At 44.1% G+C, this 109,982-nt stretch overlaps 3 protein-coding genes across 3 annotated transcripts in view; 2 read left to right on the top strand and 1 right to left on the bottom strand.

Moving 5' to 3' along the window:
* Positions 1 to 547, top strand: part of Trpm1 (transient receptor potential cation channel subfamily M member 1) — a 72,400-nt gene extending 71,853 nt beyond the window's left edge. Inside the window, exon 19 of the mRNA XM_036168919.1 lies at positions 1 to 547. This exon is cut by the window's left edge and continues 936 nt beyond it. Coding sequence (XP_036024812.1) covers positions 1 to 205 — 205 coding nt within the window. The 3' untranslated portion in view covers positions 206 to 547.
* An 18,011-nt stretch (positions 548 to 18,558) lies between these two features.
* Positions 18,559 to 71,441, top strand: Mtmr10 (myotubularin related protein 10). The gene is made up of 16 exons (XM_036188050.1): positions 18,559 to 18,852; positions 19,357 to 19,417; positions 29,760 to 29,896; positions 31,960 to 32,032; positions 32,635 to 32,777; positions 39,025 to 39,115; positions 44,779 to 44,971; positions 49,462 to 49,549; positions 49,631 to 49,719; positions 50,923 to 51,053; positions 52,104 to 52,173; positions 53,093 to 53,163; positions 57,822 to 57,991; positions 63,241 to 63,411; positions 67,757 to 67,939; positions 68,486 to 71,441. Exons 1-16 carry the CDS (start codon positions 18,793 to 18,795, stop codon positions 69,080 to 69,082), a joined length of 2,328 nt encoding a protein of 775 aa, XP_036043943.1. The 5' UTR covers positions 18,559 to 18,792; the 3' UTR covers positions 69,083 to 71,441.
* Positions 71,442 to 76,591: 5,150 nt separating this feature from the next.
* Fan1 (FANCD2 and FANCI associated nuclease 1) lies at positions 76,592 to 107,176 on the bottom strand. Its single transcript, XM_036202150.1, has 14 exons — positions 107,068 to 107,176; positions 105,449 to 106,886; positions 102,524 to 102,664; positions 99,977 to 100,178; positions 97,510 to 97,743; positions 94,676 to 94,807; positions 93,411 to 93,519; positions 91,561 to 91,680; positions 86,625 to 86,789; positions 85,808 to 85,958; positions 81,181 to 81,284; positions 80,484 to 80,678; positions 79,817 to 79,945; positions 76,592 to 77,659 (listed from the first exon to the last, which is right to left on the bottom strand). Exons 2-14 carry the CDS (start codon positions 106,647 to 106,649, stop codon positions 77,522 to 77,524), a joined length of 3,021 nt encoding a protein of 1,006 aa, XP_036058043.1. The 5' UTR covers positions 106,650 to 106,886; positions 107,068 to 107,176; the 3' UTR covers positions 76,592 to 77,521.
* Between the last annotated feature and the right edge of the window lie 2,806 nt (positions 107,177 to 109,982).

A 109,982-nucleotide genomic window follows, 5' to 3' on the forward strand; every position in this document is an offset into this window, starting at 1 on the left:
TGCCACCGACAGGACTGAAAAGGAAAACTTACTGTCTGTGAAGCCTCACCAGGCTTTAGGATTCCCCTGTCTACGGTCAAGAAGTTTGCATGGCCATCCTAGGGGTGCTGAAGGCACGCCTAGCAAATTAGACAGGGCAGTGCATGCTAGCAGTACGAGCAAGTTAGCCGAGCAAGAGAAACGAAACACGGAAACTGAATGCTAATCTGCTCTGCTTCTCTGATTCAAACCACCGCCACAAAAACAAAGCAACACACTCACAACCAGATCCACGAAGGGTGCCATCTTGGCCACCTAAAACGTTATCGATGTCTGGAAATGCTTTCATTTAAAAAATGTCGAAAAGTATTTAAACTGTAACGGACTTACAGCGATGCCTCGTTACGCACGTTTTAGTCAACTGTGTGGTTTTTAGTTGGAATAGAACAGAATGAAAGTGATACTGTAGTATACCCAAATCCCGAGATTCAGACCCCAGCACCACACGGACTGTGTGTAGTGTGGTACATCTATACAGTTGTAATCCTAGCACTCATGGGAGTGGAGGCAGGAGAATCAGAAAGTCAACGGTCAATCCTTGGCTATGTAGCAAGTTCACCCCGGGCTTCCTAAGACTGTCTAAAACAAACAAATAAATAAAAGATCACTAAAAACACACTAGGCCAATGAAGCTAATTAGTAAGTCACTATCAAGACTGCCTGAGGTGAGCTCTTTGTTCTGAGGTCCACCCGCAGCCTTAAGGTACTGAAGTCACTCCTGAGTCGCTTAATGAGTGACAGATAAGTTAAACAGTAGATGTAAAGAAAGGAAGGGAAGAGGGAAAATCAGCAGAAATGAGCAGTAGCCACACCCTTCATATGGTTTTATGAAGAGTTTTTGCTGGTTTATGTTTTAAAATCATCAAAGGGGGAAAGCACAGAGTTCTATCAAACCTCACATTCTAATAATATAGGATGACTCAATTTTGTGAATACAAGGTTACTGAGTCTGCAATTTCTTGTCTTTGTAGTCCCCAATAGCAAAAAAGCCAAATCACTGTATCTTTCTCTAGGAATGGCTGTACAAAGCTGTAGGTAAAACCTAAAGGTTAATGGCTCAACAACCACAGACCCAGCTCAGGACCAAGAACACAAGGTGTTATGCTTCAACATAATGTTCATACAAACAAGGAGGGTGGGCATCCAAAAAAGGCACTTTCATTCAGAATTAAAGGATTGGATTGCTATCTTGACATGTATGCCTAGGATCGGGTGAAATGTAGTATGCTCTGAGAACAAAGGAAAGGTTGGGGTTTTAAGACCCAAAATGTGATATACTCTGTTAGAAAAGAGGGTTCACTGGCATTTCCAGTGCTTACAGGAGCTGGTAGGTGTGGAGTGTCTGGTGGAGGTAGTTCCTCTGGAAAGCTAGTCTCATTGGGATAACTGTAGTTCCATCAACTGACCCTCTATTTCACTGAAGTGTGACAGGATTAACTCCATTTTATACAATGATTTCTCACAAAGTCAACACCTATCATAACACCAGGACTTTGTGCAGGAGTTGTGTGTGTGGGAGGCATAGGGGTCCCATCTAGGAGGGTCACCACACAAATATACACAATGGAATGGAAGGAGAACTTCTCTGGCTAGAATGGAAGTTAGTTCACAGTACCTCTTATAAGGACTTAAGCAAGTCTCCAGCACATACAGAGAGCCACTCTCCTGCCTGGAATCATTGATAGCTCTCACTGAAGCCAAGGACTTCATAAAAAGAACCATTGGCTAGTGGATCCAAGATCTGGCAGTAAGGTACCATGACAGATGAAAATGGGAGATGATGATTTAAACAGAAGGAGAAAGGGAGATAAGTCAGTTTCTCTCTCAGTTCCAGTGGAGAGAGACATAGAGGGAGACACATGAAGACAGACAGACATAGCCATAGACAGAAGCACAGAGTATAGAGAGGAGGAGCTCACCTCAGAGGTGCCAAAGGAAATGAGCCAATGTGATGAACAAGAATGAGACTGAAGCCTTTTTTCCTAAAATAAGACTGAGATTTTAATAGGTTAAAACCCCCGAACTGGTATGAACTTTTCAAAAAGGTCTGATCCACCACTATTGAGGTGGGTGGGTCTCTGAAATTTAACCCATAGCATTTATGTGGTCAACAAAACTATTGCTTGTTTGCATATTGTTGTATGGAACATACTTAGTCATTCCTGCTGCATGTGCCTATGTGACTCCATGTTTCATGAAATGATCCACAAAAGATAGCTATTGACAACCACGATGATTAAGCCAATCAAAAAATTGAAGTCCTTTATATGAATGGCCAGACCAAGAGCAGGCTTGTGCCTCTGAAAAGCCTCTTGGTGCCCAGGCTCAGGGGAACAGAGTTTTTAAAGGCAAAACCCACAAAGACCATAATTTACATCAAAGCTAGATAAGGGTTGGAGTACCTTGAAACATCCATGCCAGGTAGAGCATAGGAAGTATTTTAAACATAACCTGCCAATTATTTTTTACTTATATCTTTTCTAGTTATTTTAGTTGACTTTAATTGTTTTGATTAATGCATCTGGACCATGGTCAAGGCCATGGGAATCTCACATGTGCTGCGAGGCAGATATGACCATTGGGGAGGTGGGTGGAGTGCTGAGAACTGTCTAAGCAAACACAAAATGGATTCAGAACGAGGTGGCATTACCTTAGTTGTTTTGTTTCACCCACTACATTTTCTCTCATTCCTAAACATTTCCTTTTGATAACAAAAAAATTTAAAAATTATCCCTTTTATTTTTTGAAATCAATATGATTATATCATTTCTCCCTTTCCTCCCTCCAAGGCCTCTTTTTTCCTTACACACACACACACACACACACACACACACACACACACACACCTACATATATAAGTATAACCTGATTAGTCTGTATAATGTTAACAACTTGTATGTGTGTGTTTTCAGGGCTGACCATTTGATACTGAATAATCGATTGGTGTGCTCTTCTCTGAGGAAAGCTTTCTCTTGCTCTCAGTACTCCTTAGTTGCCTGTCATTCTTTGTGTAAGGTTGAGGCCTCTTGGGCTTTTCTCTGTTTACATTAGCATATCTATTGTTTTTGTTCAGTTCATGTGTAGGCATGAGTTGGAGAGACTTCGGGGGTGTAGCTTCTGACATTCCTAGTCGTCAAAACCTCACAAATTACTCCCTGTTCCTCTGGCTATTATAATCTTTCCTCTCCCTTTTCCATAATGATCCCCAAGCCTGAGGTGCAGGAGCTATATTATAGATGAGACTGGGCTCCACAACTATGCATTTTGATTAGTTGTGGTTTTCTGTAGTGGTCTCTCTTTTTTGCAAAGAGAAGTTTCCCTTGATGAGGGGTGAGAACTACATTTATCTGTGGGTATAAGGACAGATATTTGAAGTGTAGTTACAGATAATGCTGGTTTAGTAAAATAGTGGTTATACGTTTTCCTCCAAGGTCCATAGATTGACTGGCCCAGGTAGTTGACTTGGTTTCCAGTACCAGGCATGAGTTCCCTCTTGTTGAGTGGATCTTAAGTCTAGTCAGAGAGCTGATAGTTGCCTCCAAGGTATGTGTGCCACTGCTGCAGCCTTAGGGGTATCACGCCATGTTGGTTGTTGTTGTGGTTCATAGGCATCATACTTTGGTGCTACTTTTGGTTGCTTCCTTCTTTGAAATCCTGCATGGTGTCTTCTGGTACCATGAAAGCTAGTCCTCAGGGAGGAAGCTTTTAGGTCAGTTCCAGCTCTGGGCTGCACATCTCAAGTGTATAGTTTCATCAACTAATAGGGACTTACCTTCCTCCTCTAGGAGGCAATAGCAATAGGCTGTGACATTTTGGGAGTCTCTTGGATAACCCTGACCAACACAACTCAAAAGAGGGCTTCTCGTGCCGGGTGTTGGGGTTTTTATTAGATGGTGTTTGGCTCTTGGAGGAAGGATTGTCAACCCAGATGGGAAAATTTCACCTACTCTATATAAGTATATTTATACTGAATCATGTGTGTTACAGGTCTTTTTAGGTAGTTAATAGCTCAATTCTATGTCCTTACTGTTATATTACTATCCTCCCTCATTCTGTATTTTGATAACAAAAACCTTTAACCTTAGCCAAGTCTGAGAGGGGAGCAGATTTCTCAGAACAGCTTGAGGATCTGTAATTGAACAGAGTTGGTTTGAAGAAAGGAAAGATTGTCCCCGGATTCTCCACCTCCCTGTTCAACACACACACACACACACACACACACACACACACACACACACACACACTTGCTGAGAGTTCTCCTACCTACCTTGCTCAGGTATGGGATACATGTCCTGTCCCTGTAAGTCTCTCTAAGAATGGTGGCAATTATATCTTATTAGGGTGTCGCCCAAAAGCAATGTTTCTTAGGAATATTTGTTCTACGGATAGAAATGAATAGCTTCCAATGGTGAAATCTGAGAACCTGTGGCAGCCCTGATGTTCTTGAGAGCTTTATTAGATAGCTTAAATCATGCCATGTAGCTATTTATGTACTTTACCAACACAGAGAAACTTGGGTACCGAGAGTTTTATCTACAGGCCTGGGCCCACCCAGCTGCTTGGTATGGCATTGTTATTGCTCCCATCTTCATCACAAGATTGTCCAAAAACAGAGAACCAACTATCAGGGACAAATAGTCAGTGTAACCAAATATCTAGCACCCATCTAGTGTATTCAAATAAGATCACTACATAGGTGGAACTATATTGGTAAATAAATACAGATTCCACAGATTCTATTTCTGTTCTATACAAAATATAACACACAATATAATAAGGTCTTTGGACTGATACCACCCCAAATTCTCAGACATCCCATATAAGTTATAATATGACATTTGGTAGATACTAAATATGGTGAGCAGAGCTGCTGCACTGTGAGGCACCCAGCAGTTAGGATGTCCACAGGAGATGTGCTTTTAGAATATGCTCAGTTTATTCACACAAATGTTCCTTACAATACCATGTATTATAGTAGTCTCATGTAAACAGACATCTTATAGATGGTAGGGCAGGAAATGCTGCAGACTTCTGCTGGGGATTCCTTTCTGCTGAGGGCACTGTGGGAGCAAGCTCTACTGGCATCCTTCAGCTGTGGCAGGCAGGGAGGATGACACTATTGGAATATCCAGAAGGTTCCTTGAGAGCTTTGAACAGAGGCTAGTCTTGACAGGTGGGCATGTGTGAACACAGCCATGGTCACCAGGACCAGAAGCACAGAGCAGCCAGTCTCAAAGTCCTTTTGCTGTTGGGAATGAGTGCTGAGGCTTGAGATAACTTGTCTCTGGACTAAAGCAGTGGGATTCTCATGCAGCCTCCAAAGTTCCAGTGTTTTCTATTGTTCCAGTGGGCATTCCCTTTGTGCTATCTGGGCTCACAATGTAGGGCTGTTTTGCTAACATATTGGAGCCATTTTGGAGTTGGTTATCAGAGCCTGTCATAGGTGTGGCTCACACAGGAGTTGCCTTGTGGCTGACTCCTATCTTGCAAGCATTATTCCAAGTCACACAAGATGGCTTTACTTACATTCCTAACATATTAAGCTTGTTTTCAACTCTGTCCTATGGGAATTAGGAACTTGGAGTATCAAAAGGCCACACAAGGACATCTCTTCTTTGACACTATGTGACCATTTCCATTCTGATTATATTTCATATGGCCACACAGTTTTGTTGGTCTTCTGTGGGAGTCTCTGCAAGCACCAGAGTCAGCAGAGTAACTATCCACATGAGACAAGAAGGAGATCTGGTTCAACGTAACTCAGTAGCCAGTGTTGGTTCAAACTTCTAGGGTCTGACACTAGGCACTTTACTTAAAACATTTTAGTACAGTACACATTTGGAGAAAAAATTCCCTGGTAACAATTATCGCAATCCTGTGTGCATAATAAAGCTTAAGGTGTAACTAAATAGAAACTCTTTTGCTAAGTATGTGTGACCTCTGCCATAAAAATGAGTTCTATAGCTTAAGGGCCTAGGGGAGGATCTGACGTGGTCTTGGTCATCATAGAGGTCACCAAGCTATAAAGTATGTGTGACATCTCCCCTAAGGATGGGCTCTACTGACTGTGAAACAATGTTCAAGATAAAGGTTAGGGGAGGAAGAGTATGGGGGATTCAGGTGTGGCCTGGCCTTGCAGATAGCACAGGTCACCAGGCTGTTAACTACATCCGTTCCCAGCCTTCTGGGTGAAAAACAGGAATCTGTCTCTTCTTTTGAAGAGACAACTTTTTAAGATTCTTAGTTTCTCTAGTGCTATCTGTGAGCACAAGGGCCTAGTGCCCTCTATAGTCTTCCAAAATCTAGGTTTCAATTTTTACATTTAAATTGTTAATGTTAGGAAACAGTAATTCCATATTCAATGCATCTTGCTGAATACATTGGAAATAAAGAGAAAGATTTCTTTTAAAACATGTTTTATTTATAAAAGATACAGAAAATCACATTAAAATATGTGATTTAATTAAATATTATATGATGAATATCTTTGCAACCACCACCAAGATTAAAGAATTTGCCAGCTTAGTTGTAGTGATGTGTAACTGTGGTCCTAGATACTTATCACTCAAGCTCACAAGGTTGAGACTGGCCTGGGACAGCATAGTAAGAACCTGATCCAAACAACAATATAATGATCAAGTAAAAACTATGAAGCAGTTTTAAAAACAGAGAACTTACCATTCACTCCAGATGTCTTGATACCTTTCATCTCCCAAAAGAAACAAGACAGTAGTCTGTAGGTGGAGTTTCTCTGTGTCCTGGCAGTCAGCTCTGTTCCACTAGCTGGCTCCCAAATAATCACACTGAGACTTATTATTAATTATAAATGATCGGCTGATAGCTTAGGCTTGTTACTAACTAGCTCTTACAACTTAAATTAACCCATATTTTGTATCTATGCTCTGCCACGTTGCAGTACATTTTTTCCAGCATGGCACATTCATGTCCTGCATCCTCTACATCTGACTGGCAACTTTTGTGACTCTGCCTTTTTTCTTCCCAGCATTCTCTCTGCCCTCCAAATCCTGCCTAACTATTGGCCAGTCAGCTCTTTATTTACAATGAGATCAATACATCTTCACAGTGCATAGGATTATCCCACAGCAGTAGTCTTGTTTACAAAGTTCATTTCTTTCTTTTCTAATTGCTGCCATCGATAATTAATGACTACCAAATTGTGTGGCTTAACTCATTCACCTCATGGTTTTTGAGAGTCAGGAATTCATAGGCACAGCCAGTAATCAACACTCTGAATATTTGCTGATTTCTGTGATGTGAATACTTCTACCAATTTCAAACTGCTAATGTGGGAATTCTGAGTGTAGAATTGGACAAAGAAGCCAACCACTGGCTATTACACATCAGCCTAAGCCAGCAATAGCATATTATGGTCTCTGTTCCACAGCTTTCAGGGAAGACTCAGCATCTGGAGGTGACTCAACAGCCGAGGGCTGGAATAGGGCAGAGACATTTTTAGTCACATGCCTGAAAGCTGAGCCTGACTCTCTGCTGGGATTGCCACCTCAGAACAGAGTGCCTATCCCTGGCGTCTTGGGGAGATCAGGCTCCCTCATAGTGATCTGATTTTTTACATAGTGGCTCCAGATTCCAAATGTGAGTGTACTTTCAAGCAGGGAGGAAATGTCAGCATTTTTGAGGTAGAAGTCATGCGGACTTACTTCCAGTGCATTCTGTTGGCTACAATTAAGTCTGTCACCAAAGCCAGCTCTGATTCAAGGGGTGGGGTCACATACAGGAATTTGCTGAATTTTTCTGCCGACAGGTTTTAAAGTCACTGTTCTTGTCACTGATTATGGTTTTTACCATCTGAAGGTTTCTTGGAACTGTGGTTATCTTTTTGTTTTTACTTGAAGGACTTTGAAATCTGTGTTAATCTCCTGGCTGACCCTCTGGCTGGATCTCCCCCTTACAGTTTCTTTGTTAAGAGCATGGATCATTTGTCATGCCAAGTTCCCTCTGCTCTAAATTTTACCTCCTGGATACTTACAAGCATCTCAGTACATTCTTCTGTTCTTCACAATGGCAAGAGGACTCCCGGGGATGCTTACACTTGGGTTTTGCAGCAATACAAAAAGAAAATCATGGGACAGGAGAAGAAAAGGAAGCCCCTCCGCCTGGAATCCAGCTTGCCTTTCCTTCTCCCTGAAGGCAAGAAATTTCAACAGAACGAATAAAGCCAAAATTACCTGTATAGATGTATATTTTCCTAAAGATTTCTCAAGTAAGGATGCTAAAAACAGCAAATGAACCATGCTCACTTAGGGCCAGAATGCAGGCAACCCCGAGGCTTACCACATTATCACACCTCCCTCCTTAAATCGAAACATGTACCTCATTAGGCCACCTTGTAATTTTACTTATAGTTAATAACATTTTTTCTTTAAGATAAGAAAATTAAGCAAATCGGCTCACATAATTTTTACTTAATTTTTAAATCCCTTAAATTTTAGCTTTGCTTAATCTGTAAGCCTTGTTGTAAATCACAGCCTTTCAGCAGCATAACTTGGAAAGCCACAGAATCATGAATGCAGCCATCACAAAGATACCTAGGTGTGGCTCTTAAAATGCTCACATCCAGTCTTGTGTTGTATACTCACTGTTGGGTAAACATCCCTCCTGCCATCCACTCTCAAATCTAAAGTGTATACTTGCCTTTAGAATAAGCCTCACTAACTCTGCTTCCCCCTAACTCATCTTAAATTGTTGTCTGTGGGATAGTCAAAGTGCAAGCTGTATTTGTGTCCAGGTCCCTAAAGGAGGCAGGGCTTCTCAGGCTGTTGGCAGCGGAGCAGGCTGGACCTCTTTTTCCCAGGGCTGCCAACAGGGTTCAGAGTTTGACACCTCGGGCAAGGTAGTGTTACCCCACTCATCTTGAGACACCCAACTTATCTTTTTGTCACAGCAGGTGTTGATGCTCAATGCCAAGCTTCCTTTATTCATAGGAGATCAAACATTATAACCTGGGCTGGCAAGGTGGCTCAGTGGATAAGGGCGCTTGTCCTCGAACCTGACACCTTAGTTGGAGTCCAGGGATTCACACAGTGGAAGAAGGGAACTGACTCCCACTGGTTTTCCTCCAACCTCCATGCATGTACTTCCCCCAAATTAATTAAGTAGTTAATTAATTAATTTATATAAAAGCATTGGAACATCCAAATTCGATTATTCTTTTGGTTTCTTGTTGGAATGCTTCATGAAGAGGTGATTGCCTTCATCTGCTGGCTGTGTGCACAGCAGGATGGCTCCTCTGGCGAAACAGGACTGGTTGATTGCTCCCTTCTGTGTGGTGCCTGCAGAATACGCCAGTTTCCTGTCTCAAAGAGACTGCTGGTCACATTTTTTAAAGCACACTCATGATCCAATGGGCTTATATCTGCACATGGTAGAGTTCAACCACCCTGTTTATTATCTTCTCCCATTTTCTTCCTTTCACACTTTAAATATGGTACTTGATTTTCTTCTGGCATAGAATGTGGCCACCTAAACTTAGGATAAAATCTAATTTCTTTCACCCCAAACTCACTTGCTTTGTTTGTCTAGCTACAAAGATATTTTCATTCTTTTTCTTTCTTGAGAGTCTGAGAGTTCTAGAGGAATGTGTCCTAATGCTGATAAGTCCAAATTAGTGTTCTCAATGAAATATGTTCTTTCAGTTTGTGGTTTCAAACCCATATTTCAATGTCAATGAAGTTATTCTTTCCAAACAAGAATGGTTTTCATTGTGATGTTTCCATACATACATATCATTTTATCTGCTCTTATTCCTCTGGACTGTTTGATCCCAGCCCCTTCCCCCTTCTCACTGATCCTCATATATTCCCTCCCTCCATTTTCATGTTCTGCATAGTCTAGTGCCCACACATATTCCCTCTTTCTCCCTCTCATAGCTCTCTTTCCTCCCGTCAATAGGTATACATATGAGAGAAAATACTGCGTATATGTCTGACTTATTTGGCTTCACATAATAATTTCCAGTTCTCTACACTTCCTGCAAGTACCATAACTTTATTCTTTATGACTGGATAATACTTCATTGTGTATGTAAATACCATTTTCTTTATCCACTCACCTGTTGGTGGACATCAAGGCTGGTCCCATATCTTGGCTATTGTACCACAATCAATAAACACCAATGTGCTCAGGTCTCTGTGGGGGCTGTCTTAGGGATGGCATAGCTGAATCATATGATAGTTCTGCTTTCTGTGTTTTGAGGAACACTCTACTGGTTTCCATGGTGATTATACCAGTTTACACTCACACTGGAAGTTAAGAAGTGTTCCTCTCTCTGCAATCCTCTTCAGTATTTGTTGTCTTTTGTTTTCTTGGTGATAGACATTCTGATCGGGGTGAAACGGTCTCTCAGCAGTTTCCATTTTCACTTCCCTGAAGCCAAGGATATAGAACATTTTTAAAGCATTTACTAATTATTTGTATTTCTTCCTTTAAAAAGTGTCTATTCATCGAGAGATGGTTCAGCGGTTAAGGGCACTTACTGCTCTTCCCGGGAGCCAGAGTTCAGGTCCTACCACCTACAGGAAACTGCCAACTATCCAGTTCCAGAGGACCCCACACCCTCCTCTTCTGCCTTTATGGGCACCAGGCCCACGTGTGGTATGCAGACATACGTGCAGGCACAACACCTTGACATACGCATTTTAATAAACACTTTAGAGATTTGTTTTAAAAGAAGTGTCTATTCAGTTGGCTAGTCGGTTTGGATGACCTAGGAGAGCTTGGAATATTTGTATTTCTTTCTAGATTCTGGGTCAGATGTACAGTTGGCAAAAACATCCTCTCATTCTGTAAGGCACTGTGCTTATTGTCTCTTTCTCTGTGCAGAAGGCCTTTTCATTTTGAAGTTACATTTATTTCTTTATTCGTGTATGTGGAGGGAAGGAATGTGCATGTACCATTGGTGCAATAGGAACGAGACATTGGGTAATTTGTGGTATTGACCCCATTAGAACAAGTGAATTCAACAAAAACTGAGTGGAGGGACTTATACATTGAAAAGTCTTTTGTCTTCTGTTCAGAACTACACCAAATCATTTTATATATAGTGGTATTTAACATGTAAAGTGCATTGCTATATAGAAAATAGAACACAGTTTTGAAAAAGATAAGAAAAAGTCAAATCTGGTGTGGTGGCACACACCCTTTAATCCCAGCACTGGAGGGGCACAAACAGGCAGACCTCTTTGGGTTCAAGGCAAGTGTTAATCCCACTAGTTGAGAATAAAACCACTACTACAGTTTAAAGTCAAAATTGAAGCAAGCTTTAATTAAATACTGGCCACGTTGATGGACTCTCTGTCCAGGTCCATCTCTGGTTTCCCAGAAAATGGCCCTGAGTCATGGTTTGCAGGGGCTTAAGTATTTCCCATCAGGTCCAATCAGGGGCAAGCATACATCTTAATGTAGTTCCCTGCCTGTGAACCTCCTCCAACATGTGATCAATCACATCTGGTGTAGTTGGGTCAAACAAACTTGTTTGTGGGAGTGAAAACATGTGGCTTATTATCTCCCATGAACAATAGCCTCTAGCATTTCAGGAACTATCTGTCCTTGGGCAAGGGCTTGCAGACAGAGGCATTTTTTGTTTCATGGATATCTTAGGCATAGTAATTAAAACTTAAAATGTAACTGGCTCTCACAGTAGCCTGCTGTATATACAAGTTCCAGGCCAGCCAGGGCTACACAGTGAGACCCTGTCTCAAGACAAACAAAGCAAAAAGGGAAGGGGCAGTCCTTTCCTGAAGTGTTTTATGTTTTCTTCTAGAACTTCCAGTGTTTCAGATCCTAAGGTCTTTTTGACATTTGAATCGGGGTTTGTGCGGGGTGAGAGATAGGAGTCTAGTACCCCTTTCTCTTATGAAGATGTCCTGTTTCCTGGTATCATTTGTTGAAGAGGCTGTCTCCCTGCTTCTTCGATTATCTTAGTTTCTTTTCTTGTTGTTGTGATAGGATAGTGGACTCTCTCCTTCATTGGAGCACATAGAGGCTGCTTCCAGCCCTCTCATCTGGAAGAAGGACTTCTTTTGAACCACAGTTGGTAGTATTTCTTCTGTTTTCTGACCCTGCACCCCCCCCAACACTCCTCCAACTCAAGGATCATATATGCTCTGTATATTGGATCTCTTTTATCTGTAGTAAATACCTGCTACTCTGTCCTTATGCTGGTTGGGGTTTGTCTTTTTGTTTGTTTGTCAACTTGACACAAGTCAGGATCATCTGGAGAGGAAACTCAACTGAGAAAATGCTTTCTTCCACCAGATTGGTCTTTGGGCAAGTCTGTGGGCATTTTCTTGAATAATGGTTTATGTAGGAGGGCCTAGCCACTGTGGGTGGTACTATGCCTGGGCAGGTGGTCCTGGGTTATATAAGAAAGCAGGCTGCACAAGCCAGTGAATAGCATTCCTCCATGGTCTCTGTTTCTGTTCCTGATTCCAGATTTCTGCTTTGACTTTCTCAATGATGGGCCACATGCTACAACCTGAAATAAATTATGTCCTCCCCAAAGTTGCTTTGGTCATGGTGTCTTTATTACAACCAGAGAAAGCAAAGTAAGGCAGAAGTTGGTACCAGAGAATGGGATGTTACTTGACAGACCTGTCCATGTTGTTTTGGGGGAGGATTTTAGAAGTGTTTGGTAAAGCTTAATGGGGATGTTTTGTGGGAGATCAGAATGTTGAGAGCAATGCAGACCATGAAGGCCTGGCATGTGAAGTTTCAGAGGTAAGTTGGAGACTCCATCAGAGACTTTATTAGGACTGTTCCTGTGATCATTTTTAGTGAGAGTCTGGGTTTCTGGTCTGCTGGAGCTAAAGAATTAGCTGTGGTTAACAAGACACCAGCACCGTTGAAGTGAAGCCTTTGTTTTCCTAGGACAATTGATGCTAGTCAGCTGGGGCTGAGAGATCAGATGTTACTAAGAAGAGACCAGCGTCATTAAGATGAAACTTCTGGGACTATTTCCTCAGGGTTACTACACAGAAGCTCTGGTCCACTGTGATCAAAGTTGCATCTCATGCTGGCAGCCAAACTTGGTAATGTGTAAGAATCTCCCTTGTGGTTCTGGGGTTTGTGGTATGAAAGCTACAAGAGTAAAGAGATTGTAGAGATCATTGGAAGCTTGGCATTGTGAGAGCAGGGGTAGTGGGATGCATTGGTGAATGTGCAGCCCCTCATGCAGTGGAGACCTCGGGATTAAAGGGGCCATAGTGAAGCTTGGAGCTTGGCACTATATGACAGGGTTGGGGTCTGTGCAAGAGGCCAGGGAGCCATTGGCAAAGATGTTGCCTCAGTTTGAGTGAAGACTCCAGCATCCTGGAGATGCCAGGATAGTGTGTGTGGAGTGAAGCTTGAGCGGACTTGAGCCTACAAGACAAGCTGAGTGTCCTGTGGATAGCAGAGCCAGAGAAGGGGAGCTGGCCAAGCCCTTTGGAACCTGAAGATCACGAGTGAATCCCAGATGACAGATATGGAGCTTCTCAATTTGTTAGTCTGCTGAACATTGGTTTTGCTTTGATTTGTTTATAACTGTGCCCTTCCTTCTTGGAGTAAGGAAGTATTTAACTTTTAAAAATTTTTATTTTACAGGAACCCAAAGTTGAGAGACTTTGTAGTTTTAAAGAGGTGTTGGGTAAAGAAACTAAACTTTTAAAGTGTTTGAATTTTTTAAAGCCTGGGACATTTAAAGTTATACTACATTTTATATTAACATGATATCTTGGGGATAAACAAGAAAGGAAAGGCTATGGTTTGTTTAATTGTGACAAGTTTTTGTGTCCATTTGACAAGGGGTCAGTTGTGCTGGTGAGTTTCTTGTCAACTTGATATAAGCTAGGGTCCTCTGGGAAGAGGGAACCTCAAATGAAAAAATGCCTCTATCAGATTGGCCTGTGTACAAGTCTGCTGAGTATTTTCTTGATTGCTGATTAATGTGGGAGGGTCTAGTTCACTATAGGCAGTGTGACCCCTGAACAGGCGGTCCTGGGTTATGTAAGAAAGCAGGCTGAGCATGGGGAGCAAGCCAGTAAGCAGCACCCCTCCACGGCCTCTGCTTCAGCTCCTGAGTCTAAGTTCCTACTTTAACTTCCTGCTGTGACTTCCTTCAGTGAAGAACTACAAGTTGTGTGATGAAATGAACCCTTTCCTCCCCAGCTGCTCTTGGTCGTGTCTTCTTTATCACAGTGGCAGAAAGAGACCAGTAAGAACAATCTGTTCTGCCTTTTCACTACTTCTTCGTTTTTTGTTTTTGTTTCTCTTTGCATCCTCCTTAAGGCTTCTTCAATCCTCTTATTCCTCCTTCAGATCCTTTTAGTTTTTCATTTTGGAAATGATTTTTTCCCCTTGTTTCTAATTTCACTTATTTAAACTGTTTCTAGTTTAGAAACACTACCTGTTTCCTGTTCTTCAGACCTTTGTACTCCCCTTGAAACAGTAGTTTTGATCTGCTTAGTGGGCATGTCTCTCAGGTGTGTTTTGTCATCTGCAGGAGTGTTGCTTCCTTCTTATTCCCTTTCGTTACAACTCTTCATTTCTTTGTAGTGTGTGTGCGTGTGTGGTGTCCATGTGTTTATGCATTTGTGTGTGAGTACGGGTGCGTGTGGAGTCCAGATGTTGAAGTGGGGTGCCTTCTATTGCTTTCCGCCTCAGTTTTTAAGACTGAGTCTCTCACCGAGCCTGGGACTTTTGGATTCAGCTATGATAGCTGGCCAACAAGTCTGAGGGATCCTCCTGCCTTTGCTTTGTCCCAGGGCTGGGGTCATAGACACATGCCACTGTGTTTGGCTTTTTACGTGAGTGCTAGGGAACAAACTCAGATCCTCACCCCTGTGCAGCAGGTAGTTACAGACTGAGTGGTCTCCCCAGCCTGCTCATTGCAACAAACCTTGGCTCACATACTTTCCTGGGATTATTTTTCTGTGAAATTCATTTTCTTAAGTTTTTGAGGCAGTTTAAGGCACCAGTTAGCTCATCCTCTTAGCCGACTTTCTCTTGTCTTTGCTTTTTGTCTGCTTAGTTAGGCTCCATGCTCAGCTGCTGGTTCTCAGCGTGGATCTCCTTCCCGGAAGTCTCCTTAGGCTGGTTTTCAAAGTTCTCAGTCCATCTCCTCAGTCTCTCCCTCCTCCGGCACACACCTTATCAGGAGCCTCTTGCTTTCTCCTGCTTTTGAAGAACTATCTCTTCTGTTTCAGCTGCTGTCCTTGACCGGACTGGCTGGCTCTTCCAGCAAACACCTTGGGCTATTCTGGAGTTCTCTGGATGCCTCACTGATTCCTGATGCTGATACCACAAACATTGCAGGGTTGGGAGCATTTGTTACTGTCATTCGCTCTAGTTTGGAAAGCTTGAGGATAGAATGTCTCTTAGTTACGCTGTTGGGGCTTCTCTAGGGTGGTTTTGGGGATTTTCTGTTTCTTTGTTCTGCTTTGATATGTTGTTGTGTCTGTTTTATAGGAGAACTAAAAACTGTTGTGGCTTGTCATCTAAATTCTAAATTGTCCTAAATTCTCCTTTAATACACTTCAAAATGCTTGCTGTCTTGAGAAGCACATATCCATTCAAAGGCATTCTTCCCCCCAAGACAGGGTTTCTCTGTGTAGCTTTGAAGCCTTGAACTCACAGAGATCCACCTGCCTCTGCCTCCCGAGTGCTGGAATTAAAGATGTGTCCTACCACTGCCCGGCCAAAGGCTTTCTTTTGTAGACATCACGTATAGCCACCTCTAGCTAAATCCACAGTTACTGATGTCTCCTACTTTTATCTACACTGTTATTACAGTCCCCAACTTGTCTCCCACGCCCTGCCACTAGAGCAGCAGCTATTTCAAACTGTAAGTCAGGTCACTCACAGCTCAGCTCGGTTGCCAGCTTTCAGGACTGTCACCTGACCTGTCACTTCCCTCTGACCTCCTCTTCCATGGGATTAGGCTGCTTCAGGATCCTGGCCTTAAGTACTTACTCTGAGGCTCTTACTTCAGGGTACTTATGCTGCTGACCTCTGCCCCAAACTCTTCCTTCTGCTTCTCACATCCCTTACTCTTTTCTGTCTCTGCTCAGATGTAATCTATGCACTAGTGCCTTCCCGATTTGACCTAAATCTTAATAAATACAGTTAAATACAGTTTCTCCCCCATTCTTAATTCCCTTTACAGTACCTTTAAACCCTGTTATATATTATCTATTAATTTTTTTCTTTCTACTCATAATGAAAATGTCATAAATGTAAGGAACATCGGCTTCTTTCAAGTCCTGATTCAGGCCCAATACAAAGCTGGCACTCAATAAAAATCTGTGAATTGATTGAATGAGTGACAAAATGGAACAAAGTATCCAGCACTCAATGGGTATTCAGGAAAAATTAGCTCTTTTTTTTTCTTTCTTCTTTTTTTCTGCCCAGGAAAAGAAAGTTATCTCTCGGGGATGCCAGTGTTCCCTATAGTAGAAAACCAACTTTGGAAACAGGTGTGAAATTAGACAAACAGCTTAAACAGAGATACAAAAGCCAAAAGAAGGGGTGGTCTAATACACCAAACATGCAGTAGTCAAGGTCAGAATCAGAAGCTGCAAAACTCAGCAACATACTGGCTTCCAGCACCTCCCAAACACACAGTCTGAACCAATGATACCTAATGACACTGGACCTAGAGACCGGACCATTAAGACAAAAAGTTGGGGTGTTAATCAGATAGGCTCAGTGTTCTAAGAAGAAAGACCCACCATGTGAGAACACAGCAAGAAGGAAGCTATCGGCTAACGATACCAAGAGCCCTATTGGACTGGTAGCAAGGGCTGTGATCCCATCTACTACAGGGAGGCTGAGGCAAGAAGATCCTAAATTCAAGGCCAGTAACTCAGTAAAACCCTATCTTAAAATAAAGGGGTTGGGGCTAGTGTTCAGTGGTAGGGCACTTGCTAAGTACATAGGAAGCCCTTGATTCAGTTCAGTGTCTAGTACAGCAAGAAAAAGAAAAGGGGAGAGAAACTCCAAATCATTTTGACAGAGCCTTGATCTTGTGCTTCTCTGACTCCATGATCGTGATAAATAATACATTTTTGTTGTCTAGACCAGAGTGCCAGGAGCAAGATAGGAGCAACAGGCCAGATCATTTAGTATTTTGTTATAGTGCCTATGTGGGTTAATACAACTAGATATCCAGAATATGTTACTGAAAATAATTATCCAGAAAAATTACTGTTAAACCAATAACAAATCTGGAGTTTTCCCACTTTTTAAGTTTTGTTGACATGCATATTAAAGTCATAGATCCTAAGAAAACATGAACAACAAAACCCAGAAAAAGGGCACAAGTGTTTGAAGACTATTAGGGGGTTAAGTCCATTTCATGTAGGGAAGTAAGAGAATAGTCATAAAAACTGAATGTGCACCGGTGGCTTCGAACAATCAGGTGTGACTAAATGATTAGCAAGAAAGATAAGCGGGAGAGCAACTCTTTGGATCTCTGCTTCTCAAACACGTGCGCGCGCTCTCGCACACACACACACACACACACACACACACACAATTAGCGACATTGGCATACTTGTCAGCATGGTGACTGATTTCTGGGGCCACATCAGTTTCCCTATGACATTCGTGATAAAATGCTGGGTCAGGGCTTTATTTTTCAAAGTATAATGGCATGGAATACCATGGCTCTCTCCTACCAAAGGCTACTTCAGTTCAGAAGAATGGGTAAGTCTAGAAATAATCTTCATGACGCTGAAGTTGGGTTGCTCTTTGCAACTTTGGGGCAGATTCTCATTTCCACAATCCAATGTAGTCCCCAATGCATTGGTGTCTTCTCTCCCTGGGCTTCTGATGACTTATCAGTTCAATAGCTTCTTTCTATATGAGGATGGAAAAGGAAGGGGCGGGGACAACTTGCTTAGTATCTTTTTTTCACTTAAAGTTTAACAAGAAGAATAAAATCAGTAAACTAAATCGAGGAATCTAATTTATCAGCCAATATCATCTGTCCCAGCCACCCAGCACAGGCCAAATCTGCACCTCAAGGAAACCAGTGGTTAGGTCAACTGGTAGCTAGAGATCCTCCCTTGTGCCTTTGAGTTCTACTCTGGCAACCAGGTCTGTGATGATGCCTAAGTCTTTGGGTCCTCCAGAATGAGGAGTGTCCCTCAACACGCAGACACCTGGAACCCTGAGGCCTCGGGTTGCCAGGGGTCTTTTCTCTTTTCCCCAGCCTGCAATTCTCCTGCTTTAAAAACAACAACAAACACAACAACAACAAAACGATGCTAGAAAGTAGCTCAGGAGGGAAGACTAACAGGCAGCAGCTATCGCAGATGAGAGACTCCTGAGACCTGGGGTCGGGGACAGCAGCTACAGAGCCACAGCGGTTTCGCGGGACCTCCAGAACCAAGCGAGTCGCAGTACGCCGCCGTGACTCCTGCGAGCCTCCGTAGAAGCATGCTCTCAAGATGGCCTCTCGGGGGCCCGGCGGCGCCCGGCACCAGCGTCGCGCTCCGCGACAGTACGGCCTAGAGGCTCAGAGCTTCGGCCCGAGCTCCCCGCGCCGCTTCCGGGGATGGGCGTGGTTCTGGCCGGCCCCGCCCACCGCGGGCGGACCCTGGGCCGCGTCTGTCCCGGCCCGTCAGGCCGCCCGGCGGGGCGGGCCGCAGACCCCGCCTGGGCACTTGCACCGGGAAGGTTGATCCCGGAGGCGTCTGGCCGGCCACAGGGCCGGGGCGCACAGGCAGCGGCACCATGTTCTCCCTCAAGCCGCCCAGACCCAGCTTCAGGTCCTACCTCCTGCCGCCGCCCCAGGTAAGCGCTCGCGGCTCCGCGGGCCGCCCGGGACCTGGACGCGGCGCGGGGAAGCGCGCCTCCCGGGAGCCACGGGCGCGGTGGAAACTTGTAGAGCTCCGCGGCGGCCATTCTCTGGCCGAAGAACTGCGGTCCCTAGTCCTGCCGTGTGACGGGACCTTAGGGACCGTCCCGAGCTGCTTTGCTTTTCTTCGGGGTTGGCCACCGACCCTGCCGTGACTGCCAGATGGTTGTTGCAGCGCCGCCGTGGACACCTAGCCCAGCTTACCTGTCTAGTTAATTGTGAACTCTTGAAAGCGGCTGGCGCTGTGGTGAAGGTGTTTATTGTCAGGCTCTCAAGTCGATAAGGAGTAGATCTGAAAGCGATCTCGATTTGGACGGGGAAAGAGTTTTATAAGTAGGCGCTATATGTCTGTCGTATGTGTCATCACTTAGAAAATTTGCCTTAGTGTCCTATGAGAGGGCGGCATTTGGATTTTGCTTTATTTTGTTCATGTATTTCAGACCGACGATAAGATCGGTTCCGAACCGAAGATTAAAAAATTGGAGCCAGTCCTTTTGCCAGGTAAATTGCAGAATTCTAATGTGCTTTGGACTGATATTGTATGGAACAGTATTGTGTGGTTAACGTTCCCTTTCTATTATTTTAAACATTCTCCAGTTTAAAAAAAAAAAAAAAAAAAACTTTAGAAGTGAGAAGAGAAAGAGTTGGCTAGACATAATTGATGTTTGTCTCAGAAAGTTCAAAGTACCCTAGAAGACATTCAAGAGCATAACTACCTCCTTTTCTTTCCTGCCTTCTGAAATGTTCATTTAAAGACGTATCTAGTTGTTTGGGTAGTGAAAGTACTTCTTGCCCTACATATGTGTTAGCACCTCATGAATTCGTGATTGATAATCAAATCATCATTTTAATGTGTTATGATAGTATGAAAAGCATGTCTGTGTCTCTAAGCGGATGACAAAGCTTAGCAGACATTGGATTACTCTGTAATTGTTTTTTGAAGTCAGCTGTGTGCCAATTTGCTTTTTTTTTTTTTTTTTCCAGTTTAGAACTTTGTTTCCCAGTAGAGGCACTATTGACCTTTCTAGCTGGGCAGTTCTTTGTTGTGTGACGAGCTGTCCCGAGCTGACAGCCATCCCTACATCTTTGGCCTGTATCTGTTCTGTGCCAGTGGTGCCCCATCTCCTGCTAACTAGCTGTCATGTCCTCAGCACAACCAGAATGTCTCCAGGCATTGCCCTATCTGTGTGTGTGTGTGTGTGTGTGTGTGTGTGTGTGTGTGTGTGTGTGTCTTAGGGTCATCCTTGGGTTGAGAAAGACTTGTTGAGAACAAATTTGCCCAAGATGAATATGAACAACCTTAGAAATAGAAGTAGGGATTCATAGGGAACAGATTTACTGTTGAAAAACTATTACTTGATTACTATTTTGAATTATGCAACAATTACACAAATAACTAAAGAAAAATCCGTTGTTTAATAAGATATTTGGGGCAAATAACCAGAGAGGTGGGAAGGCCTATCTCAAACTATAATCAAATACCAGTTTGTTATCCCAGAAAAGAAACCCCAGAATCATCACTTAAATAAGCAAAACTTTGTAGATAGTAACTTAACAAATGTGGAAACTTAAAAATGTAGTAAGTAGGGATAAACAATTAGCACATCAACCTTTGGTTCTGTACAGTAGATGCCAACTCTTATTTTTATTAGAGTTCTATTTTTCTGGATTGTATTAGTGTCTTTCACTCAGTGTTGACTAATGAACCCTTTCTGCTCTCCCGGAGAGTGAGCAGTACAAGTACTGAGTGACCCTTGCTCCCTGTGCGTGCTCTCTGCTGGTATTCACCACTGTAGGCATTTTAAAAACAGCAAGGGAAACTGTATGTGTGCTGACTGAGTGCCTATGAGCTGGTGAACTTCGTTTTTACTTTGAACTGGTCTGGTTCTCAAACAACTGATCTTCTCTTCAGCAACTCTCTGCTTTGACACTAAAAACAATGTAATCTTAGCTATAAATGCTCATGCCTTGTCTTTTAAAATTAGCTTTTAAATGTAAGATATGCTTAGGAAAAGTGTCAGTGAGTATGAATATGGTTGAAGAATTTTCTTAGTGAAGAATTAGTCTTTAAAATTACCAAAAAAATAATAGCCATTTTCTTGGGAAGATTTTAACAACAGTTTCTGATTGTGAGTAGCATTCTTTTCCTAGAATTAACACTGTCTTCTGTTTAATTGCCCGTTAAGAAACTTCCTGACCTCTATTAGTTTTTTTTGCAGGAAAGCTCCTGTCACTTCCAAACCCCATTCTTGCATGCATGGTAACTCTGGTGTCCAGTTTCTCTTTGCTCCTCACTCATCCCTACAGAACATGCTGATCCTGAATTGTAGAGTCTTGCCCCTTGCCTAACCGTTCCGGTTTTTATCCTCTTGTTCCCACTTTTCCATTCTCTTTGAGGTTGTGCTCTGGCTGAGCATCCCATTGTGGTCCCCTTTTCCTGCCTTAACTCTAATGTCAACTCTGTGATTACTGCTAGAGCCCATGCTGTCTGTCTTCTGCCCACAATATGGTACTCTACACATGTAATCTGGAAAACAAGGAGGAAGTATTGTTATCTAACTACCTAGAGAAGTGAGGGTTGTAGTTCATGGTAGATTGTGTGCTTAACATGCTTGATATGTGCAAGGCGCTGGGTTTGTTCCTCGCCACTACAAAAATGACAACAAATGAACAACCATAGAGACCTAAGCTAGGATAGTACTTTTACTGAGGGCTTGGCTAATACAGTTCTGGCCTTTATTGCAGTCAGTGGGCAAGGGAAAATCTGTCCAAGTCACCTGTGGCTTTCTTTACCCAGGCACACAGAACAAGAAGTGATTGTTCGATGATATAGTATTGCACGCTGTGTTTTGGCTTATTGCCTTAAGTCCAAGGATATCCTACTTCAGTTGCCCGAGGTTTGAACTTTTGATTCAATAAGCAGATGAAAATTAGAACACAAAATCAATTGTTTACTTGTGTGCCTTTATCATGTGCTCTGTTAGGCCTTAATGCTAAATTTGACATGATCCCCATCATTTATTAAGTAAGGAAAAATTGAAGAAAATGACTAGTAATTTAATTCAGATTCTGGTTTATGTTAGTAATTTTCAGCTTTCCTGGTTCATGAAGCTCTTTGAGATGGGGATTGTATCAAATTTAGCTTTGTGATCCTGATATCTTACATGGTGCCTGAAATGTGACACTGTGCTATCACTGAGCGAATGATTGACCCGAAGGACCCCGCCCTGCCTAAACTGTTTCCTTAGGCATGCATGTGTGTAGACAGACCAGCTTCTGGACTTAGGAGCAAGAGAAATGCTGCTATTTCACAGTATACATCTCAAGAGAATTGCCTCTGAGCCTATAATTGGAGTGACGTACTGTGTTAGCTTTGTCATTCTCTTTGTCATTAGCTCATTATGTGAATCCTGTTTTCCTAGCATTATATTGTATATATGTCACTCACTTCATGATTTTAGAAAATAGCGTGTAACTGTATATGTCTTTATGTACGTGAGCGTATGAGGACCTCCTGGGTACTAGGCTTTGTGTAGAACGGAAAGGTTCTTGAAGCATAGTGAATCTGGATCCCAACAGGGCCCTGAGGGGGTCCCTTGCTGCTTGTAGAAGATTGTGACCTGATAAGTGTTTCCCAACTTCCAGGCAGGGCCTGGGTGATGTTTGGGGTGATTTATTTATCTATTTATTTGCTTGCTTATTTATTTATTTAAATGATTGCTTTAAACAGTATTGTCGAGGCTGGTTTCAAACCCTTGGGTTCAATGATCCCCTGGCCTCAGCCTCCCCAGAGCTGGCACTCTGGGCCACTGTGCTCGGCCTGAAGTGTTTTATGCTAGGCTGTGGTCAAAGGGAAAGTCAGGAAGATGGACACTTTCATAATGTTGAAGGCATTTGATTTAAACGTTGTTGTGTTGATGTTACCACCTAGCTTCTTTGATTTAGGATATATTCTTTTGCTAAGTAAAAAAAAATTAAGTTGGCACAATACCAAGTTAGGAACTCTACTTTGGTTCCCTAATTATTTATTTATTTATTTATTTTTTTAATGTGTAGATATGTTTGGAATGTAAACTGGAAACCACAGGTGGAGTTTATTGTCAGTACATTTCAGTGAGCACCATGCAGAGGTTGTCAGTTACTGTCTGTCTAGGTGTCCTCCTTTTGACAAATTGTTGTAACACAACTCCACCCAGCCGTAGTGTGAACATGGTGAACAGCACAGCATGGCTTCCAGATATGTCTAGGTTCATACTAAGGACAGCATTTGGTGATACCCCTTGTCCTTCAACTCCAGAAAACCTGTGCCAAAGGTCGGAGAACCCTGAAGGGACAGAATGAGATAGAACGACAGTGTTCACCTCTGGGTTGTTTTAGTCCTCGATGTCCAGCTAACACACAAAGCTGCAATTTCCTTGTTGCTAACCTGGTTCCAGGCATGCTTCTGACATCTGAGCTCACATCCTTGGCTGATACACCTTATAGGTCAATCCTCACAGGAGCCCTGTCTAATCTAGGTAGTAATCTGTCTTCATTTGACAGGTGAGAGAATTAGCAGGAATTAAGGAGGCTGCCCAGTGTTGCGCGGCCTGCTGCATGGCCCACCTAACTGCACTGGTGACTTGCACATACAGATGTATGCTTTGAAACGGTGGAGGGCGGGTTAACTGTCAGTCATGAGAAAATTCTCTAGTGGGATGAAAAGAGCCATGTCTTTGGCCCTGCTTTTTTCATAACAGTGACAGATTTTGACCAAGCTTGAGGAAGAGCTTTCAATTTCAGCTGCCAGAAAATGGAATGTCTTAAGAGGTAGGGATTTCCTGTGGCTGGCCTTGCTGAGGAGTGACTGGTAGAATGCCAGCACCTTTGCGATTGGGATGCAAGGTTTGCTGTGAGTAGGGCTTGATGACCTTTGCTCTCTTCCCTCCCTTAGGCAGGATCTTTTTAAGGATCCTGGAGGTGGGAGGGAGAAGATTGAAATGCTATGACTAACTATAATGGATTGCTTTGTTCTACAGGTATGGAATGCCCGGTGTTGCTTGGCAGACGATTTTTGTTTTTTGTTTTGGGAAGGGTGGGGGTAGGAGTCTGCCTTTACACAATTTCAGTTTACTGGGGAAGTGCTGTAGTAGAGGAGAACACAAAGGTTGTGAAGGCTCAGGACAGCCACCTAAGTCAGATTTGGGGCTCATCGAGGAGTGTCAGCAAAAGCTTTCTCAGGAAATGTTTGTCATCTGAATTTAGAGTGTCAGCTAAGCCTGGGCCACTGTTCTGGAAGCCCCGTGTCAGCTCAGTTCATTCTTCCCCTTCCCAAGTACAAAACCAACAGCACTCCAGTTATAGAGGTCAGCTAGTGGGCTGGTAATGAATGCCCTAATTATCAGATCTCTTGTGGTCAGATCAGGGTCGTATCCATCCATGGGCCATCTGGGAAATGACAGCAGCATTGGTGTGTGGCTGTCTTCATTTATGTTATGCATTCATTGTTTGTACCATTTATATATATATATATATAGTTCTTGTTTTCTGCCTCACATTGCGTCTCATATCCTCGGTTGGGTTGTAAATCGCTCGCTGGCAAAACTGAAAACAAACTGTCTTTTAAAGAGCTCATATAATACCCGTTTGAAGATGGCTTCCTAGATGGTTTAGACTGACTTTGTAGTATTTTAATTCATAGGTCCACTGTTTTAGAAGATCAAAGGACTGGTAACATGCCCTTGGATTTGGGAAGGGTGTCACCAACTGCACTACTTCAGCATTAGGCTTGACCTTCACCTGGAGCCTTCACAGTGTTGCAATAGTGCATTTCTTAGGCTCCTGCCACAGCACCTCAGCCAGCATGATGCTAGCTGCTCACATCAATCTTTCCACTGGTGCTGAGAAGCTTTCTGGACTTCTTAAGTAAACTCTACTTAAGGCAGGATAAACTCCCAAGCCTTTACTGTAGATTTGCTGACACTCCACGGTACTAACTTGTGTGATTCCAAGTACTGACGTTTCCTTCATCAGTCTGGCTCTTTGCTGCCTCCCAGATACTTCACTGGTTCTTTGGGTCTTTGTCACTGTCACCACACAGTCTGTACTGTCACAACCTTTTCTGTTTGTTGTTTCACTCTGGTCCCCAGCCCTGCACCGGAGCCATGGTCCTGCTCCCATGTGTGCTGCACTTACTGGATGCGGTGACAGGATGACGGGCTTTTATGTGCTGTGTGACCTGCACCATCACCACCAGTAGCAGCATCACACATTTTGTTTATCTAGTACATACCTCAGACTTGCAGGTACAACTTTTAAAGTTAGGGTGAATAACTGGTGACAGCTTACCCCATACTATTCTTGAGTGCTACAAGCCCCATGTCCAGGGAAGCCTTCCCATGTAAGGTCAACTGGAGAACTGGTCCCCCTGTTTCAAGCCAGGTAGTGAATTACAGAAGGTCTTGCTCTGGACTATTTTCCAAACTGAAATTTATGGGAAAATTTTTATTTATTTATTTATTTATTTATTTATTTATTTTGGTTTTTCAAGACAGAGTTTCTCTGTGTAGCTTTGCACCTTTCCTGGAACTCACTCTGTAGCCCAGGCTGGCCTCGAACTCACAGAGATCTGCCTGCCTCTGCCTCCCGAGTGCTGGGATTAAAGGCGTGCGCCACCACCTCCTGGTGGGGAAAATTTATTTTATTTACCAGACATATATTGACTTAATAATTCCATGGAGCATTAAAGATAACATGTATGATCTTTTTCCTCCTTGGAGATTAAAATTTTCATTCCCTATACCATTTGGAGATCATTCTCTTTGCATTTCTTTTTCGTTTGTCTTTCCAGGTAGAAGAGTTTTGAGAAAACCTTTCAGTGCTTTCTTGGTTCCCTTCCGCTTTGGTAGAAGCTCTCAGCCAGCTCCTGATTTGCCAGGTTTTGCTAGGATGCCTTTGCTTATTCCACACCGGAGCCAGTGTCCTGCCTGCTTGCTTGTCATGAGCACTCTGCTGCTTCCCAAGTGCTGCTGGACAAAGCCCTCGGTGTGTGGACAATTCCTCTGTGGCTGAGCATGCCGAGGAGGGAGTTGGAGCAGTGCTGTGAGCCAGTGTGAGTGTCCCGAGGACACCACCTCTGTACAGAACCAGTATGGGAGTGGGCTCTAGGAAAGTCCATGGCTCTGAAGTTTTACAGCTTTTAATACGAGTTTTGCCTTCAAGGTTACTAGTTTTATTTTTTTACCTTATTATAAAGAGTACCTTGGAGATACATAAAACCATTATACACCAAAGGGCCACTAATTTAAGTGTAAAGAAGAAAATGGGCATTTTGCATCACTACTCTTCATAAGCCTCTGTGGGAAGAGATTGCTGTGTGTATTCTTTCTTCCCTGGTTTAAGCAAGGCTGCTTCTATGACAGCAACTTAGAACACCTCTTCCCTCCTTTGAAATGTTAGGAGCAGACCACTGTTGAGTGAGCAGACAGCATTTCTGTTGAGTGCTGCAGCTCATTGGTGAGACTAGTCTTGACTTTGATGGACACATTTCTGAAGCAGGTTTTCCGTATTCATCCTAGCACTGATTGGGCCCCCTGCGCCCCCTAGACTACTGCAATATTGCATAATCACCTACCTTCAGACAAGAACACCTAAACACATCTAAGCTTTGTTTAAGGTAATCTAACAGTTGTCTTTTTTGTTTGTTTGTTTTTTTGAGACAGGGTTTCTCTGTGTAGCTTTTCATCTTTCCTGGATCTTGCTCTGGCCTCAAACTTACAAAGATCCGCCTGGCTCTGCCTCCCAAGTGCTGGGATTAAAGGCGTGTGCCACCACTGCCCGGCTTTTTTAAGAATTTTTTTTTTTTAAGATTTATTTATTTTTCATTATGTATACAGTATTCTGCCTACACACCAGAAGAGGGCACCAGACCAAATTACAGATGGTTGTGAGCCACCATGTGTGGTTGCTGGGAGTTGAACTCAGGATCTCAGGAAGAGCGGCCAGTGCTCTGAGCCATCTCTCCAGCCCGACAGTTGTCATTTTTAAGAAGTCATCTGTAATGCTGGGGGCAGGAAACTTTTTGTGTCAAATACCATACAGTAAATGTTGTAGGTGTTGTAGACTAGGTCTGTGTAGAAGTACTCAGTTTTGCCTTTGTTCTGTGAAGCAGCCAAAAGCAGCCCAAGAATAAAATTTTATTTACAAAAAGAAGCAAGATCTCTGTGTAGCCCAGGGGCTGTGGTTTACCATTCCATGGAGCTATCATATGCATCCCCCCTTCCTTTGTCTCAGAAAGGTATTTTCTGTCTGTAGTGGAAATAATTCTTTAAGTTACTTTAGTCTTATAGAGAACTAAGGGGTCAGAGGTTGACTGTTCAGTAGCCTAGATTGTGATAAGGCAGTTGGTAAGCTCTCTGTGAAAGGAACTATAGATAATTTCATTTGTTTCTCATTAGAATGCAGTTAGGAACAGCAATGTGAATCTTTAATTCAGTGTTGATACTTGTTCCATGTCACTACACACATTTACATTGATCAAAGTATGTGGAAACAAGGACAGAAGGCTTTTGTGGCTGGGTTCCACATCTGTGAATTCAGCCAACTCTTGATGGCCACTCTTCTAAAGTCATGGGACTGAACATACACAGTTTTGTCCTTGTCCTTATTCCCTAAGCAGTACTGTGCTTTGTCTTAGGTACTGCAGGCCATCAAAGATGCTTTAAAGACTGTGGCTAAATTGTGTGCAGTGCCCCGTCATGTATATAAGGAACGTTAGCATCCGCAGGGGCTGGGACCAATCCCCCATGGGTGTTGAGGGACTCTTGAGAAGTTTTACATTTATTTCTGTTTTTAAAGTCTTAAGAGTATGAAAATGATTTAACCTTTTTGGTGTCAAGTCCCTTATCTCGGTAGTAGAGAAAACATCTGCCCTCCTCTCATATAGACTGTCTAAAGAATCAGTCAGGACAAGCACTGAGAAGCCACCAGTCCCAGATGATACTGTTCTCTGTATGTGGAAGGACAGCTGTGGCAGTTCTGGGATTACATTCTGCCTTTGGGTACCCAAACAGTCCTCATCTTTCAACTCAGCTGGCTGCTTGACCAGATTGAATGACTGGTTTCAGCACTGTTCAGAGCAGCCTGAGTTATTCTGCTGCTGGTTTTCTGTGGGGATATCACCTACTCACATGAAAACTAAGCTAGAGAATATTGGGCTTCCTAGAGAGATAGAGTTGGTTTGTTTTGTTGTTGGTCTAACCTGGGGACTTTGTACATGCTCTAACATGAGTTACATGCCCAGATGTTGCTTTTTAGGGACAGTTTCACTGTGTACTTGGCTGGTCTTGTACTCTGGGTCCTTCTGCCTCTGCCTCTAAGTACTGGGCTACAGCACCACATGTAACTTAGTGAGCTGCCTGTAAGTCATTTGCTTTGCCTAGCCACTCAGGTCACTGGTTTTATTCCTTTTCAGTAAACCAGGGGCATTGAGTTGGTTCATTCCTTTATTCAGCACTATCTTAGCATGCACCTAACATGTACTAGGTACTGTTCTGCGCACTCAAGTTTCAGCACTGAACAAAACGTCTGTTTTCTACCACCATTGGATGTATACTCCTGGTTGCGAGGCAAGCATTAACTTAAAAAGTAAACATGTGATCCAGTTGTAGTTGTGATGAGCACTAGAATTACAAGTCTACAGTGCTGTGATGGGGGGATTTTATCCAGGCAGGGAGATTGTTTTAAAGCATTCTTGAGCGCAGCCGCTGTCTGAAAGAAAGAGTCTTCCAAGACAGAGGGGCATGTCCAAAGACCCATAAATGGAAGCAGTGTGGTATATAAAGGGATTCATAGAAGGCCATTGTGAGTAGAGCGGGAGGGCGAGGAAGACAGCTGAGCAAGACTTGGCATTCAGGGCCTTATGCCATGTGAAGGAGGCTTGTATTCAGGATGGAAATTTTCTCAAGTGATTTGAGCCAGGAAGTTGACATGAGCATATGAATTAAATCCTCAAGTAAATATTAGGGGTTGCTCTTAAAATTAGCCTCATGAATTTTTAAGAGCTTTGAGCAAAATTTATTCATCATCACGCAGATTTATTGTTAACATTTTTGTTAGAGAGGGTTGTGTTAAAGCTAAAGTTCCGCTCTTCATGCATGAGGTGTTGAGCGTTGTCAGCAAGCGGTTCCAGTCACCACTGAGGGTTTGTCAGCAAGCGGTTCCAGTCACCACTGTGAGAACAGTTTTCTGGTCATAGTGCCGTTGGCACTTGAAAATGTGCCTTGTCTAATCTCATTGTGGCTCTTAAAATGATCAAGTTTTCAACTCCTTTTCAAGAAATTGCTCCTTTCAAAAGCATGTGAGAGGTCTTGTTTGGGTTTCTAATATTTGTTTTTCTAATCTTCCCTTTTAACTCAAACTTTATTTTAAAGTTTTATTGTTTACTCTATTTCAATTGGAGTGCAAAGGTTTTAAGCAGAGAAAACTGGATGCTGGTTCTCATCCCTTTCAAAATGACCAGACATGATTGTTAGTGCATGTCACATCTTCGCAAAACACAGATACTCCATCACAGAATTCTCAGGAACATCTGTGGGCCTAGTTGACTAGAGGCAGTAAACAGAAGCAAAGCCCCAGGCTGGGTCAGTCAGCTCAGACCCCAAAGCTTTTGGAGTCTCATTCTGTACCATACCCACTAAGGACACAAAGCACTCCTAGTGCCCACAAATGCTAGCAGCCAATGGCAGCGCCTCTTCACGATTGTTTCAGCTGTCACCAGTCATAAGGTCCTCCAGTAAGGTCACACAGTGGTTTGGGGGTTTGTTTGGTATGTTTGTAGCTCACTGTGATTTTTTTTTTTTTCTAGGAGAAATTGTTGTAAATGAAGTCAATTTTGTGAGAAAATGCATCGCAACAGACACAAGCCAATATGATTTGTGGGGAAAGTTGATATGTAGTAATTTCAAAATCTCCTTTATTACAGATGACCCAATGCCATTACAGGTATTTATTTATGTATTGCTTAGTTTTGTTAAGGCTTTAAGTCTAAGTGGAATGAATGTATTGTTATATAAATAAGAGAGATGTAAAAGTGTGAAAAATTATCAATGAATCATTAATGTTGGAAATATACTCTATAAAATGGAGTTTATAGACTTAACAAAAGAACATAAATTTGTGTGGGTAGGTAAGGAATGATGGATCTGGGAAGAGTTGGGGAGGGATGAATATGATCAAAATGCATTGTACAAAAATCTCAAAGAACTAACAAAAATAATTTAAAAAATTAAAATAGAGTGATGGAGAACATCACAACTTGCTCAAGGAAGAGTGGGTTTTGTGATTTGAGGTTTGTTTTCTTTTGCTGTAGTAATCAGACTTGGGTCTTTGAACATGTTCTGCTGTTGAGCTACATTCCCATTCCAGAGTCTCACTGTGTAGCTCAGGCTGGCTTTGAACTCTTGATCTTCCTGCCTCTGCCTCCCAAAAACTTGATTACACCTCACATTAGGCTGAGATGATTTTACGTACTCTGCTTCATTTATCCTATGCGATTCCTGGTGATATGTCCTTTTCACTAAGGGAGTTATTTCTTTTCCTCCACTTTTAGAAATGTGTTTCTAAAAACAAATGTTCTTTTGGACTAATCATGAAGAGAAAAAGAACTCATTTATTTTGCATATATTATAAATGTTGAACATTTTACTGATTTATTTGGTTGTTTTCTAACTAATTAGCTCTTTTCCCAGAAACTTGAATTTTATTTTCTAGTGTATAGTAAGAATGAAAAAATATTGACTAAATGTTTCTTTAATAATCCAAGCATTTCTTTGAGTGATTTGTGTGTAAGCATGTTTTATTTCATATAGTCATTCACTAATTTTCCAGTATTTTCTGTATATTCTTATGTGTATTAATCTTCTGAATTATACTTAGACTAAATTTAAGGCATTAGCAATGTTTGCTATGCAGGGAGACAAGCTCTTATGATGTGGACTTGAGTTTTCCAGTTGTCTTTGGCTTCATGAATGCTCTCTGGCCCCAGACTTCACTGAGCAGGAGAAACCTTAAATCCAGGTCCAGTGATAGAGCTGTGCCTTGCTGATAGCTGTATTTCAGTTTGGAAATGATCAGGAAGTATTTTCCAGGAGGTGTAAACAGGCTCATCAAAAGCCTTCTCTACCACTTTCTTTTTCTTCTCTCTGCTCACTACTGTCCTTCTACAGGGTCTCATGTACCCCTGGCTGGCTTCATACTCCATGTGTAGTTGAGAATGGAGTTCAGATCCTCTTGCCTCTACCTCCAGAATCCTGGAATTACAGATGTGTTCCACCTTGCCAGAATATTATTCAGTGCTAGATAGCAAACCCAAGACTCCTACCTACATCCCCAGCCCCAAATCCTTTTTTAAGGTTGTGTACATGGGAAACTGAGGCAGGAGAATCACAGTTTTAAGGTCAACCTGAGCCAGCTCCTATCTCTAAACAAAAGAAACAAAAAAGTTTTAGTCATCATTATGTTCTAGATAAGTCACTTCCCACACTAACTCTCTTATAAACATCAAATATGATTTTTCTCATTAAAACCTGATGACCTAAGAGCGCCTTTCTTTTACTATTCTGTGGCCAATTCATCTAGAACTAGGCACGCACTTATTTGCCTATAAAGAATGGATCATATTACATCTCTCAGATTATAGTAGCATTGTGGTATATATTTTAATTTGCTTCTATTAGAATAAAAGTGAGGGGGTAGGTGTAGCAACCTATGCCTGTAATCCTTGCATACAGGTAGTTGAGGCTAAAGAGTTCTCAGGAGTTAAAAGTCAGCCTGGGCTACCTCATGAAACCCTGTCTCAAAACTCAAAGTACATGTGCCCTCCCTCCCTCTACTTCCTAACGTGTGCTGTGAGATGCTGTTCTCTGTGGATGAATGGCCCTTGACGTGCAGCAAAGGTTTGTGTTCCTTTCAATGGTATATTGATCTTCTTATCACATGAAAAGTAAGGCTTGCCATTTCGAGGTCATTGAGAAAAGAATTCACATTAATATCATCTTTTATTTCAGAAATTCCATTACAGAAACCTTCTTCTTGGAGAACATGATGTCCCTTTGACATGTATCGAGCAGATTGTCACAGGTATGTGGTATTCTGTGTGTGCTCTCTAAAAGTCGAAGCTGCCTGTGATAGCTGCGCTTACAGAAGAGCCTCAGCTACTTGGGAGGCTGAGGCAGAAGTGTCACTAGAATGCCAGAGCCCAACGCTGTCCTGGGAAGCACAGTGAGATGATTTCATAAGATGGAATGGCGTTCTAGAAGTTGATTGAAATCCAGAAGTATTCCTTGAAGGGCCATAGTCCCAAATATTTGAGGTGGATTCTTATTTCTGTAGACTTGCTTTTATATTTATTCCTTTTAAGTCCTAAGAACTCAACAAACAGAGAAGTCAAGAAATCCTTGTAAAATGAAGATAGGATTTTTTATTTATAAATTATTGTCTCTTTTTAATTAAAAATTCAATCATTAAATGTATCAATGCAAGGTCTTCTAAAATATCACCAAAATCATCGAGCTAACCCTCCACAGTTCTAGGAGCTGCAGGTAGAGATGAAAAGTCAAGAAGTAGCATCTGGCAATGGGGTCTGCTCCAGCAACGGTCTCTGCTGGGAAGTTTAAGAATGCTAAAGAGCACAGAACAGAACTTTGTCACATTCTCCTCTCTCCCTTTGTTTTCTTCTTAAGTGAATGACCACAAGAGGAAGCAGAAAGTCCTAGGTCCCAACCAGAAGCTGAAATTTAATCCAACGGAGTTAATAATTTATTGTAAAGATTTCCGAATTGTCAGATTTCGCTTCGATGAATCGGGTCCTGAAAGTGCCAAAAAGGTAATCTTGTTAAGCGTTATCAAATTCTGAATTTTATACTATTTTACTATTTTTAGTTGTGTGAAAGTTGTTTTTAAATGTAAGTATTTTTATTTCCTTTACTGTGTATGTGTATGCATGCGCACACGTGGTGGTCAGAGGACCAATTACTGTAGTTGGGTCTCTTTCCATCGTGTGAATCCCAAGGCTAAAACTCAAGTCCTGTGGCCTGGCTGGAAGCGCCTTCACCTGCTGAAGGCTCTCCTGGCCTTGTATACATTTCTTAATTGCTCAGATGTTTTTAGGGGGAAGTTATTAGCTGTCTCTTTAAGTACAATTAAAGCCAAGAATATTACAGGAACTATTTTCTTGTATTAGTTTATAGCTCCTTTAAAGTGATCTATGTATTTTTTTATCAGCTACTAAAATAATAAAGACTTATATAGAAATAAGCATACTTTCTACTTTTTGACTGAGCTAGCCAGTTTCTTTCTTAGTTAAAAAAACGTTGAAAAGTTGGAGATTTACTGTAATTGCAATTAGTGAGGCTTTTAGTTTAGTACAAGAGAACTTTGGGAACAAAGTGAAAGCTAGGCTCTGGCTTCATAAGGATTGGGTGAATGTGTAGTTGTAAAAGGGGTCAATGATTAGTAGTGGTTTAAGGAGACCCTCATGAATTAATTTTACTCTGCAGAAGCAACTCAAAGCTAGACACTTTCTAAATGACTTATTTCTTCCTTGACTTCCAGGAAATGTTTAATATTTCCTCTCACAGTAAAAGTTAAGAACAGAAACCATTTCTTTGGTTCCTTGTTTTAGCTTTGCCAATAGGATGATCCCCATCAGTCACTAATTTAGAAAATATCCTACAGGCTTGTTTACAAGCTGATCTTTTTATTTTTTTATTTTTTTGGTTTTCTTTCGAGACAGGGTTTCTCTATGTAGTTTTGGTGCATGTGCTGGCTCTGCCTCCCGAGTGCTGGGATTAAAGGTGTATGCCACCATTGCCTGGCCTACAAGCTGACCTTATGGAGACATTTTCTTAACTGAGTTTCTGTCTCCTCAGATGACTTTAGCTTGTGTCCAGTTGACATGAAATTATCCAGTGCTGGATGAGGGGAGGGTGTCATTGGATTACTCCTTCACAGTGTGCTAGGTTTCTAAGATAGAAAGGAAGGGCAGGCTGTGGCTTCCTTCCCTGAAGAGTGCAAGGCTAGTCAGGGTGAAGCAGGATAGATGAGTGTGAAGGAGCAGTCACGCTGGTGAGTGTCAAGCCAAGCCTCTGACACACCCTTTCCCAGTGTCTTATGAAGAAAGTACTGCTGGGTCCCCAAAGAGGTCCTCCTTGTCTTCTGGGCAGTACTGAGAAAGATGAGGGCAAAGGAAGCAGAGGAAATAAAACAATAGAAATCTTCTGACTTACATGTTTTAAATACAGAGTTGTAAATGGCTAGCAAAATTTAAATTTCAAGTAAAGGTTTTTGTGTCAACTCAGAAGGAGCTGACCACATGGCATATACCTGTAGTCCCAGTTACTTGCTAAACTGAGACCAGAGGATCTTGAGTTCAAGGTCAGCCTGTGCTGCAAATGGAGATTCCACCTCTGAAAAACAATGAGCCCTGCAGTCTTGACTGTGCACCCACCCATTGTCCCAGTGACAGTGAAGTAGGAGAATTACCCGAACTCTCCAGGAGTTCAAGGCTGCTATAGGCAACACGGCGAGGCCCCATCTCTAGGAACAGAATGCAGCAAGCATCAGTTGGGATGTGAAGGCTCAGTTGATTTGCTTCCTGGAATCTTTAATGTTAAGTTTCCTATGGGAAATGCTTTGGTTTGTGTAAGTTCTTTTAAAAGGATCAGGTATACGCTTGGACTTCTGTGATGCATGATCTATGGATTATTTTTGAAACACTAAAAGCATTTCTATTTTTTGTTTGAAATAGGAATGCTCAGAATAGTAGATTGGCTCACTGGTTCACATCTTGTTAGCTGTTGCTCTAACACTGGCGGGCTGTCTAACTGGCTCTCTTTCAATTGTGTCCTGACTAAATTAGGTTAGTGTGTGCAACTGGATCATAGTATTTTCATCATTACTGCCTCTGTGCTGTCATGGGAAATAATGATATTGGTAAAGGTCTGTCCAAAGAAAGGAATTTAATGATACAGAAATGGACAGTTTCCTCATAGAAACCTCGGACCTCCATTTCCTTTTGATGTACTCTTGCTCAAAACTGACATGTAAAAGAAATTAATTGAAATATCTTCAGATTATTTTTAATGATTTATCACTTTAAAAATACACAGGTAGATGGATGCATGGTGATTGAATTAGATATCTAATATCTCTTTTATTTTCAATTAGAAATGAATTTCGTTGATCTAGTTCAAGAGTAGGGCTGGAGAGATGGCTCCATAGTTAAAAAGTACCTCTGCTCTTAGACAGGAACTGAGTTCAGTTCCAAGCACCCGTATCAGGCAGTTCATAACTTCCTGTAACTCCAGTTCTAGGGGATCTCATGCTGTCTTCCAGTCTCTGTGGACACTTCAGGCATACAAACATACACAGTTAAAAAACAAACAAACAAAAGGTTGGAAAGCCAGGCATAGTTGTACATGCCTGTAATTCCAGCATATGGTACGCTGAGATAGAAGAATACTGAGTTCAAAGCCAACCTGAACTACAAAGTAAAACACTTAAAAAAATTCAAAACAAATGACCCAAACCAGTCAATGTTGACCTGTGTTTGTGTAGGTCAAAGGTCAACCTCAGGAGCTATCTACCTTGTTTCTTGACAGGGTGTCTCAGTGGCGTGGAGCTTGTCCAGTAGCGGGCTAGGCTGGCCAGCCAGTGAGCCTCAAGGATCTACCTGTGTCTCACTCTGCATCTCTGGGATGACAGGTGCACATCACTGTCTCCAGCTCCGTGTGCATGCGTGTGTTTGAGATAAGGTTTCTCAGTGTAGCCCTGGCCATCCTGGAACTCACACTGTCCACTAGGCTGCCTTGAACTCAGAGATCCACCTGCCTTGGCCGCCCTAGTGCCGGGATCAAAGGTGTGCACCACCACCTGCCTCCACTTCTTGATGTGGTTCTGGAGATCAAACTCTGGGCATGATGTTTATGCAGTAAACATTGTGTGGACTAATCTTCTTCACTAGCCCTGGTTTCAGTTTTCTTGAGTCAGTCTCACCTTGTAGCCTTAGCTGGCCTGGATCTCACCATGTAGCCCAGGCTGGCTTGAAAGTGGTAATCCTGTCTCAGTCTTCCATATGCTGGTGGGATTGTAGATGTGAGTACACCTGGTTTGGGCTGTCATTTTGCCTGGAACCTGAAACTCCTCTTTGGTCCTAAGCCACAAAAATGTAGAGAACTTGGATTGCTTGCAAATGTGGTAGAGCTGGAGGTTAATCATCTTTGGATTTGATGTCTCCAGTGCTGTGCTTCAATTGGAAGATAAATCAACTATGGGTTTTTCCTTTAAAAATTATCAATTAGGCAATATTTGTATAATAAGAATAATTTTACATGCAAATGAGATCTTATAAAGACTTTCAAAGTCTCTTGCAAGTAGAAGCCAGGAATTTGGACATAAGCTTTTAAAGTAGTGTGTTGGGAAAAGGGCAAAACAGAAGACATCTGGCTTTCTCTCTTCTGTGGGTTTCCACAGAAACAACATGACTCTCCTCCAGATATGCAAGTGTATATACGCCTGTGCCAGACAATAATGTACACATCCTTATAGTCGCACTTCTGAACAGCAAATTCAGTTTGTAATATAAGCTCCCCTTCCTTCTCAGAAAAGCAGCAGTCATGGAAGTCACTGAACCAAGTTTTAGTTTCACAGTAATATTTACTGTCTTTAGGTGTACATGCTGTTTGACATACCTTCTTCTAATTTAGTGTGCCACTGTCTGAGTTTTAAAGGAGCTTTAGAAATAAGCTGTGTTGGGTTTTGCGTTACACATGACATTTGTGCTCTTTTGCTTCATAAACATGTTCTATCATTAGTGATCTGTGAATTTCTTCTGTGCCAATAGGCCTACGCAACTTTCTAATTGTCTTAGAAAAAGCAGTAGACTAGTTATAGTGGTGGATAGCATTTTCATGATTACACTAGTAACTGATCTATCTGATAGCATGTGTAGGGCTATCACTGCTAGACACAGTGCTTGTCTGGAAAGTCACAAGTGGTGCTACAACATGCAGAAGCTTCAGTTTCTTGGGCTCCATCCAGGAAAACTTGGTAAGAGTCATGTTTACTAGATAGGCCTGAGAGCAGCAGTGAGCCCGGCAGAGGATGTGGCTGCAGTCAGCCAGACACAATGTATGCAGGCATGCTTTTGTCTGACTGTAGACGCCTAAGGGGACTTGGGAAAGGTCAGAGTTGTCTAGTGAGGAGGGCTGGTCAATTACATGGAAACCACAGCAGATCCCCAAGACAACCGAGTAGTTAGCCAAAAACACCTTTTAGAAGACAGTCCTTAGTGTAGATTCCTAAAATTCAGGGAAGGCCACAGAGGGACCACAAAACACATCTGGCTTCAGCATGTAGTTATGGCAGCATAGCAAAATAGGGCAGTCGTGAAAAGTGCAGGAAGTGTGTGTATGAAGTAAACATGGTAATGCAGGCCTTGTCACAGTATAGACTGAACGGTTTAGCTGCTAGAAGCCCTTCAAGGAAGACTGTTGTCGTGTCTCTTCGTGTTGTGATAAAGTACTCTGACCAAAGCAACTGAAGGGAGAAAGGGGTTGTTCAGCTCACAGTTCTGGCTTAGGAGCCTGAAGCAAGCATCAGGTTACATTACACCATAGTGATAAGAGCAGAGAAGTTTGCTTTTCAACTTGTACAGACCAGGATCCCCTGCCTAGGGAATGGTCACGCCACAGTTTAGATGGATCTTTGCACATCCGCTAACCTAGTCAGGGAGTGTCCAGAGGCTCATTTCCCAGTGGGTTTAGGTTCTGTCGAGGTGACAGTTAACACTAAACAGCACACAGGTTGGTGTACAGAATAGGAATTGCAAAGAAGAATAGAGGTAGTCTTATAAAATTGTGAGTGGGACCCTAACAGGATGCTCTGTGGTTAGGCACTGAGAAATCAAGGCAATAAAAGTTTTAGAAAGCTTTTCCTTTCATTAAAATCCAGTGATAAGTTTGTCTCCTTGGTTTATGCTTTAACTTTTTATGATAAGAAATGTAATTATCTGGAAGATACTTTAAAATGCAGTTTAAGCAGCAAGGTGACAGGTAGTTAATGGTTAATGGAATTTGCATCAACTCACCCCAGACACCACTAATTTGAAATGAGCTGATAATAAACTTTTCTTTCTTGCTCCTTGTCAAAAGTATATCATTCTGGTTTATGCTTCACCTCCAAGCCGTACATAAGCACTTTCAGAAAGACCTCCTACCTTCCTTGCTCTATATATGCCTTAGGTTTCTTTTGTCTTCTGTGCTCACTTAGTCTCATCCATGCCTTGTAAGCATGGAACACTGTCCTTCCTTCTGTCCAACAGCCTTTGAGAATAGTAGTGTTTCTAGATAGAGTTCCTTTGAAGGCTGGGCATGCTCAGTTGTTAATATTTAAAGCAGTTCAGGTGTTTCCATCATGTCACAGATGAGAAGGTCAAGGCTATGAGAAAAGAACCACTTCACATAAGGGAATTCATACAAGCGCTTAGTAGAGCTAGGACTCAGGGCGTGATTTGTTGGGTTGCTAGCCCATGCTTTTCTAGTCTTAACCCAGTTCACTGGGATGCTTTTTAGAAATGCACTTCTCTATGCCAGCCATTTCTTCATCTATGTCTACATACACATACTCCTAATTTTAATTTTTTTGTGGCTGTGGTTTAGATTTTTTTTTATTAATCCCTGAAGATTTTTTTAAAACCACTAAAATTGAAACTTTGGGTTTTGTTGTTGTTAAGTGGATATGTTGTTACTGTCGTTTTGGAGAATGCTTCTTTAACTTTCAAGTTTTATTTATGGATAAAATTATTCCACTGAAAAATTGAACTCAGCAAATACATACTGAATACTTACAGTGTACTAATTAAAGATTAAACAGCGTCTTGGGGGGCACAACAATGAATGAGATACTTGGCCTTAAATAGTTCTTTCATATTCTAGGTGAACAGAAAAACATGTAAATAGTATCTGTAGCCATTGCCCCAGGATGACTCTCCCAGTGGCCAAGCAAGGCCTTATTGTACATTTCATTTAACTAAGTGTGTTAAATTCAAATTCTAAATGTAGAATTTTTCCTAGGTATGCCTTGCAATAGCTCATTATTCCCAGCCAACAGACCTCCAGCTACTCTTTGCATTTGAATATGTTGGGAAAAAATACCACAATTCAGGTAAATATGAAAATACTAAGTATTGTGACTAACTTTACATGTGTCCATTTTATTTGTCTGTTTGTTCGAGTTTTAGTGAGTGTAGGAAATAAACACCATGCACTGTAAGAGCCACTGTTTGTCAGTGACTCTTGAGAAGTGACCAGGCAGCCATAAGCCCCAGCTTGCATGGTCAAAGCACCTATTTTACCTATAGGCACTGGTTTGTATATCTCCTGCTATGTTTACTTGGTAGCTTAAGTTTTAAAACTGGCAGAAAACCAAAAGATAGTTGAAAACCACAAAATTTCTGGAAAAATGTGATTGTAAATAAAAGCTGAAATGGTTAATGTTAAGATTTTCAAAATACCGACTTTCTGTTGTGATTAAAATCAATGGAAAGAAGATGAGCATTTGTCAAGATATAGATATATTCTAGGTAATTTTGTGGTAAATAGTTTTGTCCACATATCTATGTTTGCTATGATAGCATCAAGGGAAAAAAACTTAGTTTTGATCATGTAATTCTTTTTTAAGTAGTGTGTTCTAGATAATGTAATTCCTAGCACAGTGACCATGTATCTTCTGTTAGCCTCCTCATGGGTTAGTGACTGTTCAATGACAGCTACCAGTACACATCCCACCACTGTTGAAGGAGGAAAAATTAATGAAAGATCCACTTGTCCCAGCATGGTCTAGGGCAGTGGTTCTTAATCTGTGGGTTGCAACCCCTTTGACAAACCTCTATCTCCAAAGTATCTGCATCATGATTCATAACATTAGCAAAAGGTGTTCTGAAGTAACAGTGAAAATAATTTAATGCTTGGGGGTCACTACAACATGAGGAACTGTATGAAAGGGCCGCAGCATTAGGAGGGCTGAGAAGCACTGCTCTAGGCCTTATAGAATTGAACCTTTATACTTCTTACTTTAAAACACAAGGTATTAATTTACATAACTTATGTTCACTGTGGTGCCATTGCATATAAATGTGGCATTAGAGCTTGGGACACAGATGCTTTAAGAGCATCATTACTTTGGAAGGTACTTATCAATGCTAGAGATGATACTTGAAAATAACGTCTCAGAACAGCTTCATTTTCTACTTCATAGAAATTGGATAACAGTATTTGTGTCTCAATTTTTCTTATCCATATGTACAGTGATTCTAATTTAGTCTTGGGCAACACAGTTATTTTTTGAAGTTGATATTTTATGTAAATTCACTTCCTATCTGAAAACAAAACCTAAATCCTTGAGTGTCAGCCACAGAGCAGTGATCACCAAGCTCATTAGTGAGAGACCCTGTTTTAAGACAGCAGCTCTTGTGAAAATTTCCAGTCAGTCTGGGGAGCCTGCTTCTGTTTGCTTGTGGTACAGCCCATTTGTTCATGCTGCTTTCTTCTGATAGGAGTGTTTTGTTGGCTAAGTTAGACTTTTGCAAAAACATGAAGCCTTGGGCTTGCCAAGTACAGTCAACTGTACAGTTGGTGACCTGACACCTGCGTGAGTTACTTTTGGGACCCTACCGCCTTCATTTCTTGCGGACATCTCCAATCTATAAAACTTAAAGTTCTTCATGTTTTCTTCTAAACCAGTCCCTTTTATTTTCTTACAACTGGCTGATGCAATTGGATGATTAGTAATGACTAAAAATATTCAGGAGCACTTTTTAATAGTGCATCCTTCTAACCCCTCCTCCTTCAGCAAACTCTTCATGAGCATAGTTCTGGCCAAAGTTTTCCTTAGTTACCTCATAGGGTAACATCCTTTAATATCCTTCCATGCTGTTACAGAAGCATAAACTACATCCCTAAGGTCAAAAGAAGCCTGAAATTTGCATACACTGCAGTCACAGTTCCCAGTTCCCAGTGAGTGAAAGATGCTCAGTTACCCTCTCTTGAACCTCTGGATGGCACCTTGACTCATTGGCTGGATTAAAGAAGCCCCTTTTCAGGCAGGTAGGTGACAAAGGTGTTTCCACAAATAGGATCTGAAGTTAGAGGCTATCCCCTGCAGTTATCTGGAAAAGACCCTCTGATTGTCTTAGGCAATGTGAGGTTTTCTTTTGTGTCCAGCATCAGATGAGTAAGAACCATTTCTGAAAGGATCAGTAGCCATCCACAGACTTGAGTGAGCATCCTGAGGTACAGGGCAGTGCGCAGCTCCAAAGGCTTCAGAACAGTTGCTTCACACGAACACCTAAAAATGCTACTGTAATCCAAAGCTATCCCATTAAAACATGTACCTTTCTAGTGAACTTTATTAAATGTATCCTAAAAAGAGTTCATTTTAAAATCTTTTTTTTTTTTTTTTTTGATTTTTTTGAGACAGGGTTTCTCTGTGTAGCCTTTGCACCTTTCCTGGAACTCATTCTGTAGCCCAGGCTGGCCTTGAACTCACAGAGATCCGCCTGCTTCTGTTTCCCAAGTGCTGGGATTAAAGGTGTGAACCACCACCACCACCACCACCACCACCACCACCACCACCACCACCACCTGGCTTCATTTGAAATTCTTCTTTGAAAAAATATGTAGTCTACAACTACTTGGAACAGTGTAGGAATTGTCAGTTTGTTGCTTAGGGCTTGTAGAGTTCTCAGTGTGACTGTAAATGATGTGATGGATCTTGTGTCTTGAATGCTAGCCACCAAAGTAGCAGAATCACTATAGAAACTGCCATGTTGGCTCCCTCACAGGCTCTCAGGGTTAGAGTCTCCATTAAGAACAACCTCAGTATTTTGAGGTTACCTTCTTTATCCTTCTTGGTGACTTCTAATTCCCATGGTACCATCAGTGGTAGGGTTTCTTTGCATATTTTGACCATTCTTACTATTTTTCTTGTTACTTGATGTCATTATGAGTGCCAGTTTGGGGGGGGGGTGTCAATTACATATAATAGCTCTAAAATATATTTAATGTAAATAGTTACATCCTAGAACTAGATATATAAAATAATCATAGAAAATGCCGGGGTCTAGAATGCCTAGTGCCTAGGTTCATTTAGTCTGTTGAAGAGCTGTGTGTGACACCTGTCAGGTAGCCATCAGGAAATACAGGTCTCCTGAGGTGACTTAACTTTGACCAGCTTGCTGCTGCAATCCTTCTAAGTGATCCTCAGGTAGAGCAGACCTTTGGGGCATTTTAGGAAGCACTAGAATTGGCAGTCTGTGCCGTCAGATTACTTACCATGATGAACTCCAAAGAAGACACAGAGCTGATGACAGTGTTGCCAGTCCCAGCTACTAAGAACCAAACAAGAGAAACCTGAAAAGTAGAACACATACCTAGGACTCTAGAATGCTCTCACTTTAGGCTCAGAAAATCTGTCTATTCATAAGTAGATCTAGAGAAATAATCTCAAATAGCAGAGCATCCTCAAGATGGTTTCAGAAATTCAGAAAACTAAGCATGAACTGAGTTGGGGATTTTCTGCCACAGTGCTAACCCCCACAAAAGGATGTGTTCTTTGTATCCATGTCCTGTGATGGCTGTCCTGTTTAGTGCCCAAGTCTGTGGCATAGTGCTGGGTAATAGCAGTGCTGGCTAGAAGGTACCATTTCTGTCTTTGGTGTTAATGTTAATGCTGTTTACTGCAGGTTCTGGAAAAACACTCTATATCAAGTTGGAAAAGTTGTCTTAAGAAAACAAAAACAGGTGTTGAGCTCTATCGAAAGTTTTTCTGTACTTACTGAACTGATCATATGGGTTTTTTCCCCCTTTACATTTAGTAATATGATGAGTTGCTTAATGCTTTGGAACGCTGTATTGATGAGTCACCTGAAGGTCCTGTGAGACGGCCAGCAAACTTTCTAGGTGTTATGTTCCAAAGAAAGTACTGAAGTGGAGTGGGGTGTGAGGATATAAGCTAATTGGCGTTATAGTTTTTGTCAAACCCTGTTAAAATCAGACTCATTGGCTAATTCTAAAGTAGAGCCTTGTAAGGGGTAAAATTCAGAATTCCTAGCACAGCGCATCAGACATTGGTGAGCTAGACTTGCACTCTCCAGTGATGGCAGTACCCTTTTTCTGCACTGTCATGGGGTACCCCCAGCTCCATGTGGGCCATTAAACACTTGAAATGTCCTTTAGTGGACCTGAACGACTGGCATTCGTTTTATTTAACTTTTGTTTTAGTTTATATAGAAATGGCCATTGTAGCTGGTGAGTGGTCCCATTCTGGAGTAGCACAGATCTAAAGTCTAGGCCTCATGTAATCTATAGCTGCTCTCCCACCATGTCTGGCTTCTCTGCTCTAACTGTATGGATTCCTTGAAGTCTTACCATCATCCCATTCCCTGCTCAGCATGCCCACCTCCTTACCAGCTCCCTGGCAACTTTTGACACTTTCCTCAGGACTCTGTCAAGTCAGCATAGATCTCTTGCCCATCCCTTTCTACATCTCCATTGTATGTAGTTTATTCAGTGGTCATAATTTTTACACACACTCCCTACTTACTGGCTTGCTATAGCTTTGAGAATAATAGAAAACTTACCTTTCTGTTCTCACACTTTAATAGTTCTTCATAAGTTCTCCAAAAATATCTGTCTTGTACCAAGAGTTAATAATTAACTTTTGAGACTTAACCATTGAGAATGGGGTGTAGCATGTTCATGTGATAATTAGGCATTTTGCATGGCCACAGGAGAGAAAGAAAGTTGGAAATGATGGTAAATAAACAGTTATGTGAGTGATCTCTGTGGCCTAAAGAAGCCATTTAGATTTGATTCTTTTAGCAAAGGAGAATCATTGAAAGGTTGGGGTGAGAAGCCAGTATCATGAAACCATTCTTTTGCATGAAAACACCATTGGTGTTGGTGTAGTACAGCATCAGGTCAGGAATGTCAGCCTAAGAACTGCCACTTAAACCCGTGGCAGTGAGGCCCTGGGCCAAGAGGGGTCATTGCATCACCCCAAGGCACAGCAGACCGGCTGGCACAGCTCCTCTCCTGCTTTCCAGGTGCTCCCAGGCTGTAGGTATGCTCCTGTCTTTGGCAACACTCCTTGCTAAGGAGGCGAAGTCTAGACCCACCTCCAGACTCACCATGTGGGATAGTGCCGTCGCTTCTAGGGATGCACAAGCAGCTCTGTCAGCTTCTCAAGTTGAGGAGCTTTACAAAGCCAAGAATCATCTAGTGAACAGATGTGAACGTGATGCTAGAAAAACAAAATATTTTGAGGACTTGAAAACTGTTGGGTGAATCCATGAACTTCCTACCCCAGTGTGGGAAAGTAGGCAGATGGCAGATTCACCCCTCAGTTTGGAACAGTGAGGGAATTGAGGCTTAGAAATAGTTTCCATAAATTGGTAGGAATGGGAGAGAATTGAAAAATAAGGACAGTAAATGGAGACCAAGTATGGGCAGCAGGCATTGTTCATTATATACGGAAGTGCCTAGAAGAAAACGAACAGTGTGTGTCCCAGCAGCGTTAGCAACCAGTGGGATGGCATGAAATTCTTCAGAATGAAGGTGGCCCGCTGCCTGTGAGCACAGGGGAGATAAAGCCAGTGGAGAGCAGCAAAGGAAAAGGAGTGTGGACAGCAGCAAAGAGCTCAGCAGGACCGGGAGAGAGACGGGAGATAAGGCAGGAGGCCCACCTGGGTATGCATGTGACAGAAGACAGCAAGCAAATGCTGGCGGAGAGGCCATAGTGCAACAAAATTAGTATTGCTTTCCCCACAGCCAACAAGGTTAATGGAGTAGCCTCAGGAGCTGGAGGAGTATGGAGTGGAGCTGGCGGCGGCGGTGGTGGTGGCAGCAGCCAGAGGACACCACTGTTCGAAACTTACTCAGACTGGGACAGAGAGATCAAGAGGACAGGCGCTTCCGGGTGGAGAGTCTGTTCTGTCAACGAGGGTTACATGATATCTACTTGGTAAGTCTGATTTTAACCCACACACCACATACACACACACACACACACACACACACACACACACACACACACACCACACACAACACATACACCATACACACCACACACCATATACACACCACACACACAACACATACACACACACACCACACACATATACATACACACATGTACATACATACATACCACACACACCACACACACACTCCACACACACATACCACACACACCACACATACCACACACACACACCCCACACACACACCACACACACACATACCCCCGACATACACACCACACACACCATACACACATACACCCCACACATACACCCCCCATACACTCCCTCCCCCACACACCCCACACATGCATACACACACCCCACACACACCACACACATACACCACACACACATACCCCTGACATACACACCACACACCCCACACATACACCACACACACACACACACACACACACACACACACCCCACACATGCATACACACACCCCATACACACCCCACACACACACCACACACACACCACACACATACATCACACACACATACCCCCGACATACACACCACACACATACACCACACATCCCACACATACACCACACACACACACACACACACACACACACACACACACACACCCCACATGCATACACACACACCATACACACATACCTGGAAAAAACTTCTGTGAAGAATAATCCAACTCTACTTTCATTGATAAGCTTGCCAGTTATGGTTAATACCTGTTTTAAATAGGGTTTAAAGGATATTTTATTTTAAAGGACTTTGTAACATAAATACACCATCCATAGTGTTTCAAAAATGTTGACTGTAAATTTTTATTTTCGTTAGAAATCTAGTATTTGTTTACAGTTTTATTTTATTTTATTTTATTTTATTTTATTTTATTTGTTTTTCGAGACAGGGTTTCTCTGTGTAGCTTTACACCTTTCCTGGAACTCACTCTGTAGCCCAGGCTGGCCTCGAACTCAGAGAGATCCACCTGCTTCTGCCTCCCGAGTGCTGGGATTAAAGGCATGCGCCACAACCACCCAGCTGGTTTGCAGTTTTCTTACAACTGTCTTTTTAAAGTTGATTTGAAATTCAGGAATGCGTTACACTGAATTTAAGTGATGTGTCCCATAGGCCTTTATAGCTGGAAGGTTTCTTCTGTCCCACCCAGCCCTATGGTCCTGCAGTCACTTATAAAATAATCACTCAGAGGCTTTTATTAATTACGTACTGGATGGCCCTATGGCTCAAGCTTTCTTGAGAGTTCGCTCTTACAACTTAACCCATTCCTATTCATCTGTATGTCGCCACACGGCTGTGGTGTTACTGGTCTGCTGGCAGCAGCTGGCATCTCCCTCCCCTCTCCTTTCTCCTTTCATTATCTCTCTTGGATTTTCCCGCCTGGCTCCATCCTGCCCTCCCATAGGCCAAGGCAGCTTTGCTTATCAATCAAGCAGAGGAACACATATTCACAGCAGACAGAAAGACATCCCACAGCAGGCCTTTTAATGTACAATGTTCTTGTCCTCCCCCTGTTATACTTACGCATTTACAGACAAAACCAGTGTTGTTCTGTGGAATTCCCCACATTTGAAGTATCCCTGGCTTACCTCTGTGCTGTCCTTTAACATGTTCTTCTGCATCCTGCGGAGTGATTGATCCAGACTCGGTTTTTGCAGGAATGCTTCATCAGGTGGTGCTGCCCCCTGTGCATCCCATCTAGTCTCTAGCTTGCTTGCTATGTGTGCACTTTCTCAATCTCCCTGGCTAGCTCACTATATCTGTGTGTCCTTACCATGCTGACCGACTGACAGGCCTGAGGGCTGTGTGCTCTTCTGTCTAGTGTAAAGTTCCACTTTTATGTCATGCTTTTGTGTCCCTCACTACTTCTCACAGAATGGGAATCTGCTACTTCATTCATGGTTCCTGTTGGTTATAGCCTACTTCTCTCTTCTTTCTACTTTCTAGCATACTTTTCCTCATCAGCTCTGAATATCATGAACTGTGGTTCATATGAAAAAAATGTGTATATATAAATATAAATCAATAAAAATCTCTCTTTTACTCAACAGTTTTTAGAATAGTGAGCTGGTGCCCTAGAATTCTTTAAAAGTGACCAGGGATTTTTGTTTCTTTGTTTAACGTAATTTGGTATTGGTGAAGTTTTGAGAATGCTTTGAGACTATTGAAGCCTCCATTGGCTTAGAATCAGCTTTCTTGGGGCAAACTTGTACTACCGTGTTATCACTGGCTGGTCCTCTACAAGGGACTTGTCGGTGTATGTATGGGTCTGGGAAAGGTACTCTGGATCATGCACTTCTCCTCTTCTGCTGCTTTCCTTCCGATTACCTTTCCGGTCAGCTTGTGTCACTGTGTGTCCTGAGAAGCCATTGGCACAGCCCGGCCAGGCCTGCCTCTGTCTAGGCTGTGTGGAGGAAAGACAAGAGGATGTTTTACAGAGCAGTGAGATTACCCCCCTGTAGCTGTGGTCTGAGAGTGTCTGGGTGAAGAGGGTAGAAGAGGAAGACTTCTTGTCCTTCTTGGCCATGAGCCTCTTTGTAGATTCACAGGCTGTCTTTCTCACTGTAGGACTGCTGTGAAGAGACACCATGACCAAGGCAACTCTTACGAGAGGAAGCAGCTAACTGGAGGCTGGCTTACAGTTTCAGGGGCTTAGTGCATTATCATTATGGTAAGGAGCATGACAGCATGCAGGCAGGCACCAGGGCAGTGGCTGAGACCTACATCCTGATCCACAGGCAGAGAGAGCACACTGGCCCTAGTGTGGGCTTTTTGAAACCTCACAGCCCACCCCAGTGACACACTTCCTCCAACAAGGCCACACCTCCTAATCCTTCTCAAACAGTGCCACTCCCTGGTGACTAAGCATTCACAGACATGGGGCCATTCTTACTCAAGCCACCACACAGGCTTTGTGCTTTTGCCTGCCTTCTTTCCCACAGCCTGTCAAGACATGGCTCCATAGTGAAGATGTTTCCTAGAGAGTACAGATGTTTTAATAGTCATCCTAGAAAATCATTTATATTGCTCTGTATTTTTCTCATGTTCAAATTTTAATTTTATGAAAATTGACCACATCATACATAAACACTGAGAGGGATTATCAGTGCCTCCCATGATGCCATCCAACTAAGTGGTGCACGTTAAGAGGAGATAAATGTGTTTCACATGTTTCTGAGGTCCACAGAGCACATCACTGTGTTTTAAGTATGCTACTTTTTCTTCCTTTTTAAAACTCAGTCATGGTGGTGGGGTATCTGTGTGCATGTGGAGGCCAGAGAGCAGCTTCAGGTACCGTTCCCCAGACTTGCTCCACCACTGTATTTCTAGATGGAGTGTGATAGTGGTGAGGCTAGGCTGGCTGGCCAGTGAACTTCAGAAATCTACTTGCCTCTGTCTCCCCAGCCCCAGGACTGGAAGCAGGTGGCGGCATGTCAGCTTTGTACATGCCTTTGGGAGTCACACTCAGGTCCTCTCACTTCAGTGGCAGGGGCCTTACTGACTGAGTTGTCTTCAGCTCCTTTGTGAAATTAAGTTCTTAATCTAAAAATAATGGGTTTTATTATTATCAAGAATGTTATTTGTTTACATATGGGCCATTGTATTTCGTTCTGTTTCATCCCCAGCTCCCACGTTCCTCTCCTCTCCTTCTGTCCCCCCCTTGCTGGTCTCCTCCCCCAAGCACCCCCCTGCTTTCGCGGCCGATGTTGTTCCATTACCTTTTCCCTCTCCCTACTCCTTCAAATCTTCCCTCCCTCTCATGGTCCCCCCCTAGATTTGTGACCTTCGCAAACATGCACCCCTCAAGATTTTAATCTAGGCTCAACATATGAAAGAAAATGCAGTGTTTATCTTTTTGAGTCTGGCTTGTGTTGCTTAATAGAATGATTTCCAGCTCCATCATTTTTCTGCAAATGACATGATTTCATTTTCCTCTACCGCTGAATAAAATTCAGCTGTGTATATGGGCCACATTTTAATTATCTAGTCATCGGTTGGTGGGAAGCATCTTAGTTAGGGTTACAATTGCTGTGATAAAACACCATGACCATAAGCAGCTTGGGAAGAAAGGGTTCATTTGGTTTACACTTCCACATCACTTTTCGTCATTGAAGAAAGTCAGGGCAAGAACTCAAACAGCATAGGAACCCGGAGGCACACACCATGGATGAATGTTGCTTGCTGGTTTACTCCTCATGCAAGTTTGCTCAGTCTGCTTTCTTACAGTACCCAGAATTACCACACCAGGAATGGTACCTCCTGCAGTGAGTGGGTCCTCTCATATCAATCATCAATTAGGAAAGTGTCCCACAGGTTTGCCCAGCGGCCAGTCTGGTGGGACATTTTCTTCATTGAGGTTGAGCTGTTGTGACTAGAGAGAGCAGCAGTGAACATGGTGAGCACTGGACTCATGTACGACCTCTTTCTCTCCTGTCTAGCCTTCCAGAATACTTTGTCGTGCCAAGTTCATTAGCAGACCAAGACCTGAAGATCTTTTCCCCTTCTTTTGTTGGAAGAAGGATGCCAGTAAGTGCCTTCTGTGGGATGTCATTGATGCTCTGTCCACTGTTTGCATCCGGTTAAGTGAGGCTTCTGCCTGTCTCCTAGTTCTGGTGCTGGAGCCACTCTAACGGCAGTGCTCTTGTGCGAACGGCCCTCATCAAAGATGTGCTGCAACAGAGGAGGATCGACCAGAGGTAGGTGAGAAGGGATCACAAACAGAGCACTGAAGCCCCTGCTAACTGGAATAGCTGGTATCGCCACACATGCTATACAAGGGTTACTACCATTTTGAAAAGAGTGAATAGACTAAAATCATCTTTGTTTGATAAAACACTTGTCTTTAACATACTTTCTAAGTACAGCGATTTCCACTTGAGACACCTCGGGATAAATCAAACTTCTTTCAATTTCATGGGTCTTATTTAGGTAAATGAGGTCAGAATAGTTCAGAAAATGGTTTTAATGGGTTCACACAAACAAGTTGGTAATGTCTGTTAAAGTCAGCAGTAACCTCCCTATGTGGCAGGAGGCTTCTTTCGGGTGCACTCACAGCCTCAGGCTCACAATTGACTTGGGTTCTCACAGTTGGCCACAGTTCTCAATGCCCAGGGTCCTCCACTGCTGCCCTGTTCCTTGTTGGCCCTGTGCCATCCACAGGCCTGTCCTGTTCTCTCTAAACATCATCTGGGGTCTAAGGCCCCTTCCTCCCGACCTGTGATCCTGTCTACGAAAGGTCACCGAGGGCCGTGGTTTGAGTAACTAACACATTAATATTATCTCTAGCTTGACGACTTCCATGTGGACATCTTCAAGGCCCTTTAAACTTTATATCTAAAGCTAAACTCAAGGATATGGCCACCCTAGACTGATGCCTTCCTCCTCCTTTCCTTTCTTCCTCTGTAGCCCCTCAGGATTCTGACACTTAGTGCTTGAGACATCTTATGAACCCACATATTGCCTCCCTAGTCTTCCCCCTAGTGTGTTACCAGTGCTGTCATTGGCTCTTTCTGTGGTGCATTTCATGGGCTCCGACACCTGAAAATTATCCAGTCTTTTCACTGTCCTGAGAGACGTTCAACAGGACTCTTCCCTCCTGGGCCACTCTCTTCATGCTCCTCCATGAACACTGGGTGACACACTGACTTGACCCTCATCCATCTCAGTTCTGAGGCACCTTATAAGGGGTTCAGGCCCCACTGTCGGGCATTCTCTGCTTTTCCTTCACAGTTTCCCATTTGATTTATATGTGATGGCAGTTCGACTACTGCCTGTCTTCCTCACTAGGCCCCATAGGGTGGCACCATTGTGTAATTAGCTAGGAAGTATAAAATACTTGTGAATGTAAGTGTTCCATCTTGAAATGGATGAACAAATACTAAATACTTTGTTTTTACTAGGATCTGCAATGCAATAACTAAAAGTCATCCACAGAGAAGTGATGTTTACAAGTCAGACTTGGATAAGACCTTGCCCAATATCCAAGAAATACAAGCGGCATTTGTAAAACTTAAGCAACTGTGTGTAAATGGTAATGACATTTTTATTTTGTGCATGCATATAATGAATGGGAAGAAAGAATTATGTGGGAACTATCGGGGAAAGTGATGTTCCTTTAAAATACAGTAGAGACATCTAAGGAGAGACTCAACCTCTAGAAAATGAAGTCTAAACCTCTTTTGGTTTTGTAGAGAAAAAAACGACAACAACAACAAACCTGCTAAATGTCCCCCAAGTCATGAAAGATGTAGACCACCTTAAAGAAGCATTTGCTGAAGACAGAGCTTCCTGAAATTTCAGTGCACATGCCTAGATTTGCGCCTCAGCTTAGCATGTTGTCTGTGTAACTTAGCTCTAATAAAAGTAGATATGTGGTTGCACTGCTCTGGGCAGGATGTCTTATGAAAGCATCTTTGGAGTAGAGTGGGTCCTCTTGGAGAGAAACCCAGTGTCTCCTGAGCACGGGGAGAAGGGCTTTGTGGCAGGTTGTGGATGGTGCGTCAGCATTGTTAGTGTAGGGGAACTTAGCAAGAGTGGGGCCCTGAATGGCCGTGTGCACCCTGGGCAGGGCAGTGTTGGACTCCAGGGCTCTGTGCACACAGGGGACACTGGCAGCAGAGAGGTGGGAGGGTGGGACACCTGGAGCAGCAATGCTGTAAAGTGGCCCTGGTCTCAGGATCGCTTTCTGGGGAGCCAGGAGTTACCAGCTCTCAGGACACTGTGAGCTGTACTTGCCAGGATTTCCACAAAAAGGCCAGAAGGTAGAAGACGGGACCTAGGGGAATGTTTTCTTCTGCTTTCTTATAGAACTGTAACATGTCACGTTAGTACAGTGGCCAGAGCTGTGACCCCAGCTTTTGAGAGGGTGAAGCAAGAGGGCCCCGAGTTTTGAGTCCTGTCTGCTTTGTGGCAAGATAGTCTTAAAAACAGTCAAGAATCAGAACATGCCTTTCTAAGTGTTTGCTGAAGTAAACATGTGTCAAAGCTAATTGTTAAACATGTGTCGGACATTGCTTAGCTCTTGTGTTGACTATGTAAGACTAAACTTATGGAACTTAACGGTGTTATGTGTGTACTACAGAGCCTTTTGAAGAAACTGAGGAGAAATGGTTGTCTTCACTGGAAAATACTCGGTGGTTAGAATATGTCAGGTCTGTCGACTTTTCAACTCTATTTTGAAATAATTATAAGCTCACAGGAAGTAAAAGATAGTGCAGAGAGCCATGTGCCCTTTACCTAGCCTCCCTCAGGGTAACATCCTGTCTAACTGGAGTGCAGCATCCAAACCAGATAATCACCATTGCTGTAATCTGTAGGCCTCATTAGTACCTAGTATAGTTCTGCCTTCTCCCCAAACTCCCCCATCCATTCCCTCTGACAACCACTACTTGAATGTTATTTAAACCAGCCTCTTTTTAAAATTTTTAATGATTTACTGATTTTTATTTTATTTTATTTTATTTTATTTTATTTTATTTTTGGTTTTTCGAGACAGGGTTTCTCTGTGTAGCTTTGCGCCTTTCCTGGATGTCGCTCCGTAGACCAGGCTGGCCTCAAACTCACAGAGATCCACCTGGCTCTGCCTCCCGAGTGCTGGGATTAAAGGCATGCACCACCACCACCTGGCTTTTTTAAGAAGTTTTTTTTTTTAAGATTTATTTATTTTTTATTATGTATACAGTATTCTGCCTACACACCAGAAGAGGGCACCAGATCAAATTACAGATGGTTGTGAGTCACCATGTGTGGTTGCTGGGAATTGAACTCAGGACCTCGGGAAGAGCAGCCAGTGCTCTTAACCCTTGAGCCATCTCTCTAGCCCTCAGCCTCTTTTTTTAAATATACAATTGATGAATTTCCCTGTTATTATTCCCTAAAGAATCATTCCTGTTAATACCAGAGAAATTCATAAAAAAGTTGAAAGTATGTGTATATATAGCAGATGATGAGTTTTGCTTGATTTTAAACATTTAAAATGTATTTTTGCAGGTGGACAGGATGTCTTGGCAGAGAAAGGCATGTGTACATGGTAGAAATGTGATATCTAACAGTGTTTTCCCTTCTTTCCAGAGCTTTCCTTCAGCACTCAGCAGAACTTGTGTACATATTGGAAAGCCAGCGTCTCTCTGTAGTCCTGCAAGGTAACTGAAACAGTTCCTGAGAATACCACTGCAGCCCTGTCGCCGGCATCTGTGATAGATAGTGTAATTCACATCCACCTGAGCTGTCTGCTCTTCCACAGTGCTGCTGGGCGGCGAGTCCATCCCTGACTGGACTGATACTTGATGCTAATTTGGGCAAGGCATCCCAAAAATCTTGCCGTTTTTCTATTTCAGGCAAATTTGTTTTAGCTTAAATGCTTACTGACTCATACTAAATTGTGAGCCTAAGAAAATAATTTGAGATCAAGAATTCAGAAGAAATAGCCAATAATTTTCTTCTCTTTTTTAAAATTAATGAAGTTTTTTCATTTATTTTATATCCCGGCCGCAGTTTCCCATCCCTCCTCTTTAACAGTGAGTGTTCTCATCTTATTGGGATTGAGCCCCAGTTTCTCTGTGTACAAAAGGTTTTAGAAGTACTGAACCTGTTTCACTAACACTTTTAACGTGTGACTTTTGAAACCATTAGTTGAGGTATGATGCACATCGAGTATACTGATAAGTTAGTAAATAGAGAGCCTAGGTTTTGTGTGTGTGATTGTGATCACACACACGCAATGTCACCCACATGGAGATCGGAGGACAACCTCGAGTGTTGGCCTTGCCTTTCACCTTGGACAGTTCTCCCCTTATTCTTTGCTGTGTAAGCAGGAGTGCTAGCCTGCAGACTTCTGAGCCCTCCTGTCTCTGACTCGGCTCCAAGCAGGGGGGCTGGGGCTTGTACTACTGTATTTATTGGCTTTTACTTGGGTTCCAATGACCTGGGTTTCAGTTACTTGGGTTCCAGTGATCTGAACTCACATCACCAGGTCTATAGAGCAAGCTCTTTGCCCACTGAGCCATCTCCCCAGTCCCCAAGAGTTAAGTGTTAGAAAATTTTCATCACCCCAAAAGGGTTTTTTTCTGGGGGAGAGGGGGCGGATAGGAAGTTGAGACAGGGTCTTGCTATGCAGTCCTGGCTGTCTTGGAACTTGCTGTGTAGACCAGGCTGGTCTTGAACTCATAGAGATCTGCCTGTGTCTTAGCACCAACTCACTAGGCTACTTTCTGTCTCTATAGATATGCCTTTTCTAGGTAGTTCATGTAATTGGAGTCACATGGTATGTGGTCTTTTGTCTATGGTGTCTTTCATTTACCATAGTGTTTATAAGGTTCATACATGTCATATGTATTTTTAAAAGTTGTATCCCATTGTTTGTAAATCAGTTTATTTACCTGTTGTTGGACATTAGGTTGTTCCCATATGGGAGCTGTCACAGAGTGTGCTGCTGTGAATATTCACACAAATGTTTTGGAAGACATGATTTTAAGTTGCTGGGTTATGTGGCATGTCCATTTCCATCTTACAAGGTACAGCCAAACCATGCTTTGGAGTTATTGGACTTGGGGATCACAATTTGTGCCCCAAGTGAGGTCCAGCCACCCATCCTCAACGAGCCAATAAAGAGTCAAATTGAAAGTGGGAAGCAGGAAGAGGGGACTTAGTGTGACCACATCAGGAAGAGGGACAAAGAGATCCAGTGACCCCTCAAGTCCATCTGACTGGGTCCTAATGTGAGGTCAGAGTTAAATAGAGGGCCAAGGATGTGCACATCTAAGCAGTCCCCGTTGAGGTGTGGTTCCACCCAGCACTGACCCATCACTGCCTGGGCTTCAGTCTCATCCAGTAAGGTGTCTGACAAGTGTTAGAACTGTGTGAAGTCTCTTCCTGGGAATCAAGCTCGCCCTCTGATAGCACCTTTCCTTTTCCTAGCTTAAGATTCCTAGGGAATTCCCATTTCCTTGGGGTCCATTGTTTCAATGGTCTGATAGTCAGATCGAGAGACACACATGTGTCTCTTTAGAATATCTTCATTTCTGCCGAACTAGTTACGGTTGGACCACATTTTCAGCACAGATTAGGATGCTGATTCATCTCCATCCTCACCAGCACCATTGTCTGTCTTATGATCACTCCGGAGCAGCTGAAGTGGTAGTAGATTTTTGTTTACATTTCTCCAACACATTTCGTCTTTCTGTCCAGTTCTAAGACTTCTGTGTGTTCTGGGTACAAGCTCCTTTAATCCTACATGATTGCTACTTTCTCTTATTGTGTCCTGTCGGTCCATCTTTTTGACTTTTGAAACATTAATTTAAAAGTTTTGAAGTATAACTTATCTATTTTTATAGATCATGTTTTTATATCATATTTAAGGACTATTTGCCTAACTCAAGGTCACAGGGACATTTCCCTGTGTTTTTGTTTTATAGAACTTTTATAGGTTTAGCTCTTAGAATTTAGGTCTTTGGTTTATTTTGAATGAATTTGTGTGTGTATGTCTGTGTGTGTGAGAGAGAGAGAGACAGAGAGAGACAGAGACAGAAGCAGAGAGACAGAGAAGGTAAGAGGTTTAGATAGATAGATAGATAGATAGATAGATAGATAGATAGATAAGGTTAAGAAGCTGAATTATCTCTTTTGTATGTGGATATTAAATAGTCCCAGTACCATTTACTGAAAAGACTTTCATTATTAAATTGCCTTGGTGCTTTTATGAAAAATCACTCATAAATGCCAAAAGTTTATTTTTCCTATTTTATTGCATTGAGCTTATATCAATTCTTCACACTACTACCACAGTGTCTTGAAGCTGTAGTTCTTCAGTAAGCTTTAAAACTGAGACACTGAACTATACAGCTTGATCTTTGAAATTGATCTGGCTATTCTAGGTTATTTATATTTCTATGTAATTTTCTAGGGTTCAAAACAAAAAGGTCCACTGGAATGTTTACATGAGTATGTTGAATCCATGGATCAGTTAAGGAGAAAACTATCTGTATGGAATTGGCGAAACTGAAGTGAATGTCTCCCTATTTATTCCGGTCTTCCTTCATTTGTCAGCAATGGTTACAGGCTCTACAGTTTACATTGATGTATTAAATCTCTTGAGTACATTTAAGGCATTCTTAGATGTTTCTGTGGCTAGTGTTTTCTTAACTTCATTTCCAGGCTTATTGTATACTTGTTGTTGTATATTGAGTTTTTGTGCTCTTACTCATTTATTCTAGTGGTTATTTTCTGGATTCCTTAATTTTTTTTCTTGTGTTTGTGTGGTGTATGTATGTATATGTCCATGTGTATTCATGTGTGTGGAGGCCAGAGATCAATATTAGATGTTATTTTCATTCACTCTCCACCTCATCTTTTGACATAGTGTCTTTCATTGAACCTGGAGCTCTTAGATTTGGCTGGGCTGGTTAGCCAGTGAGCTTCAGGGATCCAACTCTTTCTACCTACCCTGCATTGGGCTTATAGGCTTTTCATGTGGGTGCTGTGGATCTGAACTCAATTCCTCATGCTTGCATGACAAACATTGAGCCATCTACCCTTTATCCTTGGTCTTTAATATACAGGGATTATACTAACTGAGCCATCTACCCTTCATCCTTGGTCTTTAATATAAGGGGATTACACTGTTGACAACTACAGTTTTTAATCCTTTTGGTGCTGTTGGTGTTTCTTTTTCTTGCCTAATTGTTTTGACTCAAGCCTCTTATACAGTGTGCTGTAGAAGTATTGAGAGCAGACATCCTTGTCTCATTCCTAATTTTAGGGAAAAAGCATTCATTCTTTTACTATTAAGGAGGATATTAGTTGTAGGAGTTTTGGAGATGCCTCTGATAAGGTTCCCATTAATTCCTAGTTTTCTAAGTATGTCAGATGCTAGTTTGCCTCCAGATGATATTATTATTGACTTTTGTTTTATTAATATGCTATCTTTACTTTGTCAAATGCTAAAGCAATCCTGTATTCCAGGGAATTATTCCTAAATTTTCATAGTAATTTGTTATATTAATATTTTATTAATGACTATTACATCTAGAATTGCAAAGGCTATCAGTTAATCATTTTTTTTTTATCATTTTGCCTGATTTTGATAGTAAGGTAATTCTAGACTTATTGAAAAGATGCACAACTGTGATATTAGCACTTGGGATGCAGAGATAGGACCATTGGCACCCTTTGGCTTCATTGAAAGTCTGAGGCCAGTATGGTACAGTGAGACCTTATCTTAAAAAGCAAAAATCTGAAAAGAAAAGGAAAATAACTCTAAAGTATGGGAAGGAAATGCTTGCCACCTTTTCATGTGATGGGGACAATTTCATTCCATTGCTCACTTCTGAGTCATTGACATATGAAGTAAGATGCCTGTGGAAATATTGTGTTTTATTTAATATCCTTGACCAAACAGTACTAGAATGTATTCTAGAAAGATGTTGTACCACAAACTATTGAGATGTAGGGAATGTGAGCAATGAACTGCATTGGCAAATAGTGGCACCTGAAAGTCCATCATCCATAGTCAATGCTTCAGTGTGTCCCAACATCTTAGTGTAATGCAGTGAATTAAGATAAAGTAATGTAATTGGTTTTACTCACTGATGACTTGCTTTAATACTTCCTTTGGTTTATATAGATCTCCAGTTAAAAATAGAACATGAATTATATAAAAATTATCATATTTGAGAGCTGCTGGAATCCACTAAAATTCTTTTACATAGACTATCCTGAAGGCAATTTAAGTATATAATGTTGTTTTATCTGACTTACAGTCAGAATTTCTCTTGGTCATCATTTTCTTTCTATTTCATTACAGAGGAGGAGGGAAGAGACTTGAGTTGTCTGGTAGCTTCCCTTGTTCAAGTGATGATGGATCCATATTTCAGGACAATCACTGGATTTCAGAGTCTGATACAGAAGGAGTGGGTCATGGTAGGATATCAGTTCCTAGACAGATGCAACCACTTGAAGAGATCAGAGAAAGAGGTAACCAGTCTTACTGCCTTACTAGACATTTTTTAAGCGTGTGTGTGTGTGTGTGTGTGTGTGTGTGTGTGTGTGTGTGTGAGAGAGAGAGAGAGAGAGAGAGAGAGAGAGAGAGAGAGAGAGAGAAAGAGAGAGAGAGAGAGAGAGAGTGTGTCAGTCCCAGGTGACTCAAGTTTCTTCCAGGTTGAGAAAAACTAACCAGCACAAACAACAAATTCTCTTAATCACTGAGTCTTCACTATAGGGCCATCATAATATATTTTAAAACACTAAATGCACAGAAAAATAAGAAACTATTGAAGGCTGCAGGACAGAAATGTCAAGTCTCAGAGAAAAGCAAACCCCTCATAATAGCAGAAACCCTGAAGTCTAGGCAGGCGTAAAATGATCCTGAAAGAAAAACAAAAAACAAACCCCAAACCACCAAGCTAGGTTATTGTTACCAGCAAAATTATGCTTCATAATCAAAGAAATAAAGATCATAAGCTAAAAGTCATTAAGCAGTCCCTGAAGAGTACTGAATAGATAGATTCCTCCACATAGAAGAGGAAGAGAAACGCACCAGGAAATAATAAGTCTCACTAGAAGATTTGATAAGCACATGGAGAATGAATCAAGAATTACAGCAGATGACAGGAGTTAGTTTATAGTTTTGAATAGTAACTCCAAACCTTAATGATTTCAAATCACTAACTGAAAGAAGCAGACTGTCAAAAGTGTTGGATTGAAAACCAAGACCCAAGTATTTGCTGCCTGCAATAAACATACCTCACTGGCGAAGATAAGATACAGTCCGAAAGTGAAAGCGTAGACAAAGTTATTTCAAGCAAATGAAATCTTTAAGTAAGCAGGAGTAGCTATATTCACATCCAACAAAGCAGACTTCAGAATTAGTAGAAGATGTAAGGTTATTCATTAATAAATGAAACAGTTCATCAAAATCCTTAACAGTTATAAACATAGCTGCATCAGATGCTGGAAACATTCCTGGACATAAAGCTGACCCCAGTACAACAATCATGGATGGCATCGATACACCTTTGTTACAGCATGAATATAACAATGCCCCTTGTGGGTTTGTCCATTTGAACACTTGGTCCCCGGACGCGACAAGTTTTTTTGTTTGTTTGGCTTTTTATGGAACCTTTAGGAGGTGGGTCTTCACTAGGGTAGGGCTTAGGGTTCATAACCTAAGCCTACCTCTTGCCCTCCACTTCGTGGTCCATGGACAAGCCACTGCCAAGCTTCTGCTACTGAAGAGCCATCCACCCCATGGCATCTTCCTCACCATAATGGATTTTATCCCTTCAAACCGCCAACCAAAATAAATCTCCCATGGGTTGCTTCTAGTATTTGGTTACAGCAGTGAGAAAACTAAGAAACAGAGATTTGGTAGCAGTAAGTGGAGCCATTGCTGGCATGAACCTGGCAATTTACAGGCCATTGGAACTGGTGTTCTGAAGGAACTTAGAAGAGTAACATAGCCCTAGAACTCTCTAAACACAGTGCCATGGGCCATTCTAGTGTGAGCGGAGAGACAAGAAAAGTGTAGAAACATGGAGAGTGAAGAAGACATGCTCAGAGGATTTCTAAAGGACTGGAAGCTGTTCATGTACTAGTCTGTCGGTCTAGCTGTGCTCCGCTCAGGTCCTGAAAACATGAGTAAGGCAGAACTCAAGAGTCATGGGCTAATTGGTTTGGCAGAGGAGATTCCATACAGCAGACTATTCATGCTGCAGACTGGTCATTGTTGTTCACTTTGTTTACCCAGATTTGCAGTGAGAGAGGGCCGAAGTGGAGCAGGAAGGTGTTGAAGCGTACTTCCGGCAAGGGAAGGAGTGTGGATCTAGTTACAGTTGTGCACAGAAATGTGCAACACGATGAGGAAAAGAGCATGAACCAGATTAAAGTTGGTGAGAGGTCACTGCAGAATGGCTGCGATTCTTAAACGATTAATGTCGTGAAGGAGAAACCCTGAACTTTAAAAACCAGTAAGAAAGGTGCTCTGGGGAAAGGGCCTCACCTAGTGCAAATTCATTCCAAAGGACAGAGCAAATGGCAGCCAGCAAAGTGCTTTCCTAGGTTCAGTGGCCAAGTACTCAAAAGTGTGGCCAAAGTACCTAACTTACAGTTCTGCTCAAAGGGACTCAAGCTACACCTTGAGCTGTTAGTGAACTTGGTGTAGCCCACATGGTGATAGTTTTACAGGCATGAAAAATGCAAGAGTGGAGGTGAACTATTACATGGAGGTTTATATCAGTTTTTTTTGATGAACCCATTAGATTTCCTGTGTGGACACCCAGATGTGCTATGCCTGAAGCTGTGAGGGTGAAACCTAAGTTGCAGTGGGGATCCCAAAATATTGGAGATGCCAACAAGCTGCAGGAAGTGACCCAAGGGAGAGACCATGTGTGTCAGAGGGACTAGACTTGGAGGCAGGGCTATAAACTCCCATCTGAGCACAGGTGACCAGCCAGGTGGAGAGCCACGGGTTTGGAGTTTACCCTGCTGGCTTTCAACCTTGCTTTGGTATTTTGTTTTGTTTTTTTTTGCTTTGTTCCATTCCTGTCTTTTGAGTGGGAATGTTACTCTGTACCAGTCTATGTTGGAGGTAACTTATTCTCTAATTTTGTATGGGGTCACCAGTACAAGTTTACTGACTCTCAGAAGAGACTGGGCTTTAAATTTTGAAATATGTTAAAGCTGTGAGACTAGGGGACTTAGGGAGCTGGACTAAATGCATTCTGACTGAGCTGGCCATGAACCTATGGGGCCCATTGGCAATGTTGTGGTTTGGATGTGAATGTTTCCCATAGGCTCATATAGTTGGACACTTGGTCCAGCTGTATAGCTGTTTTGGGAGGCTTTGGGATCTTTAGGTGGAGCCTCACTATAGGAAGGGACTTGCTAGTGCTGGGCTCTGTGAGTCATAGCCTGGCACCACATCCTATCTGTTTCCTGCTTCCTGATCCACGTACTTGTGAGCTAGTGGCTGCCACCACTGTCACAACGTATCTGCTACCATGCTTTTTCCACCGTGGACTAGACTCTTCCAATTCACAGTCATTCAGAAGAATAAAAACAAAACCAGCAGAGTTAAACTGCATTACAAAGCAAATATATTTAATAGACATCTACAGGGTATTCTACCTAACAGCTGCAGGATTTTCTCAGCAGCCCATGGAACTTTTTCCAAAATAGATCCTATTTTAGGACATAGCCTTCTTAACAAATGAAAAACAAAACAAAACAAACCAGAAGAAGCAATGCCAGTGGTACCATGCTACCCAACTTCAAATCATACTGTAGAACGAAGGTAACGGAGCCAGCAGTGGGCTGGCACAAAAGGACGTGCAGACCAATAGGAAAGAAAGAGTTCGCTAAGAGAGAAGTCCCTGCAATGGCAGCTACATACTAAAAACATACATGGGAGAAAAGACAGTCTCTTTAATAAGTGGTTGCCAGGAAAACCAGATTATCGACATTTAGAAGACTGGAACTTGATTCCTACCTCTGCCTGTAAAAAAATCAATTCAGAATGAATCAAAGGCCTCATAATGTGGGACATAAAACATTGGAGCCACTAGAGGAAAGCCTGCAGGAAGTCCAGGCCCAGGCAAACCGTCAGTGCTGTGTGGATGAGGGTAGAGGTAACTCTTATGTAGTGCCGGCAGAACATAAACGAGTGAAGCCCTCAATCAGTATGGAGGTCTGTCTTTGTTAGTTAGTTAGTTAGGGTTTTCTATTGCTGTGAAGAGACACCATGACCACAGCAACTCTTATAAATGAAAAGATAGAATTGGGGAGGCTCACTTACAGTTTCAGAGGTTCAGTCCATCGTCATCATGATGGGGAGCATGGCAGCATGCAGGCAGATTGGTGCTGGAGCTGAGAGTGCTACATCTTACAGGCAACAGGAAGTTGACTGACATTCTGGGCAGTATCCCGAGCATAGGAAACCTCAAAGCCCACCCCCACCGTGACACACTTCCTCCAGCAAGGCCACACCTACTCCACTCCAACAGAGCCACACCTCCTAATAGAGCCACTCCCTATGAGATTATGGGGGCCAACTACATTCAAACTACCACAAGGTTCCTAAAAATCTAAAATAAACTACCTTATAACCCAGCTATACCACTCCTTGCCAGGAGGGTCAAAGGTCACATACATATTCACTGTGAAGTCAGCTTAGATGCCCATCATCCCAACGGAATGGTAAGAAAAATCCAGTGTATGTCTACAAGACATAGTACTGTACCGTAAAAAGGGAGGGACTGAGGGGCAACTGGAGGTCATGACAGGATGACATGTTTTCTTTTGTGAGGAGAAGAACCACCAGGGAATAGGGGGTGTAAGTGTAAGAGGGCAGATGGTAACAATCAACATACACATGTATGGAAATGCCATTATGCAATCCCCCTGTTGTATAGAATTAAATGCTAAGAGTGTCCTAGCTGACTAAAATTATCTTTGGAGTTTCACATTTCCTGAACATAGGCTGTAGCAGTTAGGAACCCAGATTTTGAGAGGAACATCTTTGTAACACCTGTGTGGCTTCCTGTTCAGCTTCAGAAGGCCCTGCAATGCTTCCGAGGCCTGGCAGCCAGGTTGGCTCTGTCCAGTGTTGGTTCAGAAAGCACCATTGACTAGTGGTAGTGAATGCAAAGGAGCAGGCAGTAGCTGCTTCCCAGAGGCACTCCATCTAGGGCTGATGATGGCAGTTGTTTCGTGACCGTGCTGGTCAACCAGAAGTTACAGGGCTTGGCTGGTGGCTCTGTGTTGCTCTGTAGATCCACTTGCAGGATGTTTAAATGCGTTGTTTGCTTCTCCACATTCGTATAGGGCTCGATACTCATTTGTTTGCTATTACTACCCTTGCTAATCAGGAAGATGTACTTTTTTGTTTCATTTTATTTTTTGAAACAGAGTTTCTCTGTGTAGCCCTGGCTGTCCTGGAATTCCCTTTGTAGACCAGGCTGTCCTCAAACTCAGAGATTCCACCCGCCTCTGCCTCCTGAGTGCTGGGATTAAAGGCCTGCGCCACCACCTCCCAGCACTTTTTTTTTCCGTTAAGTGTATGTCTTGACATAAATAGGTCTAATCTGTCCACATGGCCTCAGCTCAGCCAAGTGCTTGAGGGTTAGATGTTTTCATGTTATCCTCTTCAGTTCCACTAATAAATCTAGGAATACATGTGCCAACCGGAGGGAAGCATCAAATAACCTCTTTGTCTGTCTGTTTGCCAGTCTCCTTTATTCTTGCTGTTCTTGGACACCACGTGGCAGCTGTTAGAGCAATATCCAGCGGCCTTCGAATTCTCCGAGACATACTTAGCAGTGCTGTGTGATAGTACCCGGATCTCACTGTTCGGCACCTTCCTGTTCAATTCTCCTCATCAGCGGGTGAAGCAGAGCACCGTAAGTGACATGCTACTGTTTGTATGTATGTGCATGTGCATTTTGTGTGTAGTATGTAGGTCTGCATGTCCTCAGGTATGTGCCGGTATATGTGAATGTGAAGGCCTGAAGTTGATGTCTGGTCTCTTCCTCAGTGCTGTCCACTCTGTTTTCTTGAGGCAAGTCTTTTACCGAATCTGGAGCTGCCAGGTCTGGCTTTTCTAGCTAGCCAACTTGGCCCAGAAGTTGTGCATGTCTCCTGAGTTTTGGGATCACAGGTTGCCACCATACCTGCTCTGCGTTTCCATGGGTTCTTGGGATCCAAATTCTGGTCCTAAGCTTGCACAGCAAGTGCTTTGTGCCATCTCTCCAGTGTCTCCCCTGCCCCCCTTTTTTTACAACTTTGAAATATAATTGAAGTAGAGTTAATTGCATGTTTAAAATATGTGACTTAAAATTAACCTTTCAGAATAATTTCAGAATGCATTAAGAAATCTAATTTTATTTTTATTAATGAACATTTTGTATTCCTGTGTAAATTGCTTATAAATAAATATGTCTAAGGACATTGATTACTTTAACCACCCTAAATATGCTTTTGGATATTTTTGGTGGAGCATCAAACATAGGGCCTTGTGCATGCTACTGAGTTATACATAGCCCTAGCTCCGTACCTCCCCTCTGACATCTTTTATTTTTTCTTCCAATTTTGAGATGATGTCTGTCAGTTACTTAGACAGGCCTTGACCTGGCAGTCCCTAAGTCTCAGCTTCCTGCATGCTGGCCTCTCTTGTGCTTTTTGGTTACTCCTTGTACATCTGAGTTGTTGGTCAATAACTGAAGACATTTATTTCCTGATAAGTCAGTACAATAAAAGTTGTATTTCAACTGTTTCTTAAGGAGTCATGGAACAGGAAGTTTAGACACAAAGGTAGACTGGAGTTCTCTGTAGACACTGTTAACCACGCATACTCTCAGAGTCCCTCCTGTCACATGGCAGCCATTGTGGGTGGGATTGCTTCTGTGGGGACAGAGCTAGAGGAAGCCAGCTGAGGACTGAGAGTGTAGAGCCATGCTTGCGACCAGCCCCTCCCCACACTGGTGTGAACCTTCTTGCTTTGCCTCACCCCATGTGGACGCACGGTGGGAAGAGCCCAGCAATGCTGCAGTGACTGTGGAGGGAAGCCAGAGGGGAGCCCCTGTAGGCTTTGAGGGATCATCCACTCTGGCCTTCAGTTTCAGCTCTGAGCCCCAATCTAGGTAATGTGGCCTCAGAGCAAAATTCTTAATTCTGTCCCAGTCTAGAAAAATGCAAGGTCCATGGTTCTCTCAGAAATAGGCTTGTAAACCCAGCCCCATATCTGCAGCGTGGTTCCATCATCTAACAATAGTGCTTTTGGCAATGGAGTACTAACCAGCAGTAAAAAACAATGACATCATGAAATTTGCAGTCAAATGGATGGAACTAGAAAATATCATTCTGAATGAGCTAACCCAGATCCAGAAAGACAAACATGGTATGTACTCACTTATAAGTGGATACTGGCTATAAAATAAAGGACAACCAGGCTACAGTCCACAGCCCCAGAGAGGCTAGGTAACAAGGAGGGCCCAAGGGAGAGAATTCATGGATCTCCCTGGGAAGGGGAAATAGAAGAGATCTCCTGGGTAAACTGGGGGTAGGAGGTGAGGGAATGGGGGATGGGAGCATGAGGGATGGGTTGGGCGGGTTGGGGGTGGGATGGAGGGGGAGAGTAATGAAAAGGATGTCTTGATAGGAAGGCTATTTTGGGGTTAGGGAGAAACCTGGTACCAGGGAAATTCCTAGGAACCCACAAGGATGATCCCAGCTAAGACTCCTAGCAGTAGTGGAGAGGGTGCCTGAACTGGCCTTCCCCTGTAATCAGATTAGTGACTACCCTAATTGTCATCAGAAAACCTTCATCCAGTAACTGATGGAAGCAGATGCAGAAACCCACAGCCAAGCCCTGGGCTGAGCTCCAGGAGTCCAGCTGAAGAGAGGGATGAGGGATTGTACAAGCAAGGGGTGTCAAGATCATGATGGGGGAACCCACAGAGACGGCTGACCTGAGCTGGTGGGAGCTCATGGACTCTGGACACCAACAGCTAGGGAGCCTGCATGGGACCGACCTAGGCCCTCTGCCTGTGGGTGACAGTTGTGTAGCTTGGTCTGTTTGTGGGGCTTGTAGTGGTGGGATCAGGACCTGTCCCTGGCACTTGAGCTGGCTTTTGGGACCTATTCCCCATGCAGGGATGCCTCACCCAGTCTTGATGCAGGGGAGGAGCTTGGTCCTACCTCAATTGATGTGCCATGCTTTGTTTATTCCCATGGGAGGCCTGCCTCTTTCTGAATGGAGATGGAGGAGGAGTGGATAGGGAGGGGGTAGATCGGAGGTGGGGGGAGGGAACGGGAGAAGAGAAGGGAGGGGAAACTGTGGTCAGTATATAAAATACATGAAAATTTTAATTAAAAACAAAACAAAAGGAGGCTGGAGAGATGGCTCAGCGGTTAAGAGCACTGGCTGCTCTTCCTGAGGTTCTGAGTTCAATTCCCAGCAACCACATGCTGGCTCACAACCATCTGTAAATGAGATATGGTGCCCTCTTCTGGCCTGCAGACAGAACATTGTATACATAATAAATAAATCTAAAAAAAAAAAAAAAAAAACCAAAACAACAACAAAAAAACCCTTGTTTAAAAAAAAAAAAAAAAAAAAAGAGGTGTCTTTGGTCTCGTTGTGTATAGTGACATTACCAACTGTGACACATGCATGTGTCCAGGTATGAGAGGCAGAAAACACTAGTCAGGCTGTTTTTGGCTGGGAGTGAGTAGCATCCTAGAGAATACCAGATCTTGATTGATTAGGGAGAGACCATTGTGGGAGCCCATTTTTAGGTTTCCTAGGGCTTTACCCAGCAGGTCCACATAGAGGCTGATTAGACCACGGGCCTGAGTGCAGGTGTCTGAGATGGTCTGCACTTGGCTGTGCTAGCGGGAGGTCTTTTGCTCCACCCTTTGGCATTCCTTTAAATACTCTAGGGCAGAGACAGTGGAGGCTGATGGATTAGGATCCAGGCCCTCTCAGGGCTATTCTATATTTTCTCTCCCCTCTATTCTAACTAATATTTCCTGCTGCTTGTACTCAAGCATACTCTGGAGAAATGTGGGGGTGAGGGATGTGCAACACCCCACACATACACACACACCACCACCACCGCAGACCAGTATCAAGAGGAGAGGAGGCTGGTCTTGTCTCACATGAGAGTCCTCAACACAGAGGCAGCAAGATTGCTCAGCATTGCTGCTTGGGGAACTCAGGACTCAAGAGAAACTCATATTTCTGTGCTAGACAGTGTTTTACATTAATCAGTTTGAGAAGGAAATTTTGTGTGATTTAGTCTATGTTTTTCTACAAAGATTTAACAGTTCCTAATGTAAAACTGAAGCCCAGAGGCTCTCAAAGTATAAAATAAATGGCTTCCCAGTTACACACCTGCAATCTTACCCCCTTATGATTTGTGTGCCCGCCTTACTGGGAACTCACCCTTCTGGGCTTTTCTTGCCTCCCTCAGCCATCCCCACCTTCCCCCTTCACTGACTCATGCACAGGTCTGTCTACTGTGCACACACACGTGTGTACACACACACACACACACACACACACACACACACACACACACAGAGAACTTAACCATTTCTCAATGATTACAAGCTTCCCCTGCCTGTAATGCAGTTATATAACCTGATTGCTCTACATTTTCTTCAGAACATTTATACTTTGCCTTTTTTTTTCTAATTTCAAACAAATTCCTGGCCTTTTAAAATAGAAAGTTAAAAGATTCAAAGTTACCAAATAGACAATAAGAGCCGGTCATATTTCTTCCTGGGAGCTGTCTTATAGGAACTTGCTGCTGCACTCAGATGAGGGTCCTTGTTCTACGTCACTAGGTGACTGCTTAGTTTTCAGAGCCCATCTCTGTTCTGTGGTAGGACACGCTGTCACACACTTGTTTGCGTTGTTCCGTGTGCTGCTGTGTAAACCTAGGACTCTATGTTTGTAAGCCTAAAGTAGGGATGTCAACAGTCATCTAAGGTTTGCAGGGCCACTTTGGTGATAACGTGTTTTTTTCGGTTAGCACCTCATTGCCCAGAGTGCAAAGCTTCCTTGGTGCAGAGGCTGGAGCATGATGAACAGGCAGCGTGTTTCTCTCGCTTACACCGTCATTGTTTTCAGGGTAGAGTTGTTGCTCCCGTGAGCGCTCTAGTGACAAAATCTCCTGTGGGTAGAGGCAGGAGGAAAGGTGGGGTGTGTGTATCTTCTCACACGTGTGCTTTGCTTTACAGGAGTTTGCTATCAGCAAAAATATCCAGCTGGGTGATGAAAAGGGCTTGAAATTCCCCTCGGTCTGGGACTGGGCTCTTCAGTTCACAGCAAAGGATCGGACCCTTTTCCACAACCCCTTCTACATTGGCAAGAGCACTCCTTGTGTACAGAATGGCTCCAGGAAGTCTTTTAAGCGCTCAAAGGTAAACTGCAGACAGCAGCCCATTAGCAGTAGAGACCCCATCCCCACATTGGTGCTGTACCACGTGTCTTTAGACACGGTGTCTTTACAAGTGATAGAAACAGGCACTTTGCCGGGAAACAGCTAGTGCAGATTTTGAGAGGCCTTCCTTTTTTTAACCGATGTGATAATAGCTTGACTTTTTTTATAGTCAGCATAAGAGATGGCAGATGGCAGATCTGAGCCTGACTTCTCACAAGCCTGCCCATTCTTCCTAGAAATCGGCTGGTATAGATTCTTTTCCTACCTCCACAGTCTGATGAGCATGCACTAAAGCAAATGGTACTTGCTTTCCTTCTAATCTCCTAACATGGAAATAACCTTGGAGAGTCAATCCAAAAAGCTAGTCCCAGAGAAGACCAGCAGCCCCACAGGGAAAGGAGGACCACGTCCTTCAAGGGGAACCCCTCCTAACATCTGTGAATCCTAGCTGGTTACATTGCACCACTAGTCCTTTGGAAAAGTGGGTGCTCCAGTAGAGTAATGCCAAGGTCTGTCTTCTGTGCAGAAAAGTTACAGCTCCACACTGAGAGGAATGCCGTCATGCTTAAAGAATGGAATCATCAGTGACCAAGAACTGCTTCCGAGGAGAAACTCACTAATACTGAAACTGAAGCCAGACCCACTTCAGCACACCGACAGCCAGAACAGTGGAGCGGAACAGTATTTTAAAGAGTGGTTTTCCAGACCAGCCAACCTACATGGCATCATCCTCCCACGTCTCTCCGGAACACACATAAAACTGTGGAAACTGTGCTACTTACGCTGGGTCCCTGAGGCACAGATCAACCTTGGGGGCTCCATCATGGCCTTCCACAAGCTCTCTCTCCTGGCTGATGAGGTGGACATGCTAGGCAGGATGCTGAGGCAGCATCGGAGCGGCCCTCTGGAAGCCTGCTATGCAGAATTGGACCAGAGCAGAATGTACTTCCGAGCTGCAGGTCCACACGCCACCCTGGGGACACCCGAGTTCCTCTCCTCTTCATTTCCATTTTCTCCTGTAGGAAATCTGTGTAGACGTAGCATCTTAGGGACACCGTTAAGCAAATTTTTAAGTGGGGCCAAAATATGGTTATCTACTGAGACGCTAGCAAATGAAGACTAAACCGAAGTATTTTCTGAACATACTGCGAGAAGCTGTACATTTTCCCTTTGAACTGAAATTGCTAATCTAGGTGTTTAAAACATCATTTTATATGTAAGAAGTTTGCACTAATATTTAAAATGCGCTTAATCATGCTGCCTTCAGATATTCTAAGGGCAGTGTGACTTCTGGGTTTTGTCCTCTGTCCTTTGGGTGTGGCCCATTTGGATCACTTGCAGCACACACCCATCGTCCCACCGGAGATCACAGGAAGGTTTCTCTGCTATGTGAATTTCGTCAACATCTATTTCCTACCACCCATTAAAGGTTATCTGATAGTCAGATTACACCCCAAAGAAGGTGGATAGGGAAGTTCATAAATTAGTTTTTAATGCATTTCCGGTCATCTGATAAAACTCCCAACAGGCCTCATCCATATGTTTCTCTGATTGAACTTAGCTAATGAGGGTTTGTGTTCCGGGTTAGACTTCGTTATTTTAGTTCACCTCCTTTAGGACCTTAGATCACTGTGTTTCAAAATCACAAATTTGCTTTAATTCCATTCAACTAAGTTTTAAATGCACTGTAACTTTAAAGCATTCACTGTAGCTATTTAAACCTAGAAGTGCCTTTGACATTAAGAGTAACAAAGAATAACAGAGGGAAGTGGAATCCCACTGTTGAAAGTTAGGGCATTTAGACCACACTGTGTATCGGGAATAGCTTCTTGCCAACAAGCCTCACCAATAGCCAGTAGTTTTCAAAGCCACAATTTTGTCCCTCAGGAAGTCACCCTGCAGTCTATGGAGTACAACCCTTAAAAGCTGTTTAGGCAGCAGATGCACAGCTCCAGCTGTGGCCAAGGGTGCCCAGTCCAAGGACAAGAGCATGCCACACTCTCACCATGGGCTGCTGGGAGTGCTCTGGCCTCCCATGATCACATCAGCTGACAAGCTGACACAGGCCAGCACTCCTCCTTAGAAATAACTGCTGGGGCCACAAGATGGACACATGCACAGACTGGAAGACTTCCCCAACTATTGCCATTTTAATACACAGAGATGCTCCCCTTCTGGCTTTGGGGGGCAATGCCAAGAAGCTGAGAAGCCCTTGTTCCAAACCACGCTAAGAACCTGGCCAGCTTTACAAGGCCAAGTTCAGAAGCTCCCAAGTGTTGATGTGTGGAGGGCTTCTTTTCCCCGTTTAAAGGTGGCTATTTCCTAATGGACAATGGCAGTGTCTTAAGTCACCACCTTGGATTTCAAAATACTTTATAGTAAAGTGCTGATTTGTTTGGTTTTCTAAAACAGAATTTCTCAAGATAGGTTGGCCTGTGTATGTGCGGCTTAGCCAGTTCTACTTTTAACCTTTCCTGACTGTTTAATAAGTCTCTGCGTTTAACAGAGCACATGTTCTAACAAGGACAGCTTAATGAGTCCTGCTCTTATGGCCGAACCTACTGTTTCCACCCATCCATTGTCGACTTACGGAAATAGCATTATCAGCAGTGAGGATGCTCCAGTCCCTGGCTGCAGAGCAGCCCCGGGCCCTGAGACATGACCACGCCACCACTGGAGCCTGATAGTAATCCCCCCATTTTCATTAAGCTGCTTTGCTACTTCTGTAAGTTGTGCTAAATGTACTTGGGGGTTGATAATTTATTTCCTTGTAATTTTCATCCCTCACATTTACTCCAACTCCTTGAAGAACTTAGTTTTTGTTAACTTACAAAGAGGTCAGGTACTATTAACACTACTTTATGATGGAAATCGCATATTTTTGTATGATAATCAACTGTAAATGTTTTTATATTTCCACTGGGTGGTTGTTATAGCATGATTATTGTGCCACAGCTTATTGTGTGTAAAATTTGTAAAACAGCTCCAAAGTCCTAGTGTGGCCTGTGGGGCAGCTGCTGTTAGCAAAAGTGACACTGTGGTGGCCGATGAGGTAAGCATGGCCGCATGCCACATTCCAAAGAGCTCGATGCCACTGTCTCCGAGGCCCTGTGGGCAGAGCCTGGGCTGGTGGTGCCCCGCAAAGGCCAGTGACACTGGACAGTCTAGTGCTAACCCTAAAGGTGGAGTGTCTCACTGTTGTTTTATGATGGGAACCAGTTCTACAACCAAAAAACACCTAACTCTATTTAAGGAAAGGACGTTAATTTGTATTGACAGGAGATGAAAACGGTTCAACAAGATCTTCTTGCTGTAGCAGTAACCTCAAGCACTTAAAACTTGGTGTTGAGATAAAACTAAAACCTTTGTGCCTAAACACAACTGATGAACTGAAGCAGGATGAGCAGGTTGCCCGGATACTGCTCAACAGAAAGGATGTAAAGGGAATTCTGACTGCTCAATAAAATGCCATTGAAACCCTTCGTAGTCGTCACCTGTATGAAACAATCCGTAAGCCCATAGTGACTGGTGTTGGGGGGGCCTCGGCCCCCTGTACTCATGTGTCTTTCATCATCTCTTTTGAATACCCTCTAAGATGGGTGGAGAAACGACTCTCACGTCAATCACAACTGGCTGTAGTTAGGCCACATGGTATCAGTGCTCTGCCCTAGCTGCTCTAACACTGGGGAATTCTGTTTCCCTGAGTCCCTGGAGACTGGGAGCCCACACTGAGTTCTGAGCCTGCTGTAGAGTTAAGTCACCTCCTTCTAGGTCCCTTCTCTAACCTGAGACTCTTTCAAGCAGTAGTAGTGAGCAGCCCTGTTACAATTACAATGTATAAAATTAACTCGACCTAGCCAATGGGGATGTTCCTATAAAGGATGTACAAATGGGTCTCATTTGTACATGTCCTGTCTCATCCCTAACTCTGTACCTAACCACCCACTGTGGTCCCTCCCTCCTCTTTGTCCCTATCTCCAGTGGATCACACAGATCTTCCCAAATCTTCCTACTTTTCCTGTTAGCCCAGCCACAAACTCCAGCAGGCTTTCCCTGGGGACCTGCTCACCAAGCCTGCTAGAGAAGCAAGTAGGCCAGCGAAGCAGACAAGTGAGCTTTAGATCTCTCTCCATCCTCTCCTCCAAACCCAACCCCTCAGTCTCATCCCCAGCTCTGGAGCAAACTACCTGTTACAGCCTCTCTTCACTCTCTGCCCCATTCCCAGAAGACTATGCAGAAGTTGGTAGAACACCCTGCTTTTCCCTCCTGTGGACCACTTAACCACCCCCCCCAGAACATCCCCATTTTTAAATTTGAAAAAATAAAATGCAATAAAGCAAAAAAATAAAAAAACACCCAACAACAACAAAATAATAGGAATCGGCAAACATTGCCCATTGATATCTCTCATCAATAAAAAGACAGACTGACCAAGGAGGCAAAAACAGGATCCATTCCTCTGCATCCAAGAAACATCTTAATTTCAAGGACAGATATCACCTCAGGATAAAAGGATGGAAAAAGATATTCCAAGCAAATAGAACTAAGAAGCAAACTAGTGTAACCACTGTAATATCTGGCAAAACAGACTTCAAAACTAATCAGAAGAGATGGGGAAACACTTCATAGTGATCAAAGGAAGTATCTACCAGGAGGACATTACAATCCTTAACATCTGTGTACTAACACAACAGCACCCAAGTTCATAAAAGAAACACCACTATAGCTTAAATCACATTGACCCTCACACTAATAGTGGGAGACTTCAATACCTCACTCTTGCCAATAGACAGGTCATCCAGACAAAAATTACAGAAATGGAGCTAACAGATGTTATAAACCAAATGGACCTAACAGATATTTACAGAACATTTTACCTAAAACACAGAAGAATATATATTCTCCTCAGAACTCATAGAACTTTCTCCAAAACTGACCACATACTTGAACATAAAGCAAGTCTCAACAGATACAAGAAAACTGAAGTTACACCTTGCATCCTACCTGACCACCACAGATTTAAGCTGGTTATCAACAACAGCAGAAACCTTACAAACTCATGGAAACAGAATAACTTACTACTGAATAAAAAATGGGCCAAGACAGAAATTAAGAAAGGCCTCCTAAAAAAGGAATGAAAATGAATAATACACAAAATACCCAAACTTATGAGACACAACGAAGTCAGTTCTAAGAGGTCATAGTGCCGACACCAAAAAAGTCAGAGATTTCATACTAATAACTTAGACTCCAGAGCAAAAAGAAGCAAACACCCAAGAGGAATAGATGACATGAAATCATTAAACTGAGGGCTGGAATCAATAAAATAGAAACAAAGAGAACAATACAGAGAGTCAATGAAACTTGGTTCTTTGAGAAAAATCAAACCGAAACTAACTGAAAGACTGAGAAAGAATATCCAAATTAAGCAAATCAGGAACAAAAAGAGGGACGTAACAGTAGGTACCCAGGAAATCCAGGCACTCCTTGTGCTGGTTTGAATAGGAATGGCCCCACAGACTCAAGTGTTTGAGTGCTTGCCCCACAGGGAGTGGCACTGTTAGGAGGTATGGCCTTGGAGGAAGTGTGTCACTGTGGAGGTGTGGCCTTGGAGGAAGTGTGTCACTGTGGAGGTGTGGCCTTGGAGGAAGTGTGTCACTGTGGAGGTGGCCTTGGAGGAAGTGTCACTGTGGAGGTGGGCTTGGAGGAAGTGTCACTGTGGAGGTGGGCTTGGAGGAAGTGTCACTGTGGAGGTGGGCTTGGAGGAAGTGTCACTGTGGAGGTGGGCTTGGAGGAAGTGTGTCACTGTGGAGGTGGGCTTGGAGGAAGTGTCACTGTGGAGGTGGCCTTGGAGGAAGTGTGTCACTGTGGAGGTGGGCTTGGAGGGCTGAGATACTCTGGCTCTGCCCAGTGTGGAACTCAGAGTCCTTTTGCTGCCGTGAACCAAGATGTAGCACTGTCCTCTCTTTCTGCAGCACCATATCTGTCTGCATGCCACCAAGTCCTGTCATGATGAAAATGGACTAAGCCTGTGAAACTCGAAGTCAGCCCCAATCAAATGTTTTCTTTACAAGAGTTGTCATGGTCATGGTGTCTCTTCACAGCAATAGAAACCCTAACTAAGACACTCATAAGGACATACTGTTCTCTACCAATTGGAAAAATCTAAAATAATTATAATTTTCTCAATAGGCACTACCCACCAAACTTAAATCTAGAACATAAACAATTTAAATAGACCCTTAGCCCCTAGTGAAATAGTAGCAGTCATTAAAAGTTTCCCAAACAAACAAACAAACAAACACAGACAAGCCCAGGGCCATATGGTTTTAGCACAGACTTCTACCAGACTCTCAAAGAAGAGTTACATTGATTATTGCACAGAATAGAAACAGAAGGAATATCACCCAATTCATTTTATGAGGCCATAGTTACTCTGATACCCAAACTACATAAAGACTTAACAAAGAGAATTAAAGACCAATTTTTTTGTATGAGCATAGATGCTAAAATTCTCAGTAAAGTACTTGCAAACTTAATCGAAGAACACATAAAAAAGATCATCCACCATGATCAAGAAGGCTTCATCCTAGAGATGCAGGGATGGTTCAACAGAAATTGGTAAGTGTACTCCATCATATAAACAGACTGAAAGACAAAAACTACATGATCATCTCATTAGATGCAGTAAAGGCCTTTGACAAAGTCCAACACCCTTCATGATAAAAGAACTGGAGAGATTAGGGGTACAAGGGACATACTTCCACATAATAAAGGCAGTTTACAACAAGCCCATACCAACATCAACTTCAATGGAGAGAAACTCAAAGTAAGTAATTCCACTAAAGTCAGAAATGAGATAAGGTTTCCACTCTCTCATACCTATTCAATACAGTACTTGAAGTCTTAGCTACAGCAATAAGACAACTGAAAGAGATCAAGGGATACACATCGGAAAAGGAGAAGTCAAAGCATCTTTATTTGCAGATGATATGATAGTATGCATAAACGACCCTAAAAATTCCACCAGGAAACTCCTACAACTGAAAAACACTTTCTGGAAAGTTGCTGGTTACAAGGTTAATCAGTAGCTCTCCTATACACAAATGGCAAACAGACTGAAAAAGAAATCACCCTACACAATAGCCTCAAATAATAAATATCTTGGTGTAACTCTAACCAAACAAAGGAAAGACTTGTATGATAAAAAAGTTTAAGATAAAAAGAAAGTGAAGAAGATATCAGAAGATGAAAAGATCTCCCATGCTTATGGATCAATAGGATTAATATAGTATATAAACGGCTGTCCTACCAAAAGCTATCTACAGATTCAGTGAAATCTCCATCAAATTCCAACACAGTTCTTCTCAGATCTTGATTGACAATTTCAGCCTCATAAGGAAACACACACACACACACACACACACACACACACACACACACACACACACACACACACACACACACCAAAAAAACAAAAACAAAAAAACCCTAGGATAGCTAAACAATCCTGAATAATAAAAGAATTGCTGACAGTATCACCATCCCCAACCTCAAATTGTACTGCACAGCTAGAGTAATAAAAAACAGCATGATATTGGCACAAAAAAGACACATTAAACAACAAAACAGAACAGAACTGAAGACCCAAACATAAATCCACACACCCATGGATACTTGAATTTTGACAAATAAGCCAGAAATACACACTGGGAAAAAGACAGTATCTTCCACAAATGGTGCCATTCAAACTGGATGGTTGCATGTAGAAGAATCCAAACAGATCCATACTTAACACCTCCACACAAAACTCAACTCCAAATGGATCAAAGACCTCAACATAAAACCAGATACACTGAACCTGACAGAAGAGAAATTGAGAAATATCCTTGAACACACTGGCACAGGAAAAGACTTTATGATAATGGATTGAACCTCTGAAACTGTTAAGTGAGCCCCCTCAATTAAATGTTTTCCTTATAAGAGTTGCCATGGTCATGGTGTCTCTTCATAGCAATAGAAACCCTAAGAGATCAAGTGATAATTTTTATTGAACTCTGCTCCTTAACTAGGCAAACTGGGTTAGTTACCATTCATTACTAGGCCTTAAATGAAAGAAGTTGAGAATGAAGCTTCTATTCTGGCTGAGGTGGAAGGCTGGTGGGTCATCAGCGGGGCCTGGATTAGTGGTGTATGGAAGGTGCTGTAGAGCAGTATCCTCAAATTAATGCATTTCTGCAAATATAATTATTCTGATGCTCTCCCCAGCCTACACATTTAAGCAAAGCCCACTGAGTTGTTGGTTTTTATATTTGTTACATGTTTTATTTATTGTGTATATATTAGTTTGTGTATACCATGGTACAGAGGTGAAGTTCAGAGGACAATTTTCAGACCCTACGTGGGTCTTAGGCTTCAAACTCAGATCAGGCTTGGGAGCACCTTTATACCCTGAGTCATATCTCTGCGCTCCCTTCACATTTCACATCTGTGTGTTTATTAATCTGATTGTTCCATGAGAGATAAAGTAGGATTCTAGTGGCCAGAGCACTCATAATGGGCTTCCCCACCCCCTTTGAGACAGTCTCACTTTGTAGCCCAGTCTGACCTTAACCTTAAGGTAATCCTGCCTCAGCCTCCCAAGTGCTAGGATTACAGGTGCGAGCCACCATTCCCAGCTTTACAATGTGCTTTGAGTAGCAGGAAGATTTTTTTGTTGTCTACATGAAGGCCTCCTCCTCCATTCTCCAGTAATTGTTACCATACACTGTATTGTAATGGGTTCTTTCCATATTTTCCTCCTCCCCCAACACTTCCTGGTAAGCATGGGAGCCAGAATCATACGATATTACCTTCCTGGCTTTTAAACTACTATACCTGGCACACAGTAGCTTGTCAGTTCATAAATAAATGACCATCTCACAGTCAACTGTGGGATTGGAATGAGGTTCTAGACCAACTTTTGACAAAGTAAGAATAACTGAAGAGAACATTTTTTCCCCTGTCTTGGCACACATTTTCATCACACATAATCCAAAAGCCTGAAGTGTGGCATGCACATGACACCACAACTGAAATACTCTGAATTCTTCCTCTCTTGAAATAAAGAATTTATTTTTGGTTGTTCCCCCTCCCCTTAAGGAAATCAGAATTTCTATGGTTTCTTCCCTTCTTGGATAATCATGAGACAAACCCAAACTCAAGAACTTCCATTGCCAGCGTGTTTTGTAGAGAAACATCATTTGTGTTTCCAAAAAACTCCCAAAGGTGCATCATGTTCATTTTTTCTCTGGCTTTTTCTTTTTTTTTTTTTAGCCTACTAATATGGAAGCATTCAGCTCCTACAATGCCCACGCGGAGTTCTACATTTTCAACAGTCCACACACTGTGGATCCAGTGCTTTCCAGTATACAGCAAGGTCTGTGACATACAGACACTGTACAAGGATGAGTCATTCTGATCTCAGGTGTCAGGACAAATCCAAGCGAAAGCAGCATGAACAGCTTTATCCTCTTGGAGAGCTGTTCCTGTGGCTGGCCAGATGTCTCCAAGGCGACATCTTTCAGCCCAGACCTTTGCTCTTAGCTCCGACTGCAACCACGTGGCAGACTTCAACTTCGGCCCCCAGCTTCTGTAGTTCATCCAGCCAGATCATCTGCTTACAGGAAAGGCGATCACTGGGGCCTTTCACTTCCACCAGCTGGAAGAGAGGTTTCCAGACTTACCAACATCTTACTGAGACGGAGAGGGACCCAAAGGGGCTATAGCCACTTAAACGGCCACCTACGTAGATGGGTCAGTCTACACCACTGTGCACATTTACAGCAAACAGATATGCAGCTGGGAGATCCCTTGTGAAATTACTCTGTGGCAACTAGACAGCTCTGGAGAATCAGTTCACTGGGTCCGAAGCAACAGAAATAGTTTTAGAATGTGTACTGGAGTGCTGTTCCCTATTTCAACCCTTCAATCTGTTACGTTTGCATTTGAACCTAAACTTCACATTGTGGTGAAGAAAAGTAGGACTTAGTCTCTGCCAATCATCCCAAAGGCTTCATACACACCAGTCTCATCCCCATGTCTGTTCATCACATGCACAGTTTCTTATGTCTCAAGGATCTGCTTAAGCTCATTTCACAGAGACCTACCCAGTCTCTCAGGAGGATCTTCCTGGGTACTTTGTCATGATGTTTATTGTAAAACCAAACTGCCTCCTTTTTCAATGTTTTTCAAAGAGTCAGTCTGGGTATTTAACTCAGGTTGTCAGGTTTGGTGGCAAGCACCTTTAGCTATCTTGCTGGGCCCTAAAGTGTTTATTATGTATCAGGTGCAGGAAGGCAGGAGCTGGGCCAATGTTGTTCACTGCTAAGTTAGGAGACAGCAATAAAAACAGTCAGGGGAAGTGCAGGAAACGTGTGTGTGTGTGTGTGTGTGTGTGTGTGTGTGTGTGTGTGTGTGTGTGTGTGTTTCCCCTGGGAGTGGGGTGGGGAGTGTTGAAACAGGGTCTCTCTATGTAGCCCTAGCTGCTCAAATTCACAGACAGCAGTCTGCCTACTCCTGCATGCTGAGCTGCAAGCATGACAACCGGATTTTGACTCCCAGAGCTCATTAGGAAAGTACGGCATGGCGGGACGCACTAGCTTGGGGAGGGGTAGAGATACAGATCTCTAGGGTAACAGTGAGATGAAGGACAGCAAGTGCTCCAGGAAGATGCAGGAAGTAGAATAACCATCTTGTTCTGGGTACCACAGGGAACCGGCTGACGGCTCCTGAAGGAATCCTGGAAGCAAGCCTCTTCTAAGCCAGGCTCATCAGCCAGAGGCAGCTCCCCTCTGACCCGGAAGCTCACATAAATGAGTGTGAGAAGTGGACCTTGGGAAGGTTGGGGCCATTCTTTCAAGGTCATGGTGCTAGAGTCTGCTCTGATACCAGAAAAAAGTCAGTGTGGGTAATTTGTTGGCATTCATGGAGATTGTGTGCCCAAACCTACAGGGTTGGCAGAAGAGGGGCAAACCTTTCAGCTCTGACGAAGTCTGGTAACTGTTTACAGTCACAGACCAAGGCGAAACAGAGGCCCAGGCTGAAGAATTAAATTCAGTCCTTTACTCAACAGGCCTGGCGTTCTAAACAAAACAAACAAAAATATTCTCCTCAGAGACAGCAAAATGGAACTGAACAGTCTGCTGCTCCTCAACAAAAGCTGTCTCATTCCACTCCTTGCAGCAGACAGAAGAGCGTCTGGAGAGATCACAAAATACACAGAAAGTGTAGGCACAGAGCTTCTGGAACGAAACACAAGAGAACTTCTCTGTGGTTTCAGATTATGTAAGTAATTCTGATATCTGGCACCTAAATTTGATCAATCTTTAAATTTTCCCATCATCAAAGAATACTAAGAAAATAAAAAGACAAATCACAGACGAGGATGAAATATGAGTCAGAAAAAGAGGGCGAGAAGAGGGGGAAGGAGGGGCAAGCTGAGGAGAGAACACATGTGTAGTGTGTGACGTGTGTGACAACGCCCACCAGCGAATGGCGACAGGCAGGAACAGGCCCGGCCCAGGGAATGTGTTTGCTGTGGGCTCCTGAGGGCCTGGGTCCACACACTGTGGGAAGCCCTGCCTCTCTGTGCCCTGCAGCTGGTGACTTGTTCCAGTAGCAGCATGTAGGTACTATCACCTCTGTGATGGGGCAGCATGAGAATGCCTGTCTTGCTTCCACCCCAGCTCCTCAGAGAAGCTTCTGAGAACCCCCGCCTTCAGCCTAGGCTATCGAGGAATGGAATTCAATCCTCCCATCAGCCACATGGACTCTGACACAGTTGCTGATAAAATTATAAACAGCGTTCTCTGCTGACCTTGCAGCGATGGCTCTGAGAATTCCACACCACCAAGTCAGGGAGGCCCCCTCGGCAGTGCCGAAAGTCAGCCGCCAGACGCCTGCACACACCACTGAGGACCGGACCCCCGAGGCAGGAGACAAGATCCTAAACACAACACAAAAGGAGAGTTAGCCGTCTTCAGGACGGAGACTCTGAAATGGGCATGAGGGGCCATCAGAGCACAGCAGTACAATTCAGCAAACATGGGCTCCAGGAACACCAGAAGGGGCTCTGCTGCTGGGACCAGGTTTCGGTGTGGCTGGCAAAACCCCATAGGTAAGCTCTGGCAAAAAGCTCTCCATGGTCAGTTACCTCGCTCTTACTGGTGTGGACGTCCTATGGCACATCTGATGAAGGGGGAGTCTAGTGCAGCACTCAGGAGTCCTCATCACTCCTCACGGAGGTCAGGGCACAGAAGTTACCCTCCCTCCTGCTTCCACCAGGAGGAGTCAGGCAAAAGGAAAGGGAACGGTGGGAAAGGCATCAAGCTGGAGGTTTCTGAATGTCCTCATGTGTCTATCACTGACAGCAGCATCCAGGCTTGGGGGATAGAGTATCACCCCCCCCCACACACACACACACACTTGTCAAAACGCAGGCAAAGGAAGAACTGAGCAGCCTGCCTGCGGCGGCGGGGTACTACCTGAGCTTGCTGAAGGGAAGTGAAGCGGTCCCAGCTGACCAGGGAAGCCGCTCTGCCATGCTGGGCCTGCCACGCCTCTGCCACCCAGGCCCGCAGGCTCTCAGAAGGGGCGCTGTGGATCAGCTGCAGCCTGGCTTCCAGGGCCTGCTCCCTGCTGGAGAAGAAGCTGTCCGTGCAGAGATCCAGTGGGGAAGCCTGTGTGGAAGAGAAAATTTTCTGATGTGCCAGGGGAGGGCACTCCAACAGGGATGCTCAGGTCCTGCAGGATTGGGAAGCTGGCAGTTTTTTCTCCTCAGAAGAGATGAGTAAAAAATGTCAGACACATGTAACCTTGTCACTTCTTATCCTGGGTTTTCAGTGATCATTTAAGTTGAACTGGCAGAGTTCCAGTTGGTGCAAATGGATTGCGTGGGAGAGCCCTGGACTGGGTGCTGCTAGGACAGGTGCTCAGCTGAGGGTGTTCGGTACTAAAAGTTCAAAATGCAATGGTCAGGGACACTAGGCTTGGTGATAAAAATCTCCTAGTTCCCCTTTAAAAAAAAAAAGTCCTTTCCCATGCAATTAGCACCACTGTGGGGAGACCCCAAAGATCACCAAGAAGCCAGGTTGCTGCTGGCCTCAGACCCTGGTGCAGAGGTGGGCATGAAGCACAGGCATGTGCAGGAGAGGCCCCAAGGGGCTGGCGTTAGCAGGTTACCTGGTAGGCATTTCTGAAGACATCCGGTATCCCATCCATGAAGATGATATCCCACAGTAGAAGGCCACACAGGGTACTGAAGGTGGATCCTTCCCCATGAATCCCTACAACGTCACACAAGCAGGAAAAGGGCTCGTTTTATCTGCTTGTTCAAGAATATCATGATGGCCGGGCATGGTGGCACATGCCTTTAATCCCAGCACTCGGGAGGCAGAGGCAAGCAGATCTCTGTGAGTTTGAGGCCAGCCTGGGCTACATGGTGAGTTCCAGGACAGCCAGGACTGCACCAAGAAACCCTGTCTCAAAACAAAACAAAAGAAAACAAAACAAAAAAGACTATCATGATGCCCTAATGTAAATTCTATTTCAGGGAAATAATTGAGATATGGTTGATTTTGAAGGACATGCCATTTTCATGTTATTTCTAGTTCATTCTTCATGCTGTATTCTTTGCGTATAGAAGCTTTATTTAAGGGGAAAACTTCAAATGGACATTGGGGAGTCGCAAAGCAGGGTTCTCAGTATTGGTGGACAGCTGAAGTGGCAGGCTTGCTTTCCCTCCCTCCACTGGAAGATCTAAACAAGTGGGCAAATAGGCTGGGTGCGAAACTCACGGGTTGGCTCTCGCTCAAGACACTGGCAACTTACAAGAAATGTTTTCCCAACAGGACTGACAAAGGAGGCCAGGCATTCAGGGCAGCCCACACCTCAGACTCACCCAGGACTCTCTCCATTCACTAGGTTCACTCATTCATTCAGGGCAGCCCATACCTCAGACTCACCCGGGACTCTCTCCATTCACTAGGTTCACTCATTCATTCAGGGCAGCCCACACCTCAGACTCACCCGGGACTCTCTCCATTCACTCAGTGTTTCGCTCATTCATTAAGCCGCTTTGGCCTGATGAGGTTAGCTCAGTGTTCCTGGCATGCAAGGCTTCTACAGAAACTGCCAGCTGCAAAGACCACCTAGTTCCAATGTTGCCCTCCTGCTGAACACAGTCACTGGGAGACAACCTGAGAACAGTTGGGTCCTAGGGTCACTGCAAATCAGCAGCAGGGTCTGGAGAGCGACGAAGGTCTTGGCATAGACTCCAAACCTGTGTTCCTCAGAGCCCTGACTCACCCAGCTCCGCTCTCCATGCTGGATGTCTATATAGCTAAACACCCCCAACCAAGGAAGGCCATCTCTCCACCTTCCTATCATCATCACACTGGCAGTAAAGCTCACAGAGAGCACAGGGGAGAAAGCAGCATGGGTCAGGCGATCTGGAGCACAGGATGCTGGGTTTTCTGCTCACTGGGTACCCTCAGGAAAGTGCACTGGGGAGGAAGAGGGAGGCGGTGGCAGCTGGTGGCCATGCTCCTCTACCCTGAGCTCCAGAGCTGCGCTGAGCTTTGTCTGTTCCCCCTCAGTTCTGGCTCCTGTCCCTCTGGCCTGTTTCCATGATGCTAAAGGACAGAATGAACACGGACGGCACGCTCAGCCTGGCTGAAGCAAGTCCTCCAGCTCCCAGGAATGTTCACTCAGGACAGTGGACTCTGGGCTGCTGGAAAGGAAGCAAGCTGGGCCTAACTTCTGGGTTTCCGTTCCCGTGTGAATGAATATTGCTCAGTCAGTGACACGGAGGTCAGAGTCGTTCCCGACCTCTGCTGTGCTCTGGATTCTGACTAGTCATTTTTGGTGTAATCCTCCTGCCTTATTCGGAAATAGCTTCCCTGGGGGGTTTGAAATTGTCTCTACACAAATCCCCTCTAGAATAAAGCCCAGCAGCAAGTTGGCTCATGGTGGCCACGTCAATTTTCTAATATATTAGAATGTAATATAAATTTCATCTTATGTGGAAGTAGTTAATGTTCTGGAAAAAGAATAGCCTGCTGCTTTTCAGGCTTCTGGCAAAAGTGGAAGGATTTTTCTGTGTTCCATTCATAACTGCCCTTCCTCTAGCCACTAACCGGGACAGTTTACATGTCTCCTGTGACACCGTCTGGGGCTGGCATTTCGACTCTGTTCTTTGATTTCTAAGTCTTTCGGCTCACGGCCCCTCTCTGTCTCCACAGTGTTAGCACTTCTTCCCTAGAACGTGACCCTTCCCGTGAGCAGGAGAGATATGAGGAGATTAATGTCAACACTGGGCAGGAAGAAACCCTAGTCTGTGAAATCCTATCTCCACGGCCCAACTAACCAAGACCCCACACACCACCACCTAGCTGATGGCACTGGAGTCCTGTCTACCGGAACACAGGGGCAGGACGTGGGTGTCCCCAGGATACAGCCATGAGAGCCACAGAGCAAGTACCATGAGTGGACATCGGATCTGCTGCAATCCAGGGGGAGAGGAAGAAGATGGAAGAGGCTGAGTGGGTTTGTGGGGCCAGCATACACTCTTCTCCACCTTCACACAGCACTGGGGTCAGTATCGTCCACGACATAGTATTTCATAAGAAGAAAAAATAGCCAGGCGTGGAGGCTCACGCCTTTCATCCCATCACTAAGGAGACAGAGGGATCTCTGTGTGTTTTGAGGCCAGCCTGATCTACATAGTAAGTTCCAGGCCAGGCAGGGTAACACAGGAAGACCTTGTCTCAAAAAAGAAAAGAAAATAGAACAAACTCTGGGGACTTTGCAGGCTAACTGGTCCACCTTGCTTGTCTGATACTAGGCAGGGAGCTTGCTCTGGAATTCCTCCTTCAGAATTGACTAGTGCTTTCCTACTTAGAGTTTACAGAGCCGTCTGGGGCGACATTTGATTTTTCTCAAATCTAAGGCAAGTGCTCAAACCTCTCCTTTTCTTGGGCTGTAGCTAAAGCATCACTTATAGTACACTCACCAAGACCAATTGTGGAGAAAGACTAAAGGCAGAGAGAAGCTGGTGTTGGCAAATATACAAGCTCAAGGAATTGCCAACTGACCTAAGAAATCAGCCGGTTATCAACAACAACGAACCTCTTCACTGCTGTCATGCACCAGGGCCACCTCCCTGTCGAGAGAAATGCCACAGCAGCTGTCATTCCGGGCCGCTGCACAAACACTCAGCTCGGTGCCCATGCAGGTCCAACCATGACACATGCGGTCTCACCGTCCCACTCCTGGGAGGCACCATGGTGGTCAATGGGCCCTGCAGGAGCCTCCTCTACACAGGCCACGGAATTCTAAGAGGAGATCCAACCCCTCACCCCCTGACTGCCCGCCACAGAAGGCCCTGGAACAACCAAGTCAGGAACACGGAGCGGGGACCAGCATGTTTTACATTCATACATGTGCTTTTCTCTAATGGCCGTTCTTAGCTCCCAAATATGGAACTTAGCAGTCAAATGTATACATCCTCCACTCACCCTGACAGACACACACAAACACATTCACCAGGGCTAAGAGCCACCCTCCAAGCGGCAGACCTACCCTTTGGGACTGTGTGCGCCGCATCCTGAAGCACCCCAATGTCCTAAGGGCAGCATATAGGTCAGCTCACCCCACTCTCTGGCCATGAGGCAGGACAAGAGACTGTGAGGAAATACGGGACTCAGGGTCCAGGCCACCGTGGTAGGTGTGCAGCATCTGTCGTGGCCAGTCACCTTTATGAAACCTCTCAATTCTATGTTGGTCACCATGCTACAGTAGCTTCTCACTGGACATGTACATCCAATGAGCAGACTAGGGTCCTTCGGCATCCCTCCTTTCTACCCTGCAGGACCCGCCAAGACCACTTAGCAGAAGTCCTTTCTGTAGGTGGTAAGCATTTCAGAAGGTGGCCTTTGAATGAAATAAACAAAATCCTAAACAGCTGGAGGCAACTTTGCCCCTGGTCCCACTGATTTTCTTGTTTTAGAGATAGAAGTCTCAGATGGGCAGCTCAAGGCACAAAGTCTCACAGACACACGAAGGCGCCTGCCTTCTCCCGCACACACGTGCATATATACACCTCTGACAAATGCATGCACACTGCCCTCTCCCACCAGGAAAAAGGAAACAGAAGCATCTGGAAGGCTGGAGAGAGGAGGGGCTTAGTGAGAAGCACTGCTGTGTCCTTCCTGACTTCGCCTCCATGAGTGGTGATGAAGATTCACTCGGCTGTCCCTCTGCCAAAGGCAGGGGCCAGGCGAGGGAGAAGCCACTGTCACTGGAAGGGAGGATGGGACAAGCTCCCAGTCTGACGCGGCTTCTCACTTGGGTCTGTATGGAGAGCTCATTTCAAAAGGAACTCAAAATTGCTGCTCTTCCTCGTGGCCTGAGTACGTCTTTCAAGCTCCTCACACCTATGATGCCGTTACTGTGTGCCTACTAATCTCGCCAGATGCACTGGCCCTGGGCCTCAAGGACAGCTTCATTATGAGACAGTCTCTTACAGGACAATCCTCTGTCCTTTCTCACCATCTCTACTCACTGCCAGCCTCTCCAACCACCCTACCACACAGAGCAGCATCCTCACAGGCAGCAGGTAACCACAACACTGTCGAAACAGCAAGAGGACCTCCTAACAAAAAACAGAATTCCTTTTCACACACCTCTGGCCAGCTGTGGCTTCTACTGAGGTCAGAGGGGAGAGCAGCCCACTACTGATGAACCACCCTCCAACACTCTTTTCCCATTTGCGGACAGGCTGGGCTGCAGGAAACACTGCTTGGCTTACCCTGGTCAAAGCCATTCTTCCTGTAATAGTCCAGTGCCAGCTCCTCCACAGAGCATAGGATTGTGGTGGGGTTCATGGTGTCTCCAGCCTCGATGACAAACACAGACTTGCCCATTCCATGCTGTGGGCACAGCCTGCCTGTGATGGTCACCTAGAATGGTAGCAAAAGACATTAATCAAAGCATGGTGGTGCACACCTTTAGTCCCAGCACTCAGGAGGCAGAAGCAAGTGGGTTTCTGTGAGTCTGAGGTTAGCCCAGTCTATAGAGTGAGTCCCAGGGCAGCCAAGGCTACATAGTGTGACTTTGTCTCAAAAACAAAACCAAACACACCTTGATTAGCCTTGCCTCAATGGAAGCCCCTGAAAACCTGCCTGGGGCATTCTGGGGATGAGCCTGCCTACTCCTGCAGAGCAGAATGAATGGTATGACCCACCCTGGCACACTCTGAAGGATGTGACTGTCCCAGCCTTTGAAGAGCATCTAAGAGGCCTCAGAGAAGCAAGCAAAAGCGGTAGAGACGCAAATGCTTATTCAGCAGGTCTGTCACCCAGCCCTGGTGCGGCCATGTGGGGTAGCCCCGAGGTATCAGAGAAGAGGGCATTCTAATGAAATAGATACAATGATGTTATCACCGTCCCAGATGAGAATTAGGCCATTCTGAGTCCAAGAGGAAGAACACACTAAAATGGTTCCCGGGGGCCTCCACCCAGAAGAATCTAAGTAAATATGTTTAAATTGAGGACAGTCAAATAAGAACTGGGGATGTCACCTGAGTTTAACCAAAAACAAGCAAAATTCACCCAAAGGACACCTACGTGCTTGACATCTCCCACGGAAATTTCTGGCAGCTGGCTGAAGAGGCGCTTGTATTTTTTGCAGCTGGGAGACTCTCGAAGGCGCACAGCTCGCTGATAGAGTGAAAGCCGGTGTCCTGTCCTCACTTCCGGATCTGCGAGGCCTTCGCCAATGCACCTAATTGCCTAGCAACCAACAGGTCACCTGTCAGGTTCCCGGAAGTCCTGAAGGCAGCAGCTGTTGATTTAGTTTGACAAGAAACCTCCCAACTAATGATTTCATTTTAGCAAATGGGCAAACAGCGCTTGGAGAAACACAAGCTATTTCCTTAGCTCTTGCTCTGATGGCTTGAACTGGACCCCTCACTGTAAGGTGTGCTGCTGCCTATAAAATGACAGCAGACCTGCCATCATTCACATGACCAGAGTGGAGAACCACGTGGCAGGAGTGAGTCACTCTAGGGAGACACTTATGCCCTTCCCAGGCCCCAAGAAACACATTCCCCATATGTCTCAAGCTGGAAGAAAAGGCTGGAGCCCTGAGGGCAGCCAGAAAAGGCGCTCGTCTCCTGGAACAAGATTGTACACAGCTCTGATAACTTGTCAGGCCACTGTGCAGGAGAGACTGGAGCTGAGGTCAGGACAGTCCACCCTGAACTGTGTGGCACTGCAGCCTCTGGTCCTCTATGGGTTTCCTTTGTGTACACATTCAGTTTTTTGTTTTTAAAGATTTATGTATTTATTTTATTATGTACACAGAAGAGGGCACCAGATCTCATTACAGATGGTTGTGAGCCACCATGTGGTTGCTGGGAAGTGAACTCAGTACCTCTGGAAGAGCAGTCGGTGCTCTTGACCTCTGAGCTATCTCTCCAGGCCCCACATTTAGTTTTATTGTAACAAAGCAACGTGTACACTTTTAACCTTGAAAACTGAGTATTGCCTTTGTCTACCCTGGAGGGGAGGCATGGGGAGGACTTTAAAATAGACAAAATGACAGTGGGAGTGAGTGGGGTGGAGCTGGAGAAACGGTTCAATAAGGACACTGGCTGTTTTTCCAGAGGACCCATTCCAACTGCCAGCATTTACATGATGGGGCACAACTGTCTGTTAATTCCAGTTCCAGGGAATCTGATGCCCTCTTCTGGCCTTCAGCGGCACTGCATGCATAGAGTGCACAGGCACACAGGCAGACAAAACACCCATACACATAAAATAATAACTTTTTAAAAATTACAACAGGGAAAGTCCATTTCAAATAAAACTACACAGGTTCTGGTGATCTCCCACACTGAGTGGCAGGGTTCCAATCATCATCAGGAAAGAATTTTACTTTAAAGATGCCGCCCCAGGGGGCTAGAGGATCGTTAAGAGCACATGTTGCTCTTGCAGAAAACCCAGCTAGTTTGGGTTCCTAGCACCCACATGATGGTTCACAGTCAGGTTTAACTCCAGTTCAAGGAGACCCAATGCCCTCCATGGGCACCAGGCACTTGCACAGTACACATACATACATGCAGGGAAAACACTCACCCATATAAAATAAATCAAAAAAGGAATTTTTAGTGCCATTTTAAACTGCATTGTCCATTAAACATCACAATTATACAAGCTATTACGAGAAAGCATGTTGTCAAATTGCCCTCCTAACCCACACAACACCCCAAACCCACGCTTTGACCTTCTATTCACTTAAAAAATTCCCCTTTTTATTAAACAGGAGAAAATAGATACATGCTGGGAAATACTAACTGTCCATATTCACAGAGACACAGTGTAGTTTCTGAGCCCAATACACAGAGAAAGGAGGGGGAAGCTAGACGTCTATGCAGTGCCACAAAGGGCCAAGCACCGTCCAGCCTCTGGCGAGGCAAAGGGGAGGTCTTTCCCACAGGTGTGGATTCCACAAAGTTTTTGTAGAGATAAGAATGATAAGGATTAATTCCGAACAGAAGAGTGGAGATTCTATATTTTGCTTAAGTTATTTTTCCCTAAGTTGAGAGTCACAATATTAAGAAAAGAAACCCACAAAGCAAAGCAACTGAGCAGAATCAGGGAAAGCTTTTATTCTTAGTGACTAAAAAATTAAAAAGGAAAAAAAAAATGTAAGGGTTAGACTCCATCAGTGTTAATCATCTTCTTGTTCCTCCTCCTCGCCCATTCACCGTCATCCCTCCCCTTCACGATCATCCCTCCCCTTCAGCACCATCCCTCCCCTTCAGCACCATCCCTCCCCTTCAGCACCATCCCTCCCCTTCAGCACCATCTTGCATTCATCCTTCCCCACTCCCCACAGCATCATCTTCCCTTCATCTCCATCTCAGGAACCAGTTGTACTGCAAGGGATCTGGCCAAACATCACCTCTGACAACCTCTCCTAGTCTTTGCATCTGCAGAGAACAGTCAGTAAACCTGGGAGAACCTCTGGTCCTTCCCACTGCCTCTCCCTGCGGGCCACACTCTGGATTTAACTTGGATGTTCTGTCAGATCCTCTCTGTGTTTCCACTTGATTTCAGTGGTCTCTGACATCAGATCACCACCCTCACTTGGATGGAACTCTCTGGAGAGAATTAAGGGTTCTCAGCCAAATAAAAGTCTGCACCTTGAGATTCTGTCTCTTCGTGTGCTCAGTACCACTCCATCCTCCTCCCCAAGCAGTGCAGATCCTCGTGGACAGTTGACAATGGAGGCGGGGTTGGGAGGCAGGGGTGGGGGAGGCTCGGATTTGGCCCATCAAGTCTGACTTCTGAAAGAATGGTTGGCAAAGTGTGCTCTGTTTCTGTTCTGCTCTCAACATCTCCTCACTGACTTACTCATTCAGTCTAGTTCGGGTACTTCAGTATGTTCAAATGCTTCTTGCTGTCCCTTTTTTGAGGTCTCTATGGCCACATCATGATTGGGACTGAGCTCTTTTGACTGACTGGCCACCAGAGCCAACATGGTGCTGCTGTCTCCAAGGCTCTCTGTTCTCTGTTCAATCCAAAGCTCATGCCAGGATCCTGAAGATGATCTGGGGGTGTGTGTGTGGCATGTCCCAGGCCCCTGAAGATGGTCTGGGGGGCGTGTCCCAGGACCTCTGTGTTTGTTCTTTTTCCATTTTGGCAGAGTACAGAAGGCAGAAAATGCTTTTTGCTGCTGCTTATCCCGGCCATGAGCCCATGAGCACAAAGCCTAGCTTGCTAGTTCTGTCAGCACCCAGGCTCTGACCCTAATAACCCCACTGATGAGAGGGGCCCAGCAGCTCCAGGGTGGCCCCATCTCTCCCCAGGGGCTGGCACTTGCTACTGGCGGCTTGTCTCCTATGACAGGTGAGGGACAGGGTATGTGTGTGTGGCAGGGAGTTATTGGGAAAGGTTAAAAAGAACTCAACTTCCTCAGCATCAGTGAAAACTAAGTTCAGCCATCTGTCTGCCCCTGTGACCACAGGCAAGTGTTCCGAGAACTGTGAACAAGGAGGGGCTGGGGGAATCGGTAACATTCATGCAATGAAAGGCAGAGGTAGCACAGACGCATGCGCTCTCCTTCCAAGCGGGGGTTCTAGGCCCTCAACCACCCTGCCCACCTCCAGGACAGCAAACAGCTTCTGCTGCCCTTTTCACGGGCACCTGAGGTAACAAGGCACTGTTTGAGTAAAAAGCAGCAAAAACACTACATCATACTTTCACATTCCGTGGGCAATTTTTTCCAACCCTCTATCCTTCCGATTCTCTTAATGTAGCATTGGAAAAACAAACTCTCCCTGAGACACAGTCCCCTCCATTCAGTTCAACACAGGGCTGGAATGGAGACCAACCCGCAGGCAGCCACACAAAGAGTCACTGTTACCCGCCTGGCTCAGAGGCGGTGGCCTCAAAGGCCCCACCCTGCCCAGCCACATCGGTGACAGAATCTGTCTATTTTAAGTCCCCAAGATCTCTGGGGTCTGCCGGAGAAGGTGGCCTGTTGCAGAGGTGGGGCCAAATGCCCTGCAGAAGCACAGAGATACTGTCCGAGCACCTGCATTGAAATTAGGAGGAGAATGCCTCCTATCAGCCTTTGTTTCTAGAAGCACTGCGCGACAAGTAAATAAAAATCACCAATTCCAGCCACAGACCCTGGGTCAATCTGAGGCGGTGTGTGTGTGTGTGTGTGTGTGTGTGTGTGTGTGTGTGTGTGTGTGTGAATATGAACCTGCAAGAGCTGAGACACATCTGATCCTCCTTCTCCTTAATTCCACCTCCTGGAGGCCACTGTCAACCCCTTCCCCTCCTGCTTTTACTTAATGCTGGTGTTAGAGTCATCCCTGCTATTTTAGGGTGGGGGTGGGATTGGAAGAACTCAATCAAAGAATACTAACAAAAGGGAAAGTATCTTCTAATTATATTTAGAATTTCTTTTCATTTATTAAGTTTTTATTTCACCGTCACATTTGTTGCATTAGTAGTTTCTAATGTTTCTATAAAAATTTAAAATTTAAAATTTTTTGTTTTATCTAGAGAACTTTTCCATGTGTTATATAGAAATACATCAATATTAATTAAAAAAATCATGCTTTTCACTATTTTCTCAGAACCATAGATTAATGAGAGGGAGGAAAAGGACAGGAGGAAGTGATAAAATTATATTTTAATTAAAATAAAAATAAATGGCCAGGTATAGTGGTGCACGCCTTTAAAATCAGCACTTGGGAAGCAGAGACAGGTGGATCTCTGTGTGCTCCAAGCCAGCCTGGTCTAGATGGTGAGTTCCAGGACAGCCAGAGCTACATAGTGAGACTCTGCCCCCATCAGTAAACAAAAAAAATAAATAAGTTAACTAAAGAAAGTGCTTTCCTAGGCTGCAGCAGCTCAGTGGCAGGGTGCTTATTTAAGTACTTGTGAGGCGCTCAGTTCCATCCCCAGTGCTGAAGTACTTAGTTAGAGCTTGCTATTAAAAAAGCACTTTCAAGTCAAACAGCCTGGGCATGCTGCCGCTTACCGCTTCCAGACGCTTCAGGTGCTGGTGCAAGTTAAGAGCCAGGCGATCCCACCAGCGGCCTCTGCTGTCAGGACAGTAGATTTTCTGAGACAGGAGGTTTTCAAGCTCCTCAACAGCTTCCTATGGCAGCAATGAAAGGAAAGGCTGCTGAATGCTAGAAGCATCGGCTCTAACTACAGTCAGAAGTCAACAGGGCTGGTATGGTCTGATCGCAATGAAGGCCAAGGACCAGGACTGACAGGCAGGAGTTTGAGATGTTCCCCTGCATGACCACTTAGCTGCCTGAGAATCTGTACTTGACCCCAGGTCCCTGCCTGGTGGTGCTTAGCCCTCAGAGGTCTGGGAGCAGCCACATGCCTTCACCAAATCCCCTCTGGCAGCTCAGGGCCACTGAGGACCCTGGCAGCCAACCACTGGCTGGTGCCAGAAAATGCTGACCCTCTGGGAACCCAGCAGGCCCCAGACCCACTGAGATTTGAGGCAGGACAGATAGAAGATTAAGGAGACATGCACGGGAAGGGAGAGAAGTCTGTAGTTGGAATTTTTTTTTTTGGAAGTAGGGGGTACCAACCAGCTCCCAAATAAGGACACGGGACTGATTAATTATGAATGCCCAGCCTTAGCTTAGGCTTGTCCCACTAGCTCTTTTAACTTAATTTAACCTGTTTCTATTCATCTATGTTTTGTCTCGGGGCTTTTTACCTTTCTTCCATTCTGGTGTTCTACTTCCTCCACGTCTGGCTAGCTGGCTGGTCCCTGGCCTCTGTTTGTGTCTCCTTTTCTTTCTTCTTTCAAGCCTAAATTCTTCCTCCTACTTTTCTCCCTGGCCAGAAGTTCTGCTGGCACCTCCACCCTCACTATTGGCACTCAGCTTTTTATTAGACCAATCAGGGGCCTTAGGCAGGCAAGGCGAAACAGCAACACATCTTTACATAATTAAACACATGCAACACATCTTTGCACAGTTAAATAAATATTCCACACTATTCCTTTCACTCTGGGCTCTGGCTGTGAGTCAGAAACTTCAACACAACTGATGAAGCAAGAATTGCTAACAGAGGACGTAAAAACAGTGAAACCACACCCATGCAGCGCTCCTCCTTCACCCTGAACCCCAACACTGCACCAAACAAATCCACCTAAAATTTCAGAAGGAATTGTTTTAAGGTAAGGGAACCAGCTTGTATTATTTTACTTAATTTCCAACTTTTCTTTACCTTTAAATCTAGTCACCTATAAGACATTCTCGGAGCAATGGAGCTTAAAAGCTTCAGAATGCCAGATGTGACATCCAGTTCATGGATCTTCCTGGGATTTGAGAGACCCAAGTCAAAAACCCAGCTTGTCATGTCCTCTTTGTAAAATATCATTTGTCAAGACAGAAATGCCACAATAAAAGGGAACTCTGGCAATTTCTTAATCTTAATCTAAGGATGTGACCAAACTGTTAATTTGTGACTACAAACTATCTCCAGACAATCCATGACCGATGACAAGGGGTGTGAGCTTTTTACCCACAAGATCTAGGGTAACTATAGAGCCTTACACCAACCTCTGAGACCCAGGTAAGGCTGACTGAGCTCTGAGCTCCTACCAGGCTCTCTGTTCATGACCATCAAGGCTTCCCAGTGTGCGTACGCATCAAGTCACAAGCAAACAAAATGGCTGCTGGCAACAGCTACCTTCTCTCTACCAAAGAGAGCCGGGGCAGCAGGGAACCTGTAGTAAACAAGCTTTCCTCAGGCTCTTAGTGCTGATGTAGTAGCGGGGAAACACTGAGAGCCCAAGAGGTCCTCATGCCCATGCGGACCACCGTCCTATCAGTGAAGGGCGGAGGAGGGCGCTCTAACCTCATACATGCGAAGTCTCTCCAATACTTCAACAGCCCGGGAGAAAATCCTGGTGTAAAGCCACCCCACAGTAAAGCAGCGCAGAAAGAGCGGCAGAGCCTCGTGGTACCTGAAACAACAACACAAGCCCGTGGCTTAATAACTTATAAGAGAATTGGAAGAAGGGACGGAACGTTGAGTTCTGATCTCTAAAACAATATACTCCAATACTTGGTGTGTACAACTTTCTGCACCACAAACATATCATCACAGCCAAGCCCCTGCCCCAGGACACTCAGTGGGGTGAGATGAGACTACCTAATGAGATTTTAAACTGAGGTCAGCATGTAAAACTCATCCACAAACATGGACAAGCCTTCAAACTTCCTAAGATCTGGGTTTAACCTTCTTTAAACATTATTTAAAAATACATTCTACTATTTACCTTTCTGCATATACTGGCCCAACTATTTAAAATTAAGTTCACTTCTGTAACTGACATAGAGACACACAAAAACTGGATAATTAACAGAGTGTGACATGATACTCCAATACCTGCCAACACTGTAATCAAGTTGAACAATCTACTTCTTTAAATACCACCCACTTCAGTTTTTGTTTTTATTTTGGGCAGTGTCTCAGTTAGCTTTACTGTTGCTGTGATGGAACATCACGACCAAAAGCAACTTGGGGGTGGCAGGCTTTATTTGGTTTATGTCTTCACACCACTGTTCATCAGTGAAAGAAGTCAGGACAGGAACTCAAACAGGGCAGAAAGAAACCTGGAGGCAGGAGCTGATGACCCTTCTCCCATACAGGGCTGCTGCTTACTGGCTTGTCCTGCCCCTTTCTTATAGAACCCAGGACCACCAGCCCAGGGATGGCCCCACCCCCATCAATCACTAATTAAGAAAATGCTCTCCAGCCCGATCTTATGGAGGCATTTTCTCAGTTGAGGTTCTCTTCTTCAGATGACTAGCTGGAACAAAACTAACCAGTGCAGGAAGCTGTACATGTCTGTGTTAAAGTGTGTGCAGGTACCTGTGCACAGGGAGGCCAGAAGTTGGCACTGGGTATCTTCCTCAACCCGTCTCCACCTTGTCTTTTGTTCTTGCGTTTAATATTTCTAGTTTACTGACCACTTCATACATATACACAATGTGTCTTCCTCACAGCCTATGCCCCACTGCTTCTGCTCTCTCCAGCGTCCTCTGAGTACAGAGCTCAAGCCATGGGTTCCACCCCCAACACTGGGAGACAAAATAAAGAAAACACACAGCACTCACCTCAGCGAAGGGTGGCTCTTCAGTTGGTCCCAGTCCCTTTTCGCACTCTGAGAAAGCTCCTTGGCTTCTTCCCAGTTCCCATTGGCCATGGCAGCTGAAATGTCACTCAGCATGTGTGCGGCCGCTGCATATCTAGGGAAAATGCCACGTGGGTCTAAGTCAAGGAGTCCTTCCATGACAGTTTCCACATCCTGGCCACTGGGCTTATGTTCATGAGGATGTGGGTGATGCGCAGGACACGGTGGTGCTTGCCTTCAATCCCAGCACTGGGAAGCGGAAGCAGAGGGCGGGATCTTTAAGTTCCAGGTCTACAAAGACAGTTCCAGGCTAGCTAAGGCTACCCACTGAGACCCTGCTTCAAAAATGAAAAAAAAATCAAAACCACAAAAAGCGAGGTATATTTAAGTTGCATTTGAGTAATAATTTAGTATAGCTCTCCCCCACTGCTCAGAATGGCCGAGACTGATTCCGGCCGCCCTACTAGGAAGACAGAAGCATTTACACTGTAAGATCACAAAGCTCCTGGGTTCTGGCATTCACTCGTTCACTAATTTGAGAGGCACCAAGTAAATCTGTAACTGACTTCAGAACTGTAGCAAGATGTCACTTTGACATAGTAAGCAATGTAGTCAGAAGTGCACTGGGGCACTGCCCAAGCCACAAGAATGACAGGGTATTTCCTAAGTAACTGGGAACACTCAGGGGAGACAGCAATGATGAAATTTTATGAACAATTTAGTGGAAGAAATATGACTTTTCATTACTTCCTTAGATGTGAAAATCAATGACATGAGACTAACAGACTCGGAAATACTCATTTCTAAGCATATTCATTGTATTTTAGAGAAGAAAAGCATGCAATACACTAACATTAACAAGAAAATAGCTTGCCTCCAGGGGTCAAGTTTGTCCACAAACCCAAAGACCAGTGGTCCTTAACCTGTGGGTCATGACCATTGGAAAACACATTTATGTTTTATAATATGTGTTTTTCAATAGTTTTAGGAACTGAGGCACTACTCTGTAGCAAAATTAGCTATAAAGTAGCAATGAAAATAAATTTACTGTTGGGGGTTCCTAAGACCATTGGAAATATGTTTTCCAATGATCATGAACCACAGGTTGAAAACTGCCACCATAGACACAATTATTTATGATATGTTACTAGACAATCCAAGGTCAGTTAAGAAAACAGAAAAACATGGTCAGGGACTACTGTAGCTCAGTGATAAGAGCACTCGCCTGCTACACACAAAGTCCTAGGTTCGATCCCCAGCACTGCATAAACCAGTTGTGCTGGCACAAATCAAAACAAGAGATTCAGAACTTCAAGGCCATCCTCGGGTTCACAGAAAGCTCAGGGGCAGCCTAGGCCACACACTCACAGCAATAACTAGCATGTATGAGGCACTACACAAGGCCAGACTCTAAGCACTTCCCACATGCTCACACCCATCTGTAAAAATAAACCATCGCTCCCCCTTGTCACAGAGGAGGTAACTGTGACAGAGGAACTTCACAGTCCTGAGCACAGTGAGGCTGGAGCGTGGCTTCAGGGTAGGCAGGCTCACAAAAGAATAAAGAATAAAGCCACAGAGAATAAAACCCACGAGAGGCAGGAGATACTTCGAAACAGGGTAAGTTCTCAGGACCAAAGAAGATCTGGTTAGAGACTCATTCCAAATGAACACAAGCAAGACAGAAGCTTCCTGCAGCTGAGGCAAAAGACACTCAGATTGGTTTACATCGATGCTGATTTGATTCAACAGTTCCAATGACTTGGTTAGAAAAGGAGTGTTCTAAACACTACTTAATGCTCTCTAAAGCAAAGGTCTGAGTCAGTATTGGTTAAATTTGAGTTATAAGTCTTAAGTCAGTAACCAAAAGTGACAAGTCAGGAAACTAATTTTTCTTATAAAAGTTGATTTTTCTTGTTTTTAAGGAAATACAACAGCATGGTTGTGCACACCCACATAACCAACACTCAGGTGGGTCAAGAACATAGGGCAAGAGGACTGTGATCGCTGAGGTCAGCCTAGACTATGTAGGCAAGAAAAATTCTATCTAAAAACAAACAACAAAAAGGCAATAAAATAAAAACTAGGTATTTGTGCTGGGCGGTGGTGGCACATGCCTTTAATCCCAGCACTCGGGAAGCAGAGCCAGGTGGATCTCTGTGAGTTCGAAGCCAGCCTGGTCTACAGAGCAAGATCCAGGACAGGCACCAAATCTACACAGAGAAACCCTGACTCAAACAAACAAACAAACAAACAAACAAACAAACAGCTAGGTTTCTTTCTTTCTTTAAGACCGATACCATTTTTCAGTCAAAGCCTACTGCTGATCAAGCCAACCTTCATAAATTCCACGACGTGCTGTGTAAACTCCCAAGTTCTAACTCAGCATGTATGTGATCCTAACACACACACATAAGCTCTCATCAGTCTGGTCTGAACGCTGTGACTGGGAAAACACATTCTGCCTTATTCATCCCAACACATCCTCGAGGCAGGGTTGTCAAAATGCCTATGTCACGAAAGTGTTTCCTGCCCCAGCTACTCAGGAACAGAACTTAGTGAAAACTTCTGTAGCTTTAACTCAAAACTCACTCACTGACTTGGCAGCCTCGGTCTAAGTGCATATCTGCATTCTCCCTGTAGATGCAGAAGTGCACGGGAGGAAGGCACGGGATGATAAACCCCGAAAACTTAAAAATGACTGTGGCATGCACTCCGTGTTTCCACATCGGCTGGCAAGGAAAAAAAAAAATAGCGAGACCTCTTATTAAATTTTCAAGCACACACAGATATCATAATGACTTAGTATGACCTCACCTGATGAGGTCCTCTCTGTCCCTGAAGATCTGGGTCTTCCGACTGACAGTATACTGAGGAAATTCCATCCGGCCCAGATTGACCAACAGCACCGTAGAAAGCTGACCTTGACCCCCACAAGCAGCTTCTTCATCTTCCATGGAATCAGTCAAGGAAAACAGCAGCAAGACACGGGAAAACACAGCCCTGGGGCCTTTACAGACTCGCAGGGACCGTCCAGCCAAGTCTTTAGCTCTAAAATAAAACAACACAGAATCACTTCTCTAGCTTTTACACGTTTGGACACAGATTTTACAAATGATTCTCAGCTAAAATAAAGACAATTGGCAGTCATTGTTCTAAACAGGCAGTAAATGTGTCCCCCTGCGTGTGACAACTCAGGGCTACTTAGCCTTTCTGGAGGTAAGAGCCTCACTTGGGACACGCAGGAAAAGGATTGAATTTTTATCTCCAAGGGGTTTTTACTCAGTAATGTTGCTTCTTCCACAGCCACTGACGGACTTTACAGGGTGTACCATGGCCATGAACACTCAAAACACCAGGGAAACTCATAAAAGGATGTATTAGAATGCATTACCTCTTTGATATTAGCAAATCTCTCTCTCTCTCTCTCTCTCTCTCTCTCTCTCTCTCTCTCTCTCTCTCTGGTTTCTTTCTTTCTTTCTTTCTTTCTTTCTTTCTTTCTTTCTTTCTTTCTTTCTTTCTTTTCTTTTTTCCCCTGAGACAAGAGTTTCTATGTGTAGCCCTGGCTGTCCTGGAACTCGCTCTGTAGACCAGGCTGGCCTTGAACACACAGAGATCCACCTGCCTCTGCCTCCTGAGTGCTGGGATCAAAGGCGTGCGCCACCCCGGCCCAGCTCTAGCGGTTCTCAGTTATTGGTCTGAATGGTCAGCTGCAGACCGGGAACCCCTGGTACCGGTCTCAGCACCACGAACAACAACACAGACACCTTGCTTTTCTGTGCTCGATCATTCTCGCCGCTTTCTATTACTCTAACAGCCCAAGCCCTAGGACTTCATACTTGGTAGTCAACTTCTACAGACATAATTTATTAAAATGGAGTTGTTTGTGCAGAGAAACATATGTAAGATACAAAATAAACAAGTATCTCACTTTATCCTCAACTGCTCCAGAATAATGCGTCTCAGGCTAAATTAGGTATACTCTGATTTTATAGATTTCATAGTAAAAGAACTCCATAAGTTTTTATGACCTTCCCTAAATGAATTGCTCAAGTGCTTCCTAAAGACTAGAGGAACCACCCAAAAGCACTGGGGAAAAATTAAAGAAGAAATAAAAGATGCATATTAAGTCTGGCTCACAATACTCTAATAACAAGCTTCATAAATTAAAAGTGTGACTGACTGATAGCTGCCCTAAAGTCTATAAGAACAGTAGTCACAGCTATTTTTTTTAATTTATTATATTTGTGTTTTAATTTTACACATCAGCCATGGGTTCCCCTGTCCTCCCCCCTCCCGCCTCCTCTCCCACCTTCCCCCCATCCCCTCCCCTCCATTCCCATCTCCTCCAGGGCCAAGACTCCCCTGGGGATTCATTTAAACCTGGTGGATTCAGTACAGGCAGGTCCAGTCCCCTCCTTCCAGGCTGAGCAAAGTGTCCCTGTGTAAGCTCAAGGTTCCAAACAGCCAGCTCATGTAGTAAGGACAGGTCCAGGTCCCACAGCCTGGGTGCCTCCCAAACAGATCAAGCTATTCAATTGTCTCACTTATCCAGAGGGCCTGCTCCAGCTGGGGGCTCCACAGCCTTTGGTTCATAATTCATGTGCTTCCATTCGTTTGGCTATCTGTCCCTGTGCTTTTTTTTTTTTTTTTTTTTCTTGGGCTCAACAATTCACACTCTTACAGTCCCTCTTCTTTCTTGACAATTGGACTCCTGGAACTCCACCTGGGGCCTGGCTGAGGATCTCTGCATCCACTTCCATCAGTTATTGGATGAGAGTTCCAGCACGACCGTTAGGGTGTTTGGCCATCTGATCACCAGACTAGGTCAGATCAGGCTTTCTCTGAACCATTGCCAGCAGTCTACAGAGGATGTATCATTGTAGATTTCTGGGGACCTCTCCAGCACTCTGCCTATTCCTGTTCTCATGTCATCATTTATCATGGCCTGCTATTCCTTGTTCTCCCTTTCTGTTCTTGGTCACAGCTATTTTTAATTCTTGGATAATAAATTATGAATAAGCACCAAAGGTCTTTGCAAGCCAAGGTCTAGAAAAAGTCTATGCCTTTGCTTTACCGCCTACTGATTTTTCTTGCTTCTAGAAATTAGAACAGTCTTACAAGAAGAATTTTGGATAAACCACCAGTAAAGCACCGAGGACAGTATAGTAAAGGCTTTCAGGGGTCAATCGAGATGCAACTGTCATGAGCAGCCACAGTCTAAACCACACAGGTAGTGTGCTTATCAATACAGCAAACATTTTCAGAGATGATGGCCACAGACCTTTTTAGAATCACTGCTCTGATTCCGGACTGAGTCTTGCCCCAAGTGCAGACTGAGCGCTGTCTGGCCAGCTTGAGAAAGGCCTCTACCAGCTGCTGCTTCTGCCCAGCGGGGCTCACCACGTGGAAGGTTTTGGCCAGGGCTTTCAGTTCAGGAGCAGAAAGGAGTTCAAGCACATCAGTGAGTTCCTCCAACTCAGATTCTGAAACAGTTCACAACAACCAAAAGTTAAAAGTGGTGGTATGGAATTTACTATTACCTAACATCATTTCCTTGGGGAAGGAAAGAGAATTAGCTAGATGAAAATAAAATGAAATTTCATTATAGAAACTAATAAGTTCTCAAAAAAAAAAAAAAAAAAAAAAAGCAGGAGTTTCCCAGGAGTTCACCAAACTCTTTCCATTGAAGACTACAGACAACAACCAGGCGGCGGTGGTGCACGCCTGTAATCCCAACACCCGGAGGCAGAGGCTGGCGGATCTCCGTGAGCTACGGGCCACCCTGGGCTACACAGCGAGTTCCAGGACAGCCAGGGCTACACTGTCTCAAACAAAAACCAAACAAAATAAAAAGAACCGCTAGAGAACACTATGAACAAACATTACTGGGATACATCCCCCATCTTTCTCATTGCAGTCACGTGAGGGGTCCTCTCCAAACCAGATCACAGAGTAAAGTGACCATTAATTCTCTTCCACACAGCCCTCTATTCCATGATACAGAGTGGAAAGCCTTACATGGGCTCAGCCTTCCAGCATCTTGCTATGGTGTACCCCAGATCCCACACCGAGCCCAATGCCTTGGGCTGAATCAGACCCAGCCATCTGTCCCCCCACCCACCCATACAGGGTTTATCTATGTAGCTTTGCACCTTTCCTGGAACTCACTCTGTAGCCCAGGCTGGAATCGAACTCACAGAGATCTGCCTGGCTCTGCCTCCGGAGTTCTGGGATTACAGGCATGTGCCACCACCGCCCAGCCCAGCCATGTGTCTTTAAGACACTCGGTTTCGGGCAGTGTCTTCCTCCTCCATTCGTAAGTACAATTCTAAGGCCCTGGAGACACTGTAGTGAGCAAGGACCAAAGGGAGCTCACTTCCTACCACATTAATTACTCATGCCAGGCAGGAAAGGGAGGAATAAAGAGAAACAGAGCTAGGTGTGGCACAGATGGCTCAGCAGTGAAGAGCACCCGCTGATCTCCCAGAAGACCTGGGTTCAGTTCCCAGCAGCACGGCCATCTAATTGCAGCTACAGGTGACCCAATGCCTCTGGTATGGGCACCTGTGTTCCCAAGCACACTCCCACATGCAGACACACACAGCAATAAGAAACAAACCTTTTTTTTTTTTTTTTTTTTTTTTTTTAAATATAAAACAAAATTATGTGAGGCCAACAAAGCCTGGCAGGGAGGGTGGCTGCTTTACACAGGGCAGTCAGGCACATCTCTTAGGAGGGCACTGTGCAGAGTCAAATGTGACAAGGGACAGGTGTGTGCAGTAGGACGGTGGGCACTGGCCCAGGCAGAAAAGACATTAAGTCCAAGGTTCTGAAAGGAGAGTGCCTTCACCATGACAAAGACCACTAAGGATTGCAGTGTGGCTGCAAGATGCAGAGAAACATCCATGAGGTGTCCATGGTGAGCCATCGGGGCTCTGGTTTGGGTAAGGTTTAAAGGTAAGTCCCCAGCGGCAGACATGTTTACCCTCTGTCAAACATGTCAGTCTATAGCATTTTCATCGGCTCTTCCAAGTCAGGAGGAAGCAAGGGACTGGAAAGCAGTGCTGACCGCTCAAGCCAGGCTGCCGCTTTGCACCTCCACCGCTTCACCCAGCATGCTCCACCTCTAGCCCATCCAGCCTAGCAGTCATTCCAACACCATCTTTACCTACTGTTCCCACTACAAACTCTTCCCCCTAAAGCCATCTACTGTGATTGTTTATTTTGTCAAAAGTGTCCACTGAACTTGGCTGCACATCCTCATTCGCTCTCTGCCCTCTGCCCCTTTCCATCCAGTACTGAGCAGGACAACCCAGGGTATCCACAAAAGACAGATTCTCTAGCGTTCACACATCTCTAATTAAATTTTACAGGCAATCAGCAGACAGAGGTGGTATGTGTGGGCATAGTGGGGGTAGATGTTTTTAGTGGGACACTTATTTCATCCCTGCTGGCTTTATTTTATATGAGGAATTTGAGCAAGATGAGTCAAGTTCTTGCTAGAAGACAAGAGTTCAAGAGGAATGTCCCCTTCTATGGCTCATCCCATCTCAGGAGACTACACTTGCACCGGGCCAGGGGACTTCGCTTACACCCAGGAAAGCAATGGCAGACCATCCTTCACTGCCCTAGCGGCCTTCGCCCAAGAACCTGACAGCCTTAAGTCACATGATAACCTGTTGCCCTAAACTAACAGGTTCTAGGTTTTTTCTTAAAGTAGTCATTATTTAGCAGACACTGCTTGGGAGGTGGCATCACACTAGCTTTCTCACAGAAATCCCACAGAAAGCGATTCTTAAGTTCTCCCAGTTCCTCCCTGCAACCATACCTGTCTGAAGGAAGCCCGCATCCTTTAATTCTTCAACCACAGGGGTTAAGTCTGAGGCAATCTCTTCATACTCCAGTTTACCCATCTTGATCCAGGTTAATTTACGCTGAAAGAGCCTTACATACAACTTCTGACCACTAGCTGCAATAAAGTTCAGGAAAACAGCAAAAAAAAAAATAACTTTCTTCTAAAAAACATACAGATCCCATTTACTTTTAGATAAAATATGTATTATTATAAATATACATTTTTACTTTATGTATAATGATGTCATTTCATGGTATAAACCATTAAAAATTCTACCTTGTCAAAATGAACACTGGCCATATTAAAGCTTCTAAAATCAAGCTCCCCGACTTTTTAATGCAACATTTCTACTCCACAGAGAAGCCCTTCCCAGAATTCTAGCCATTTTGTTCTCTGCTTGTAGTTTAACACATGTGCTGGCTGGTTTTGTGTCAGTCTGATGTAAGCTGAAGTCATTTGGGGAGCGAGAACTTCAGTTGTGAGAATGCCCCCAGCATACTGGCCAGTGGGTCAGCCGGTGCAGCATTTCCTTGACTGACGATTGATGACTGATGTGGGAAGGCCCAGCTCTGTGGGCAGTGCCACCCGAGCCAGTGGTCCTGGGTGCCTTTAAGAAAGCAGGCTGCCAGGCAGCAGTGGTGGCGCACACCTTTAATTCCAGCACTCGGGAGGCAGAGCCAGATGGATCTCTGTGAGTTTGAGGCCAGCCTGGTCTACAGAGCGAGATCCAGGACAGGCACCAAAACTACACAGTGAAACTCTGTCTGGAAAAAACAAAAAAAGGAAGGAAGGAAGCAAGCAAGCAAACAAGCAAGATGAGCAAGTCATGAAGAACAAGCCAGTAAGCAGCAATCCTTGATGGCCTCTGCGTCAGTTCCTGCCTCCAAGTTCCTATTCCATTTGGGTTCCTGCCCTGACTTCCCTCAGCGATGGACTTGAGATGTGTAAGCTGAAATAAATTTTCTTCCCCAAGTTCCTTTTGCTCCTGGTGTTTTATCACAGCAGTAGAAACCTTAACTAAGACAATATACATTATTCTATTTTTGATTTAAAAAAAATCTGAATTTCCTCCCCGAAATATCTAGTTTTGATTTACGCAAACCTACTTAATTAACCTATTTAGTGTTTCCTCATTACCTTGATTATCTTTAAATTCCTGCCAACTGGAAAAGGATATAATTACATATCTTAAAATTGCAAACATTTTTTTTCGCTTAAGGAAGCAGAAGCAATTAGCAGCAGCTGTTTTCATCTAAGATACATTGTACACAGCCAGGCATGATGCCAAACACCTGTGAGCCCAGCACTCCAGAAGTGGAGGCAGGAGGATCAAAGTCATCTTCAGATACAGAGAGAGCCTGAGCTACATGAGACCCTCCCTCAGAAAGACAAAATTTTAATGAATAAATCAACAAGCAAAAAAAGACATGTTGTATATGATTCTTCGTAAAGAGCAACACACAAGAACCTGTTGAACTTGCCTTGGACAAACCGTTCCTACTTCTTTGTTGTTTGGGTTTGGTTTTTTGAGATAGGGTTTCTCTGTATAGCCCTGGCTGTCCTGGAACAGAGATCCATCCATTCCCCTCTAACTCCTGAGTGCTGGGATTAAAGGCATGCACCACTCCCCCCACCCCCAAACTGTTCCTACTTCGAGGTTTTGAAGAAGCAGAGTTGCCAACTACTCAGGAAGTCACATTTCAACAGTCAGAACCTAACCAGAGAATTCTGACCACTCTGGATGAGGAGTCAAGGGATGCTATTACGTCATCACTTCCATCATCTGGTGAGAACCACACAGACAGAAGCTGTGGACACAGCTGTGCTCACAGAACTACCGTCGCATATTCAAAAGCAACACCATTGTGTTAGGGGGGGGGGGATTTTGTAGTAATGTTCAGAGTTGTTTTTTCCTTGGATTTTAATGGCATGGCCACACTTCATTAGAAGACAGCGTGGCCACCAAAGCAGTTCTTCTTACCTAAACTCCAGAGACATCACGGCTCGGGATTAACAGTTGACAGCCACACAAGGATGGCTTTTGCATCCAACCTGCACTACCAGCACGGAGCCACCACTGGCTGCCGAGGATTTAAGCAACAGACTGGTCTTTTTTTTTTTTTTTTTTTTTTTCTTTTGGTTTTTCGAGACAGGTCTAGCTCTGTAGCCCAGGCTGGCCTCAAACTCACAGAGATCCACCTGCCTCTGCCTCCCAAGGGCTGGGATTACAGGCGTGCGCCACCACCGGCCGGCCAAACTAGTCTTTTTTTTATGCACCAATTTAAGCTTGCATTTTTCCATTTCTTCCACACCCTAACTGATCTCACCATCACCACCCCCACCTGGGGAATTTACTGTCCTTGAAGACACAGGATTCCAAACAGAAAACATCTTCAGTGGGCACATTGATCACAGGACAGAAGCATAGTGACACTTCTGTGTGCCAGTGCTGTAGTTTGTTTGTTTGTTTGTTTGTTTTTAAATCTGGACACTGGACATCGCTTTACCATCATCAAAACAGACATAAGAAATAAGACAGCATGAGCCTGGCACACCTTTAACCGCAGCACTTGGGAGGCAGAGGCAGGCAGATCTCTGCGTTCAAGGCCAGCCTGGTCTACAGAGTGAGTTCCAGGACAGCCAGGGCTACACAGAGAAACCCTGTCTCAAACAAATCAAGGGAAAACATAGTAAGACGAAGACAGCTACTGCAGTCGTACCTGAAGTACTGTGTGCAGAGCAGACACCACCGGGCACAGGAACTTGTTTTTAATGGGCCTATCCTGGACACAGACCTTGTAAGAGTCCCAGTCCCACAATACTCCCACAGTGACTCCTGGTGGTCACACACAAGTCAGGTAAGGAAGAAAACTTGCAAAGCAAACAGGCTGAAGATACCTGACAACTGGTAGAACTTGGTTATAATCCCCTTCTCCTGTTCATCGAAGAGCTTCGCATCCTCCTCATTCTCTAGGACGGCCCGCAGCACCACCAGGAAGCTCCTCAGGTAGTATGGCTGGCTCGGTGGGGGTTGAGTTGTCTCCCTGGGACCCTCACAACTGGACCCCTGCTTCAAGGGGCTGCTGATCATTTGTCTCTTTCGGCTGTTACTCCCTGCAGAAGTATCCATGGGACTGTTTGATTCCACCTCCTTACCAGACGCTGGTGTTTGAACCTCGGCATCAACAGTCATTTCTACCGCTTCACATGCCTCGAGCTGTTTAGCAACCCCCGCACCTACCCCTCTGGCATCCTCCTGCTTTACAAGACTGTCTCCTGAAGCAGACTTCATGTTATTTGCAAGAGTTAGATCTAATGAAATTAATGCCGGAGCATGAGCTGAAGATGGAGGGGTGAGGGCTGACTCCCCACGGGAAGCTTCTTGGCTTTCACCTTCCATGATTTTACTGCTCTTGACCTTGTGTTCTGAAGCATTCTCTTGCTTTAGCGATGCACAAGAAAACATGTTTTCCTTTTGAGAACTGTTCAAAATCTCATCTTTGTCCTCCGTCTCTGAACAGCTATCAACCAGGCTGGTGCCAGCTGTGGACAGAGAACTCTGTGGACAATGACTGGCTAGTCCCTCCTTCCTATCCAGGGATTTTTTAACTTTTATGTATTTTCTGGACAATTTAGACGACAGACTCCCCAAAGATGTAATTTCCACACTCTGATTTTGCAGCTCGTTTTGAATTTTGCACACCGAAGCATCTTTAAAGTAGGGACTGGTCTGCTGCTGTGTGCCCAGTTTTGAACCACATTGGACGGGGGTTAAACTTCTTTTTGGTGGTGACAACTTCTGAGGCGTTACGTCTTCTAAAGTAATACTGGGTAAATGTGACCTGGGCACAGTTGGATTTGTTAACCCAGCCTGCACAGGCTCAACCTGAACGACGTCACCATTGTTAGCACAGGACTCGTTGAGATGCTGAATTAGGTCGTACCTAGGCACCATTTTATGACAAATTGAACATGCAAGTTTAGCAGGTGGTGCATTGTTAAAATACGAAATAATCGAATGAGATTGGGTCTTTGTAGCTTTGCCGGTAGATAAGCTTCTACGGAGTCTTTTTTGGTCAGGCGATTTCCCTTGTGGCATCACGACTATCAGAGAACCTGGGTGACCCAAGAAGGAAATTCGGGTAATCTCAGGTGAAGGACCGCAATGTTATTTTTTACGCCCTTGGCTTGAATTAAGAAAAGGTGTCTGCTATGACCTCAGTTAAGACAGCGGCCACCCCGGGTGAATGACCCCAAAAGTTTACTTTTACTTTCGCCTTGAACTAATGCAAAGTGACATAACATTTGGTGTCGGTATTCGTTCAATTTCTTCTCCCTACAAAATAAAATACATGAGTTAAAAACATTTTTACGCATCCGCGGGGTTGGAAGACAACTGAAACGTGGAATGGCAACTTCTGGAATGAGAACCCTCAGCCTGACAACAGATCGGGGCTGTCCTGCAGCTCCGCGCAGGCTCTGTGTCCCTTGCCTCACAAGGACCGAGCTGCACTTACTTCCAGGCTCTTTCTAGAACCATTCTTCTTAAAAAGAGGACGCTGACTCTCTCAGAATCTCCTGAAGTCACTGCAGCGGAACCCGCCCAGCGGCGCGCGAAGGGGCCCAGCGGCGGCAGCCCGCGCTGCAGGCATTCCCAGCCGATCCCCGAGTCTGCACAGGCTCGGCAAGTGGAGGCCGGAGCGATCGAGCTGAGGGAGGGCTGATGGATTGAGAAGTGGAGGGTGGAAGATGGAGCAATGCTCCCCTTGCCGGCCTTCTCTGCTGCCTGCTAGATGAAATATGATGTGTGTGTGTGTGTGTGTGTGTGTGTGTGTGTGTGTGTGTGTGTGTGTGTGTGTGTGTGTGTGTGTGTGTGTGTGTGTGTGTGTGTGTGTGTGTGTGTGTGTGTGTGTGTGTGTGTGTGTGTGTGTTTTGACTCTACAGCTCTACAGCTCTACAGCCTGGGGTGGCAAGACAGGGTTTCTCTGTGTAGCCCTGGCTGTCCTGGAACTCGCTCTGTAGACTAGGCTGGTCTTGAACTCAGAGATCATCCTGCCTCTGCCTCCCAAGGGCTGGGATTAAAGGTGTTTGCCACTAGGCATAGCTTTCCGAACACAACTGAAAATTAATTCAGACAGATACACCTAAGATATGCTGATCATAATGAACATATTATAATTAATTTGACTTGGCAGGAAAAAAGTCAGATTAAAAAAAAGAGAGAAAATAAGTAACAAAACCAAATAAATTTAGGTCAATAATGACATTAAATAGTCTTTGATTCATATGTAGTTCCTAACTATGTGTCACATACAAGAGCCCAGTATAGCAAATCATTTCAGTCTTTAAAATCCATAAAAATACTGATAGGTAAGCGGCGCGGTGCTGGTTACTGCATGGAAAGGTCACGTTCATGACAGAACCCAGTGCTTTTAGAGCTTTATTAGGAGGGAAAGTTGGGGGGGGGGGGGAGAAAGAGAGGTGAGCCAGGCCTGGGAGAGGGAGCAGAGCAGGATACAGAGAAAGAGCAGAAAGGAAACAGAGAGGGCAGAGGTCTGAGTCCAGCTTTTTAAGGTGGGTACATAATCGCCAGCATCCACTGACACAAGACCCCATGTGTGGCATTGAGGCAGGATCCTAACAAATACAAACTCCTAGGATCATGTAATATTCAAATCACTACTAAAACTAACATCGTAAGGTGTAGGGAGACCAAAGGATTACTCAAAAGTATTTATTCAGAGGTAAAGAATATACCAATAAATTCTATTTTGAATAAAACTTTGGGGGAAGTTTCTGGCTGTGGTGATACACACCTTTAATCCCAGCACTTGGGAGGCAGAGGCAGGTAGATCTGAGTTGGAGGCCAGCCTGGGCTACAGAGGCTTCCTGGGGCTGCATAGTTTGGCCCTGTCTCAAAAACCAATACCAACTTGGGGAAAATTGTTAATGTCATATTAGTGGTGTCATAGTCAGAGAATGTCGCCCAGACTCATGTGTTAAAATTTAATGGCCAACAGGGAAATGCTTCAGCAGGTAAGGCCTGACAACCTGAATTAGAGGACCGGGATCCACACAGGAGAGAACCGACTTAAACATTTCCCTCTTAACTGCAGACCGGGTGCGGCATCCTGAGGACTGGGCCCTTAGAGATTGGATACAATTAGCACCATTGTCAAAAGAACTTGGGAACAGGGACTAGAGATGGTTCCCAGGTTAGCAGCACTTGCTGCTCTGGCAGAAGACCTGGGGTCAGTTCCAAGCAACTACAACTCCTGTTCCGGGGAGCCAACGCACATGCAAATATGCAGATACTCACACATATATATCAAGCCTTGGGGGAGGAATCCTCCCACCTAAGCACCCAAGGACAAAGCAACAAAATGCCACCTTGACACAACATCTCTCTCAACAGACACCTCTCTGTCTAGACGGTTAAGAATTATCTATATGAATTCAGCCGGGTGGCGGTGGGGCATGTCTTTAATCCCAGCACTGAGGTGCCAGAGCCAGAGCCAGACAGATCTCTGAGTTTGAGGCCAGCCTGGTCTACAGAGCGAGATCCAGGACAGGCACCAAAACAACATGGAGAAATCTTGTCTGGGGTAGGGGTGGGGTGGGAGGAATTATCTATAACTTACCCAAATTTAGTTTCTTGTGGCAGCACTCGTAGACTCAGAGGACCAGGGTTTAATCTAGTCCTACAACTTAGTTCTCCCTGACTTTCGCCATGTTCTTCAGCATTAAAAAAGAACTCTGAATGGGTTCTTCTTCACCATCGGGTTTAGTCTCTGCAGCTGAGAAACTGGAGCCTTTCCAGTCATTCTTAATCTGAGTCTCTTTCTCTGCCCAGCTGGATGAAGGCGGTTATTTTTCCATCCAGCCGTGGCATTATCAGTGAAAGGCATTTTTTTTTCCCCCAGTGGGGAGGTCTGAGCAATGGACACTGGGGATCCCAGTGTGGTATTTTAAAAACGGCGGTAAGGAGTCACACCATACAACAGGGTCCACGTAGGAGGTTTATTGAGGGGAAAGGGAGAGAGAAGGAGCAGAGAAGGGGGCAGAGACCGTTCCCTGGGGACAAGGAAGGGAAAGAGAAAGGAGATGGGAGGTGTACAAGGCCCGCCTTTTTTGAGGAAATGTAGCAAATGCGCACAGGGGTTGCTCTTAGTGGCTGCAGCTGAGGTACATCCTGTCAGGACCCTAAGGGCAGGCCAGTACAGAGGCCTAAATGCTAACACCCAGGGGACTCTGAAGACTGCCAGTCCATATTTTAAGCTGTCCTGAGCCTGTTGCTGCTGGACTCCTTTCTAGATCATATGTCCATCTTCTCTGTATCTTACTATGAACTGTAGCAGTAACCCTTTGTCCCGGTATTGAGATTTTCCAAAGGTGAAAGATGTAAGCCGCACACATGAAGTGTTGCTTTGTG

The sequence above is a fragment of the Onychomys torridus genome, chromosome 1 (assembly GCF_903995425.1).
Source record: "Onychomys torridus chromosome 1, mOncTor1.1, whole genome shotgun sequence".
NCBI classification, from domain to species: domain Eukaryota; kingdom Metazoa; phylum Chordata; class Mammalia; order Rodentia; family Cricetidae; genus Onychomys; species Onychomys torridus.

What these genes read in the sequence shown, in the direction of transcription:
- Fan1 (XM_036202150.1), bottom strand. Translation starts at nt 106,649, where the DNA reads ATGCCACAAGGGAAATCGCCTGACCAAAAAAGACTCCGTAGAAGCTTA. An exon ending in TGCGGGCTTCCTTCAGACAG is followed by an intron (nt 100,179 to 102,523) that starts GTATGGTTGCAG and finishes GAACTGTTTCAG; the next exon opens with AATCTGAGTTGGAGGAACTC. An exon ending in TCTTCAGAAATGCCTACCAG is followed by an intron (nt 80,679 to 81,180) that starts GTAACCTGCTAA and finishes TCTTCCACACAG; the next exon opens with GCTTCCCCACTGGATCTCTG.
- Mtmr10 (XM_036188050.1), top strand. Translation starts at nt 18,793, where the DNA reads ATGTTCTCCCTCAAGCCGCCCAGACCCAGCTTCAGGTCCTACCTCCTG. An exon ending in ATGACCCAATGCCATTACAG is followed by an intron (nt 29,897 to 31,959) that starts GTATTTATTTAT and finishes CTTTTATTTCAG; the next exon opens with AAATTCCATTACAGAAACCT. An exon ending in TATCGAGCAGATTGTCACAG is followed by an intron (nt 32,033 to 32,634) that starts GTATGTGGTATT and finishes TTTCTTCTTAAG; the next exon opens with TGAATGACCACAAGAGGAAG.